The 119,225-nt window shown below is 44.7% G+C and overlaps 5 protein-coding genes across 11 annotated transcripts; 2 read left to right on the top strand and 3 right to left on the bottom strand.

Annotated features, from left to right (window-relative positions):
• The first annotated feature begins 3,426 nt into the window (after positions 1–3,426).
• Positions 3,427–26,203, top strand: NAA60 (N-alpha-acetyltransferase 60, NatF catalytic subunit). Of its 2 annotated transcripts, XM_016211360.2 has the most exons (7): positions 3,428–3,645; positions 7,400–7,498; positions 19,193–19,308; positions 20,720–20,849; positions 23,555–23,651; positions 24,465–24,699; positions 25,959–26,203. In XM_016211360.2, the coding sequence occupies exons 3-7, from the start codon at positions 19,199–19,201 to the stop codon at positions 26,113–26,115; spliced, it is 729 nt and encodes a 242-aa protein (XP_016066846.1). In that variant the 5' UTR covers positions 3,428–3,645; positions 7,400–7,498; positions 19,193–19,198; the 3' UTR covers positions 26,116–26,203. The 2 variants fall into 2 exon arrangements, with proteins under 2 accessions (XP_016066847.1, XP_016066846.1); XM_016211361.2 differs by lacking the exon at positions 7,400–7,498 and having other exon boundaries at positions 3,427–3,645.
• On the top strand, positions 26,165–75,375 carry IFT38 (intraflagellar transport 38). Of its 5 annotated transcripts, XM_087815688.1 has the most exons (14): positions 26,165–26,308; positions 27,128–27,189; positions 42,446–42,557; positions 44,321–44,405; positions 45,510–45,689; positions 47,133–47,228; positions 49,392–49,475; positions 59,507–59,640; positions 61,837–61,978; positions 62,814–62,886; positions 63,712–63,789; positions 68,419–68,526; positions 70,786–70,841; positions 74,324–75,375. In XM_087815688.1, exons 1-14 carry the CDS (start codon positions 26,250–26,252, stop codon positions 74,468–74,470), a joined length of 1,416 nt encoding a protein of 471 aa, XP_087671814.1. In that variant the 5' UTR covers positions 26,165–26,249; the 3' UTR covers positions 74,471–75,375. The 5 variants fall into 5 exon arrangements, with proteins under 5 accessions (XP_087671814.1, XP_016066841.2, XP_016066842.2 ...); XM_016211355.2 differs by lacking the exons at positions 26,165–26,308; positions 27,128–27,189 and adding an exon at positions 39,047–39,463; XM_016211357.2 differs by lacking the exons at positions 26,165–26,308; positions 27,128–27,189 and adding an exon at positions 39,477–39,881 and having other exon boundaries at positions 74,324–75,374.
• On the bottom strand, positions 31,538–32,962 carry C3H16orf90 (chromosome 3 C16orf90 homolog). 2 transcript variants are annotated; one of them, XM_016211365.2, is made up of 3 exons: positions 32,917–32,962; positions 32,095–32,445; positions 31,538–31,700 (listed from the first exon to the last, which is right to left on the bottom strand). In XM_016211365.2, exons 1-3 carry the CDS (start codon positions 32,960–32,962, stop codon positions 31,543–31,545), a joined length of 555 nt encoding a protein of 184 aa, XP_016066851.1. In that variant the 3' UTR covers positions 31,538–31,542. The 2 variants fall into 2 exon arrangements, with proteins under 2 accessions (XP_016066851.1, XP_087671253.1); XM_087815127.1 differs by having other exon boundaries at positions 32,947–32,962.
• LOC107535790 (histone H3.3A-like) lies at positions 42,781–43,440 on the bottom strand. Its single transcript, XM_016211366.2, has one exon. The coding sequence runs from the start codon at positions 43,438–43,440 to the stop codon at positions 43,030–43,032; it is 411 nt and encodes a 136-aa protein (XP_016066852.1). The 3' UTR covers positions 42,781–43,029.
• A 5,732-nt stretch (positions 75,376–81,107) lies between the features above and the next one.
• NLRC3 (NLR family CARD domain containing 3) lies at positions 81,108–97,723 on the bottom strand. The gene is made up of 17 exons (XM_016211416.2): positions 97,546–97,723; positions 95,631–97,380; positions 94,547–94,633; positions 92,535–92,618; positions 91,999–92,082; positions 90,119–90,202; positions 88,680–88,763; positions 87,999–88,082; positions 87,204–87,287; positions 86,588–86,671; positions 85,908–85,991; positions 85,319–85,402; positions 83,359–83,442; positions 82,811–82,894; positions 82,033–82,116; positions 81,515–81,598; positions 81,108–81,198 (listed from the first exon to the last, which is right to left on the bottom strand). Exons 1-17 carry the CDS (start codon positions 97,721–97,723, stop codon positions 81,108–81,110), a joined length of 3,198 nt encoding a protein of 1,065 aa, XP_016066902.2.
• Between the last annotated feature and the right edge of the window lie 21,502 nt (positions 97,724–119,225).

Below are 119,225 nucleotides of genomic sequence, written 5' to 3'. Positions count from 1 at the left end.
GGGAGGGGAAGCAGGCAGAACTCTCAGAATAGGCAGTTTCTGTTGAAACAGATCTTCTGGAGGAGACAGATGACAGCTCTACTTCCAATATAAGTACCGGAGATCTGATTGTAGCAAAACTTTCTGAACTGAAAAACATGCTTTGTTTTTTATTTAATTTAGTAGATAAATTGAAGGAGAGGACTGTCATCACAAAGCAGTGATCTCTTAGATCAAGTGGAAGAAATATCTCAAAACACAGCAAAAGACTAGGAGGACCAATCAGTACTGAGCTCAGTGCTGATTAGACCTTTTCTGAACCAATCCCTGTGACCAAGAGATGTCTCTCCTACTTACTGGGTTATCTGAGCCAAACACCAAGCCAAGGGAGAATGGCTGACCTTAACTGGTTAGATGATCACTTTGAGGGTGGAATCAATACCATCCACACTGTTAGAGAAGGTAGACTGTTTTATTTTGTTTTAAATAGTATTTCTCTTTTTTAAAAAGAAATGTTTGTATTGATTTTTTTTTTTTTTTTTTTTTTTTTAGAGAGAGGTAGGGAGAGGGATAGAGAGATGGAAACATTGATTGGCTGCCTCCTACAAGCCCCCTACTGGAGATTGAACCCACAACCCAAGGCATGTGCCCTGATCAGGAATTGAACCCATGACTTCTTGGTTCAAGGGTCCATGCTCAACAAACCACACTGGCTGGGCGAAGGTGGACTTTTTTTTTTTTAAATCCTCACCTGAGGATATTTTTTTCCATTGTTTATCAGAGAGAGTGGAAGGGAGAGAGAGAGAGAAACATCGATGTGAGAGACACATTGATTGGTTGCCTCCCGCACGCGCTCAGACCCAGGCTGGTGATGGAGTCTGCAGCTGAGGTATGGGCCCTTGGCTGGAATCAAACCCGGGGCCCTTCAGTCCCCGGACCGACACTCTAACCACTGAGCCAAATCAGCTGAAGGTGGACTCTTTTTAGGAGGACAATTATCTTGAATATCCCTGCAGTAACATATGGTACCTAACTGAAACAATTTTCCTGAGGATAAATGAGATCCTGTGTAAGATGCTTACTTAATACTGTGTCTGGCACATAGTAAGCCCTGGGAAAAGAGCTATTATTATTTTCTCATTTGTGTTTAAAAAGAGCGTTTTTAAAGTTTGAATGGATACCTATCCCTTCTTAGTTTTGACAGTTCATCTTAAACTCATTTTAAGCTCAGCTGTATGTTGAACCCTAGAAACAGCAGGATGTTGTTACTCTGTCATCAGCTAGGGCGTGCTTCTCAAACTTTAATATGCATATAAATCACTTAGGGATCCTGTTAAATGCGGAGTCTTAGTTTAATGAAAATTATGATTCAGTCAATCTGGGTGAGGCCTGAGGTTCTGCATTTTTAACAAGCTCCTAGGTGATGCTGATGCTGCTGAACCACAGACCACGCTTTGAGTAACAAGGACCTAAGCAGGATTTTGCCTCTCGTATGACTGGAGAGCTCACCACTGCATCCGTGTTCCATGGGGACGGGAGGGAGGACAAGGAAAGGCAGCAATTTCCTTTTTTTAAACCTATCTTTTTATTTTAAAATTTTCAAACGTGATTATTTGAAAGAATAATGCAGTAAACAACTATGTACCTTTTACCTGGCTTCACCAATTGTCAACATTTAAGCAATTTCCTTTTGAGGACATGACCCAGGAGTTGCCTGCAGTGCTTTCCCTCTTGTCCCTTGTAAAACCTTTGGCACATAGCCTCACCTTTGCCCCAAGGGCCAAGGGCAACCCAGAAATATAAATCCATCTTGACAGCTATTTACCTGCTATAGGGGGTAAGGTTCTGTTACTGGAAGAAGATATAATAAAGCAGTTATTTTTTTAAAAAGAAGAGGAGGAGGAATGGGACAATGGACACTAGGGGACAATTAGCCACTTCTCAAACACTGATCACCAAATCCTGTAACCAGTTGTTCTCTTCAAAGTGGATTCTGGAAGGATTGGATCTAAATTTTAGCCCATCTCTAGAAAGTATGTAGGGCTTCATAGTCTACATTTTACACACCCACCTCAAATTTTTTTTTTTTAAAAAAACCATCTTTATTGATTTGAGAGAGAGGAAGGGAGAGGGAGAGAGGGAGAGATAGTAACATCAATGATGAGTCATCATTGATAGGCTGCCTCCAGCACGCCCTGGACCAGGGATCGAGCCCGCAACCTGGGCATGTGCCCTGACTGGGAATCAAACTGCCATCTCTTTGATCCTAGGTCGATGCTCAACCGCTGAGCCACGCCTGGCTAGGCACCTACCTCACTCTTAAGTGTCCCACTCTCCTTTATCTTGTTGTATCATGTGGATCTTTCTAATTCCTCTTAATTTTTTTACAACAAGTTTTATTATAAATAATTTAATAATTAAACGGGGTTTACCATAGCATGTTTGTTTACAGTAGCATGTTTGTGGTACTTAAACCTATAACTCTACAGAGTTGTAAATAGTATAATATTAATTATTTTGTCCAAGTGAGTTTTCAGCCTTAAAAAAAAAAACAGAAACAGCTACGAAAAGGAAATATAAATACAGGTTACTTTACATAAATCAGGATTCTACCAGCCGCTACACATATGTAGACAGGAGGTGATCTATTCCGTGTTTTATATCACCTTGATATACTACTCTTGATTTAGTTATACCAATTACCTTTAAAACTTCTAATCTTTTTAGGTGCCATTTCCTTGTTATAACATGGGCAAGGAGTTAAAAGAGTGTGCTCTTCTAACATATTATTTAGACTTTTAATCTGTGATAACGTTTATTCTCCTAATAGGAATTAAATCTTAAGTGTTGGTCATCGTAGCCCTTGGTTGTAAGCAGGTCCTTTTTATTCCATTCTTTAGTTATGTGAACCACTAAATTATTGAAAGGCAAAGAATAAATTCCTTCTTTAAAGTTAACATCAGATTCTGCTCAACACGGTTCCCCGGACCTTGTGATATAGACCCTCCTGCACTTTGAGGGCAAGTGACACCTGCCCATTTACACAGCGACGGCCCGAAACTGCCTTTCTGCAGAGACGTCCGTCCGGCTGTCGTCCAGATGTCCTGCGGTAGGCGGGGCGGGGCTGCCCGCCAGCTGGGGCGGGTCACTCAATCACGTTTCCCTAGTTCAAAACCCCGCATGGACTGGGGATGGACAAGTCCAAGCCCCAAACCCAAACAAGGAAATGATGGTCGAGGACTGGAGAGTTGTGAGCAGCCTCCCGGCCTGCGCGTGAGGCGTTCAGGCTCCAGCCCTCCGAGCCTGGGCCGCCCCCTGGGCTCTCCGAGCCTCCCCCGCCCACTGCAGACGCCCCCCACCGGCGTCCCAGCTTCTCCGCCAGCCACCTGGTTTCAGGCGAGGCCAGCCCACTCCTAAGATGGCGGCATCGGCCTCGGGTAGACCGCGTCCTACGTGAACGCCGGTGGCCAATGGGCTTCCGGCCTGCGCCGCCGGCCCAGCTCGGGAGGCGGAAGTGCCGCGGGCCGCTGCCTCGGTCCCGGCTGCTGCCCCAGCCGGTTACATAACTCGTTGCGGGCTCCGCGCGGACCGACTTCCGGCTCCCTGTGACCCCAGGATGCGCTGAGCCCCACGGCGCCGTCTGCTGCCGCCGGCTCCCCGCCCAAGGTGAGGTCCCCCAGGCTCGGGCTTGTGGTAGAGGCGCTGGGCCGGGCTCGGGGCGGGGGTCTTGAGTGAGGAGGAGGAGCAGCTCGGGTTGCGGCGGGCGGGGGCGCAGGGGCCCCTGGCGGAGGGAGGCCGAGGTGCGGCTCACTGCGGTCCGTGCCCACATCTCCGCGGGGTTTCGGGGCCCCCACGGAGGTGGGGCCGGGCAGGGGTGAGGAGGCGGTCGCGGGGTGAGGAGGGGCAGCGCCCCAGACCGCAGGTGTGCGGAGGGGCGCGGTTCCCAGCGCTAGATGGGAGCCGGCCCTTCAGCCTAGGGCGCCGGGTTGCCGTGCCCCAGGACGGGTTATTGGGGGAACTTGGAACCAGTGTAGCCTGCTCCTGAGTCTCGCTCGAGACGAAGTGCCTGGCCTTTCACAGTTGAACGATTCGCCGCCTCCTCGCTTGGTTTTGGTACTTGTTGCACGATTTGTAGTTATTTTGCCGACGTGTTTGCCCTCCTGTGAATTCTGAAAGCCTGGGGCTCTGTCTTGGTCGTCTCCGCGTCTTAGTCCCTTAGCTGTACCTTTTTCTACTAAGACGAAATCAGTGTCTGTTTCTCGTACTTTACATGCAGACCGTACTCTGACCTCCTGCGCCGAATCGGGCACTTCCTAAGGAATAGAGGGGATTTGTGGCTTCTGTGGTTTGTCCCCCTGGGAAAATTTTGAGGGAGGCTCTGGGCCTTCTCTGGACCGCTCACAACGAATATGTGTGTGCCTGCCCAGCAGGTGACGGGGCCCAGGACCTGAGATGAGGCAAGGAGTTAATTTGCAGTAAACGTGGACATTGGCTGCTTCATTGATCTATTTTCACTGTGCCAAGTCCTTGAGCCATACGATTTAATATTCATTTGTCCTGAAGGAAAGGATAACAGACCTTTACTGTAGTTCTCTATGGTACCTGGAATGGTTGTTCATGGGAGTGTCAGAACTGGAGAGAACATTGCGGGTTGCCGATATTTTACCAGAAAACTAAAGACAGAAAACTCCTAGTTAATGTTTAATTGACTGAGCCGGGGTAGTTGTTCCAGGTCATCTACAGAAATACCACAGTCCTCCTAGCACTTTTAGCACTTTGTGATGTAGAGATAAATGATAGGAGTTCTTTGGCCAATAATACCAGGGAAGAACAGGAGTCTTGAGCATCACTGAGTTGGAAGGGACTAAAAGCAAAAACAAATAAATTCATATTCTTTCTCTGGGCTTCTATGAAGAGAGTTAAAACCTGTAAGAAACAAAGTCAGAGCATGGTGTTAACAGGTGAGAATAAAAGATATGGACACTTTTTAAAAAGATCTGTGTGTTTTCTATCTTTAGCCTCTCCCAGTTGTAACTTGCAGTGATTTTGTCACTGTGTTTATTTTAGCCACACCTTTTCCAGATTTGGGATATGTCTTGTTGAAGTTGCTAAGCAACAGCATGCTCTGCCCTGGATGGAAGAAAATTCCTGGATGGTAGATTTGAGAGATAAAAGATATGCCTGAACTGAGAAGGGTGATGCTGTCCTGCGCCATCCCATCTTCGAGCCTCAGTGTACCTGTTAGCAACAGCTTGGTGTCTCGCAGCCAGAGGTGTGTTTAGACCAGGTGGACATGGCATGCTTACATTGCAGCAGTTTGCAGCAGCCAGAGGGCACACAATGTAGAGAAGACTCCTCAGAGCCCTCAGTTCAGTGTCTGCTGAAATAGCCCAGAGGTCTCACTTTGTTTCTACCTGAGTAGAAAGCTGACTGCCTATCAGGCATTGTCTTCCCTTAAATGGTTGCTCCTCTATCTCTACGTCTTATCTCCAAGAACCCACCTTGAAAGTAACAGAAGAAAGCAATTTTATTTTATAGTCTGTGGATAATTGTCCCTTAGGTACTGGAAATAATTCTTACCTGGAATATGTTAATGCAACAATATTTCCGTCATTTCCCTAGTTCATGGGAGTGATGCTGGATACCTCTTTCAGACTTGTTTCTTTTAGGACATGACTCTTGACTCTAGTTGTAAACTATCCAGAAAGTCTTGCTGCTCTTTATACTTAGTTTCAAATTGCTTCACTTCTTCTCTGGCCTCCCATTTTTAACCTTTTCATTGAGATATACATACAAGCCCTGGCCGGTTAGCTCAGTTGGTTGGAGCATCATCTGGATATGCCAAGGTTGCCAAGGGTGCGAGGGCACATAAAATAATCAACCAATGAATGCATAAATAAGGGAACAGCAATGTTTATCTCTTCCTCCCCCCTCCCCCTTCTCACTCCCCTTCCTCCTTGCTCTCCCTCTCTAAAATCAATTTTAAAAAAAAGATATATACAGAAAAGTACACTGCTTGATGAACTTACTTGTACAACCACCACCCCAAAAGACACCTCAAGCCCCTTACCAGATAAGCCCTCTTTATTTAAAATACTGATTTCCTTGTAGGAAACAAGAAACATGTGTTCATAGTAAAACAAAAAGATTTAAAAAAGCATTCTCTTCCCTCAGAAAAGGGGAATGTTCTTTTTTAATCTTTTTTAAAGTGGTTGTCTTAAAACTTACAAATATATTTTTTAAATTGGAATTTATGTAGCCACTAAAAAACTACTGCCTTTAAAAAAAAAAGTTTTTACTGATTTTAGAGGAAGGGAGGAGAGATAGAAACATCTGTGAGAGAAACATCAACATTAGCTGCCTCCTGCCCTCCTCCCTACTGTGGATTGAGCCTGCAACCAGGGCATGTACCCTGACTGGGAATTGAACTGGTGACCTACTGGTACATGGGCTGAGCTCAATCACTGAGGAACACCAGCTGGCTAAAATGGCTTTTAAATGATTACACAGGAACCACTTAAAATATTTTTACAAGTCTGTTTGGCGATCTTACCCACAGCCACTTTCTCTTTGCTTCATTGAAGCTTTGAATCTATTTATTTCTGGCATCAGTGCACAAAATGCCATGTTACAATGGTATGGGGTTTAAAAGTTGGCACTAAGAGAGTCTATTTGGGGGCAAAATGAATAATTGTTCCCCTTATAATTTGAAGAGACAGTGTAAAATTTCCAAGTTATTACCAATTAAAAACAGCCCATGAGATTATTTTAATATAGAAATGTCTTCATAATTTTTACACATCACCTGACAGTCTTTAATAAAAACAACTCAAGCTCATGGTAAGAAAAACAGAAGTGGCATAGAACACAGACATCAGCCATAACTCCAGAGGCAAATGCTGACAAGTTGAATTACTTTTCAAAAACCATTTTTGGTGTAAAAGTTTACCTCACGATCATGTGTTAATTTATACCAAATTTGACCCATTTTTTATATTTAACTTCTGTTTAACTTGGAAGGATCCTAAATGCAAACCCAGGGAAGCAGAGATTAAAAATCATAACAAAACCCAGCAGAATGAGATGGAAAAGTGAAGAAAGGCGGAGAGGGCTGGTTTGCTGGAGGGGCAGCAGCCAGGGGACAGACAGGGTTTCTGAAACCCGATTCCCCTGTTGCTGTAGTTTTTCCTTTCAAACTGAAGTAGCTGCTTGTCCATTTCACCCACTGCTCCCCCAAGCAGTGTTAGAGTAGTTTGTAGCTATTGAAATTCTCTGGAAGAACCAATTTGCTCTTGGTTTTGAGCCCCAGGCAGGGTCCAGTCTTGGGTATTTTACTACCCTTTGATTCCCACTCCCCAAAAATGTAGTCGTTACAGGTGGTTTTGATGTTATTATTTGAATTGTTTTGTGTTTAAACCAGACCAGCTGGCTCACTTCATCAGAACTGGGAGTTATATTCTGGACATGCCGTCAGATGGCTTCCTATCAAGATCCCAACTTAAAAAGCCACCAAGCAAAGGTACTTCTTGACCAGGCCATCCTTATGGCCCATCCGGCGTATGCCCCACTTGTCTCCTGCTTTGAGCTCTGGCTGCATCTTTCCATGTGACCATGTAAGCTGGCAGCTCAGGCTCATCTGCGCCCTCATTTTCTATTCCAGGAAGATGACTCTTTCGGGCTTTCAGGCAGGGGGACCATGGGGTCTCTCTGGTCTTGGCTTCATGTTTCTGGCCCTCAGTTGCACCCTCCTCGATCCTGTTTTTCCTCTGTTCTTCCTCGTTTTCCCTGTCTCTCTCTGAACCTCAGCTGTCCTCCTTCAGTCCTGATACTAACATCTAATAGGGCCACAAAAGGCAAATATTCCTTGGGTGCCGCACCACAATACAGTCCTCCTTCCTGTAGAAACTTGTCAGCTGCTTTGGTGTACATCCTTAGAACAACGAGAGGATTCTCTCAGATTGCCATGACCAAGACTAGCCCAAATGCCTTCTGAAGGAGTATTGGGGGTTTGCAAGTGGCACACGTGCTCAGTGGCCCGAGAACCTGCCATTCGCACTGGGCAATTTTACTGTGGACATGAAGTAAAAGAGCAAAATGGTGAAATAAAAAATTTTAAGCAAAATAAGATCTATCTCATCTTGGACACAATAAAAAGCTGAAGAGCACAGCTCCAAAATGTATAATGCCCTGAACTGCATGGAGGCTCCTGTCATGCTGAAATGATGCTCAGGTCTGGCAACCTCCTGTCCTGGGAAGTTGAATAAGTCACATTGGTTGGAGCCACGTCTCTGGGAGACTTTGATGGAAGTCTCTGGTTAAGTGAAATTGAAGGCTACCTTCCAAGTTGACATTTTGAATAAAGAGGAGCCACGAAGCATAAAAAGTTGCTAGTGTCATTTGTAGAAAGTGGAATGGTGGTTGCTGGAGGCTGGAGCAGGGAGTTAGAGTTCAGTTTGGGAAGATGAAAAAGTTCTGGAGATGATGGTCACTGGTGACCCTCATTGGGGGTGGTTGCACAATAATGTGCATGCCGCTGACCTGTACACTTAAAAATGGTTAAAATGATAAAATTTATATGTATTTTACCACATTTTTAAAAAAAGATAATGTTGCAACATTGACATTTTTCTTCTTTTTAATAGCACTGCTTGGGTCTTAGGTACAATTTGGGGAAAATGCAAGGGGATCAATCCCCTGCCTGCCTTTTTCCTTGTGGCTCAGTGGGGAGAACATCCCTTCCACACAATTGTATTAACCTCTCTCTGCACAGCCTGGTTTACAGCATTTTTTGTGTTTACTAATGTGCTGTTTACCATGGAATTCCTTGAGCAAAAGAAGTGGTTTCTGTAAGTATTTTGGTAATGGTGCAGGAAAGCACACCTTGGTCCCCCATATACTCCCCTCCCCCATTTAATCAGAGGTTTCAGACTATGTTTATTGCTGCAACCACAGTACCTAGAGCAGGACCCCTTAACCACTTTCTGATTTCTGTCACCATCAGTTCACTTAGCCAGTTTCAGAATTTCATGCAAATGGAATTCTCCCGTATCATCAATTCATGCTTGAAGAGATGTGTCTTAAATTGTATGTCACGAATATACGGGCTCCCCTCTGAGCACGATGGCTTGGGTTTTAAGAGGGCGGCTGTTTGGGACTAGAGTGCTGGGTGTTTGTTCCTGTCACCCTGTAAATTAATCACGTTCCTCCTACACTGAAGTTTTGGAAGGAGCCCAGGCTTCCTTGGAGATGGCTCGGCGCCCCCACCGACAGCTGCTCCTTTGAGCAGACCAGCTATGAAGAGTGCTCACTGTTTCCCCTCAGTCTCTCTTTTTAGCCCTTGACCCATTTTACTGATGAGCAAGGCAGTGTCCTGTGCCCATCACTGGTTTATTTTTCTTTTTCTCCTTTCCTTTTCTCCTTTTCTCCTTTCCTTTTCTTGTGTTTATCCTAAACACAAGAGCTTGGAGTTTATTGTTGGATTTTCCAAGCCAATAAACCTGGCCTTTGCTGAATTTCACATTCCCGAGGGCCTGGTGGTTTTTAATACTTGTGCCATGAAAGTGTGCTAATCTTCCTTTGTGCTTACTTGCGAAGAAGCCTGGAGTGCCGGGGAAGGACTAGGGTGGTGTTTTGTCATAGGGTGAAGGGAGTCGGGGACTTGAGACAGGTCAACTGAGTGTGAGCTGTAGAGTCAGGGGAGGCAATTCCCAAAGGAGGGCTGCTGGATTTCAGAGGGGAAGCTGTTGGTTTGTCATCACTGGTGTGCTGGAGCAGAAGGGGCAGGAAAAATGCAAGAAGGTGGCAGCAATGTGGTGTAGGTGGTTACATTGAAGGGAAAGAAGGTGGCAGGAGACTTGTTCAAAAGAAGGTATACATGGTATGTTTACAGCCCTTTGGAGGGGAGTTTGTGCAAAAGAGAAGGTTGAAAATGTGGGAGAAAGGAGGTGCTTGAGCCAGAGGGGGAGGAGACATGGAGCTGGGCCAGGGAGTAGAGTGGCCACTCCTGTTGTAAGTGGCCATCTCATTTGTCTTCCCAGAGACAGATAAGAGCTGAAGCATGTAGCAGGACAATGATGTCTCAGTGGATGTCAGAGCTTGGATTTGACCACGGGTCATTGTGACTTCAGCATCCCTGCAGGGTCTGGGGGCACATGGAGGGCACAGCATCCAGAGCATAAGTGGAGGTTGGTCTAGTCTTGGCAAGGAGGAAGAACGCTTTGGAACCAATGGAAGTGAAAGAAGGGAAGGAAGGGAAGGTTCTAGGGGTGATGGAAGGTGCAGTGTGGTCATGGCTGGCCTGAATACTTTAAGTCTGCTGAGGTCAAGGATAGGGTCCAGAACACTTCTTAAGCCATTAAGAGGAAAGGGTGGTTTTAAAAAGTTAAGCATTGCCTGTCTAGGACCCAGAAGCATTGCTTTTGCACAAGGGAGAGGCCCTGTGGACCTGGGTGTCAGGACACAGTCAACAAAGAGGAAGGGTCTTCAGCAAATAGGGTTGTTTCTGGCTTTATTACTTGGGGTGGAAGTAGAGGGCCCTGTGGGTATCATGAAAATGCCATGAAACCCCTCCAGAACCTGGAACAACTCTATTCTGAGCCCCCCAAATTCTGAATCCTCAGCACTTGGCAGGAAATGGAAAATGCTCCTGTCGACATTGGAGACATCTTGGCAGCCATTCCTTTACTTTCCCTCTGGCCAAACACAGAGGGACACTCTGGAAGTACTGTGGGTGAGGGGATGCCCAAATATCCAGACACCACCCCTTAGGAAAAGGTGACCTTGGGTTCAGGGACTAAGGTCATGTCAGCACAGAAGGAAGATAAGGCTTGTAGACAGCCTCAGGAGGATGAGGTTTGGGGAAGGAAAAAGGATGACTTCAGCAGGCCCTTCATTTGGGTCTTGGAGAATCTAGTTTCTGCCCCTCCTTGAATTGCTCCACTCATCCATCCCCTAAAGGCCAAGGACATGATGCAGACTCAGGAAACCTGGGAAGATTCTCACTATAAGCCTGACCTTCGCAACTTCATATTTTCAATTTAAAACTCAAGTGGCCCTGGCTGGGTAGCTCAGTTGGTTAAGAGCGTCGTCTAGATTCGCTAAGGTTCTATCCCTGGTCAGGGAACATACAAGAGTAAACCAATAAGCCCTGGCTGGTGGGTCAGTTGGTGGGAGCATCATCCCGTATGCCAAAAGGTTGTGGTTTCAAGTCCCAGTTCAGGGCACATACCTAGGGGTTGGGGTGTGTAGGAAGGCAACTGATAGATGTTTCTCTTTCATATTGATATTCCCCTTCCTCTCTCTCTAAATACCAATTAAGAAAACGTTATCGGGTGAGGATTAAAATAATTTTTAGAAAAAGAAGAATAGCCCTGCCAGACGTGGCTCAGCAGTTGCGCATGATGACCCAGGAGATCTCTGTTCAATTCCTGGTCAGGGCACATGCTGGGGTTGTGGGCCCGTTCCCCAGTGGGGGCGTGCAGGAGGCAGCTGATCAGTGACTCTTTCATCATTATGTTTCTGTCTCTCTCTCTCCCTCTTCCTTCCTCTCTCTGAAATCAATAAAGATATATTAAAAAAAGGAAAAAAAAAAGAAAAGAAGAATAAACCAATGAATGCATAAATAAGTGGAACAACAAATGGATGTTTCTCCCTTTTTCCCTTCCTCTCTCTCTAAAATCATTTAAAAAAGAAAACTCAAGTGAACTTAGAGTTCTCCTGTACAGTATATCCTTCCTGTTGTAATACAGACATGTCAACGTCTTTGTAGGAAAATGTGTACCAAGAGATGGCCTATGCACCTGTGGCTTCAGTGCCTGTCGCATCTGCCTCCCAGGGCTCAGAATGGAACAGAGGGCCTAATATTGGGCCTCTGCTCTGGCTTCACCCACTGTCACCTGTTGTCTAGCAAATCTCAGAATCCTTGCCTGTAGAAATAAGAGATCTGTACTTGGTGGAAGGTTCTGGATGGACAAGTGGGGTACCTAGTGGTGCCACATAAGGGTTCCCTGACTTGCTCCTCCAGCGGTTAGCCGCTTGCCACAGCACCACCACCATCTCTAAACTTGCCTTCTCTGGCCCCATTTCTTCCTTTCACTGGCACCAGGGTGTTATTCTCCTCCCCTGCCTTCCTGCCCCCTTCTCCACCCCATCAGTTGGTCTGGGAGAGATGAGGCACTGTAATACCTTGCTTTCTCCCTTAGTTAAATGTAACATGTTTCTATTTTTAAATCACAGCATCTAAAAAACTGGCCTTTAAAAACATAGAAGTACTTTTAATAGGCATGTGAGAATCCACAAATAGCTGTGTATCTTGGAGCCCAGTGTTTTTCTTGAAATTGAACAGGGAACAAGAGCCTTGTCCCAAGGATACTAGGGGAAAATTTTATAAATCTTAGGGCATAAGTGATGCTCATTTATTGTAGATCTCTCCGTTTGCTATCAAACCTCAGTGTAGAGTGTTTCTTTAATCTTTTAGAATCAACTTGATTGAAGTTTAACATACATACAAGAAAGTGTACCCAATGAGTTTTCTTTAACACGTGTGCGTCTATGTTTGTGTGTGTAACCACTTCCATCAAGATATAGAACAGTTCCATCCCCTCAGGAAGTGCCCCACCCCCAGCCTCTTTAGTCAGTCTTCTGCCACAGGCAACCATAAAGGTCAAGACCTTACATTTTAGAACTTACTGACTGGACAGCAGTTCCAGCTCTTCAGGTTCCCCAGGTCTACCTGTGGCCATCTAGTCCCTGGCTCTGCCTGCTGGTTTTGCCAGTTGCCTGCACGTGCCCTGCCAGCTCTGGTGGAGGGACTGGTGAGAGTGAGCTAACAGAATCCTGTCCTGCAGCTCCTTTTTGTAGGAGGAGCTCAGAGTACATTTGCTGTTGTTTGAGAAAACTGTGGGGCACAGCCATTGAGATACTTGGAGCTCTGCCAAGGGTGATGAGGACAGGCAGTCAAATCACCCTGTTTCTGGGGCTGGCTCCAACCTATCAAGCCCCAGATGAACCACTGGAGCTGGTTTTCCAGGGAAGAGGACAATAGGAAGTTTCCTGGCATAGGTCACTTTTTGGGGCTGAAAGTTGGTTTGAGACTTATCCAGTGGTTTGTGGTTTGTGGTTTGCGTTGATTTCCTAGTTGGAGGAAATCTGAGAGTCGTCTTTCCTTTCTCAAAATCATGTAAGCAGCTACTCCATGAAAACTCGTGGACAGCACACATGTGCATAGTTGAGACTTGCTAACTTTTCTTTGGTCACTTCTTACATATTCCAAGCCAACAACAGATTTCTTTTTTTCTTTGAATAGGAAATAAAAAAATTGGCCCAAATCCAGAGTAAGCTACCAGGTTGGCCTTGGTGGGCTGGTGTGTGTTCCTTATCTCTGTAAGTCTGTACTTCCTGCCAGCCATCCTAATCTTTAGTCTTGTCTTCTCCAGAGCACCCCACCCCCACCCTAGCAGGCCTGGCACAGTGGTGAGCCCACAGGAGGGAGGGTCTGGGCCAGCCCCATTAAAGGAGCCCCACCACAGGGCACCAGCATGAGTCCCTGCAGTTTGACTTGCAGGCTGGAAAGCTTGTGATTCTTTCTGGAATTTACTATGACTTCCTTCAAAAAGAATCTTTCTTGTCCATTTGCTCATAAAAGAATCACTCACTTTCAGGATTAGGGCTGTTTTTTGTTTGTTTTTTAACAGCTTTATGAGGATATAATCCACATGTCATACAGTTCACCCATTCATAGTGTACCATTCACTGGTTTTAGTGTATTCACAGAGCTGTGCATGCTTCAGCACATTTTATTTCAGAACACTCACCACTCCAAAAGAAACCCCACAACCTTAGCTGTCACCCTCCAACCCTCCCAGCTGTAGGCGACCACTAATATACCGTCTGTTCCTATGGATTTGACTGTTCTGGATGTTTCACATAAATAGAATCATAAGTTATGTGGCCTTTTGTGACTGGCTTTTCTCACTCAGCATTTTGTGTTTAGTATTCATCCATGTTGTAGCAGGTGTCAGGTACTAAATATCCACTGTGTGGGTAGACCATATTTTATGAGTCGGTTATCTGTTGATAGACATTCAGGTTGCTTCCACTTGAGGGCTGTTTTTTGGTGAGCCCGTAGTGGACACCCATTTGCATTTTCTTGCTCAGTTTAGAGCAGGGATTGTGTTCTCACTAGGGTGTTGAGCAGAATTTTTATAGATCATACTGTTTGGCCTCTTGGATTAGGCAGGTGGTGAGGTATTTGGGCTTGTCTACCAGGATTTTCGCTAGAGGTGGTTGCAACAGGGAGAGAAAGAACCTTGTCTCAGGAGCCTTCTCTGGAAAGACTGCATTGATGGACAGACCTTGGCCTAGGCCTGGGATGATGTAGGGTTGTTGACTTTGTTCCAAAGGCTCTAAGTTTTGACAGGGACTTTCTGCCTTTCCCAGTTTTCTTGGTCTTGAGGGGAAGGGAAGGACATTGCCCTAAAGTGGCCCTGTGGTTGATACCTAGCATCTTGGGCAGCTTCAAGCACGGCTCCTAAAACAATGCCCTGCGTCCTTGGACTACACAGCGAGTGTCTACACTGTCACTCTGAGACCTCATTGGAATTTGAGGATTGGTTAACATGGGTCCCAAGCAGTATTCCCTGTCCCCATAACACTCTGAACTGGGTGCCTGACCCATCTGGGGTCCAGAGTGCTTGACAATGAGCCAGCCATGACTTGCTGAGAGCTCACTGGTCCCAGTGAAGAGGTGTGGAGAGGCTGTGGCACTGCTTCCCAAAGCTCTCAGTGATGATAAAGGCATTTAAATCCACCCACTGGAAAATCTGCCGTCCGTATCTGAAATTCGGCCTATGTGGAAAAGTTTGGTTGGCCGGTGGTTAATGTTAATTAGGAACATTTTCAAACATCCACTTGACGTACCCATTGTCCAGTTCAATAGCTACTAACATTTTTCCACTTTTGCTCCAACTGAATTAAATTCCATAATATTCTGTCATTTCACCCCTACATATCCAGTGTGCATCTCTTAAGGAATATGGACATTTTCTACATAACCACAATGCTATTCTCATACCTAAAAAGATTAACAACACCTTCAGTTATTAGAGGATTTGTGTGTGTGTGTGGAATCTCTTCCCTTTGTAGGGGGAGGGTTGCCCGCGCAGTAGGGGGTCATGCAGAAATCTCCACGGAAGCTGTGTTTCCTACTGGGGAATGTGATGTGCTGGGCTCCATCCTGCTTTTGGCAGGTGGACTACTTAAATCTGTATATTCATGTTATGTGGAGCACAACAGCCCTTTTCCCAGGATCAGAGGGAAGTCGCCTCATAAGCCAGTGACCATTAGGATATATTTTGGACAGGGATGACTCATAAAAACTCAGGACTTGCCATTTTTGGTCAACCAATCCATTTCCCAAGAGGTATCTAGCCACTTGGGCAGCATGAGGTCCCTGAGGCCACACTCACCAGAATGTCCTGGGCGCCATTGGGGATGGGGGCCTGAAGGAGTGGCCATGGAAATGGGAGCTGAGCACTGGAGTTACCCTGCTGTGTAGAAACCAGATAGTCAAGCTATTTACAAGACATCGAGCCAGACAGTGTCTTGGTTTTTGAAGGTGCATCCCAGTGAAAAGAAAAAAACAGGCGACATGGGAAGTTCAGATTTGCCAAGTCTGGGGGTATTTTCTTGTTTGGTTGGTGTTTTGGTTTAGTTTTTTGTTTGGAACTAAGAACTCACATAAGCACAGCCCAGCAGCTGTGGTCTGCCCTTTCCCAGCAGGTCTCTTACATTAACTTTTGTGATGGCCTTGTCCCTTTGTTTTGTCTTCCCTGCCTGGAGATACTTGTCTGGGTCAGCCCAACTCTCAAGAGGTTCCATCAAGATCATGCATCCATGCCCTAGCTGGTTTGGTTCAATGGTTAAAGTGTCGTGGTGCGGACTGCAGGGTTCCAGGTTCATTTCCGGCCAAGGGCATGTACCTGGTTGCAGGCTCAATCCCTGGCCCTGGTCAGGGTGTGTGTGGGAGGCAACCAATCGATATGTCTCTCTCACATCGATTTTTCTTTCTCCCTTCCACTCTTCTCTGAAAAACAATGGAAAAAATATCCGTGGGAGAGGATTTAAAAAAAAAAAAAGATCGTGCATCCAAAAACCAGCTCTGTCACTTCTAAGTCTTCTTTAGCAGGGCACCTACTGCTAGAGAAGGAACACTGCTCCTTTCTAAGGTGCAGGTGGTAGGTGTCTCAGCTTCTTCCTGACCTAACACCTGTCGGGATCCACCAGGTCTCAGGCAGGAACACCCACATTTCTTGTTCTGAAGAGTTTCCATTCCATACCCCTCAGTGCCCATCAGCATGCAGGCCTTGTGAGCGTACCCAGTGCTGCCAACAGGGTCATAGGAGGGGTCCCTGCCTTGCAGACACCATGTGGGCAGTGTCCAGGTGCTGGCTAAAAACAGAGAAAGGAGAAGAAAGCAGGTCCTTTCTCATTTCAGCTCTTGAGTCATGCTAAGTAGGGGGACATGTCAGGGTGGCTCAGTCTCCACCCCTTGTAGTCCTATGTATTCTAGAAAGACCGAACCTAAGGTAGCCCCAGAGCCACAGAGCTCCTGCAGTATTTCCCCCACCTCCTTCCTCCCTGCCCAACCCCTTATGTCTGCCTCAGGGTCACCCAGGTCACAGTGATATTTCCATCCCTGCATACATGGCCTCTAAAGCCCCGCTCCAGATGGTCCCAGGCTGACTGGTAGTATGAAGGGGAAGGTGGCATAGCAGCAGACCTGTCACTGTCCAAACTAAGGGGCTCCTGTCCTCAGCCTGACCGCCCAGCAGCACCTGGTCCTTGGGGGGCTGCCAGTCAATGGCTGGCCCTCAAAGTAGCCATTCTTGCTGGGCACAGTATGCTGGGGTTGTGTCCAGGGCACCGAGGCTGAGCAGCTGTCCTGCTGGCCCTGTGGTCAAGTCTCAGGATAGATTTCACCCACTGGTAGGTGGCAGGTTAGGACACAGCCTTCCTGGGGACCCTCATGGGAATGCCTGAAGTCCTGTGAGAACCAGGTACAAGCGGGGTCAGGGGAGCAGGTGACCTTGAAGAATCGCCAAGGGCACTTCACTTGGGCTTGCTGAGCAGTAAGAGCAGAACATCTGGTCCCTTTGACCTTTGGGCATCAACTGGACAATCATGGTGCCCTCTTGCAGAACTCTGGTTTCTAGAGTAAGTTTAGGCAAGTTATGGAGTCCCTTTCAGGGCCTCCCTAACCCCTTATTGTTAAAAATTTCAAATACATAGTAGAAAAATTGAATGCATGGACAATAAGTTCCTGTATTACATCTTACCTGCCACCTAGATTCAACAGTTAATAGCATTTTGTCATATATGCTTCCTCAGTAGCTGAGATTTTTGGGGGGAACCACTTAAAGTTAGTTTTAGCCCAGCCGGGTGTGGCTCAGCGGTTGAGCGTTGACCTAGGATCCAGGCGATCAGGGTTCGATTCCCGGTCAGGGCACATGCCCGGGTTGCGGGCTGCAGCCGATCAATGACTGTCTCATCATTGATGTTTCTATCTCTCTCTCCCCCTCTCCTTTCCTCTCTCTGAAGTCAATAAAGATATATTTAAAAAAAAAAAAAAAGTTAGTTTTAAACCTCATGATAGCTCACTCCAGAGTGTTTCATTATACATCTCCTAAGGCTTTCTATATAGCCATTCACACCCTTTCACATCTGAGACAGTTAATAGCAATTTTATCTGCTATCTAGCTCATAATTAAATTTCCACAAAATGTTGTTTTGACTTTTATTTTTTCCAGTAGAGGTTTTACACATTACATCTGGTTATAGGTCGTCTTTTCTCTTTTAGTCTGCTTTTGTTTTTTTAATGACATTGACTTTTTGAAGAGACAGGTTACTCATCTTGTAGAATATCACCATTCTGTGTTTGTTGGATGTCATGATGCTGTTGAATGTACATGCCTGTGTGCCTGGTATTATCTGTAGTTGTGAAGTTAGGTCTGGAGGCACTACTGGCTTCAGGCCCAGCATTTTAGATGGGAACCTGAGGGCTTTGTGGATTTTGCATGCATGGCACTAGTCAGAGAAGCTGGGCTGCATCACTAGAGGAATTGTGACTGTGGGATCTTGAGGTTGAAAGGCTTTTCCTTGGGGAGCAGTAAGTCCTGGGGGCACAGGTACTTTGCCTTCATGCCTCACACCTGCTCCCCAACACCCTCCACTGGGTGGTTAAAAGCCTTTGATGATTCTTGCTTGTCTCTTTATTTTCATCAGCAGTTCCAAAGTGATGACATTCCAATTCTATCATTTCTACTTTTATTGTTTGTCATTCTTCTAGAATTTCCTAGAAATTCTAGGAAAGAATTTTTCCTCAGCCCTCAAGAATGAACTTCACAGTTCTTCCTAAAAAAGTGTGGTAAATGCATGATTCTTTGTCTTTTATCTCCAGCTTTCAACATAAAAAAAAGAATGTATTCTCTTTGTAAGAGTCCAATATTTAGCCTGTCTTCCTGCTACCTTGCCTTATCTTAACTGGACCAAGGGCAGCTGCTCTATCAGCAACCTGGACTGAATGTAGTTTACTGATTAAAAATAGTTGTCAGCAACTCCTGATCCCTGATTTGAACCTCTGATGTCTTGCAAGTCTCTCTTTTTTTTTGCCCGTGAGTCTTTATCTGCTGGATAAGGGAGGAGAAATGACCCACCCAGCAAGTGCCAATTCTCCTGGAAATACAGCAGATCATTGGCCGCTGGCCCAGGTTGGGAGAAGTCATATGTTTTGTGCAAAGGAGAAATGACACAGGCCAGGGAGGAGTGGTGCTCAGAGGACAGCTCATAGGGACAGAGAGGAGAGAGAAAACTGACCAGAGGCAGGCTGCTCTCTGGGGGCTCAGGAGTGTCCTGAGTGAGTAGTGAGGGGATCCTTGGTCCCCATCCTGCCAGCCCTTCCCAAGCCTTAGTTTCCTTGTCTGCAATGTGAGAGCAACTGTGACACCTGTTGTAGGGGATTATTATGAGGGACAGAAATGCTCCATGCAATTACTGAGGGGACCGCCATCCCTGGGGATGGCATTAGTCTTTCCATCATTCCTGCCTCACGGGTTAGAAGGAGGAAAAGGAAGTGAATGCGCCATGATGGGGTCTGTGGGCTGGTGGGTGTGTTTAGGGGAGGTTCGCTGCCCTCCTGACCCCGCTTCCCTCCCTGCAGGTGTGAATGACAGAGGTGGTACCATCCAGTGCCCTCAGTGAGGTCAGCCTGCGCCTCCTCTGCCACGATGACATAGACACTGTGAAGCATCTGTGTAGCGACTGGTTCCCCATCGAGTAAGTTAAGTGGCACCCTCTGCCCCACAGCTGCAGATTGGAGGGGTGGGGGTAATGCCCATGGATCCTCTGAAGCTAGGAGGCTGTGCAAAGGCGAGGATGACCAGGAGGTGCCATGGTCACCGAGTCAGAGTCACCTTGCCTGTCAGAGAAGCCCAGGTCCTGCTCCCTGATGACCATCACATCCTTTCCACTTCACTGTGTTCCTTATGTGAAGAGTTCTCCAAAAGGGCTTTGCTGAGATACTTTACCTACAAAGATGTTCAGTGCAGTGCAGTTTATAAATCAGAACATTGAGAAACAAGTATCTTAACAGTAAGGAATGACTGACATAGATTAGGCTGTATGCATGCAAAAATGCAATATTCAGCCAGGAAAAGTAAAATGTGTCATTGAGATATATTTGATAAAGAGAGTTTTTTTAATGAGATATTAAGTGAAAAAGGCAGACTAGAAAATTGTATGTACCACAGTTCCACTTTTATTTGAAAACATGCACAAGATAAAAGCCTATAAAAATATGTACCATCTAGTAAAGTGTTTTTGGTGATTTGGGGTAGGTAGACTATTAGTAGCTACAAGTTTGTTTCGTTTTACTCTTCTGTACTTCCTCCATTTTTCTATAATATGCACATAGAGCTTTTGTTGTGAGAAAAATAGATGCAAACTTTTCAAAATTAAAAATAAACAGGATCCTGCTAAACATCATGTTTCTATGAGTCTTAACCTCAGATTTTACCCACTGCAATCAGGAGAGGAGCTTGGGTGATGCCAGGCCCCATAGAGCCTCCTGGTGGGTGGTCAGTGGCTTCTGCAGAGCAGACCTGAGCAGAGTACCTCTCCACTGTGTCTCCACAGTGGAGGGCCTGATACCCTCTCCCAGCTCTTGGTCTCAAGAAAGGCATCTGGGCTAACTTGTTATGTCCCAAGTTAAGAAACAAACCCACAAACCCATAAAGCTCCAAGTGTCCTGTCCCCCTCACCGAGTCTCCTTACCTGGGGCTGAGTCATTGTCTTTCATTATTGTGTTGTAGGGCTTTGCATGAAATGTTCCCTTCTCTGCTTCCCTTGGGCTTCCATGGGTCTTGAGTTTAAACTCTTCCAGCTACACCTCCAGGCACTGCTCTCCTGGAGACAATGTCATGGGAGGCTTTTCCCCCCCTCTCATTTCTACATCTTGTAAAAATCATTTTCCTATCAGAAATTCCCCATCCTGTCTGGATAGATTGCTGCTTTAAGAGGTTGATTCACTGAGAATGCTACACTTTGGTGGAGACTAAGTGGTAGGCAGGCTCCTTATCAATCCTGGAGCAGTGGACAGAGTAGCCTCGAGTTCCCTGTGGGTCCACTGTGTGAAGCACGTTAATTGGACTTGGCCTTTGACAATTTCACCTGAGTTTGTTCTCCTCAGGTACCCAGACTCATGGTATCGTGACATCACCTCCAACAAGAAGTTCTTTTCCCTTGCCGCAACCTACAGGGGTACCATTGTAGGAATGATAGTAGCTGAAATAAAAAGTAGGACCAAGATACACAAGGAGGTAAGTGTGTGCGGCGATGATGGGCCTGCCAGGGCCTTGGGACAGAATCATGCTGCCTGCTTTATGGCCCTTTCTCGTAGGAGCCCAGACCTCCCGCGTATGAGACTCATACCCAGATGGTTTCTTTCTGTGTGTACATAATACAGTCATGTGTGTTAAGTAACAAGTCCTAACCACAGGCTTCTTTCTAATGACTGTCATTTTGAAGTTGGGAGGGACATAAACGGTCCGTCCACTGAGAATCTGCAGAGTTGTAAGGGACTGTGATTTGTATTGGTGGCGGTCACAGAAACTGCTGATACTGCTGTGGTTTGTTGAAGGAAATACTAAGTTTCAGTTACAAGTTAGTAAAAATAAAGACTTTTTCCCCCCATTCAACTTCATAGACCCCTCCAAGACCTATCTAAGAACCACAGAGAATCTTTGGACCCCAAGTTAGCAAGTCCTGCTCTAAATGTAAAATATGTGGTTATGGTCACCAACACATTGTTCCATGTGGTTGCAATTAAGTAGCAGTTACCACTTGGGTATTTACTCCAAGGAGGGGAAAACCCACCAATAAATGGCAACTGCTTCTATCTGTTTGGCTTGAGGCTAAAGGATCTCTCTCCCTTTTAAAACTGGATTTACTCAAGCCTACCCTAATTTGCCTATAATTAGATTCTGGCAAAGTTGGTTTATTTTATTTCTTTATTTTATTTTTTATTTTTTTAAAATATGTCTTCATTGATTTTTAGAGAGGAAGGGGGAGGGATAAAGAAATAGAAGCATTGATGAGAGAGAAATATCAATCTGCTGCCTCCTGCACGCCCCCTACTGGGGATTGGGCCCGCAACCCATGCATGTGCCCTGACCAGGAGTTGAACTGGTGACCTTTTGGTTCATGGGTCAGTGCTCAACCACTGAGCCACATCAGCTGGGCATTGTTGGTTTATTTTAAAAGTAACTTTTCTATCCTAGCTTTCTTCTGAGTTGTTTTTCTTCCATTACTCAGTGCCAAGATACAGCAAAAAAAGAAACATTGGTGTTTTCAGCAAGCATCAGTATCTTTTTGATCTTTCCTTTCTCAGAACAGACTGTCCCACCTTCCCCTTCCCTGACTTGTTCCCCAAAATTCACTCTATGAAGCCCTTCTGTGTGCCCCCAGCAACTGTCCAGCCCCACATGCCTGGTGACTAGATCTCTGTGTTCCTTTGAATGTGTGGGTTTTCCCTTGAGGGCAAAGATCGGGAGCCTTCTAGTCTCTGGGTATCAGGAGAGGGAGCCTTTGCACTCTGGCACTTTCTCAGGCCCTACTGAGAGGCCGAATGAATTCAACACTGGGGAAAGCAAACAAGGGCTATTAGAAGACATCAGCTGGGGAACCAAGTGCCTTCCTTACCTCCCTGAACGTTCCATGGGCTTCAGGTAACAAGAGCGATGAAGATGCTCACCTCCCTGAGACTGAGTTTGCCTATGTCCAGCTCAACTGTGGTATGGAGTGCCGGATCTGGGGCTCAGGCCAGGAAAGTGGGGAGTAGGGACAGGGACAGGCCAAACCCATGCCTGGCACATGGGAGCAACTCAGTGAACAGTGGATGGGGATCAGAGAGGCCAAGTCACCAAGCTTTCTTTCCATGGGGGATACCAAGCCTTCTTTACAAAGTAGAACATCATGATGAACCTCATGGTGGTTGAATTCACAACTCTCTCAGTCCAGAATTTTATCTCTGGAACCAAGAGACATATATGGGTTGGTGGGGGGTGTCGTGCCACTCTGCCTGGTGTGGACAGCACAGGGGCCACCCAAACTCCCCCACCCTCTGTACTGTAAGACCACCTGGGGGTGGGGGGGGATCTTTTAGTTAAACTTTTTTTTAAAGATTGTTTTAAAATTGATTTTTAGAAAGAAAGGAAGGGAGAGGGAGAGAAAGAAACATCAGTCTGCCTCCTGCACGCCTCCTAATGGGGATTGAGCCTGCATCTGGGCATGTGCCCTGACCAGGAATCAAACCAGCAACCTTATGTGGGACAAAACCCAACCAACTGAGCCACACCAGCCAGCACTAATTAAACTTGTAAAACTTTGTGTTTGTCTGGGCTGTTTGGTCTCTTGGTGTGTCAGTTGACAGGTATGAGTACCATTTAGTGCCCACACAGCATAGTCATTTCCTTTTTACCATCATAGCCCATCATAGCTTCACTTGTCTGGCATCACTGTCCTTCCTTGTATGGTCTGTCACCCATTCCCAAGAGAAGTGACTTCATGAGTGTTCTTTTTTTTTTTTTAATCCTTACTCAAAGATATTTTTTACATTGATTTTTAGAGAGAGTGGAAGGGAGGGAGGGAGGCGGGGAGAGAGGGAGAAGGAGAGATATCAATGTGAGAGAGACATCAATTGGTTGCCTCCCACACTTGCCCTGACCGAGGCTGGGGATTGAACATGTAACCCAATATGTGCCCTTGACCAGGAATCGAACCCACTACCTTTTGGTGCGTGAACCAGTGCTCTAACCACTGAGCAACACTGACCAGAGCTGTGAGTGTTACTTCAGCAGAAAGGCCCACACCCTCTTCTTTCCATTACCCTCTGTTCTATCACTTCCTGCCCCCGTGTCCTCCCAGGTATTGTGGCTGGGAGAGTTAGCACTTGAGATGTGTTCTGCAGTGGGACCAGGTATCTCAACTGAATCTGATTTTATTTCTGACCTTTTTTTTTGTTTAGGATGGAGATATTCTAGCCTCCAGCTTCTCTGTTGACACTCAAGTTGCATACATTCTAAGTCTGGGAGTAGTGAAGGAATTCAGAAAGCACGGCATAGGTAAGGGGCAGCTGAAATCATGATTCTTGGCACATAGACCCCACCCACATCAAGTCACTTCCCGAATCCTGATGATTTTCTTCTCATCAATGTCCCTTTGTCTCTTCTTCTACCCCTCTTCCCTCTGTCTTGGGTCAGACCATCTTTCCTCCCAACCTCTCCCCTACCATTGACCTTCAGTTCAGCCCATGCTCTTTCCATGAATTACCAGGTCTTTCTGCTATGGCCTCGTTCCCAAATCTGACGATATCAGATTACTAACAGCTCCCAAAGGTCCTCATTACAGAATGGGCACCTCTTAACCACACCTGCTACCACACACAAGCTCATGTCTGGTCAGAAGGTATGCTTGATTAAGAGTAGAAAACATAAATGATGAACTAGTCCTAGCTGCCATGTATCATATCCCTGTCACATCTGGGGTGCTGTGCCATCCGTATGTCTCCAACTTCCCATCCCACTCAGCCACAGCAGTCTTCATTGTAACCCAGGCCTGCCCATTCCACATTTTCCAGGGCTTACGTTTACATTTTTTGTTGTCTGAAAGGTTAGTGAATCTCCACTGTGGATCCAGCCCCTGGGAGGGAACTGTGCAGCTGGGATCCATCGTCCTGGACACCCAGTGGTCTGCAGCTAACGGGCCTGTCTGGCTGTGGGATTTTAGGGACTTTGACAGTGGGCGGTTATGGGAAGTCTTTGATACAATGGCAGAGAGATCTGTAGAGATATCTCTGCAAAGGTTACTTCCTTGTCTGTCTCATGCTTCCTTCTCACCTGCTCTGCCATGTGTGACTGTTGCCTCTTTGCCTACAGGTTCTCTTTTACTTGAGAGTTTAAAGGATCACATATCCACGACTGCTCAAGATCATTGCAAAGCTATCTACCTGCACGTCCTCACCACCAACAACACAGCAATAAACTTCTACGAAAACAGAGACTTTAAGCAGCACCACTATCTCCCCTATTACTACTCCATTCGTGGGGTCCTCAAAGATGGCTTCACCTATGTCCTCTACATCAATGGTGGCCACCCTCCCTGGACCATCCTATATCCTTTTCTTCTCAGGGCTGAGGGACCGTGGCTTCCTAGCACCAGCGGAAGTTGTGGTTGCTTTCTGATGATGTTCATGAGGCCCAGCTCACAGGATGCTTTTTCCCCATGAGATGGTAGTGTGGGTAGATCTGGTTTACATGTATTGGGAAATGTTGGTCTGATTGCAAATATTAGGAAAGCAGATGTGCTCTGGCACGCAGTATTCCCTAGACTTTAGTCAGATATGAGTGGTGGATTTTTATTTTTTTTAAATCCTCACCTGAGGATATTTTTTCCATTGCTTTTCAGAGAGAGTGGAATAGGAAGAGAGAAAGAGAAACATCGATGTGAGAGAGACACATCGATGGGTTGCCTCTTGCATGTGCCCAGACTGGGGCTGGGGACAAATCATCCCAGATGCATGCCCTTGGCCGGAATTGAACTGGGGACCCTCCTGTTCCTGGTATGTGGGGGCTACAACAGTGAACAAAATAGACAAAGCCCCTGCCTTTGTGGGGCCTGTGTGCTGGCAGAGGAGAAAGCAAACAAGTGAGGTGAAAGAGTTGTTTGCTGTTCTGAACAATTAGCTTCAAACCTTTCTTATCAGAGTGTGAGGTATGTGACCCAATGGTGTTTCTTCCCTGCTCCCTTCCCTTTAACTCTCTCTAGCCCTTGACAGGTAGGAGGGAGGTTAGAAGACTTCTTAATAGTCATAGGGTGTGACCCAGAAAATACTGTGTGTTTGTAATTAAGTAAATGAGTCTAGGATTTATCCATTTCATAGGGAAATAAACAGGAAAGAAAAAGGTGTCACAAAGCTCACAGGCCTCCATGCTCATGTGAAGATGGGTTTCTGTGTTGTCTAAGGATTTATCACTGTTGACCCCCTCTGTGTCACAGGGATGAGGCCCTGCCCCTCTGAGGACTGAGGGGAGGAGGAGGACCAGGAACACTTGCTCTTCTGCTGTACCCCTCCCTGCAGCACCCAGTCCCTGTCCGTCAGCCTTAGTCTGGGTGTCCATGTGCCTGAGGCCTCACCTGAAAGGTCCTCTTGTACCCATGTTCTGCCCTTTATTATCTTGCATAGTGGATGCCCCTCCATTTAAAGGTTTTCTAGCACTCTGCACAGGGTAAGCGGACTCTTGGCCTCCCTTGAGAATAGCGTGCTGTCTGCACAGTCCTGCAGGTTGCTGTTCAGGCCCCTGCTGACAGTGCCATTCCAGGGGTGTGTGGGCAGGGAAGGCGAGTTGGAGTCTTCCTTAACAGAGTCCCACGGACTACATCCAGCACCTGGGCTCTGCTCTAGCAAACCTGAGCCCCTGCTCCATCCCACACAGGATTTACCGCCAGGCCCACAGCCTGCTCTGCAGCTTCCTACCATGGTCGAGCATCTCCACCAAGGGTGGCATTGAATACAGCCGGACCATGTGATGCCAGCCGGGCAGCCTCCAATAGGTCCCACCCCTCGGCGCCCTGCGGAGCCCACCTTCCTGGCCATCTGACCTCGGCTGTGCTCTGCAGAGGAGCCAGCCCGTTGCCTGCCCCAGCTGCAGGCCCGGTGCTACATGGGCTCATGGGTTCTGGAGCAGAGCGTCCTGGGGCGGGTGTGCCCGGTCTCCAGCAGGTAAGCCAGAACAGGTGGTGGGGAAAAGGGGAGTAGAACTAAGTGGGATGATGGTCTCCCGAAGTAGAGGGCCTGGCACTTCCAACAATAAAAACAGAAGGCTCTAGATGAGCACTTGGTGCACTGAGGTAGTTCCTGACCAACTCAGAAATTTGAAGGAGGAAAGCAGAGAGTCCTTGAGCCCTTGGCCAGAACTTTATCTTTTCACTTCTTGAACAACTTTCATAAAACTAATGCATTCACTGGGTTCAAAAATGGAAAAGGTATCAAAAGATCAAGCCCCTTCCCTCTCCACCCCTCCCCACTTCCATCCATAGCCACTTATTACCCTTCCAAGGGGTGTCTGGAGCTGCTGTATCTCAGGCATGCTTCCATAGATACTGCTTAGCAGCAGCTCACAGTGAAGCTCCCTAAGGTGGGCACCTTAGAGATGAGGGCTCTGTTCAGACATGGCCACTTCTGAACACCATGAGTACTATGGGGAGCCAGTCTCAGACCTGAGAGAACATCAGAGCTGGACAGGGTCATGGAAACCTTAGGGTTTATCCACTTGTTTATGGACACAGCCTAGAGCAGATTGGTGACTTGAGCCAAGCACTCAGCATGCTCCATGGCCACCTGGGCTGGCACGCCCAGTGCCTTGATTTTTGCTGGGACTAGAAGGGAGCCCAGATGTCCCTAGAAGGGACTCTGGGCCTAGAGAAGGGCTCATGCTTTAGGGGCACCCAGGACCTGCAGCAGGTTCCTAGGCCAGACATAGGGTGGGCTGTAGTGTTTCTGCAGAAGCCTTCACCCCTGCTCCCCTCTTCTCTCCTGCAGGCTCTTCCAGCCCTCCTTCCTGCTCTGGAAAATTCTACCCATGCCCTGCTCTGGCCCCCCATGTGAGTGCACCAGCTCCACAGGCTGGCCACAGTATTCATTGTGGTCAGTTCTGCTGCCCTGGGAGTAAGGGGGCAGGAGGGGGCTTCCTTCCCTGCACCTCCTCACTGGCCTCTTCCCCTGCACTACCCGTTCCTTCCAGCTCTTTCTTCCAAAGCCAGAATTAACTTCTGGGAGGGAGGAACCCAAGTGTTATGGATAGACTTGGTCCTAAAGACACAGGAGCCTCAGAACAATGAAGGGGTGAAATAAAGGGAATGCCAAACCCTTGTAAAGAACCATCCCTCAGAAGCCTGGGAAGTGGGAACAGCCCCTACCTCCCCAAGAGGGGCTGGCGAGTGGTGGGGGCTTTTCACCCAAGACAGAGCTCTGGAGCTTAGTTCCCTGACATGGTGATCAGGTAATGGGAAGGTTTCCCACTCCTCTGCTGGCAGTCCTGCTGCCTCAGAGAATGCAGAACTACCTATCACATGCTGGATGTGCCATTCAGTTGAACTGTGCAGGAAGCCAGGCTGCGGACAGGTGCTGGTGAGTGTCCCGGGGCTCTCCCCTCCAGCCCCCCAGTTCCACAAGATGCAGTACTAAGGCCTGACCAGATGCAGACAAGAAGAAACTGAGTGTGGTGTTTGATCAAGTAGGACCTGGCCTTTGAGGCTGGGGGTGGTCGCGTGCCTTGTGGTCCCTCAGCCTCTGTGGGCAGAGACAGGAGAGGCTGTGTCAGTGCCAGGAAGCATGCATGTGGACTTCACTTGCTTCCGTCATCCCCTCCACCCCATCCCCCAAAGCTGCTTGCTCCCTGCCCTGCCCTCCAGATAAAGGGGGTTGGCGGAGTCTTCCCAGCGTTGCTGCAGTGTCATGGAGCCACCACCACAATGCACCAGCCTGAGTGGGAGAAGGGGGAACAACCAGGCAAGGGGGGCCTCAGACTGGCATCCTTCCCTCCCTTGGAACTCCCAGCCCAGGGGCTCCTCTGGCCTTGTGGTGGCGGAAAGGGGTTTCTCCAGATGAAGGCGAGCCTGGGCAGGAAAAGTACTCCTCCTTCCTCGGCCATTTCATACTCTTCGCTGACCGGTCCCCACTCTGTGCTGACATTGGCTTTGAGCTGAGGCCCAGCTCAGTGCCCTCTCTAATCTGAATCAACGGTTATCATGTGGTTTTTATTTTTGCCCCTCGGGGTAAGGGAAGAGTCTTCCAGAAGGTTCTGCCTTGGACATTCATAATTGAGCCGAGGCCTTGTCCTGCCCCTTCCTCCTTTCCCTAATCACGGCAGTGTCTAGCCCAGTGTTGAACAGATTGTAGTGTTCTGTCTTATTACAAACAAATAAATAGACTTTAATTGGTCACATCCTGTCTTGCACTTTGGACCATTTCCTGTGGGGATTTGCCCCCTTGCTAGGGCGGTTGCTTTGGGCGGCCTAGGAGCTCTTTGTTGCTATCAAGTCTCGAGGATGGCTTCCAGCCAAAAGAACCAATTGTTTTGTGTAGCCCATTCTGCCAAATAATGCAGTCCTGGAGAAGAGCACAACTGGGTTCTTTTTCTAAACTCAGAAGATCCTCAAGCAGGTGTTCCCATTTGTTCAGGAGTCATCTTGGCTAGCTCTAGGCCTTGAGCTAGGGCTGGGTCCCCTGGGGTGTGCTATCCTGGCTTAGAGAAGGCTCGATTGGTGACTCAATGCAGTGGTCAGGTAGGAACCCTGGGCCAGTGCACTTTGTCACAGGAGCCTGGGGGACCGGGACCCCTGGACCAGGACAACCCATCATAGGAGCCTGAGGCTGGGCCAAGCCCAGGACCACGTGCTTCCAGCAACTTCTCCTTGGAGCTTCTGGCCACCCTGGGAGCAAGGGGTCATGCTTGTCACCCCATTAAACAGATCAGGAAAACTAGTTCAGGGGCCAGAAGTTAACCAGGAGGCACACAGCTCTTGAACAGCCCCTCCAAAACCTGTGTGTATACTGCTCCCTGAGAGCGGAGCATCACCCAGACAGCCCTCTGCAGGACAGGGCCTAAGGCATCTGCAGAGTTGGGTGTTGGAGAGCCCATGGGGTTATGTGGGGGCCAGTATTGAATGGAGGTCAGTGAGCTGGTTTTCTTGTCTCTTGAGTCCTAACAGTGTCCTGGGTACTGTGAGTTATACTCTTATCGAGGCAGATACATCTTAATGGGTCAGCTTTAGGGTTAAGGAGTGACTCCTTGGAGCCCTTGGTCAGTTGTGGCCAAGTATCAACTTGCGGGGGCGTGTAGGGGTAGGGATTGTGGTGACCGTTGCCCTGAAGGCAACTGTGCCCTTCCAGCTCATTGGGCTTCAAGTACAGGCTCCCAAGGGCTACAACTCACTCCTGGTGGGCTAGTTCCAAACCCCCTGGCCATTGAGGGAATAGGGTGAGGGTGCCCCAGGTTAATCAGTGTGCATTTCCACAAATAGCTGCTTGTTTGAGGCCTTGGATGCTCCTTCACATCAGCTCTCTGTCCCCAGCATGCCATAGCCATGGTTTTTCCACTTCTCAGCCTCTTTGGAGTGCTTTTTAAGAAAGCTTTGGGAGATTTAGTGAAGAACTGTTTAGACACCAACTCAGCCAGTTTTCTTTGGGGTTGACATGCTGCTGCAGCAGATGTCCTTCCCTGGGGAAAGACCTGGGCTGTGGTTGGTTTGCCCTCCATGCTGCAGCGAGGGTGGCCCAACGGGGTGAAGGATGTACTTCCAAGGTAGCCTGGAGGTCAGACATATCCTCCTCTGGGGTGGGTTGGTTTCCCACTGTGTGGGGGCTCCTTATGTGGACACTGACATCACCACACACACATACCCCTGCTGCCCCCCCCATACACACACGAAGCTACCAAGCCTCCTCCATGCCAGAAGTTATGCCATGTCACTTCTACCACATTCTATTGGTAAAGGAGAGCCAGTCCCCAGTCAAGGTGGGGGATTCTACACAGGGCCAGGTTACCGGGATGTGGCCCAGTGGAGGCCACCATATCCTGGGCATCCCAAGATCCAAACCCTGGGGGCAGTGTGTGTTCTCTGAGCCTTAGTTTATCAAAAAGTGAGGGGGTGGTGATCATCTCCAAGGACTGAGTATTACAGCTTCTGGCATGGTCTCATTTCTGCCCAGTGCCTGCCTGGACCTGGGCAGCTCCCTAATGTCTGTCTTGAGCAATGGTCCATCAGATTGCCCCATCCTCAGCCTTCTGGGGGAGTGAGTGTTGCGGCAGTGGGAGAAGGCAGCTATCCTTTTTGACACCCCATGGGACTTGCCTTGTGGACCAGCTGGGTGGCTACATCCCTCCCACACCTGCCCCAGTCACAGCTGGAATATTCCGACACCTGATCTCTCATTGCTCCTCCTTCTGGGACTGCTCTCTAGCTACTGTAGCCACAGACTCCCACCAACCAGGGCCACACCCATACTTATAACAACCTGAAAACAACCCAGGGACCAAAGTCTCCAGAATCTGCCATCCCAGGGTTCTATGAAATGTCTGAGGTGAACCAGAGTACAGGAGCAGGGAAGGGGCCTAAGGGAGTATTCCCCTGAGTATGGAAGGAACCCAGCTGTCCTGGTGTCCAGACTGTCATTGATACTTTAGGTGGGTCCTGACAGGAGCCCCGCAAAGGGGTAGCTGAGCCCTAGCCCAGCCCAAGCTACCAGGACTGGAAGTCAGCCAGTGAGGGTCACTGAGGCCAACCTCTGTCCTCCCATCCTGTCCCCCACAGGGCTGAGGCCTAGTAACAGAGACCAGGAGTGATTCTGCCCCAGGGGACATTGGACACTATCTGGAGACACTTAGTTGTCATAATTGGGAGGAGGGAGCTACCTAGTGGGTAGAGGCTACTGATGCTGCTAAACATCCTACAACACACCTGATGGCCCCCATCACAAGAATGATCTGGTCCCAAATAGCAACAGGGCCAAGGACACAGAAACTTGCTCTCAGGAACACACGTGCCAAGGAGCTGTTTCTCTAACTGAAATGGCCTGATGACAGACCAAGGGACTGATGTGCATGTGGGCCTTGGCTTTTATTGAGATTAGACCTGCGGGCTCCCCAGCCTCTTGGGAGCCCCACTCTCTGCTCAGCCTGGCCTCCCAGGTACAAGTGGTTTACTTGAGTTGGAGCAAGCTGCAAGGGCATGCCCAGCCTTCTATTTTTTTGTCCTTCCCTCAGGACCTCCTCCCTCTCCTCAAGTTTTCCCAAGGCTGCCCAGGCTCTGATGCTGGGCAGCTGCAGGTGTCTCCGTCTGGAGGGGCTACTGGTGGGGCTGAGCCCTTTCTGTCTGGACCTGCCTCCGCCACGTCCTGGGTCACCTTTCCCTTACTTTCCTGAGTTGTGAGAACCAGCCCTGGCACTTGGATTCCTATGGCCTCTCCAGAACCCCAGAGCGGGTTCTCTTGCATAATGGACAGGTGGACTCCTCTGAGGCCTCCCAGGACCTCTTGGGCCTGAACCCCAAGACTTCAGGGCCACCAGACTGGGAGGGAGCACTCTTGGCTGGATCCATGCTGGAACTGGATGCTGAGGAAAGAGGGGAGAGAGGAGTCTCTCAGAGGGCCCTAGGGGAGGCTACCAGCCTATCTTATCCTGTGATACCACCTTCCAGAACCTGGTGTCCTTTAAAATAGGAGTGGAGGAGGTGAGTCTCTTGAAAGTTAATCCATGAAGGAGGGAGGAGGGGAGGAGGAAGGAAACATGGTTCAATTTGGAAGGGCCCTTACCTAACCTAAACCCTTCATTTTACAAATGGGAAAACAGGCCCACCCCAGAAGTATGGGAACTCATCAGTTGCAGAGATTGGACAGAAACCCAGGAGGCTTGAGAGTGGAAAAGGGTCCATCTGCATCCATCTGAGTCTCCAACCCAACCCTTCTCTGGGTCTTCCCCTTCCTGCATCACCTGGACAGGTGCTCACCTGTATTTCCCAGGCTGTCCCTGGGCAGTTGAGCTTCCAGAAGGGCTGAATGGTGGCTGTTACCTGGGTTCAGAGTCCCCTGTGGCAGGTCCAAGGGCCAGGCCATACCCTCAGGCCATGGGAGGCAGCCCCCGGCCATGAGACGACCCAGCCAGTGGCTCTCACACTGGCCAGCAGGCTGCATGTGACCTGGCAGGTAGAGTGCCAGGCCCCGGAGGTGGCGCAGTCGGAAGTTCTTGGGCTTGCTTCCCTGGGCACTGGGGCACTGCTGCTGGGCCCCCAGCCCTCCTTCGTAGATGTTGGATGGTGTGTCGGGGTGACTGGGGAGTCCTTGGGCCCAGCTCACGGAATCTGTGGAAGGGAAAGCAGGAGGGTGGTGGCCAATGGGCCACAGCAGCCATGATGGGAGAACAGAATAACATGCTTGTGATGGGCTGGCTCCACGTCAGCCTGCCAAACCTCAGCTTACCTACCTATTAAATGGGCAAATTGTCCCTGCCTCCAGCCTCCCCTGACCCAACATATTACTTCTCTTTCCTCTCCCAGGCAACAGGGAGGTCTGAGAAGCCTGAGCCTTAGCACCAAATTCTCTTCGAGGACTTTAAGCCCTTCTGCCACCCCTTTTTGCCCCCTACCCTAGAAAGAGCATTCTGATGCTAGTATAGGAATTTCACAGTGGGTCCAGAATCACACAGTCAAGGTCACACATCCTGGACCAGTGGCCATTAATCTCTCCCAAGTATGCGTGTCCTTTGTGGCTTTGGGTCCAGGTCAGGACAGGAGGACATCTTCCTTCCTGGCACTCCTCCCCACAGCCCGCACCTTCTCTTATGTGCAGCTCAGAGAACGCACAGACCAAGGCTTCCATTGAGGGCCAGTTTGGTGGGGGAGGAGTGGCCCAGCCTCCTGTGCAGCAGGGTTCTGCTCTCCCCTGCCTAGGGGCTGGGTCTGCAGGTCTCCCTTGGCAACTGGCTATGTGATGTCACAGGGAAGATTTCCAGCCTTCCTGGACCCCCTGAGTTTGGGGTAGGATTATGCCCAGGACCGGGACAGGGTGGGAAGAAGACAAGGGAAGGGGACAGAACCCTAGGGGAGGTCCCTGGTCCTTCTGGCTTGGGACGGGTCACACAAAACAGACTCAGTTCTTCTAGGCTCAAGAGTCTCTTCCAGAGGTGACCTCATATGATCTCAGTTTCCTCATCTGTGGTTGGGAAATGAGGTTTAGGGGCACAAAGAGTGAAACCTGGGTCAGTGCTTTGAGCATGCTGATAAGGTGGTTCTGAGTGACTGGGTAAGTCACAACTTTTTTTTTAGTCATAACTTATTTAACCATCCATTTTCCCATAAGTAAATGACAGGGTATTGTGTGCCTCATACCAAGTGTGAGGAAAGGCATTATAGAGGAACTGCAGCTCTCAAATACTGCTGGTGGGAATGTTAAAAGGCACCGCCACTTTGGGAAACAATTTCTTAAAAAGTTAAACTTTCAAATAAAAGGCATCGAGGTCGGAAAGAAAGAAGTAAAACTTCCATTATTTGCAGATGACATAATAACTATAGAGCGAACCCTAAAGAGTCCATGAAAAAGATATTAGAAGTGATAAAGGAATTCCATAAATTAGCAGAATACAAAATATTCAAAAATTGGTTACATTTTTAAAAATTTACTGTTGAAAGTATTACATATGTACCCCCCATTGATCCTCTCCACCCCACAACCACTCTACCCCCAGGCCTTCCCCATACCAATGTCTGTGTCAATAGGTTATTCATATAAGCATATAGGTTCTTTGATTAACCTCTCCTCACCCACTCCCCAACCCACCTTCCCTCTGAGATCCCTCAGTCTGTTCCATAGAAATCAGTTGCATTTTTGTATACTAATAACTATCAGAAAGAGAAATTAAGGAAACAATACCATTTACATTTGCATCAAAAACTATAAAATAGTTAGGAATAAATTTAACCAAGGATGTAAAAGACCTGTACTTGAAAAATTATAAGACATTAAAGAAGATACAAATAAATTGAAGCATATACCATGCTCACGAATAGGAATTTAACATAGTTAAAATGTCCACACTACCCAAATCAATCTATAGTTTCAAAGCAATCCCTATCAGAATACCAATGGCATTTTTTACAGAGCTAGACAAATAATCCTAAAATTTATATGGAACCACAAAATACCCTGGATAGCCAAAGCAACTTTAAGATGAACAAGCTAGGGTAGTGTTTCTCTCTCTCTCGCTCTCTCTCGCTCTCTCTCGCTCTCTCTCGCTCTCGTGCCTTGCCCCCTTCTTCCCCCAGGCACTTTACCTTTGCCTTTCTCCTATGCTCCTTCTTTTGACTCTGTAACTTGTTTCCTGAGCCCACGCATCCCAGCTGGCTCACTTTTTCTACCTCTGTGACTTTGTAAATAAGCTTTTGCTTATAAAAAAAAAAAGAGCAAAGTTGGAGGTATTGTGCTACCTGATATCAAACTATACTACAAGACTGTAGTAATCAAAACAACGTGGTACTGGCATAAAAACAGACACATAGATCAATGAAACAGAATAAAGAGCCCAGAAATTAATTTATGGCAAAGGAGGCAAGAATATACAATGGGATAAAGACAAAGCCAGTCTCTTCAATAAATGGTGTTGGGGAAACTGACAGGTATATGCAAAAAAATAAAAATAAAACGACAACTATTATACACTATATACAATAATAAACTCAAAATGGATTAAAGGCTTTTAAATGTAAGACTTGAGCCTGGCCGTGCATTGCTCAGCAGTTGAGCATCAACCTAGGATCCAGGAGATTGTGGTTCGATTCCCGGTCAGTGCACATGCCCAGGTTGCAGGCTCCACCCCCAGTCAGGGGTGTGCAGAGGCAGCCGATGAATGATGACTCCCATCATTGATGTTTCTTTCTCTCCCTCTCCCTTCCTCTCTCTGAAATCAATAAAGATATATTTTAAAAAAATAAATGTAAGACTAGAAACCATAAAACTCCTAGAAGAAAACATAGGCAGTAAACTCTCTGACATGGCTCGTAGCAGTATTTTTTTGGATATGTCTCCTCAGGCAAGGGAAACAAAAACAAATGGGTCTATATCAAACTTAAAAGGTATTGTGCAGCAAAGGAAACCATCAACAAAAACACAACCTACTGAGTGGGCGATTATATTCACCAATGATACACTGATCAGGGGTTAATATCCAAAATATATAGGGAACTTGGCACCAAAAAGACAATCTGATTTAAAAATGGGCAGAGGACCTGAATAGACATTTCTCCAAAGAGGACATACAGATGGCCAATAGACATAAGGAAAGATTCTCCACATCACTAATCATAAGGTAAGTGCAAATTAAAATACAATGGGATATCACCTCACAACTGTCAAAATGGCTATTATCAATAAATCAAATGGTGAAGGTGTGGGAAAAGGGAACCTTTGTGCACTGTTGGTGGCATTACAAATTGGTGCAGTCACTATGGAAACAGTACGAAGTCCTCAAAAAATTAAAAATAGAACTATCATGACCCCACAATTCCACTTCTGGGTATTTATCCAAAGACACCCAAAACACTAATTTGAAAAGATATGCATCCCTATGTTCATTGCAGCATTATTTATAATAGCCAAGATATGGAAGCAACCTAACCACCCATTGATAGATGATTGGATAAAGATGTGGTACCATACACAGGGTGTCCCCCCAAAATGTATACACACTTTAATAGCTGATAGCTCAATTTTGAAAATGAAATGTATTTTAATAAGCACTGCCTTTATAATTTTTCAAAGTGTGTGTATACATTTTTGGGACACCCTTTATATATACTAGAATATTACTTGGCTATAAAAAAGAATGAAATCTTACCATTTGTGAAAACATGGATGGACCTAGAGGGTATTATGCTAAGTGAAATTCAGAGAATAAGTTAGATTTCACTTATATGTGGAATCTAAAAGAAAATAAATGAGTGAACAAAACAGGAACTCATAGGTACAGAGAACAAATTGATAGTTGCCAGATGGGGAGTTGGGAGACTTGGTAAAAAGAGTAAAGGGTTTAAGGACAAATTGGCAGTTACAAAATAGTCATGGGGGCCCTGGCTGGGTGGCTCAGTTGGTTAGAGTGTCCTCCCGATACACCAAGCTTGCAGGTTTGCTCCTGGTAAGTGCACATACAAGAATCAATCAATAAATGCATAAATAAATGGAACAACAAATTGATGTTTCTCTCCCCCTCCCCCCTCCCCCCCTCTCCCCCCCTCCCTTTCCTTCTTCTCCTGCTCTTCTCCTTCCCCTGTCTCTCTCAAATAAATTTTTAAAAGTCATGGGGATGTAACATACAGCATAGGGATTATAACATCTATGTATGGTGTCAGGCAGGTACTAGATATATTGGGGGGGGGGCTCTTATAAGTTGTATAAATGTCTAATCATTGTGATATACACCTGAAAACATAATATCGACTGTCAAATGTAATGGAAAAATTTTTTTAAATGTTAAACTTTCAATTCTCTCTATTCACAGATGATATGATCTTATGTAGAGAAAAATTAGTTCACACTCAAAATTGAGCTAATTAAACTATTAGAGCTAATAAAGTTTAGCAAAGTTGCTGGATATAAGATCTACACAAAAATTAACTGTATTTCTGTACACTGGCAAAAGGATAAAAAGAATAAAACAGGAGTAAATTTCACCAAGGAGTTGCAAGACAACACTGAAAACTAAAAAACATTGCTGAAAAATTAAAGAAGACTTAAATAAATAGAAAAATATTCCTGTTCATGACTTGAAGACTTAATGTTTTTAAGACAGCAGTACTCCCTGAAGTGGTCTACAGATACTTTGAAAATCCCAACGGCCTTTTTATGCAGAAACGGGAGAGCTGATCCTAAAATTCGTGTGGAATTACAAGGGAGTGCAAATAACCAAAAACAATTTTTAAAAAGAAAAATTTAAATTTAACCAAAACAGTGTGGAACTAGCATAAGGATAGATACCTCAACCAATGGAACAGACTAGAGAGACCAGAAATAATATGGTAAATTGATTTTCAATAGGAGTGTCAAGACTATTCAATGGGGGAAAGAATTTCTTCAACAAATGGTGCTGGGACAACTGGACAGCCACATGCAAGAGAATGAAGTTTCACCCCTCCCTCACACCATACTCAAAAATTAATTCAAACTGCATCAAAGACCTAAATGTAAGAGCTAGAACTATAAAACTCTTAGAAGAAAACAAGAGTAAATCTTTATTATCTTGGATTTGGCAATGAATGATTAGATATGACATCAAAACCTCAAATAAAAGAAAACATAAATTGGATTTCATCAGAATTTAAAACCTTTCTGCAGCAAAAGGCACTATCAAGAAGTAAAAACCTATAGAATATGACAAAATATTTGCAAATCATATATCTGGTAAGAGTCTAGTATGCAGAATATATATTCTTACAACTCAACGACAACAAAAGACAACCCAATTAAAAAATGGTGAAGTTGAATAGACATTTCTTCAAAGAAGATACACAAAACTGTCAACAACCACAAGACAAGATGCTCCACATCATTAGTCATTAGGGAAATGCAAATTTAAACCACAGTGCGATACTACTTCATACCCATGAGGATGGATATAATTAAATTTTTTTAAATTGACATGTTAATGAGTATGTGGAACAACTGGAACCCTCCTACACTGCGGGTGGGAATGTAAAATGGTAGAGCCAGTAATGTACAAAAGTTCAAGTTGCTACACATCCTTTTGAGCTTTCCGCACTGTCAGGCTTTTTGTTCATTTGTCGTTTCAGCTGTCCCAATACCTGCCTAGCAATGTGGCATTGTGGTTTAATATGCATTTTTCTAATGACTAATAACCTTGAGCATCTTTTTCTTTGCTTATTTGCCATATATCTTCTTCTTTGAAATATCTTTAAAATTTCTGTCCACTTTCTAATTCGATTGAGTTTTGAGAGTTCATTATGTATTCTGGATAAAACTTTTCATCGGATGTTTTGTGACTATCTTCTAAACTGTGGATTATCCTTTCATTTTAAAAGTGTTTTGAAGAGAAGTTTTAATTTTTGATGAAGTCCAATTTATTTAAAAAAAACCATTTTTTAAAGGATTACACTTTTGGTGTATCTAAGAAACCTTGCTTAACCTAGTCACAGAGTTTTCTAGTTTTCTTTTAGGAAACTTACGGTTTTAGGTTTTGTGGTTTGTTTTTAACTTAAAGATACTTTATTGGACGCTTGATATAAACAGCAGCTCTCCGTGAGGTGACAGTTTGAAGTTTTATATTTAGGTAATTGTGGGGGTTCATTTACTTGGATTTCCAATTCTTTCAAACCCTTTATTAAAAGAATAGTCGTTCTCCACAGAAGTGCTATGTCACCATTGTCGTACTGACCATATGTGTGGATGTATTTGGGGACTCTGAACCTTCCGTGCACTTACGGGTCTGTTACTTCGCTAACACCAATACTGGCGCGGAGGACAACCCAGCCGTAGGCAGTCTCTGCTCTTCCCCCTCCTCCCAAGCTCAGCTCACTTCACCTCCCAGTCGCCTGCGCTCCGCCACAGCAGCCCTAAGGCAGGCTCCCCCGTGAGCCCCCAGCGGATCTGGCCGCGCGTTGCCCACCGTTCTCACCCAGGAGTCTTCCGATGCCTCGAACACTGCGCACAAATACTCCCCTTGTTACTAAGACAACAGCAGACGCGCGAGGAGCGGGGCGGATTTCCGGCCGGTTGTGAGAATGAGCCGGTGCGCGTGCGCGATTCCAGGCGGCCGCCCGCTCGCGGAAGCGCGGTCAGCCCCAGCCTTCCACGGGCAGTTCGGAGTTCTGCCCCTTAATGCTGCGCGCTCTTCCCGGGAGCTTCCGCCCCCGGAGCAGCTGGCAGTTTACACACGCCGGAGAGAAGCGTGCCGGGCAAGGGACGCCCAGCTTCGTAACATCGTACTTTCAAGAGGAGTTGAGGAAATAGGAAGCAGTGTGTAGAGCACCTAGCATACCTTCAGGCGCATAGCAGGTGCTCAGAACGTGTCAGCCAGTGCCAGGTGTCTCTCTGTGAGAAGTTGGAGGGGGCTTGGACGCCCTGCAACTCGGAACTCCCCGTAGGGCGGTAATCCCACGCCTCCCTCCATGATTCCTTAACTCCCTTGCGGGCCGCCCATTCCCTTGCGCATGCGCACGCAGTTCGGCCGCTTCGCCAGCAGTCCTGTTTGGCCCCTGCTGCGCGCCGTTGGGAGCTCCGTGCGTTGCTATAGAGACACTGGAGCTCTTAGTGGGGAGCTGTGGAGACTACGGGCTTGTGGGCACCGGAGCGCCATGTCCTTCCGCGACCTCCGCAGTAAGGCAACCCTTCCTCTTGTTACCTGTGGATGTCCGGAGGTACCCGGGGTCCGGCCCGCCGGGTCCTCTTGTCTGAGCGCCGCCGAGCCCCTCTAGGGCCTCTGCGCCTCAGGGACGTCCCGGTCCTCTGCGGCCCCCCAGGCTGCGCGCCCCAGCCCTGGCTCAGCACTTCCTGCGATGATGGGAAGTTTTGTATCTGCCGCTGACTGTGGCTAGTGCGGGCTGAGGAAACGAAGTTTTAATTTTATCTGATTTTAATTGATTTGTGTAGCCACTTCGCTACGGAATTGGAAAACGCAGAGGCCGTTTTGAGGTTGGGTTAGGTTAGAGCTCAGAGAAACTAATACTAAACCCGAGGAGGGGACTGCTGAAGAATAACGCGGCTAACGTTGTTTCGAATTTTTACAATCTGCCAGGTAGTAACTGTTCTGTGTGTGTGCATCATTTTACTTACATCCCTGAATAACTACGCTTCTGTATTTAGAGATGAGGAAACGGGCACAGAGAGGACACACACAGTGGTAAGAGCTGGCGCTGGAGTTTGAATTCGGGTTGACTAACCTCCAAAGCCTTCATCCTTTCTAAAGGGGTAGATGAGGAGAAGGGAACCCCAATGCCTTTGCTAGAAGGTTGGAGAAGTGGAAGAATGGGTATAAGAGAATTAGTTATTACTACTTTGGGGGACGTCTGTTACATTTTACATTCACCGTCTCGTTTTAGTCCTCACTTTAACAGTGAGGTAGGTTGTATAAATCCTGGGTGAAATATGTGAGGCACAGATGGGTAAAGTAGCTTACTTTAGGTCACACAACCAGAACTGGGCGGAACCAAGGATCCTGGCTGTGTGGCTCCGTTGGTTGGAGCGTCGTCGGGTGCACCAAAGGGTTGTGGGTGCGATTCCTGGTGGTGCCACATACCTAGGTTGCAGGTTCCGTCTGGGTCTGAGCATGTACGGGGCGCCCCGTACGGGGGACAGCCGACCCATGTTTCTCTCTATTCCCGCTTTCCCCCCTCCCTTCCTCTCCCTTTCTCTCTCCCTTCTCCTCTCTCTAAAATCAGTGAAGAATATTCTCGGGTGAGGATGAAAAAAATCTCTTGCCTTTTATATAATGTTTTCTGAATCAGAAGCAGTTCAGCTAACTGGCTCCACCTGCGTAGATGTAGCAGGTGATTTCCAATATGGTGTCATCTGAGGGGCCTCTGAAAGGCCAGTTTTTTAACTGAATTGCTGGTGCCTGGAATTTCACCATTAAAGATTGCCCTTTCAGTTATGGGTTGCTTTTTTTCTACAATGTAAATATACAGGAAGACATATCACATTTTGTTAATACATCTATTAGCACCATAGTGTGAATTATGCCCTCTGGAATTTGAAGGTTCTTGGTGACTATATGTTGTAGAGACAAGTTTCTCTCATAGCAGTTTAGAGAGAGCACTCTGCCCAGCACATTTTGCTCCGTGGTTAGAGTGTCGGCCAGTGCTCTGAAAGGCCCCAGGTTCGATTCTCGTCAAGGGCATATACCTCCATTAAAGGCTCTATCCCTGGCCCTGGTCAGGGCATGGGTGGAAGGCAACCAATCCATGTGTCTCTGTCACATCAGTGTTTCTCTCTCTCAATCTCTCTCTCTCTAAAAAAAAAAAAAAAAAAAAGGGAAAAAAAAAAAGCAATGGGAAAAAAAAAAATAGAGCACTCTACTAGGGGACATTGACTGGAGCTGTATTGGGAAGAGTACAAAAAAGATTTCTGAACATTTTGACATTATATGAATGCTATACAATTGTGCAATTTACAGTAAGAATCTTGCTCATTTTGACAATAATGTTGCAGAATGAATAGAACTTAACAACTGCTTAGTGGGAAGAAGTATTTAGGCAATGCCTGACTATATGGTGGGAAGGCTGCTGCTTTATTTTCCATCGTTCTCTTCAGATTTCCCAAAAAGTAATGACAGAGGCCCTCAGTGCCATTGCTCCTTTCTCTGCTCATGCTTTCTCTTCTGTTGTTTGGTGAAATCCAACCTAACCTCTGATGCCTGGGTAGCTTCTTTGTGAATGTTGTTGGGACACTTTGAACATCTACCCTCAAGAAGAGTGAGGACAGACGTTAAATAGCCATGAGCACACTGAATATAGATCTTGGCATATTGTGGGAACTCAATAAGGTTAAATAGGTTAGTGCTAGTAAGGTTAGTGATAGCAACCTCTGGTATCATCAAGTGTTAGTATGTGTTTTTTAATCTGTTTTATAATAAATCTAAGCAGTGCTCTGTAGTTCAACCATTCTCTTTAAGGTTTCTCAAGATATAGTAAAGCTAATCTTTAAAATTTGTGTTAGTAAGGTCCTGTGTGCTCACTAAAAGAAAAAAAAGAGCCCGGCCAGTGTGGCTCTGTGGTTGAGCATCAACCTATGATCCTGGAGATCCAGGTTTGATTCCAGGCACATGCCCAGGTTTCTGGCTCAATCCCCAGCAGGGGGCATGCAGGAAGCAGTCGGTGACTCTCATCATTGATGTTTCTCTCTCTCTCTCCCTCTCTGAAATCTAAAAATAATTAAAAAAAAAAAAGACAACTCAGAAAAATGAACTTTACCCTACTGCCATCACCCTCCATAATAGTCACTGTTAACATTTAAAAATATTTTTATTTATGACATTTTATAAGACCAGGTATTTCTCATTTTGAGTGGTAAGAAGATATCCAAGATAGAAATGAGATATTAAAGAGAGAAATTAAATTCACTCCCAATCTCTAAATCCCATTTTAATGTACAGCTTCCATTTTTCCCAGGAAACTTAAGTGTTTTTCAGGAAGCAGATTATTTTAAGTTTTATCTACTTTCTTATTTCCCTCTTAGAGAGTTGATAAGTAGTCCCTAATACTGTCAATAGACTGGAAATAAGAAGGGAAAGCAGAGAAAGTAAGTTAATGAGTAGTTGCTGCTTGATGATGAATTGACTGAATTGTATTTTACCTTGGACAGATTTCACAGAGATGATGAGAGCCTTGGGATACCCTCGACATATTTCTATGGAAAATTTCCGTACACCAAATTTTGGACTTGTATCTGAAGTTCTTCTCTGGCTTGTGAAAAGGTTAGAATTGCACTTTGTTGAGGTCTAAGGATGAATACTCAATTTTATTTATTAGCCACCTAGAAACAGGATATTGTTGTGAAGCTAAAGGAAGAGCTCAATAAAAATTTGAGTTTCACAGATTTAGGTGTGACCTGTTAAAAATCAGTCGAGTGTTTTTTCCCCCCCCAGAAAAATTTAACAGGTTTATTTATGTTATAAAGTTGAACTGCTGAAACTTGTTCACTGAAACATTTTGACTTGCATTAATGCTTTATATGTCCCTGCATTTATATTAAAAAAATTCACATACAAATGAAAATGGAAAAACTGCCAACACCTGATTTCTGTCCCCTATTTTCAACTTGCAACCATATACTTAGGTACCTTTTGACGCCATGGAAAAAAAATATCTAACGTTCAGAACTACCAATAACAGGAAAAAGAGAAAATTTTTTTAAAAGAATGAAATATTTCCCATCATAGTGGATTCTTAAGCACGTTCTCCACGTATGCAGCTTGCTAGCTGGATGTCTTTTGGCATAATTGCTACACGTTTGGCATGGATAGCACACAGGTTGGTGTCTTCAAAAAGGCCAACCAGATAGGCCTCACTTGCCTCCTGCAAAGCACCAATAGTTGCACTCTGGAAGCGCAGATCTGTTTTGAAGTCCTGAGCGATTTCTCGCACCAGACGCCGGAAGGGGAGTTTGCGAATCAGAAGTTCAGTGGACTTCTGATAACGCCTAATTTCAGGAAGTGCCACAGTACCAGGCCTGTAACGATGAGGTTTCTTCACCCCTCCAGTAGAGGGCGCACTCTTGCGAGCGGCTTTGGTAGCCAGTTGCTTCCGAGGTGCTTCACCACTGGTGGATTTGCAGGCAGTCTGCTTTGTACCAGCCATGGTATAGAGACCTCTTTACTTACCCCCCTTCTCCCTCGGATGGAATTCGGGGAGCTGGAGGTGGCGCAGGCCTTAGAGAGCGACAGTGGCTGTGAACACCAGTCGAGTAAAGAGCACTGTAGGAGAAGGAGTATGCCAGTCAGTGGTAAAGGGAGACTATGTCTCAGTAGGAAGCGGACACTGAGGTCCAAGTTCCTCTCCATCCCCTCACCTTCATCAGGGAGTGACAAGGGACCTCCCTACACACTCTAATGAGTCCACTGGATTAGAAATAATTTTGATTTCATTTTGTGTGTAAAATCCAGTATCTAACATTTGGGGCTGGCAAACTTTTTAAGAAGATAGTAAAGACTTTAGGTGTTGCAGACTACATAAGATCTCTGTTGCATATTCTACCGTATGTTTTGTTTTTTATAATCCTTTAAAAATGTAAAAACCCTTCTTAGCTTGCAAGCTGTACAGAAAGAAGCCAAGTGCTACAGTCTGCTGAATCCTGATGGGTCATCAATAACACGAACAAAGCAACTCCAACAACTCTGCTGCTTCTCAGAGCTAACTAATTAGTACTGGGTCAAGGGCTGTCAGGCAAAGTAGTCATTCTGGTTATTTTAATTAAATTTTGAGGTCCAAGAGAGATTTAATTTTGTAAGTTGAGCCCCAAATTTGATTTTTGAAATCAGTTAAACCTATTCTTAGGGTGAGGATTTGCTCCCTTGGATGTTTGGTATTTTGTGTTGCTTTTGAAGTCTTTCTTAATCTTACTAACTTAGCAGGGGACTCAGAGAGCTTCCTGTTACAGATCCACTGACCTCTCTGTTGCCCACTTTCTCTTTGGTGGACTTTATACTTAATTAACTGGTGTCTTCTGTCTCTCTCATAGGTATGAACCTCAGACTGACATCCCTTCTGATGTTGAGACGGAACAAGACCGAGTTTTCTTCATTAAGGCAGTTGCCCAATTCATGGTTAGTTCATGCTTATTTGATGGAATTATGAAATTAAATACATTAGAAAGAGATGAGTCCTAGTTAGGGCTTTCTTCAAGTTTCTAAACCAATTCTATTAGCATTTTGCCAGCAAAGTCTTTAGTTGTTGTTGTTTTTAATGTTTTTATTGATTTCAGAAAGAGAGAGGAAGAGGGAGAGAGAGAGAGAGAAACATCAGTGATGAGAGGGGATCATTGATTGGCTGCCTCCTGTATGCCCCGTACTGGGGATCGAGCCTGAAACCCTGGCATGTGCTCTGACCGGGAATCAAACTGAGATCTCCTAGATCATAGGTCAGTGCTCAACCACTGAGCTACATTAGCTGGGCAAGTCTTTAGTTTTTAATTCATTATTTGTTAAGTTTTTAAAAAAATTTTTGAATAGGTTATATATTTCATGGTTCAGAAAAAAAAATTTTTTAGATCATGTCTGCCATCAGCACAGTTCCATTCCCAGTAATCACTATTAATATTTTCCAGAGTTTATGCATATATAAGCAAATAGAATATAAATTATTTTCCTTCTTTTTGCACAAATGGTGGCATACTGTTTAGAATCTTGCTTTTTTCATTTAATGGTACATTTTGGAGAACTTTCCAAATACCTGTAGAACTTTCTATTCTCTCTTAACACCTGAGTAGTATTGCTTGCCTGGATAAATCACAATTTATATAATTTATATTATAGGTATTTAGGTGTTTGTAACCTTTGCTCTTTGAAGCAATATTGTAACAAATAACCTATACATATCTCATTTTGTTTGTGAGTATATCCATCTCTAGGATAAATTCTCAGGATTGGAATTGCTAGGTTAAAAGTTATGTGTATTTGTAATTTTGTTGTCTTTTACCAAATTGCTCTCCATCAAGATTCTATCAGTTAAAAAATATATTGTATCAGTTTATACACCCACTTAAAATGTATGAGTCACTTGAAAGTTTGACTCGATACAATCAGGTTATATCCCAATTGTTGGCAGAGACATTTTCAAATTATCTACATAAGATTTGGCTTAGATTTTACATGGAAAGGGCCTTAAACTGTTTGGTTGTTTGTTTGTTGTTTGTTTTGGTCTGAAAATAGGCCACCAAGGCACATATAAAACTCAACACTAAGAAGCTTTATCAAGCAGATGGATATGCAGTGAAGGAACTATTGAAGATCACCTCTGTCCTTTATAATGCTATGAAGACCAAAGGGATGGAGGGCTCTCAAACAGGAGAGGACGATATCAGCAAATTCAAGTTTGATCTTGGCTCAAAGGTAAGGACAGTGAAAGGCTTGTAGTGAGGGATGGAATGTGTATTTCTCACTCTGAAATGGAACATGTCATATACTCACAGAACTACTTTCCTTACTCCTTGACTGAGTGTGATTTGTCAGTTTTGTACTCATCAGCATTTGAATAAAAGCAGAAGTCACTATAAATTAATTCAACTATTTACTGAAAGCCTGCTGCTAGTAAGGTAGGAGACCCTAGAGCTAGCAGAAACAATCCTAGAGCACTAAGGAAATAGGAAGGAAGTCGTCAGCTGTGAATGAATATTGAGAGTTGTTGCTGATGGTTTGATAATAAAAAAGACACTGGGCACTTGTTATGGAGAGGGAGCAAGGGAGTGTGAACAGAGCAGGGAGATGTTTGTTTGGGGTCTTTGAAAATTTATTTATTTTTATTATTTATTTATTTATTTATTTTTTAAAAATATATCTTTATTAATTTCAGAGAGGAAAGGCGAGGGAGAGAGAGACATAGAAACATCAATGGTGAGAGAGTCATTGATCGAGCTGGCAACCCTGGCATGTGCCCTGACCGGGAATCAAACCCTGATTGCCTGGATCCTAGGTCGATGCTTAACCGCTGAGCCACACCCGGCCAGGCTGGGGTCTTTGAAAATTTAGCATATTTAAGGAAAGGGTGACATGCAAATCCTAAGAAAGAAGTGCACTGGGCTAGATGCTTAATCATCATCACCTTCGTAGCAATGGCTGCTACCCTTGTGGGAGCTGAGTACTGTTGCATGTTAACTTATTTGAGCCTCATGCAGCCCTGTGAAGTGCAGTCTAAACGCAAAGAATTAAGGGATAGAGGGATTAAATAGAGGGCATCAAGATGCTGCACTAGGAAATCTGTGTCCCAGATTGCCCCTACTTTAGCAGCCACCACTGTAGGCGTCCTCTGTTGTGACCTAGCCCAAATAGGAAGCAAGTCAGGTTGCATTTGACTTTACATTTGGGTTTGTTTGTGTGTTGTTGTTTTTTTTTAATATATCTTTACTGACTTCAGAGAGAGAAAGGAAGAGGGAGAGAGAGAGAGAGAAATATCAATGATGAGAGAGCCATTGATTGGCTGCCTCCTGCACGCCCCCCACTGGGGATTGAGCCTGAAACCTGGGCGTGTGCCCTGACCAGGAATTGAACCCTGGATCCTAGGTTGGTGCTCAGCCACAGAGCCATGCCCGGCTGGGCAGACATTTGGGTTTTTAAAGAGACCCTAAGTTGGTCTAATTTGTACTTAGATCAGTGTTTCCTAAACTGGCATCTTACAAGCTCTCTTCCACAGGATGTAAGTATATATCTTGTGGAAAATGCATTCTATAGTCAAGTATCCTGACTGGAGGTAGGGATTGGTATTAACAGACTGGTTATTTCTGAATGCCTATTAAAAACCTGTCACTGAGGTTCCTGTTTTTGATATTTTCCTTCCAGATTGCAGATTTGAAAGCAGCCAGGCAGCTTGCTTCTGAAATCACCTCCAAAGGAGCATCTCTGTATGACTTGCTCGGCAAGGAGGTAGAGTTGAGGGTAAGCAGTGCTCAGATAACTTAATTACTTTCTCAGCTAAGCAGATTTTCAAGGTTTTCTTTTCCAATTCTTTTTCCCCCTGTTCTTCTGACTTTTTAAAACTGTACCTGATTAAATGATATAATGTGTGAGAAAGTAATGTATAGTGTTCACTGCTATTCCTACTTCTGGTGGGCACTGATCTGTTTTTAATACCTTTGATTTGTAGTTGAGGAAATGGCAAATATGTGGCATGTTGCTGAAACTTTCTCCTGTGTCCATGTCAGACTTCATTGTTCATGATGCTTTACTTGGTGAACTCAGCCTTAGCATTCTTCTCAACAAAATCTTCTTCTGAGCCATGATGGTTCCCAAACCTTGCTGCCCAATGCAATCACCTGGGTGTTTTAAAAAACTAATACCTGGCTTTCCATTTTGATGTCATTGGTATGAAATGTGACTTGGGCATTGGAGATTTTAAAGTCTTCTGTGTGATTCTAGCACACAGCGAAGTTTGGGAACCAATAATCTAGGCAGTCACTACCAGTCAGTTGAAGTTAATGTTAACAGTTTAGATTTGTTTGCAATCCTGTTCTAGCTAATGTCATTCAAGGAGTATGCTCCATCCATTATGTTTAAGGAGCTGTTTAAGAGTATGGTTCTGGAGGACTCCTATAGAGCTCTTACAGAGCTTTTAAATCACCTAATATCCAGATTGTCCCCGAAACAATGAATCAGAATGTCGGGGAGTGAGAGCCAGGCATCAAGTTTTTAAAGATTTCCAGGTGATTCCAGTGTGCAGAAGAATTTGGGACCTACTGGTTTAAGAAGAAATGGAATATTATTTAATTCTTACCTGTAAAGATTTATGGCACTTGAAGCATACATGCTTTCATCTAATGTTTTTACATTAAATACATTTAATTCATTCCGTTCCCATCAGGTATATCAGCCTTGACCACTCTGTCACTTCCTTGTCTGTGCTCTGGCATTGCTGCTACAGTGTAATGGTATTTTTCCCTCTTGCTTTTTATTTCTTCCCTAGAAGACTGGAAGTGGGAGACTTGGGTGCCAGGTCACCATCCCTGCTCTTGATATAGTGGTTGCCACCTGCTGAAATGTGGTTGGCAGAACAAAACTGCCACTAATGTCTAATAGCTAATTTAGATAACTAATGAAGCAACTTCAGGCTTTCACTGTTTTCTATTTATAGTGCAGTAGTGCACATGTCTGTACATGTTCCTAATAGACCTAGAGATAAGAGTTGATCACTTGCTATTTGTCAGTGGAGCAGTGGCTTCATTGTGAGATTTTACCAGGATCCCACTGGGGACCCTTTTATCACCATCCTGTAATGAATTGATGAAACATTGGTGGCTGAACTGTTGCCATGGAAGCCATGAGACCCTTCTCAAGTTCTGTTTACAGTCATGGTCTAAGGAAGATCCCCTAGCCAGTATTTGTTTTCATACACTCAATCAACATTCATTGAGGAACACCACCAACCACAGGCAAGGCACTGAGTCTTGAGTAAGTCTTAATTCCTTCTCTTGATAGTTTTTTACCAGTGGGGAGATGAAGTGTACTATGGAGTAAAAGAAGCACAAGACAGTTTGATAAAGTGATTCAAGAATCTCATAATTGCATCCATGTTAAAATCTCATGTCTCAGAAGTTCCCAGTACTGATATAATAGGCACAAATGCCTCTCTTGATTGGCCCATGATTAATGCTAGGGGCAGGGCCAAGGCCACACCTCTCCTTGGTTGCAGTTGTCAGTGATAGACAACTTAGAGGGACTTAATCATAAGAAAGATTGTAGAGACTGGCAGGGGAGTCAGACAGCAAGTTAAGCTGCACTTGGTTTGGGAGTCTCCTGAATAGAATGCAGGTAAAGAAGCGGATTTAGGAGAAAAGATGAGAGATGGTAACTTGCCCATGATGCTATGGGTACCTGGGACCTGTAGCTGAAAAGGAGGCCTTGAGCACTGGAAAGAGGCCAGGTTGGCAGTAGAATTACAGAGGCCATTTGGAGAAGGTGATGGTGGAAGTGTTTTTGCATCAGAGATCCACGTTTTAATGAAACTTTTAGGAACCATTCCGTAAGCCATATCTAGATCTGGAATTCTTTTTGAGAATTCCTCTTCTGAATATATATGTAATTTTATTTTATTGTTTTCCATAGGAACTGAGAACAGAAGCAATTGCCAGACCTCTGGAAATAAACGAGACTGAAAAAGTGATGAGAATTGCAATTAAAGATATTTTGGTAAGATTACTTTGCTTTTATTTACTGTTTTTGTGCCTGGGCCTCAAAAATATTGATTTCTTGCCTCCATAAGACAGAACAAGCTAGGCCTAGTAACAAAGAAGGATATGGTAGTAGGGAAATGAAAAATGTAGAGAACATTCCAGAATACTTAGATAACTTACTACTGTTTTTCCCCGTAGTATAAGTATGAATAGCTCTTGTTATTAAAAATTTGTCAATTTTAATAGTTCAATAATTCTATTAAAATTTTCAATTATTTTAGTAAATAATGCTCTGTTTTATGGACTCTTCACACTTTATTTAACCAATTCCTCATTGCTGGGCATGTAATAAATAGCATGATCTCCGATCAATTATTTGCTCATTCATTTGGAAGGCAGATAGTGAGGGACATTCTAGACTCAGACTATTTGGGTTTGAATCCTACCATGTGATCTTAGACAAGTTACTTAACCTCTCTGTGCCTCACTTTCCTCATCTGTAAAATGGGGAGAATGGCAGTGCCTGCCACGTAGGGTCCTTTGAGCATTCATTGTAACAGTTCGTGGTATACATAGTCTCTGGCATATAGTAGGTGTTCAGTCATTATTAGGATTCATTTTATTCAGTAGACATAGGCCTTATGTAAATTAGGATTAGGCACAAAACAATTTGCTGAGAGTTGTACAACATTCCCAGATTGATAGGTTTTTATAAGACCCTGTTATAAAAAGGTAATACTCACTGGGAGACCCAGCACGGGCAGCCAGAGCCTCAGCAGGGTAAGAAAGGCAGGGAAGCTGAAATGGGAGATTGGTTACATACAGGTATATTGATTCAAATAAGTAAATACCAGGTGGGGCAAAATTAGCCTTACAGTTGTGAGTACATGGAACAGTTTATTCTTGTATTATTATTTATTATTGTATTATTTTCCATACAAATAACTGTAAACCCACTTTTGCCCCACACTATATATTAAAGATAATGGAAGCCAAGTTTCTCATTGTTAGAGAAGGGGGTTACAAATACCATGAAAAGGGAAAAAGTTAGAATGAACCCTGAAATTGGAGGTGTTGGTTAAGCGCTTGGTTGTTGTTGTTTTTTTTAAAAATATATCTTTATTGATTTCAGAGAGAGGAAAGGAGAGGGAGAGAGAGAGATAGAAACATCAATGATGAGAGACTCATTGATCGGCTGCCTCCTGCACACCCCCGACTGGGGATCGAGCCCACAAGCCGGGCATGTGCCCTGACCGGGAATCGAACCCCGATCGCCTGGATCCTAGGTCGATGCTCAACTGCTGAGCCACGCGCGGCCAGGCAAGTGCATGGTTTTTAATATATGTAGAGATAGATATAGGAATACATTTTGATATACATGTTCAGTATCTATATATATACATATGGCACATCCATATACACATTCATACATTTCTTAGCTCTGAACACACTTAGCACCCAGATCTTGGCTTCTAAATGCCATTCTCCACTAAAATGAGCCAGAGCTCTTGGGGAGAAATGAGTGATTCCAAGCTGGGTCAGGAAAGTGTAAGATCTTGTTGTGCCAGGAAGCAAGGAAGTGCTCCAAGAATGAAAGGGATCTGTCAAAAGGACCAGAAGCCGGCTTGAGGGGGCTTCCCCCGGCCAGACCAGGGGCAGTTTAAGCACCAAAATAAAGAAATAATAATAATGGATTATAGACCATTGAGTGAAATGGGAGACCATGGGTTCTCATTGATATAAAAAAATAAGTGAATAAGCTGGGTTTTCACATAGTTTCAAAGTAGTTCTCCATAAAATACAATTAATTACAAAGGGGAAAACAGTTACTTCATATGAGAATCCTCACTGACGCTCCCTTAAATCAAATGATCAAAGTGCACATGACCAGTCATGGCACAATTCAAACTTATGCACACGTGGTATGGTGCAGTCATATCTGTACTATTCTTGCTGAAGACTCCTAACCTGGAGACAATCAGACAGGCAGATTGGGGGCATTCTATAAATTACCTGGCCTGTACTCTTCAACAGTGAAACGGTCACAAAACTCCAGGAAAGGCTCAGAAGCCATTCTAGACTGAAGGAGGCTAAAGGGACATGACAACTGAATGCCAAGGGTGACCTCCGTCTGCTGTTAAGGACTTCATGGGGACAAATGGGGAAACTTAGGTGGGTGTGAGGGTTAGATGGCAATAGTGCACGAGTGTTCATTTTCTGTTCTGATGATTGTATTGTGGTTATATAGGAGAAAGTCCTTATTTATAGGAAATACACACTAAAGTATCTAAAAGTGATGGGGTATCAGGTCAGCAATTCACTCACCTAGGCCAAGAAAAAAATGCTTTGTATTATACTCCAGCTGTTTGTAAGTTTATGATCATTTTTAAATTTTAAAAACATTAACAGTATTCTTGTGCTTGTCATTGTTCTGGCTGGATCAACTTAACATGGCATGAATGTGCCTTTAGCACTAAGTATATATCAAAAATAGTGGACTTGGTGAACACCTTGTCAGATATTATTTCAAAAGACAACAAAAGCAAAAATAAACAAATGGGACTACATCAGACTAAAAAACTTTTCCAGGCCCTGGCTGGGTAACTCAGTTGGTTAGAGCATTGGCCCAATGCGCCAAGGTTGTGAGTTTGATCCCCCGTCAGGACACATACAAGAATCAACCAATGAATGCATGAATAAGTGGAACAACAAATCAGTGTTTCTCTCTCTCTCACTCTCGCTTACCCTCCTTCTCTCCTTCTCTCTAAAAAAACAACCCCAAAATAGAAAAAAAAAACCAAAACCCCAAATTAAAAAAAAAAAAGCTTTTTTGCACCACAAAGGAAACCATCAACAAAACAATAAGGCAACCAACTGAATGAAAGAAGTTATTTGAAATGATATATCCCGTATGGGATTAATACCCAAAATATATAAAGAACTCATAAAACTCAACATCAAAATAACAAATAGTCCAATTTAAAAATGGGAAGCCCTAGCTGGTTTTACTCAGTGGTTAGAATGTCAGCCCATGGACAGAAGGGTCCCGGGTTAAATTCCGGCCAAGGGGCATGTACCTTGGTTGCAGGCTCGATCCCCAGCCTGGTTGGGTGCTTTTGGGAGGCAGCCAATTGATGTCTCTCTCACCTCTCCCTCTCTCTCTCTTCCTTTCCCTCCTTTCTTCTCTCTTCCTCCCTCTCTCTCCCTTTCACTCTCTCTATAAAGCAATAGAAAAAATATCCTCGGGAGAGGATAAAAAATAAATAAAAATGGGAAGAGGTCCTGAATAGACGTTTCTCCAAAGAGGACATATGGATGGCTGAATAGACACATGAAAAAATGCTCCACATCACTAATCATAAGGGAGTTGCAAATCAAAACCACAGTGAGAAATCACCTCACACCTGTCAGAATGGCTCTTATCAATAAGTCAACAAACAACAAGTGTTGGTGAGGATGTGGAGAAAAGGGAACCCTTGTGCACTGTTGGTAGGATTGTAAATTGGTGCAGCCACTGGAGAAATTATGGTGATTCTTGAAAAAATTAAAAATAGAACTACCATGTGACCCAACAATTCCACTTCTGAGTATTTAGCCAAAGAAATTGAAAACATTCAGAAAGATGTAGCACCCCATGTTCATTGTAGAATTATCTTCAGTAGCCAAGATATGGAAGCAATGTAGGTGTTCATCAATAGATGAATAGATAAAAAAGATGTGGTACATATATATACACAATGGAATATGACTCAGCCATAAGAAGAATGAAATGTTGCCATTTCCAACATTGATTGACCAAGAGGGTAATATGTCAGAGAAAGACAAATAGCATGTAATATGTGGAATCTAAAAAACAAAATAAACAGAAACAAACTCATAGATACAGAGAACAAAGTGATGGTTGCCAGATGGGAGTGGGGCTGGAAGGCTGGGCAAAAAAGGTGAAGGGGATTAAGAAATACAAATTGCCAATTACAAAAAGAGTCATGGGGATGTAAAATACACCATAGGGAATATAGTTAATAATATTGTAACTACTAAGAAAGGTGCTATGTGGGTACTAGACTTATTGTGGTGAACACTTCATAAGGTATATAAATGTCTAATCACTATGTTGTACACCTGAAACTATTATATGTCAGTTATAATTGAAAAATAAAATTTTAAAGTATATGTTTTTAAAAGATATCTTTTCATTGTTGGAAAATATCCTTGATGTTTGATAATTCTAAAAACAAAAACATAAAAAAAGGGTTATGAAATACAGGCCATTTGTTTCAGAAAACTAGGGAAATTGTGTTTATCACATTGATCTTTCTTATTTGAGGAACAGATACTTTTTAAAAAATTTTTTTATTTTTGAGGTCAGGTAAATTCACTAGATTTTAATTTGACTTTGATTCAGGGAAATAGTTGCCATCAACTTGGGTTGTTTGTTTGTTCAGAGAGGAGACCCACCTTGTCTTCCTATGAGAATGAACTCACATCTCTGCTGGTATTTTTTTAATAAATAATTTTTTAATTACAGTTGATGTACAGTATTATATTAGTTTCAGGTGTGCAACCCAGTGATTAGACATTTATATAATGTACAAAGTGATCACTTAGATAAATCTAGTACCCATCTGACACCATAATTGTTATTACAATATTATTGACTATATTCCCTATGCTGTACTTTACATCCCCATGACCATTCTATAACTACCAATTTATACTTTTTAATCCCTTTACCCATCCCTCCAACCCACCTCCCATCTGGCAACCATCAAAATACTCTCTGCATCTATGAGTCTGTCTTCTGCTTATTAATTTTTGTTTTTTAGTTTTCACATATAAGTGAAATAATATGGCATTTGCCTTTTTGTCTCATTTCACTCAGCACAATACTCTCTAGGTTCATCCATGTTGTTGCAGATGTTAAGATTTCATTCTTTCTATGGCTGAGTCATATCCCGTTGTATATATGCACCGCTTCTTCTTTACCCATTCATTTATTGATGTACACTTAGGTTGTTTCCATATCTTGGATATTGTAAATAATGCTGCAATGAATGTTGTATGGATGTTATGTCTTTTTAATTTAGTGTTTTGGATTTCTTTGGATAAATACCCAGAAGTGGAATTGCTAGGTCCTTTTTTGTCTCTTAGTATAACCTTTGTTTTAAAGTTCTATTTTGTCTGGTAAAAGTATTACTACCCAACTTTTTTGTTTGTTTCCATTTTTATGAAATAATCTTTTTCTATCCCTATATTTTCAGTCTGTGTATCTTTTGATCTGCATTGAGTTTCTTGTAGACAGAATATGTAAGGGTCATGTTTTCTTATCCATTTAGTCACTCCATGACTTTTGATTGAAGCATTTAGCCATTTGCATTTAAAGTGATTGTTGATAGATACATATTTATTACCATTTTATTATTAATATTTCAAAATTTTTTTTTCTTCTTCTTTGTACAGAAAACCCTTTAACATTTCTTGTAATACTGGCTTGGTGATGATGAACTCCTTTAGCTTTTTCTTTTTTAATTTAATTTTTTAAATTAATTCATTAATTTAAAGTATATCACCCAAGTATATTTTTTCCATTACTTTTGAGAGAGTGGAAGGGAGGGAGAAAGAAGTAGGGGGGAGAGAGAGATAGATAGATGATAGAGAAACACACTGATTGGTTGCCTCCTGCACACGTCCTGACCAGGGTCGGGGATTGATCCTGCAACCCAGGTATGTGACCTGACTGAGAATCAAACCCGCAAACTTCTAGTGTATGGGACAATGCTCCAACCAGCTGAGCCACCCAGCCAGGGCTCCTTTATCTTTTCTTGTCTGGAAAGCTCTTTATCTGTTCTTTGATTTGCTGGGTAGAGTAATCTTGATTGTAGGTCCTTGCTTTTCATCACTTTGAATACATATTTCTTGCCAATCCCTTCTGGCCTACAAAGTTTCTGTTGAGAAATCAGCTGACAGTCTTATGGGAGCTCCCTTGTAAGTAACTAACTGCTTTTCTAACGCTGCTTTTAAGAGCCTCTCTTTTTCTTTTACCTTTGGCATTTTACTTATTATGTGTCTTGGTGTGGGCCTCTTTGTTTGGCATTCTTGTTTGGAACTCTCTACACCTCCTGGACTTGTATGTCTATTTTCTTCACCAGGTTAGGGAAGTTTTCTGCCATTTTTTCACATAGGTTTTCAATTTCTTGCTCTCTTTTCCTTCTGGTATTGCCATGATGCGAATGTTGGTATGCTTGAAGTTTTCCTACAGGCTCCTTATACTATCCTCATTTTTTTGGGATTCATTTTTATTTTTGCTGTTCTGATTTGGGTGTTTTCTGCTTTCTTATCTTCCAAATTGTTGATTTGATCCTCTGCTTCATCTACTCCACTGTCAATTCCCTATAATGTATTCTTTATTTCAGTTAATGTATTTTTTTTTAAATATATCTTTATTGATTTCAGAGAGACAAAAGGAGAGGGAGAGAGAGACAGAAACATCAATGATGAGAGAGTCATTGATTGGCTGCCTCCTGCACGCCCCCACTGGGGATCGAGCCCGCAACCGGGGCATGTGCCCCACCTGGAAATCGAACCCTGACCACCTGGATCCTAGGTCAATGTTCAACCGCTGAGCCACCCCCGGCCAGGCCAGTTAATGTATTTTTCATTTCTGACTGGTTCTTTCATGTTTTCTAGCTGTTTTTGTTTCCTATTTCTCTGTTGAAGTTCTTCGTAAGTTTATCTACTCTTCCCCTACGTTGATTGAGCATCCTTATTAACAGTGTTTTGAACTCTGCATCTGGTAGATTGTTTCCATTTTGGTTAGTTACTTTTCTGGAGTTTTGTTCTATTTTTTTGTTTTTTGTTTTTCATTTGGGACATGTTTCTTTGTCTCCTCGTTTTGGCTTTCTCCCAGTGTTTGTTTCTATGTATTTGGTAGAGCTGTTACTTCTCCCAGTCTTGGTAGAGTGAGTGGCTTTGTGTAGTAGGTGTCCTGTAGGGTCCACTGGTGCAGCCTCCCCAGTCACCCAACCTGGGTGCTTCAGATGTGCCCCCCATGTGGGCTCTGTGCACCCTTCTGTTGTAGTTGAGCCTTGATTGCTGTTGTTATATCAGTGGAAGGGATTTATCCCCAGACTGATTGGCAAGTACTGGCTTCAGCCACCATGGAGGATCTGCTGTTCAGGGACTGACCCTATGGAGCAGGGCTAATTTCAGCGGGGTTCTAGTGCCTGTTGAGTTCACCCCTTGGGTGTATTGCTTTTGGAGGTAGTTGGGTATTGCATCAGCGTGGTCTGAAACTGTCCAGCAGGTGTGGTAGCTCTGAGGTCTCCTGAGAGGTGCAGACCAAAGTCAGCCAATGCCTGTGCTCTTCCTGCAGCCACCTCGCATGAGCTACAGAGTGATCTGCAGATGGCTGGTACTTGTGCTGGCCTTGGAGGTGCCTGGGAGAGGCCAAGCTGTGAACCAAGGCTGGCTGCCTCTAATGCCAAGCCACTTAGCAAGAGGTACGGGACGCACCAAGGCCTGATGCGTCTTGTTTGAGAGATTTTAGGAAAGTCCACAGCTTGCAATAAGACAAGATATTTGTATGGAAAAGCCACTGGAAACGGCTTGGCTGGGCTCATAAGTCGGGTGGGGTGGAGTCTCAGGGAATCACCAGGGCAGGGTGAACAGGGTTAGCCAGATTGATGGAGACTCTGATATGGTTTGTGCCTGCCAGCTTTGTTGGGGACAGGCTCAGCAAAGGAACATGGCCTTTGTCGGCACTTCTACCTGGGAGATGGCTGCCCCTCCAGCCCTTGCCCTGATGCCAGATAATTCAGTTCCTTCTCATATGTCCCTGGATTTTTTGAACTGTTGCCTCAGCATTAGAGCTCAGAGTAAGTGAGTCCAAGTAAGAGGAACGCCTGGGACTCCGACACCCTCTGTTTCACTCAGCCTCAATCCCGGCTGGTTTTTACAGCCAGAAGTTATGAGGACTTCTCTTGCTGGCACTGGAACCCTGGGCTAGGGAGCCTGCTATGGAGCTGGGACCCCTTGCTCTTCAAGGACAACTGAGATACCCCTCCCAATTTTTTGTTGTTGTTAATCCTCACCTGAGGATATTTTTTCCATTGATTTTTAGAGAATGGAAGGGAGGGAGTGGGGGGGGGGGGGAGAGAGAGAGAGAGAGAGAAACATCAATGTGAGACAATCATATTGATGGTTTCCTTCCATAGGCGCCCTGACTGGGGCTGGGTATAGAACCTGCAACCCGAGTACATGTGCTTGACCAGGAATCAAACCCACGACCCTTTCGTGCATGGGCCAATGCTCTAACCACTGAGCACACTGGTCAGGGCACCCCTCCCAGTTTTTACCTGCCACGTGTGGTTGTGGGACCAGCCCATTCCACCTCTCTGCTCCTCCTCCTAGTCTTGATGTGGCTTCTTTATATCCTTAGTTATCAAGAGTTTTGTTCAGCTAGATTTCAGGCATTTCTGAATAATGGTGGTTCTGTAGTTTAGTTGTAATTTTGATGTGGTTGTGGAAGGATTCGAGTGCCATATTTACCTATGCTGCCATCTTGACCACCAGCTTTCTGCTGGTGTTTTTAAAACACTTCCAGCAAATGGATAATTAGTGATATTATTTTCATGAAAGCATCTTGGAAATGGTTAGTTGTCTTAGACAAAAATAATTTACCCAAAATTCATTGTCAATAAAAGTAGCTTCCAAATACACAGTGTTTCTGAGAGTCGTGGAGAGTGCCTGGGCTCCTTAGGTGATTTCTTTGTGTACCCAGTAGCATTTCAAAGACCTGGTGGTAAACAGTCAATAAACCATTATGGTGCACTACACATGTGTGAAGTATCAGAGGGGAGAACCCCGTCTTGGCCATGAGGAACTTAAAGCAGAGTGAGAGCCCGAACTTGGGGAGGCAGTTCCACACGCAGCTGGTTGCATTCCAGACCTTGTTCCTAATATAGTGGATTGCTGTAATACACAGGCCCCAACCTGGCCAGCTTCCCACACAACATGAGTGTGAAGACACTGCGTTTATTGGGACTACCACTGCTTCAAATAGACTCGCTCTTGCAAGAGGACAGGGAAGCCTGTGGTTTTCCTTAGTGATCTATTATCCCCTTCACTTTCTTACCCAGCCCCCCTTGCCCAAGGGCCTCTGTCCCACTGCTGCCCAGGCCCTCTCCCAGAGACTGGTTTACACTGCATGAGGCAGCCACTTTCTGTCTGACTTCACAGAGTGTTTACTTAGTTTCTTGTAGTCTGTAGTCAAGGTTCAATGGCCAGGCAGAGAGAAAAGGAACCTTCTCTTTCAATCCTAGCAGGCAGTAGGTTAGGACTGGGACCAGCTAATGTTTCTTTTTGTCCCTTCCTAAGTAAAGCCATACTTATGTGTGCCTACAGGGATGGGAAAAAGTAGGTAAGAACTTTGTGCCAAAGTGTGCTTGAGTATAGCAATTAGACTACAAGATGTGTAAGTAAGGAAGGCTGGCAATTTGAGCACTTGTAAGATTGTACCTAAGTGCACTGTGCCATTGTTGCATTCTTTTGAGTTAATAAAGCTATTGTAATAATCATAACCTGCATGTCTTTTTCCATACAAGCAACTGTAAATCTACTTTTAGCAACCCCGTATATTCTAGAAGTCAGATATTTGTAACTACAGGAGTAGCCTGAACAAGATGTAAATAAAGGCAGACAAACAATTCAGAGTGATTTGTAACTAGTCTAAACAAGTGAGCAGGACAGGCGACCTCAGGCCTCTCCACCTTCCTTAGGACACTGTTTCCATCTTCATTAGTTTCCCTGGGGAGAAATGTCCTCTTCTCATGGGGGGGGGCGTAAAGAAGAAGATAATTTTGTCTGGGCTGTGTCATAGTCCCCCGGGAACAGTTGGTTAAATGAGTAATGATGTGAGGGAGGGTTTGCTCTGTTTGTTTACTTTTGTTTCTGTTTAGCATGATGTTGCTGTGCCTGAGGAGTTGAAATTCCACTCTTCCAAGAGTCAGGTTGGAGGTCTTTGTTTCACTAATTTTCTATTAAACGTAGGCACAGGTTCAGAAGACTAAAGACCTGCTCAATAATGTGGCCTCTGATGAAGCTAATTTAGAAGCCAAAATTGAAAAGAGGAAATTAGAACTGGAAAGAAACCGGAAGCGACTCCAGACTCTGCAGAGCGTCAGGTAAATATGAACACCCAGAGAATGAGTAGAAAGCTGTCTGAAAGTTCGGACAGTTTGAGAGCATGTTGTCAGTGGTGTCACCCCTTCCAGCAGTGGAAGAGGCCTTGAATCAGGCTGCCTCTCCTTCAGAATGCATGCATGCTGCTTGTTCAGACAAGCACACCGCTGAACTCATTCTCCGATGCTTTCAGTATGTCTGGAAAACTGCTTAATTCTTAAACTTCCACTCAGCTTTTATAGCTTCTTGGAACTCAAGGCAAAGTAAGTAAATCCAGATGGTAGAAGTTATACAAGACTTGGTCTCCTAAGATCTGTGCCTTGCCATAAATTTGGTGGAAACAGAAACATCCATTTCTTGGTTTAAGTAGATCTTAGACTTTTATTTCCTGACCAGTAATTCATCTTTCTTCTGACTTTCCCTCACTGAAATTATGTTTTCCAGGGAATGTGGTTAGATTATAGGGGTGCAAAACACCTTCTAGGTCATTGGAGCCTCTCAAGCATGTTCCTTACATTTTCTTTGGGTTGATCTCTGTCTCCTACCCCTCTCATCTCCCTCCCTCTTCCCTCTCATTTTATACCCTCCTTCCTTTGCTGTTTATTGTTGTTCTTTCTCCCATGTCACTACTGTTTCTCCCTTTTCAATCTCCTTCCCCTGTCTAGCAGTATCTGCTCTGAATGAGTCTTGCTCTTTTGAGATAGTGGACTGGCCCACAGCCTGGCTACCGTCCTGAGATATGTGAGGAAGCAGCACCTGGGGACCACAGCCAGTTACTCAGGGAACATCAAAGGCTTCCTACCAGCCTAGGGACCTTGCCAGTTCTGCCTCTAGAATAAGGGCCACCAGATAGATTTGTCTCATTAAAAAGTGCTGCCTTTCAAGTATAAATTCATTTTTGTTAAGCCTCAAATCTTTTTAATAGAAAAGTTTCTGTATTTTACTTGAGTACAAAAGGTTATAAAATTGCTTTTTAGTTTATCTGTTTACATTTTTAAAATAGAGTTTCCCTTTAATAAGAAAAAAGTAATTCAGCAAACCAGTTGAAATAGCTTTTTATGTTATAGGTTTGGTTTGCAGTTTTATATTGTTTAAAAACTTAGCTTTAATTTGTAGAAACCTATATTCCCCTTTTTTTGGACTGAGTAAATTTTGAAACATTCAGACAGCAGAGTATTATGCCCAACTAAGATACTGCATATAATTTATTGATTTTGAGAGATGTGTATGGTATATGCTAATTTTAAAACTACTGAAATCTATGGTATACTGAGTGAGAAAAAATACTGCAGAGGTTCATTTAAGGCAGCAGTTTTCAACTTCTTAAATCTCATGGCACAAATAAACTAATTAGTAAAGTTCTGCAGCACATCAAAAAATATATTTTTGCCAATCTGTCAAAAAAAATATAATTTTTATTCATTCACACCAGACAGCTATTACTGTGTTGGCTGTTGTCATCTATTTAACAATCTAAGGAAAAAAGGTCAGTGCCCTTGACTAAATCATAGTCAGGTATTGCATGTTTTTAAAATTCTTGCAGCACAGCAGTGCGCCACATGGCACACTAGTTGGAAATTGCTGATTTATGCCCGGCCAGGCGTGGCTCAGAGGTTGAGCGTCAACCTAGGATCCAGGCGATCAGGGTTCGATTCCCGGTCAGGGCACATGCCCATGTTGCGGGCTGCAGCAGATCAATGACTCTCTCATCATTGATATTTCTATCTCTCTCTCTCCCTCTCCTTTCCTCTCTCTGAAATCAATAAAGATATATTTTTTAAAAAAAGAAAAAGAAATTTGCTCATTTAAGGTAATATACTTAATGTTGTTAAAAAAATGCATTCCTGTATGTATCTGTGTATAGAAAAAGTCTGGAAGGATGTATGTCAAATATTAAGTGCTTATACCTGGTAATGGGATTATGAGTAATTTTTACTTTATTCTTCATACTTTCAGCATTATTTCAAGTTCTTACAAAAATCACATCTTTTTGATTAAAAAAAGTATGTTCATTTGGAGGGGAGGGAAGAGTAAAGGGGAAATTAGCTTCAGTTAGAGAGCTGTAAAGCATTTCCTCCAATTAATTCAAGGCTTTTCAAAGAAAACCATGAACCAAAGAACATCAAACTCTGAATACCAATTTCAAACTACTACGTATTGATTAATTTTTCACTTTATATTTCATTTGATCATTCTAGGCCAGCCTTTATGGACGAATATGAGAAGATTGAGGAAGAACTGCAAAAGCAGTATGACATTTATCTGGAGAAATTTCGAAATCTGGCTTATCTAGAACAACAACTCGAGGATCATCATAGGATGGAGCAAGAGAGGTTTGAGGTAAATGCTTAGCCCGTTCTTCTGCACAGACCATTCTTTTTTAATATGTTTTTATTGATTTCAGAGAGAGGAAGGGAGAGGGATAGAGACATAGAAACATTAATGAAGAGAGAGAGTCATTGATCGGCTGCCTCCTGCACACCCCCTACTGGGGATCAAGCCCAAGGCCCAGGCATGTGCCCTGACTGGGAATCAAACCGTGTTCTCCTGGTTCATGGGTCAACGCTCACCCACTGAACCATGCTGGCTAGGCCCATTCTTTGTTTTGACAATAATCAGGGCCACATTTTGTAACCTAACTGAAATATTAGCTTTTTAAAAAAAATCCTCTAGGATTTAAAACTAGTATTTATTTCTTTTCCCATCCTGATCAGTTCCACCATTTAGCGTCTTTCAGGGCTGGAATTGTGAAGGGCAGAAAAACAATAAAATTATGCTTTATTCTTTCCAGAGTAAGTATTGCCCATAGTTGATGCATCTATGCAGGCACACATGATAGATATTTCATTGTGTCATTCAGTTTTCTTCAGAGTTATTGAGATGTAGTGGAAGGAGTTTGGGTTTGGGGGCCGTTCAGGCCCATCTTAGGTCAGTTGTGTCCCTTCTGGGAGCCTCCCTTTCCACAGGGCTGCTGGGTGATTATAGAGAGAAAGGGGGTTGGGTTTCCCAACTGTAGCAGTATCTCAGGCAGTGTTCTCTTCCCCTTCTTTTAGTCTGGATTTTTTTTTCCTGGTTCTATATCACAAACTTAGTAGTACTTACTCATATGGTAAAGAATAATAAAATGTTCAAAAAAGGGTCATTTCTTCTGTATCTTGTCTTTCCTGTTCTGTAGGAAGCGGAAAATACTCTCCGTCTGATGCAGAACAAGCTGAAGGAAGAAGAAAAGCGACTGCTCAAGAGTGGAAGTAAGTCTGTTCTTTTTTTATTCTGGAGTAGCATTGAAAAATATATATGTATATTTTATTTACTTTCAAAAGGCAGTTTTCTTACAACTTTTATATCAGGTACCATTTTATTTTAGTCAAGAGTTCAAGAGACTGGTTTTAATTACATAGCGTTTAAAGCACATTTGGTTTTTATGCCAACTAAAATAGTGTTTTCCTCTGTTTAAACGATAGTTTGAATTATATATAATATATAGTTTTAAGAGAAAAATTCATCTTGAAAGTCTGTCTAGTTCCTTACTTTAGGGCAGATTGATGGAAAACAAGCAACATAATGAAGTACAAGTGAATAGGTCACTTGCTTAAACATAGTACCCCACCACACACACCCATCTTCAGCAGAACTATCACCTGCAGAGAAATGGGAGTTACCTATACATATGTAAGATCTGGATCCTGGGAAGGACTGTTCTCCATGACTGGTCAGCACACTGCATCCATGAATTTCACCAAAGGTGTCAGGCCAGCCTTGGGCACTGTAGCAGCACATGAGCTTCCTATTGAATTGATGCCTTTGTCTCATGTAATTGCTTCTCTTCTTGCTCTTTTTCATGATGATATAGTTTTTCCTCCTGGGCTTGAAGGTAGTATACTTGGAACGTCAGGCATTCCCTCTCTCTGTCTTTTCCCTTTGTACCTTTCTTCTTTTGTACTTGGTCTGTGCTTCTCCAGAATCTCAGGAAACTGGAGGGAGATTAAGGACTACTGGGAAATCCTTTTGGGGTAAAGTTAGGAAATTCCAAGGGCCTCTCTAGCCAAAGCAGCCCCTCGCCTTTATGGTTCCAGGTCAGCCAGGAGAGCCTGAAGCTGCCCTAAGTGATAAGACTGCGTGGAGTTTATCCCCTCCTGGGAGGCCTGGCACAGGTAAGAGCTCTGGTTGGTTGGCTGCATCCCACTCTGCCCCAGGCCAGCACATTAAGACCTTTCTCACCAATATAGTTTGTTCTTCTGAACTCAGACTTTCATTTTGTGATCCATAGGTTTGGGATCTCATGAAGGACAAAGATTCTTAGAAGCATGTGTGATTTAATTGTTTTGAAAATTCCCAGTTTAAACCAACTTAATGAAAGATAGCGCTTAGTTAGCTTGGAGTGGACAAAGAAGTTAGGAAGATATTTATGAAGGACCATTCTCATTTCTACTCATCCTAAGGTTCTTAAGATGACCTGTCTTTCTTTGCTTTTCTGCATATGTGGGAACATTGCCTAGAGTATTGGGATCAGGGAGAAGATATATAAAGGAAGACTCTGAATTTTTCCCCATCTGTGAAAGATTTCTCCAAACAGAAAAATCTAGTAGTACACAGACATGAATCAGGAACAAGAATCAGTTAACTCTAAGCTGGAAGAGACCATCTTGTTCAGGCCACTCTTGAGGCAGTAGATTCAACCTAGCAAAGCATTATTAAATACCTGTTCCGGGTGCTAGGGATACATCAGTGGACAAAAGACAAGGATCCTCGCCCTAACCAATCTCGCATGCTAGCAACATGCTAGGAGACAGGTAATAAGCAAGCTATATGTGGAAGGTGAAAAATGCCATGGGGAAAATGCAGAGCAGATAAGAGGAACAGGTAATGTGTGACAGAATTGTTGTTTTAAATAGGGAGTTAGGGGAGGCCTCACTTAGGAGATCCTATTTCGGTGAAGAATCAATCAGTAGAGCTGGAGAAAAGGAGATACCAGTTGAGGGGAGTCCAAGAAAGACTGGGAGCCAGAGCCCAGATGAAGGGATGAGTTTCATTGAGTGAGGAAATGTGTGAACCCTTAGGACTTGAGTTCAGGTAGGTTAGATGAGTTGGAATGTGTAATGTGCTTGAGGGGCTCCTGTCTGACTGATACCATCTTTGTTAAGTAGGAAGTGAAGTCATCTTGGACTTGGATTTGGTGGTTTAGAGTAAGGGACTTTAGGAAGAGAAAATCTGAGTGATTAGAGATGGGAGAATGTCATAGAGATCCAGAGATTAAAAGGCCAGAGTACTTTGATTAGATATCCTGTAATAGAAGTCAAGGACAGCTTTTCATTTTCCCACCATTCTTTTAAACCTTGTTGCTGGTGATGCATTTATAACTGTATCCTCAGTAGGATTCTTCACTGTAGCATTAGAAACTTAAAGATCCTCTGAATTTATAAAATGACCCAGAAATTTCTAGAAAGCCTTTGAGTAACTGAATGGGGCTCCTGGACCCAATTCCAGCATATATGTTTGTGTGTGTGTGTGTGTGTGTGTGTGTATGGCCTTCCCCACACCAAGCAATTTTTGGACACCAAGCAAGGTGTCCAAGAATTCAGTTCAATTCTGATACTAGCTACTTGGAGATGGAATCAGATTCCACAGGTAAAGGGCTTAGTCCCACAAGATTGCCCTCCATTTCAGATGCCAGATTGTTACCTGTGCTTCTGACTGGCTATAAATCAGAAGTTCCTACAACTCCCTTACAGGAAAACCTATTTACTCACTAAATTATCAATGCATTACAAAGGATACAAATCAATAGCCAGTTGAAGAGATACCACAGGGCAAAGCCTTGAACAGGAGGTTCTGTCCTTCTGGAGCTTGGTGGCACATGGAAGCTCTCCCAAAAAGGCCAACAATATCCCTTTTGGGTTTTTATGGAGGCTTCATTACATAGTCATGATTGACTAAGTCATTGGCCATTGGCAGTTGATTCTACCTCAAGCCCCTCTTCCTTCCTCAGAAATCAGGTCTCAAAGTTCCAATTCTCTAATCACATCATTGGCTCCTACTGACAACCAGGCCTCACGCTTGGGTGAGATCCAAAAGTCACCTCATTTATATAACAAGAGACACCATTGTTACTGTCATCATTTAAGAAAATTCTTGGGAGTTGGGAGCTCTGTGCCAGAAACAGGAAGGAAGACCAAATATATATTTCTTATTATAAATCACAAAATCACAGTAACCTTGCTGTGATTCCATTTTTATGGTGTAGTGGAGAGCAGATGTTTATGCATTATCACATACAGGGTGGAGCAAAAGTAGGTTTACAGTTGTTTGTATGAAAGATAATACAATAATAAATAATAATACAAGAATAAACTCTGTGTTTCCAGTACTCACAACTGTAAACCTTTTTTTGCCCTGCCCTGTATTTACTGCATGCCTACTGTGTGTCAGGCATTGTGCCAGCCTATAGTGATGGATGAGGCCCTTAGGGAGCTCCAAGTCTAGAAATGCACTATCCACTACCTAGCCACCGGCCACATGTGGTCTTGAGCACTTGAAATGTGGCTAGTCCAAACTGAGGTGTGCTGTTTGTGAAGAACATATACCAGATTTTGAAGACTTAGTATGAAAGAAAAGTAAAATTACTCATTAATATTTCTTTTTTACATTAGTTACTTATTGAAATGACATTTTAAGACATTAAAATGAACTCACCAGTTTCTTTTTATTTTAATGTAATTACTAGAAAATTTAAAATTACATCTGTGGCTGGCATTAGGTTTCTGTTGAACAGTGCTGATCTAAAAGGAGAAACTTACAAAGAAACTGCCTATAGTTTAAGTGTGTATGAAGTGGTATCTCATTGGGGTTTTGATTTGAATTTCTCTGATAGCTAATGAAATGGAGCATCTTTTCATGGGCTTATTGGCTGTTTGTATATTTTCTTTGGAAAGCTATCTATTCAAGTCCTTCGTACATTTTGAAATTGGCTTATTTATCTTTTTGTTGAGCTGTAAGAGTTCTTTATATATTCTGGTACTTGAATATATAAAATATTTTATAAGTGATTTGTGATTTTCAAATAATTTCTCATTTTTTAGGCTATGTTTTCACTTTTTTGATGATGTCCTTTGCTGTACAAAGTTTTAATGAATTCCAGTTTGTCAATTTTCTCTTTGTTGTTTGTGCTTTTAGTGTCATAACTAAATAAGAAACCCCTGCCTAATTCAAGGTCACCAAGAGAGACTTCTGTTTTCTTCCAGGGGTTTTATAGTTTTAACTCTTACATTTAGGTCTGTGATCCACTTTTAGTTAATTTTTGTATATGATGTCATTCTTTTGCATGTGGCTATCCAGTTGTCCCAGAACCATTTGTTGGAAAGATTATTCTTTCCCTGTTAAATTATACCAGCACCTTTGTCTGCTATACTTAATTTTAACATGTTACTGACAACTCAGTGAGTTCAGTGTCAGCATGCGTTAGCTTTAGTTTACCTGCTTAGTCCTCAGTGTATTGCTTTGAGTCATCAGAAGAAATCATGATGAGTCTGAAATATCTGTATTACTGTTGTTTTAAAATTCATTATGTCATTTGACTTATGTTGCATTGGTTACTGACTTAATCTCATAGTTTTCTTGGGTGAAGTAAAAAGTGAACTAAGCTGAACAGTGATTTCATTTTATAGTCATTAGTTTGTGTTAATATTTAATCATACTCTCCTAAGGCCTTTGTAAGGTGGTAGTTTTCAGATCAGTTGTGTTGAAGTCTTGCAGGATGCTATTACTGACGCTCTCTGGCTCCCAGGTTTGCCCCTCTGTGCTGTAGAGCGCAGCTGTCCTCTCCATGGCCAAAGAAAGCAGAAAGCTTTCACTTAGTGCCCAGCTAGATGCAGTTGCCATTTCATTACCCTCTTAGATCAGGGCCTAAGTAAAGCCTTTTTGTAGACAAATACTTTCTATACTTCCAAACTGGCTAATGAGTCAGTGCTCAGAGCGGCAACTACAAACTCCTCCAGTTCCATCCTTAAAACCTTTGTTTCTCCCTGGCACAGAGTAGTCAGGGGCTGGGAAGTGGAAGCTTTTTCTCCCCATTGTGGAAACTCTTATTCTGTAGGTTTCCATTAGGAAATGTTCAACCAGCACAAAACTCCAGAAGAGTATTTAAGAAATTAATGTAAAAGGCCATGGTATTGAGAATGACTTTTTTAATATATCTTAATAATGGAATTTTCTCCAGTAAAGAATATCATGAGCACCAGTTTTCATTGCCAGTCACTAGGTCACCATCTTTCTCATGCGAGCCCTATACAGGCCATTCCTAGCCTGGTCTCCTCCTTGCCTCCAGTCTTGTTTTGGTGCAATCACTGACCTTCTCAGTGGGGAAATTCCCATCTTTCTTATCCTCGAGGAGCTTGAGTTCTGGTTACACACCCTAAGACTGAACAAAGATGTGTTTTTTTCTCTCCAACTAACCAAGAACTCCCAGCTACCCTGACAACTGGCTATTCAGTTATTTAGTTTCACATATTGGAATGTTTCTAATATATCAGACCTACGTTTTTCTAACTTTGGAAAATTGTTTTTTAAATAAACCAGCCTATTGTTTGCATTAACTGTTCACTAAGTATCTACAGCAAATCCTGGGAATCTCCTAAAAATCTTATGTATCGAAAGAAAGGCTGAGAAGTGCAGATTACTTGCACAAGAGCCTCACTGGACAGAGGCTGTTTTAGAAGTAATGATGGATCCACTACCACCACCACCACCACCACCACCCTTTTTTTTTCTTACTTGTGTCCTGCCAGGTAATGAAGACTCTGACATTGACATCCAGGAGGATGATGAATCCGACAGTGAACTGGAAGAGAGAAGGCTGTCCAAGCCGAGGACAGCCATGGAGGTGCTCATGCAAGGTACCACAACTTCTTTCACATGCCCCCGTCCCCATGCCTGTCACAGAACACCACGACCAGGGCTGGGTCAAGGCTGCTTGATATTAAGGCCCGTAAGCACATTGTGAGTGGCCCTGCTCCAGGTTTATCCTGCTCTGTTGTTTATCAGGATTCGGCTCTTAAACTGCTCGGTGGTCATCTTTATCACTAATGCTCTTACCTGTACTCCCAAGAACAGCCAATTCTTATCTGTGGCTTGATGTTTCTCACAGAGTTCACAGGAACATACTGCCGCTGCCACTGAGCTATTTTCTGCCTGTTTTGGGTCCAAACCGCTTTCATTGCAGTTACTTACCTTATGGTCAGAGAATTAATGTACAAAGAAGGGACTTACACAAGCACCTCTGCCTTTTAAAAATGTTCTTCTAAATTCTGCTTTCTCACTGCAACAGATTCAAGCAATAAAATGTGTGGAGCAAATCTGGGGGCAGGGTCTTTCTCGTGTTTCATTCCCCAATTTAGGCCAGTGGCCTAAGAGTATATCCTTCCAAATTGCCTTTACACACACACATACTGAAACATGGACACTAAGATAACCTGAAATGTTTTTTAACCTGAATGGGACCAGACTACGTATATGGTTCTGCAATCTGTTTTTTATTTATTTATTTTTTAATATGTTTTTATTGATTTTAGAGAGAGAGGAAGGGAGAGGCAGAGAGAGAGAGAAACATTGATGTGAGAGAAAAACATTGATTGGTTGCCTCCTGCACTCACCCCGACCAGAGATTGAGCCCGCCACCTGGGCATGTGCCCTGACCGGGAAGCAAACGATGGACCTCTTGGTGCACAGGACAGTGTTCAACCACTGACCCACCCCAGCAGGGCTCTGCAGTCTGCGTTGTTTTTTTAAAAAAAATTAAATATATTGAACTCTTCTCATTTCAGTAAAATATAGAACTGCTTCCCTTTTTTGATAGCTGCATAGTATTCTATAGTATGGCTGTACCTGTCGTTTACTTGGGCATTCCCATATTGATAGATACTTAAGTTATTTCTACTCTTTTCCTGTAGATGCATTTTTCTGCATATCTGCAAATGTTTCTTTAGGCTATATCATTAAAAGTGGAATTCTTAAGTCAGATGTTATGTAAATTTAAATTGTGATAGATTCTACTAAATTGCCCTAGACTTCCCTTTAAAAGCATTTCTTATCTACCACTTGTTAAATTTTGGAGCACAATTGCATTTTTATATACATAATAAATTTAAGTAGTAAATCATCTTTCTTTTGTCATTTCACATTAACTTTTGTTGTTAACTGCTTTCTCTTATTCTAGGTCCACCTATCTTATTACATTTTGCTTTGTTCATAGGATAGTTAGATGCTCTGATTTCCTTTTCCTTTCTTTTGTTTTTTAACAGTTTCATGACATCAATAATGGTTAGAGTTATGACTCCCATTCTACATATGGGAGCCAAGACTCTAAAAAGGTATGTGATTAGTTCAAGAGAACCTAGTAAAGGCACTGGTGCTCCTAAATTCTACTGCTGACCACTCACTGCAGAAGTGAAACAACACAAGGTCTGCATTTTATCTGACCCAAGGAAAAGTTTCCGTAAACAGCTCCTGGTGGTCACGTCCAGGCCTGTCCTGAGTAAGCTGCCCTCACTGCCTTTCTCCCGAGGCCTGGACTGGGGTCGTGGGTCTTCGTTTCTCAACCTTCAGGTGTGAGAACAGCTCTCTGTCTCCACCCAGTGAAGGATGCCTCCTGAGTTTTTGCATAAGTCACATCAAGACAATATCGACTTCCAAAGGAGGAATGAGAATCACTCAGATAATGATGATATTTTGAAAGGTGAACTAATTGTGATACTTAAACTCTTTTCTTTTTGAAGCTCAAACATAGATCCAAGTACAAGTGACTTGGGTCCATAAAGGGAGAATATATTTCTTTTTTCAACAGCATATCTGTCCCGCTGTATATACGCTAATAATGGGATTAAGTGATTTTTCCCTAAAGCATTTACAGGATGCATCTTTATGTTTCTGATTTATGATTCATGCTTACATTTTACCTCCCTTGTCCTTGTTTCAATGTGGAATTGCAGAAAATCCATTACCATTTGTCAACCGTTCTGATTAGTTGGATGCGACTTGAGTAGATTTTCTATGATTCTTCTTTTTCCCAATTTTCTAAAGAAAAGCAAATTTTGAATGCCATTTATGCCTTATTTTACAAGGTTTTTGCAATTTCTTCATGCTTTTGTTCTCCCCAGGAAGACCTAGCAAACACATCGTGGGCACAATGCAAGGTGGAGACTCCGATGATGAAGTGAGTCCTGATCAGCCCCCGTTAGCAGTTGTATTCTTTCTGGTCTTGGGCTGGCCTCGGTGACTAGATTAGCCAGGAACTAAGCAGGTCTGACCAGCTTAGCATGAGGTGCAGCTTCTCAGATGGCTCTTCACTGGCTTTGTGGCAGAGTTTGGCCTCCCAGAGAGCTGGACTCTCTTCTTTGCTTGTTGATGGCTCATTTCTTTTCTTTTCAAATGAACCTGCTTTCCCTACTTTTTTTTCCTCTCATGTCCTGTCTGCTCTCACTTTCCAAAGATGGAAGGAGTACCAGCTCTGTTAGGTAAATGCAAGACTTCCAGCTCCAGGAAGCAGGTTCGTTTTCTTTCTCACCTCATCCATCCATTCTCTCTCTCTCTCCCCCCCCCCCCTTTCCCCTTCCCTCTCTCTCTCTCTCTGTGTGAGTGTGTGTGTGTGTGTGTGTGGTGTGAGCTCGCTCAGGGCCAGCAGAGAGCCTTCCCCAAGAGGGATGCCTCTGTCTCCTGGGCAGAAAGCCACTCAGAATGGATCCCACAGTGAATGGTGAAATTACCTAAAGGTGCCTATGCTAAGGAGGAGGAGTGAGCGCTGAGCCAAGGACAAGAAAGGCTGTGGCTGGGAGTCATCTGGTCCTTGGACCATAACCTATAAAGGAAGGGGGGTGCTACTGAGGGCCTGTAGTCAAGACCAGTTCATCTCTTCAGCCCCATTCTGGGGAGGGAGCATGAAGAGGATGCTCTCCTGAGACCAAGGCCTTGGAGAGGCTGGGCAAGGGGCTATAGCACCTTGAACATTATTAAGCAGATAACTGTCTGGGAAATGAACCAGAATGGGGGAAACGAGGGGTCCCTGCTGGGGCCCAGCTGTTGGGGCTCTTCCATTCACTCTGGGCCTGCCTTCTTTGTTGCAGTCTCTGGCAATATTGTGAGTCCCAAGAGGCAAAGGGTGACTAGATTGACACCAATCACAGATCTCCCCATCAGGGTAAATGCCACATGTGTCTAGAGTGTGGCACTAGTAGCTACAGAGGCAGAGCATGAGCCTTATTTTCTTGTACCACTTATTTAGTACCAGCGGTGTGTATTATCACAGAACTTCCCAGGAGGGAGAGGCCACTCAGGTGTGCTGGGCAAGATGCAGAGATAGAGCCATAAATACATAGAAGATGATCTTTATAGAAGCAGAGGAACCACCTTAAAAATTTTAACAAGGTAGGGGATGGATGGTTAAACGGCTTCTACCCACCCATCTTACTCATCCAAGACAGAAATAAGGAAAGTCTGGCGTGCCAGCTGGTGATGCCTGGAGAGCACTGGCTGGCTTCTTTTCTTATGATTTGCTCGATCATTTACATAGCTTTCTACATTTCAGAACAAATGCATTTTTGTAGCTTAAATCTTCTCTGTGCCTGTTGTCACTTGTTTATTTCAAGGAGGCTGTTTTCACCAGCACCCCCTAGGCATAGGAGTTTGTCTTTCATGTGTTCACTCAGTCACTGGACAGATATGTGCCTGGCACTATTATGGATCGTGGGGAATACAGCAGTGAATAGAAACACGGTCCCTGCCCTTTGACACTTATAGTCCAACAGTAGTGAAGCAGATCCACCAGGGCTCATATTGGTAAGAAGAAGAATAAAGTAGGTTTGGGAACAGAGTGACAGGGGTGAGGAATGCCTTTCGATTGGTCAGGGAAGATCTCTTTGATAAGGGGACATTTGGGCAGAGGCCTGAATGGAAGGAGGGAAGTGGTATTGGGGAGGGGCACCCTGGTCACAGGAAATATGGTTTCTACATTCAAAGGCCAGAGGTGATGGCATGACTGGGATGGAGTGAACTGGAGGCAGGAGAACAGCAGGAGAGAGAGGCAGCAGGGGCTATGCGGAGCTTCGCAGGGTGTGACGAAGACTTGGCATATTCTCTGAGTACAGCGGGAAGGTGCTGGAGAATCCTGAGCCCAGGAGTGCCAAGAACGGACTCACATTTAAGAGAGCCCAGTGAGGAGGCATTTGCAGTAGTCTAATTCAGAGGTGATCGTGGCCATGGCTTAGCCTTGGGTCATAGCAATGGAGGTGTTGAGAAGTGGTCAGATTCTGAGCATGTTTCTAAGGTGAGAACCATCAGGTTTTGTTCATTGAACATGAGGTGTTAAAGAAAATGAAGGATGCCTTCATTGTGGCATAGTTGACCAAAGGCACAGTTTTCATTTCCTGAGCTGGGGTGGACCTGAGGGAAGGGGCTTGGAGAGCAGATTGAGAGTCTGGTTTTTGGACATTCTAAGTGTGAGTTGCCTGCTAGATGTCCTTATGCTGGTGCTGAGTTGAAATTCCAGCCTGGAGTTGAAAGTCAGGTCTGGGCCTGAGATTGGATTGGGGGAGACATCCATATCTAGGTGCTCTTTAAGCACAAGGATACATGTGATTGCTTGGAAGAGAGAACAGAAAGGGAAGAGAGGAGGCCCCGGGGCCCTGAGCCAGTCCCACATCGTGGTGGTCAGGGTGATGAAGAGGGTCAGGCCAGCAAGACAAGACACAGCAGTGCGGTGGGGTGAGAACCCAGAGAGGGGTGCCCTGAAGGACAGAATCGTGGGTGCCAGAGAAGGAGCCCATAGGTCAAACAGGAGCATGGAGAATTACCCCATTGGATTTGAACCCACAGAAGGTGTCAATCTTTGATGAGAGCTGTTTGGGGGATTGGTGGTGTGAGAGCCTGACTAGAGTGTGCTTAAGAGGCAGTGAGAAGCACAGGCGAGGACAGTGAGTTTAACACTCATTCAAGGAACTTTGCTGTGAAGGGAATAGAGAAACAGGACAGAGGAGCTGGAAAGGAAGGTAGGATTGAGTTTTGAAGTTTTTATTTTTTTAAGAAGAAGGAAATTACAGTGTGTGTGTATGCTGGTGGGAATGATTTAGATAGAGTGACCAACCATCCTGGTTTCCCTGGGAGGCGGGACTTGCAGTTTTAAAACTTGGCTGAGTTGGTCACCCTAGATCTAGATGATGGAGGGAAGTGTTTCTTTTATTTTGCTCCTTATGCCCATTTCCTTTGTGGCTTTCCATCCCCAGTCTGTCAAAAGCCAAAATAAGCTCTCCTTCCCTCTCTCCAAGTCCCCACCCTCCTTGCTGTGCACTGGTGGGTCTCTGAGCCACCGGGAGCAAAGCAGCATCCAGTGAGCCTCGAGCAGGTCTGGTGTTCCCGAGACGTCAGTGGGAAAGCCAGCCTCTGCAGCACCAACCTTGGGTTATTGCATGTTGGTATTTGAAGGTTACCACTTAGATGATACATCCATCTCTGTATTCCAGCCAGTAATATCTAGATGTTGGTCCATGTTTATGCCCTCCCAACCCAACTGCTTCTCTGACAAGCTTTCCCTGCACAGGGGCGTGTTGCTAGTTATAGAGCGACTAGTGAAAAGATGAGGTAGGGTCTTGCCGACAAGGTGTCAGGAACAAGGTGGAACTCAGCTGTATTTGCTTTTTCCTGTAGGAAGACTCAGAGGACAGTGAAATTGACATGGAAGATGACGAAGAGGACGACGATTTGGAAGACGAGAGCATTGCGCTCTCTCCCACTAAACCCAGCCGAAGGGTCCGGAAACCTGAGCCCCTGGAAGAAAGTGACAATGACTTCTGACTTTCTTGCCAAGGGACCCACGCAGATTAAAACCCTCAGATTTGTAGGTAAATGGGAATTTAGAAGGTTAGGAAGGAAACATTTTGTTCACTAAGCCAGTTGGGCTCATTGTTAATGAAGAATTACCTGTTTTTGCTTTAGCCTCCTATGTGTTACTCCATGAAGCTTAAACAAGGACACAGAGCAAAGTCCAAGGATGATTTTTTTTTCTGGCCCTATCTCCTAAAAAGTGGGAAATACGTGTGTGCTTAGTGATTCACATCCACAGGACAAAAACTTGAGGAGAAATAAGTTTCTATGTAAGTTTTGATTATTGTCGTCACGTATGTCCTCTGAGAGTCAGTGGGACAAACCGGGGGCTGGGACTGGGCACAAGGACTCATTTTAGGGATCAGTGCAGACTATTAATCACTTGTACAGTTAGAGGCTTTTAATTCTAGCCTTTATTTCATTTTATAGTCTTATTTTTTCTTCTGCATGCTCACAATACCAAGCTTTAAATGTATTTTATTAAAATTTTCTGATGCTAAGTGAGATGAAAACCAACTTTCTTTGAAAATCAGGCAACAGAAGATGCTCCAGATGATAAATACTCCATTTTCTCTCAGAAGGTAGCATTCCTTCTTAGGAAAGCAAATTAAGGAAAAAGTGTTAGTACAAATTTGTGTTTCTGACTAAAAAAATAAACCAGAATTGAATAAGGTAGAGTAACACTAGAATCCCCTATTGTGAAAAGAGAAGTGACAGATAGGTGGCATTTTTTGTTTGTTTTTTGGAAAGCACAGAACAGTTTTTATTTGTTTTTCAGTTATAAAGTCAGAAGACTTCTGAAGTTGTTTCTCTTAATAAATGTTTTTAATACCATATTTTTGTATTATTAAATAAGTTTTACTTGAAAATATAATTATTTTGTTTATTTGCACTGATAACAAATACTCAAGAAAAGTTCGCACGCTACTATGGTACATGTAAATTTTAGGAGACAATGTGACAATTAGTGCTATCACCATGGATTTTTTACCTATCTTTCCTAAATTTTATGTATGAGATAACCCCTTTTTTTAAACATTCAGCGTTCAGTTAATTCATCAGTAATTTGAGTTGTGCCATCTTTGACACAATAAGCTAAATGGGAAATAGGTGGGTTGGGAGCCATGTCAACCACCCCAGGTGACATGGCTTCTAAGGTGCAAAAGAGTCACTGCATCATCTTGGATGTTACAGCTTTGGTTCACCTGAGTCTTACCTGACTTATATTTTGAAAAAAAACTAAAACTGCGGCCCTGGCCAGTGAGGCTCGTGGTTAGAGTGTTGGCCCTTGCACTGCAGGGTCTCGGGTTTGATTCCCAGTCAAGGGCAGGTACCTGGGTTGCAGGTTCCCGTGCACAGGAGGCAACCAATCGATGTGTGTCTGTCACATCGATGTTTTCCTCCCTCTCTCCCTCCCTCCCTCTCTTCTCCTCCTCTCCCTCTCTTCTCCCTCCCTCCTCCCTCCCTTCCTTTCACTCTAAAAATCAATGGAAAAATATCCTCGGGTGAGGATTAACAAAAAACACCTAAAAATGTGTTTCTATTTTCCTTATGTGATGCTTTCTTCTAATGGGCATCAGCATGAGAGTCCAACCCAAGCTAAAGATAAAATGTCCACAGATAGAGGCAACAGCTGTAACAGGTGATGCATTCTTTCACCTGTTTCTTGGTCATCCTTTATCCATTGGTTAATTGACTTTGTGCAGAGTCTCACCATCGTATGGAACTTTCTTACTTCAGTAGCTTCTGTCAACAAAGGAGTTGCAAGTACTCAATCATAGTTATTTATGTATTTCTGTCACTGTAATAGATCCAGGAGTAAATATGTGCCAGTGCCTTATGACCTGGTGTCATTTGGTTTTAGACAGTCAGCAGAGCAGACTCAGTCAAACCCCAAAGAAGATCAGTGATTAGGTCTGTGAAAAACTAGCATTTAGGCCATTGCTGTTAGTGTCTTTTACTGTGTAAGTAAAGGATCTCTTAAAATGCTTTAAAATGTGCGTATTGACAGAAAAGATAAAGGAATTTTTTAAGTCCTCCATTTTTATTGATGATAGCCATCAAGAACAAAGTCCAAACTCTTCCTATAGGAAATCTGAAGACTTGTTTCCCTTTAGCTGGGACAGGAAGAATAAATAAATGCAAGGAATATCTTTCATTAGAATTTAAAACTGTAATATCAGTGTCAAATGTCTGAAGGGCAGATGTGTCCCTTTAGGTTAGCAACATACTACATAAATATCACAGCTGTTAGAACAGTCCAGGCCAACTCTTGGGTGCTGGAATCCAGGACTGGTTGCCTTGGAAGGGAACTAAAAGGTTCTACCTCCGACCCAGAACAGAAACCCCTTTGATAAGGATGTGACCAGGGCAGGAAGACACAGGGCTCAAGAAGGTGTGTTAGGGAAAAAGGGAACTGATGGAATAACCACTGTCTGTGAGAGATAGTATTCAGATTTTACATTTCTCGTGGACACTTGAGAAAAGAATTAAGCAATAGTGACATGAGAAATTAATTAAAATTTTAAAATAATACAACTGTTAATTCTAGAAAGAACAATTATATAGGAAGAAATGATCCATACTAATTAAATCATAAGATAAACACTAAATAATATTCAACCCCAAAACATACTAGAACTATATTGGAAGGAGGGAGAAACAAAGAATGGGGGCATAAGGTGATGTATGCACAAGTGCCATTTTCCATAATAGAAAGTCAATAGATACTCCCTAAAATGATAAAGCAGTAAATAGTGTATGTAGGATATTTAGTTTTAGGAGTAGGGATATTTAGAAAGGGGAAGAACAGGACAGGAGACTGCTGTTTTCTATTATAAGCCTAGTAATACTCTTTGGCTTTTAAAAGTATGTTTGTTACTTAGGTGAAAATGAATTTTTAACAGACAGGTAAAGGGTAAGGGCTGGAATTTTAAGTTTGAGAATCATTTGCTTATACTGTTCCTCAGGGGAGAACATGAGAAGAGAACTCGGGTAGAAGTCTGAGAAACACTTGTGTGTCTACAAGGAGACAGGAAAGAGTCTGGGAAAGTATTTTCTAAAGTGACTATATTTTACTTTAATAATTAGGAAAAATATTTAATTTTTCAAAGAGTGTTAAAAAAAAAGAGTGGTAAGGAGAAGGTAAGAGGATTGGAAGGTTGTAATGTTATGGAAGCCAAGGCAGGAAAGAATTTCCAAAGAAAGGAGGGGCGAACAAGTGCTGGAGGTTGAGTAAGAGAGGCTGTGGACTTTGTCAGTTAGGAAAGCGGCGACTTTGGGCAGGAGAAGTGAGATAGCAAATGATGGGTTGAAGAGAGGTTGGAATTTGGAGCCAACACAGTGAGTATTGTTGACTGTTCAGAAAGGGGATGGTCACAAGTGAAAAGAGAAGACAGAGCTGGGGGAGAAAAGCAAGGTCAAAGAACATTTTAGAGGGACAGAGGGCTTTTTATTTTCTGTATGTATGTATGTATGTGAGGGAAACGTGTTTTAGCTGAAAGGAACTAGATCATGGGATGAGAGGGGTTGAATCAGAGAGAGAGAGGAGAAAATTGATGCAGCAAAGTCTGCATTAGGAGCCATTCTGTTTAAATTCATACTTTATATTGAAAACATACATACCAGATAACCAGTGGGGTAGAAGCTACTATTTGGGGTAAGAAGGCTAAGGTTGATGTCACAATTTTTTACACTTGGATTTCTCTAGTGTCTGTTGTAGACAGGCCCAAAACAGTTTTCTTGACTTGGGCATCAGGTAGAGTACCCAGAATACTGAGGCATTTCCTCAGAAGATGGGCCAAAGTAACCCTAGAATAAAGGATGGCTGATCCTGGCTAACAAAGCTTAAAAAGAAGTTTTGAAAGGATCCAAGTGATTCTAAGTAATTGTGTACTAGGATAAAGTTCAAGAATATTTTAAGGAATATAAAAATAGCACTGAGAAAGATAAAATTCCCAATGTCTGGTGTCCAATAAAAAAATGACCAGGCATGAAGACACTGAAGCTCCGAAGGCAGCCCAGATGTCCTCGGAAGAGCACCCCGAGGAGAAACAAGCTTGACCACTATGCCATCATCAAGTTCCCCCTGACTACCAAGCCAGCCATGAAGGTAGAGAGAAGACAATACATTTGTGTTATTGTGTTCATCGTGTTCATCAAGGCCAGCAAGCACCAGATCAAACAGGCTGTGAAGGAGCTCTATGACATTGACGTGGCCAAGGTCAACACCTGATCGAGCCTGTTGGAGAGAAGAAGGTGTATGTTTGACTGGCTCCTGACTATGATGCTTTGGATGTTGCCAACAAAATTGAGATCATCCAAATTGAGTTCAGCTGGCTAATTCTAAATATAAAATTTTTTTACTGTAAAAAAAACTGACCAGGCATAATGTGAAAAATCAAGAAACAGGCCAAGAAATAACCCATAAATGATATGTGAGAGGATTAGTAGAAAAGGACATTGTAGCAGTTATAACTATATTCCATATATTCAGATGGTAGAGGAAAGCATGAGCATATTAAGGAGAAACACAGAAGATATAAAGAAAGCCTCAAACAAAACTTCTAGAGAGTAAAAAAATGAGATGAAACCATACAAGCTGGGATTAAGAGCAATCAGACACTGCAGAAGAAAATATTACTGATCCTGAAGACACAGCAATAGAAACTATCCAAAATGAAAACAAGACAAACCCCACTGTGCTGGTTTATTAATTTATTGCCTCAGCTCCAAATTCACCTTTTGGCCTGCTCTGCTGTAATGGTGCTATTTTTTGTAATCTCTCCTTTATCAGCCAGCAAGATATTAAGCCTTGTCAGTAGAGGGTGCTTGAGAGACTTTGGAGAAAGGCAGGGCTTTCTTTCCAATTCTAGTGTGGCTTGCTCTTGAAGTTCCTGAAGAGCACACTTTTTCTCCACTGCTTTGGCCCCTAAGGTTTCTTCACTGCTAGGACCCTGCATCGCACAACTTGCTTCAACATTTCGCTCCTGCAACTCTTGTTTTGTTGAGTTCTCAGTTCAGCTAGAAACAGTGCAGATCACTATATAGCAACATCTTGAAACTAAAAGAAAAAACTGTCAATACCCAGCAAAAATATCTTTTTTAAAAAAAGTAATCCAATAAATACTACACAAGACTTATGTTCAAAGGTCCCCAGTTTCCAAATAATGTTCTTTATGGCTGATTTTTCCCCTCCAGTCTAGGATCCAATCAGAGATCTTGCATTAAGTTATTATGTCTCTTTAATCACCTTCAATTTAAAACAGTCCCAGTCTTTTTTATTTTTCATGACGTTGACATTTTTGAAGAGGTCAGGCTAGTTTTCTTTGCAGCATGCCCCTCAGTTCTGATTTTGTTAGATTGCTCCTTCGTGATTAGATTCAGGTAAACCTTTTTGGCAAGGATACTATGTCAGTGATATGTCCTTCTCAGTGCATCACATCAGGGCCCCTGATGTTCATTTGTCCCATTATTGGTAACATTAAGTTTAATCACTTTGTTAAGGCAACATTTGTAAAATTTCTGTAAGGTACCTTTTAAATACCCTTTGTGGGGTAATATTTTGAGACTATGTGGATATCTTCTACCTTAGTTGGCTTACTTCCACGTGTCCATTGATGGTTATTACCTGAATACTCTTTTAAATAAACATTTGGAACAACAATGCTTCCTGTTCAAATTTTAAAATGATAATTACTTTATAATCTTTATAAGCATTTCCCTTCGTATTTAATTGATGAGAACTGTGGCATTTATTTGGGATCTTTTCCCTTTCGGCACAGACAGACATCTGAGGGAATTTATGCCACATGGAAGCTCAGCTTGCCTTGCCTTCAGAGGGAAGTTGTAGCCAGAGTAGTGGTTTTGGAAGCACAATATAGAATAACTTATTAAGGCATCAGCACTTAATGTTCTGTTGATAACCACTGTGCCAGACTCCAAATAACATGTGCCAGACATAATCTGTGCCTGTGAGAGATTCTGTAATGAATAAAAAATGGCAAAAGCCTTGTAAAAGCCTTTTTCCCGTCTGTCTCCAGAATTCTATAATTAAAACCTTTACTTCTCTTTTTAAAATTCCCATATTTTTTCCATATCTCTCTGAGGATCATACTCCTAAAACTTTCTTTTCTTTCTCAGAAAAGAAAGGTCCTCTCTGTCACCAATGCTGAATTGATACTCAGTGGGCTTCCATATGGTAACTCATTTCAGACAGAGGGGGATGATTTTAACCAGGTGAGTAGAAAAAGGCAGTAATAATAAAAAGTTGGGGGCACATGAAGACCTCAAGGTATGAAAAGCTTAGGTTAGCTTCTTGCTGAGCTTTAAGGTGTAAGTCCTGGGTCCCTCGGTGGAAGGCCCTTTCCTCTGTGTACCAACCAGAGTGTCCATCTCTCCCCTGCCTAGACTGACTCTGGACTGGGAGAAGTGCTGGTGATCTCCTTTGGCAGCACCTTTCCTGCCTGTGCAGGATACCAGCTTGCATGCAGGTCAGTGTTATTCCCAGATCACAGGAAGTCACCCTGGAAAATGGTCTTTTTGTTTGAAGGATTCCAGCTGTGTGTCTGCCCATCCTCATGCTTGATCCACCAGGAACTTGCTTTGTTCACATTTCAACAGTGCACGCGGGAGCATTTGTCTTGATAGTCTCTGAGATCATCCTGGCACCGGAGTCCCCAATGTGATTCCCCTGGAGACTAGAAGAGGGATTAGGACAAATTGAGAAGTTGGCTGAAGGGCTAGAGGCCTACAGATTCTCTTCAGTGAAGAGCAGATGATCACTACATAAAATGCAGAACTCTGGGTGAAACCCTTGAGATTCCAGGATCCCTCCCACGGACAAGGCTTGGAATGGCTTTCTCTTATACCGACTTTTCCCCCAGAGCTACTACTGAGTGGCCTGGGAGTCAGCTGGCTCTAAGAATCAGGCAGAAGGTAGGGCCTGACCTGGGAGCAGTTCTAAGGGTGAGCGAGAATGGCAGGAAAGGGCAGAGACTGCCGAACCCCACTCACTTGATATGCTGGATCCCATGGTTTCCAGACAGTGCGGTGGCAATGCATATCACCCCATCCATCCCCAAGGAATTCTCTTGAAGACTAGGCAGAGAAAAAAAGATGGAGACACCACAGTGAGCCATTCAGGGCAGAAGAACACCCCCGGGGAGCAGCACTGCATTATCTTGTGGGGCAGTTCTGGAGCTGATTTGTCCACAGGTGCCATAGCTACAGCGAGGAGGCAAGGAGGCGTTCAATCCTGAGACGAGTCTACCAGGAGCCAGGTTGTACCATCCAAGTGCCATGGAAATTATAAGACCAAAATGCTGATGTTAAGTGATTGATCTCTGACTTAAGCTAGGCAAAATGAAAAAACTCATCCACAATGTAGACCACAGTAATCAGAACAGTCTGAACTGTTTCTATTCAGAAGGAAGCAGCTACAGAGGAAATCAAGAGTATCTTATCTCATGGGGGAGGTTCCAGCAGAGAAGTCCTATGCTTTGGGGTGCAGATAGGGCTCTACGACTACTCACTTGAGTCTTCGGAGGCTGGAGTTGACCTTTAGAGCATTTGCTAGGGCTTTGGCTCCAGCCACCCCAATCGCATTTCCTCTTAAGCTGTAGGAAAAGACAGGAAATGTAAGGCACAGTGACAGCTGAGAGGTGAAAATGATACCTCTTCAGACGAGTGTGGGCTACTGGTTAGATGCAGCGTGGACTCAGCAACCATAGGGGGTCAGGCTGCTCTTTCCTTATACCCAGGCACAGAATTGAGTTCGGCTCCTGGAAGCAAGCAGGACACACAGGAGGGGTGAGCCGGCCCCGTCTGGGAGGTTTGTTGGAGCCCTCCCACTCTCCCTTTCACAGTCCAAAGAAAGAGCTGGGCTGAGACAGAAGCGGCAACACTCCATCCAGCAGTCCCTGTGTGCGCAGCCTACAGAACCACAGGAGCAGGGGTGACCTGGACATGCCTGCAAGCCCCACAGAGCTTGAGGCCCCAAACTCCTGGATCTCAAAGACCGAGATCAGTGGACACAGATCACCCCAGGGACCCCTAAACAGGACCTTGGAACATGTTCAGTCTGGGAAAGACCAAGAAGAGCAGGTACTCAAGAAAAGGACTCCATAATGACTCCCAGGGAAAAGGGGCGAAGCTGAATGGGGTAACTGGGGCATGCTTGATCTAAGTGAAGATATTTAATTGATTTGTGAGTTTCATATAAATTGCATTTTTTTCTCCCCGCTATCCATCTTGAATCAACAGCTTGGTTTCTTTGGTCAAGAGATTTTAACTGGAGGCTGGAATACTTACTCGAGAATCTCCAAGGTTCTGTTCACAGCCAGGGCCTCTCCCAGGGCCTGGGCCCCCGGTGCACCAATGGAGGCCACCTGGAGACTGTAAGAGGAGATGCTGTCAATGCAGACGAGCTGGACAGGCCGGGCCTCTCCAGCCCTCATACCTGCCCTGGGCCCAGCTTCCGTTCATGGTCGCCTTCGTTTTTACCACCCTTGACTTAGGGTTGAAAGTGGTGAAATAGCACTGAAAATTACTGGCTGTGATCTGTCCAAAGGATACTGCATATTCTACCCTCACTGTCTGCTGCCTGGGATATATCTAGATACTACGGTTATAGGAAGGAGAGGTAGTCTCCTGGAGAGTTTGGAGGAGAACACTTTCTGTACCCCTAATCTTGTTAGAACTGCAGGAGCAGGGATGAGCTGGACATCCCTTTCTCTGCATGGTTGCTAATATTAGGAAAATCAAACACAGCTTCCTTGACTGGGAAACAAAAATGGTTTTTCGTAAGAAAGAATGGTGAGGGGCTGGCTCCCTGGGCTGCTGTGCACATCAGGACTTACTAGAGAGCAGTGAGGGCTGTGTTTGCCTTCAGCGCACTGGCCACTGCACAGGCGCCTTCGTCCCCAATGGCGTTCTCCTGTAAACTGAACACAAAAGAGAGTGACCCTGGGCCCACAGGGCATGGGGCCAGCTCTCTAGCATGACATGCCGAGCTTGGACCTTCTATTTAATTCAGACCATACACACCATAGACTATACTCCCACGGTCACCCTGTATGGCTGCTGTAGCCCCATGGCCTCCTAATTAACATGCAGAGGGGTCTGGCATCTGCACAAGTCTGGACCATCAGAGGCCAACAAGAAAAGGGACACACGGAAGTACTGTCAACAAAGGCTTGGGACAAAAAAGGGTGTGTGTTTCAAAGCCAACTAGAAAACTGAAAGCCCTCTATCCCCAGGCCATTCTTGCTCATTTGTAGTAATTTAACAGACATTTGAGTGTGCATTGTGTATTAGCAAGACCAAGTCCACCTTTTTGGAACTCGGGAGAGGAGATGTGATTAAATGAGCAGTCACTATAGGCTAAGTGCAGGCTGCAGTGTGGTCCCAGAGAAACAGGTCTAAAACAAAACCCAAAGGATAAGAGATGGGGAGAGGGCCTAGCACATCTAAGGAACCCAAAGAAATTGAGTCAAGTCTTTTGAGTGTGAGACGAGGCTAAGGAGGCATAAAGGAAGCAGATGTTTGGGGGCCCTAGAAGCCATGCTAAAGGTCGGACTTCACTCGGCAGGCACTGGGAAGCCATTGAAACATCTCACCAAGACAGGGACAGATTTGCGTTTTGGAAAGATCTTGGCCAGCAGAGGATGGACTGGATGTGGAGGCTGCTGCAGTGATGCAGGTGAGTGATGCTGGTGGCCTGGACAGTGGCCACGGGGGTGGGACACTGGGAAGAGAATCAACAGGACTTAGAAATGAATCCACAGGACTTGGAAAAGAGCGAAGAGGATGTTTCTACTTTTCACGGTTGGCTGGTTCTAGTCATTCGCTGGGGAACCAAGAGGCAGGCTTGTGGGGGAGAACATTGGGGCAATTTGAAGTACCGGTGAGACACCCACGGGGAGGCACAGATGGGCAGTGGACACATGGGTCTTGGGCTCAGGAGAGAGGTGTGGGAGATAGATGTGGGGCCTCAGGACTTTAAAGCCTGGGAGAGGAGGAGAGCATCCAGAAGAGATGTCCTTCAAGGGAAAGGGGCCTGGGACAGAACCCTGAGGAACACCAGTATTTCAGAGTCAAACAGACCTAGCCAGAGATGGGATATTCTGGAATCCGAGAGAGAAGTAGCGTCAAAAGCAGATGAGACTCAAAAGGTTAAACAGAGTTACCATTTGACCCAGCAATTCCATTCCCAGGTGCCTACACAGAGGACTGAAAGCACATGCCTACACGGAAACTCATACGTGGATGTTCATAACAGCATTATTCATAATAACCAAAGAGAAACAACCCAAATGTCCAAAACAGAATGTGTCTTATCCATACAGTGGTGTATTATTCAGGCATGAAAAGGAATGAAGTACTGATACATGCTACAATGTGGATGAGCCTTGAAAACAGTAAATGAAAGTCACCAGTCACAAAAGACCACATATTGTATGATTTCATTTATAGGAAATGTCAAGAATAGGTAAATCTATAGAGACAGTAAATTAGTTGTTGCCTGGGATGGGGGCTGGAGGAAACCCAGATGGATCTGGTTTCTCTTAGAGGTTGATAGAAATGGTCTAAATTTATTGTGATGATGGTTGCACAACTGTGAAATACTAGAAACCAGTGAGATATACACCTTAAATGGGCAGATTATTTCTCAATAAAGCTGTTACATATTCTTAAAAGCAGATGAGAAGGGAAACATGCTGCTGGCCTTAGGAGGCTGTGTGCTGAGGGCATGGGCCCTGCACCTAGTGAGGTTTCAGATGCCCCTGCTCCCACGGCCCCGGTGGAGGCCCCACTTACTCAAGGCTGATCAGGCTCCTGTTGAACTGTAGTGCTTGTCCCAGGGCCCTGGCGGCACCGGCCTGGATGAAGTTCCACTGCAGGCTAGGCAGACACGGACCACATGACTACGTGGCCCAAGGCAGAGTCCAGGAGGTCCTGGACTCCAGAAAGAGGGGGATTCTCCCAGGAGAACCTGACACCAGGGGATGGAGTCCCTGCAGGATGGGTTCTAGAGGGACCACAGATAGAACTCCTCCAACCCTCCTCAGCCTTAGTCCCAAGGAGTCAACATTTACTTTCTGGTTAGGGGTGGGCACAGGGACAGGCTTAAATAAAGACTCCAGATGATCCCTGAATAAAGCACGTGACACAGGCACAGCAATGGGTACCCACCTCCCACCATTGGCCTCTCTGTGGATCAGCCTCAGAAAGCAGAGCAAGGGGCAGGGCTGGTGGCCTCTGCAAGTGATCACCTGCGGCCTGCTGGAGTCCCCAGAGACCATGTGAGGGATGCCCAGAGCTGGACTTGGTCTCCTGCATAGCTAGTTTGGATGTAGCCCTGCAGCTCTGGGCAGGGGATGGGGTGGGGGGCGCCCCAAGGACTCACTGAAGGGACTTGAGGGTGTGGTTTTCTCTCACTGCCACTGCGATGGCCTGGGCACCCTGGTCGTGGAGGAGGTTGGCTGTCAGGCTAGAAGGAGAGGAACAGGGCAAATGAGCAGAAGCTGCCATGATGTCCCCTGTCCTTGCTCCCTAGGGAATCCAGACCACTCTCCTGCAACCCAAGGACTGCATTGGGTCAACGAGGATAGCTTGGCTCTCGCTTACGGAGCCCTTGCATGTGCCAGGCACATGCCCTGGACTGTTGTAACAGATCTGACACCCCCATGGGGAATGAGTCCAGGCTCAGCTCAGTGAGGTTCCATGACAGGTCATGCACCAGGAGGTGGCAGAGGTGCCCAGGGACTCACTCCTGATTCCTGTACTTAATGCTGCCCCTCACGATGTGGCCCCTTCCACATGCTCATCCATAGCAATGGGACAGGGGTGGGGGCAGAGAGTTTCCACTAACTTCATCCTCATATAATTTATGACATGAGAGTGGGAGACTTGTGTCAGATTTGCCACCAGGGGCCAGGTTTCCTCGCTACCTCCTCCAGCCAGGCCCTTCAGCCTTTTATAATGGCCTGGCCCATCAGTCCCTGTTCTCTGCGTGCATGAGGACCTGGCATAAAGGAGGCTTAGGAATCACAGCCTGCCCCCTACCCCCATTCCTCTTTCACGTACTCCAGGTTCTTCAGGGTGCAGTTGGTGCAGAGAGCTCGAGCCAGATCCTGGGCTCCCTCTGGGCTGATGGAGTTTTCTCGCAGGCTGAGGAAAGAGAAGACCCTGAGCTGCTGACCAGGCAGATGAGGCCTCTGGGGGAGACAAGCCCAGGCGTGCAGGCTTTAAGAACCAGAGAAACCTCAGGTGGCAACTGGCCTTGCTGAGTGATCTGGGTGTGGTGTGTGCCTCCAGCGAGCCCAGGTTCTGGTGGCTAGGCAGCCAAGTGTCTCCCTTTAGGACCTAACAGTAGGACATTCTAGGAGGAAGAGGGTAAGACAATGGGCTCTCAGAGCTGTGAGGGGCAGGCATGCATGCTTGGGTGCCTAAAGGACTTCTGCATGGGCAGGGAGCAGCAGAACTGGTCAGCTGAGGGCCACAGCTGCCCCTGCCCTCACAAGAGCAGGAAGAGTGCAGGATGCCAGCTCTGGAACCAAGCTGCCCAACACTAGGTCGTCACCATAACCAGCCCACGGGGTAGTGTGGGCTTCCCGCACCAGCCTTTCCTTCCAAGTCCCAAAGCCCTTTTAGACCCCCTGATGAAAGGGATACCTGGTTGGAGAGGGAGGCTGGGACTTACTTGAGGCTGAGGAGGGTTCGGTTGGCACAGAGGGCCCCCGTCAGTGCTGCCACTCCTGCGTCACTGATGGAATTGCTCTGCAGGCTGCAGACAGAAGAGAGGGCACATTTGGCCCGGTTGTCTCAGGAACCAGAGGGAGCCATTAGTCCAGTTGAAGCACTGAGTTCAACAGGGGGTTGGGGGATCCTTGAGGCAGGTGCCACCCCACACTGTTCTTTTCACCATCCCTCTTTCCTCTCCCACCCCCACATTCTAGCCCCTGCTAGGCCAGGGCAGGTGGGTATAGCACAACCTGCCCCAGAGTTTAGACTCTGCTTTGTTTCGGGTGGCTCCAAATGGCTCAGAGAGGGGGCATGAGCTGTGTCTGTGGTACACAGAGAAGGTGGAGCAGTTAAGTCTCCCCAGTATGCAGGCAGTGCCAAGCTCTCCGACCCTGCACCAAGGTCACTGCAGTTGACCTCTCTTTAGCTCCCTGCACTAACTTCTAAAGGGCTCTCAGTGCTTGTTGTCACCCTGAAAACTACAGAACCAACACCAACCCCTACTGTCCAGGGAAATGGAGCTGGTGTGGTAGGATGGAACAGGTAGAGTGGGCATGGAGGGAGAGACACTGAGATCATAGTATGCCCAGGGTTGGAGGTTGGTTGGGTTCTGGCAGGGAAGTGGCCCTGACTGACAGCCCTCCTCTAGGACCCACCCACCTACTGGATGAGGAATCTGAAGAGGACAGGGAATAGGGTGGGGGAGTCACTCTCTGCCCACAGCCACCCCTGGAGGATAGTCAGGCAGACTCACTCCAGGCTCTCCAGGACCTGGTTCACCTTCAGGGCCTCGGCCAGGGCTTTGGCACCTCCATTGCCAATGCTATTACTGGAGAACCTGCAAGAGATGGGACACTGGTGAGCTGGCCTCCTGGAGCGGCTGGGCAGGGTAGGGCCCAGAGATCAGGGTCTAGGGAAGGGCTATGTTTGTTGTCTCAAGGGTGCCAGTACACAGTTTCTCCTGCTTGAGGCTGGTTGGACAGTGGCCTCTATAAGTGACCTCCTGCTTCCTATAAGAGATCAAGGTAGCAAGTCCTTCTTGGCTCCCTGGCGGGGGGTAGGGGCCAGAAGGGAGGACCAACTCTTTAGTGAGAGCTATTTGTGATACTTTGTGTGAGGGCAGCTAGGAAATGCTTTTTTCTTCTGCCAGCTGAGAAGGCAATAAATGTGAGCCTGAGACAGTTGTGGCTCACTCAGTCCTGGGAATCTGGGTCTCCATTCTCCTTGTTCAGTCCCTGGGAGTCCAAAGCCAGTTATTCTTCACCTATACATTCATCCGCCCATCCACTCTCATATCCATCTGTTCATCTATCCACCCATCCACTCATCTACCAGTCTGTGCATCCAGCCATCCCCATGCTCACAAATATTTGCAATGTGCTGGGCATTGTGTTAGTCACTGAGAATATCAGTTTGGCCCTGCTGCATTTCTCACATGAGCTCCTTCAGACTTCTGTTCTGCTTCAGGGCATCTGCCATCTGCTGGGCTCCCACAGGCCCGATGGTGTTCTTCTGCAGGCTGTAGGAGAGGAGAGGGGTCCTTCAGCAAGGCTGGTCACAACCATTCCCAAGCCAAGGATACTCTGATTCACGGTGAGAGGTCAGAGACTACTGAGTGCTGAGCGCCACTTCCATGCATCGCAGCATGGGGGAGGGGTCTTCAGGAAAGGCCTGCGGATTGTTGCCAAAGTGATGTCCAGAGATTGACATTATTATGTGGAGACTAAGAAGCAAAGGTAGCTAGGCCCACCTTTGTCAGAAACTGGAAAGCAGTGGCCTGTAGATACTGATAATATCCAGCAACCTCCTGAGTGGGGACTTTCAGGTACGGGTACCACTGGCCCCTTACCCATCCAACCCTCTCAGCACTCAGCAGCCTACCTCCACGTAGACCAGCCAGCAGCCTGCCTCCCAACCCTACAGCCTTCCCTAGGCAGACCCTCCTCCACTTACGTTCCTCTTCTCCAAAAGATACTTCCTCGTACATTAAACCTGGAGATGGGGATGTTACAGGAGAACCCCTGTGCTCATCCCAGGACAGGCTGGGCAGGACCACTTTTGTATGAGGCTAAATACAATCTAAACAAAAGGGAATTTCCCCTGGTTCCAAAAGGTAAAGAGACACCCCCCCCCCCCTTCTTAGTGTATTTCCCTGTTGTAGTTGTAAATCCTTTCCCTGTTCCTTTGAGAAGTATGTAAATCTTTGAAAAAGCTAAATAGAAGCTTCTTGCCAGGTTTAGGGCCTTGGAATGTCTTTCTTAAGGGCCTTGGAACCATCTCTTTGAAATGTACACATCAAAGAAGATGGCACAGGCTCCAAGTTGTAAGTGCCTCCTTGTCATGAAGATTTGAGGTTTTAACTTTCCTTTGGCTAAAGGCAATTAACAAACAGATGGCTCCCCCAACTACCAGGCTAATTTAGGATAACTATGTGTGATAAATGGTGCTGTCCGGTCCTCTTACTTGAGGACAAGTTGTTTATCTTGGAAATGTGAGTAATGAGTTGTATCTGTTGGCTATAGAAAAGGGTGTGATTTTTCCCTGTCTTTGCAGCCGCATCAGTGGGTTGCCTATGATGCCTATTACAGTCTCGTTGAATGTTTGTTCAAATAATAAATCTGTTTTGTTCTTTCTCACATTTGGGGAGAGGGCTTTCTGGATTGGCAGGAGGCTTTATTTTTAATTTTTTGCCCAACACCTGTTCTCTGGAAAAGCAGTGGACATCAAGTTTTCCAGGGGCCATTCAGACAGGTCAGAAAGCCTCAGGACCTTGCCCCATCCATCCCTCCTTGCAGAAAATAGGCAGAGAGGCCCTTGGAGGAAGAGATGAGAGAGTACAGAGGAGGCTCTCTGATGGCCAGCATGTCCACTCACTGCATCACAGAGAGGGTCCGGTTGGCTGCCAAAGCCTCAGCCATGGACTTGGCACCATCATCCCTGATCCTGTTGCTCTGGAGGCTGTGGAGGCAAGGAAGAGGCGCATCACAAATGGAACACACAAGGGCACCCAATGGTGGCCTGAACTCCCACTGCAGTGTCACCAATGCCCAAGGGAGGGCAGCAGCTGCCCTCAGTGAGAAGAGGCTTTGACCACTAATGCCCTCAAGGCACACCACACACGAACTGGGAACAAAGGGCCCTTCCCTCTGCTGCCCTGATCTTAGGTTCCCCTCTGGGTCTCTAAGCACTTGCCTGCTGACTGGGGTCAAGGTGCCCATGGTGTCTGGATAACAATAGCTAGGTCTCCATAATCCTAATTACAGCTAAAAGTCACAGCACCCAAGTGTTGGTGAGGATGTAAAGAAATTGGAACTCTCATCCACTACTGGTGGCAATATAAAATGGTGTGGCCACTGTAGAAAACAGACTGGTGGTTCCTCAAAAGGTTAAACATAAAGTTACCATGTGACAAGCAAATTCCACTCCGAGTCATCTACCCAAAAGAATTACAGACAGATGTGCAAATACTGTGCACAGATGTGTACAGCAACATTAGTCACATTTCCAAAAGATGAAGACAACCTGACTGGGCAGTGGCTGATGAATGGAATATTATTCAGCCATAAAATGGAATGAACTACTGATACATGCTAAAATGTGGATGCTTCCATTTACATGAAATATCCAGGATAGGCAAATCCATTGAGCAGAAAGCAGACTGGTGGTTGCTGAAGGGAGGGGAGAATGGGAAGTGACTGCTAATGGGTACAAGGTCTCCTTTTTGGGTGCTGAAAATATTCTGGAACTAGATAGAGGTGACAGTTGCACAATTGTGAGTGTATTATGTGCCACTGAACTGCACACTTAAAAATTATGAATTTTGTGTGAATTTCACCTCGATATAAGTAAATCAGGACAGGGAGAAGTAGCCACTGCGGTAAGGAGAGATGAGTCAGGCGGCCAAGCAGCCAGAATAAAGATAAAAGAATTCAAAAGTAATAAAAATGAAACTTCTCCTAAGAAAACAGATTCCTGGTGAAAAGAACATGGATGTAGCCATGGTCAAAACAAGAGCAGCTGAATCAACTGAGACACCCACCCAAATGCTATCTTCACTTAAGCTGATAAAGATGGGTTCCAATGTGGAATCATTACTCAGAGCATCTGTTACACAAGGTGTTCACACAGACCACCTTGAAATTGGTCCCTACGAAAGACCTTCTGATAGAAAATGCACCATATTGTGTTAAGCCAACTCAGAAGCAATGAACTTTCTAGGATAAAATGAAGTCTTTATAATTTTTAAATTTAAAATATGTAAAATGTATAACTGGAGCAAAAATAAAGACATACATATACATAAAAACAAAACAAAATAGTTGTACACATTCAACTAAGGATGGTTACAACCACTGGCTCCTAAGAGGAGCACAGCAAACCACACCAAACCGTAAGGATCTTCTGGAGGATGGGCTTTCAATGTCTTGGAAAACACCCCGGGAATATTCTGACACCATGGTCTTGGGGCTTTCTCACTCAATGGAGGACGAGAGGTTTTTCTCCTAGATTATTTTGCCCCTCCACCTTTACATACCTCTGTCCTTCTTCTCCTCTGTCCCTTGCTCAGGTCGTAAACACAAACACAATAACCAGGGAGGAGCTGGAATCTGGAGACTTGCTATGGATACAAGATCCTGTGGTACCCACTGGGTGGGAGCTGGTATCTCATGGCCATATTTTGAATTACCTCCCACTCGATGAGTGGCACCTGAGGTTTTTTCGTCCCTCTCTAGGGGGAAGCAGGTGACACCTACCTCAGAGAGACCAAAGTGCGGTTAATCTTCAGAGCATCTGCCAATGCCTTGGCCCCTTGAGGCCCAATGGAATTACAGCGGAGGCTGGCGGAAGGAAGAGAGAAAGAACCATTCTCTTTCATCCAGTTCCCAGGGAGGGAAGGAGGAACAGAAGTCACACTGACCTTTAAATATATGCTCCTTGAACAGAATGTATCGGGGTTTAGGATTCCATGTTTGGTGCAAGTGAGAGAGATTTTTGTGTAGACAAACAAGGATGGAGTTTCTGAAGGTGCCCCACACAATGGGAAGAAAATAGGATCTGATGCACTAGTGGGCATGGGCCAGGTGTGGAGAGGAGGATGGTAACTCCAGGTTCAGGGCCGAAATTCTGGTGCTTTCTGGGTGAGTCTGAATAGCTGAGCAGAAACTATAACTTTGCTCAGCTATTCTTCCAATCCACCCATGGGAGAGTGTGGTCAAGGGGACTTCACCAGATGTCTCACAAGTGCTCCCTGTCCCAATGTTGAAAGATTGGCTTTTGGTGCTGTACTTACTCTAGAGAAGTCAGACTTCTGTTGACAAGGAGGGATCTGGCCAGAGCTTTGGCCCCTTTGTTACTGATCTGGTTCTCAGCCAAGCTGCCCAAGGAGAGGGAGAGGATTAGTTATGGCAAGTCTGTAAATCTCATCCTCAACTTCAGGCTCATGATCCAAACCCCTCAGCTTCACCAGCATCACTAGAACCTGGATGCAGGCGGACATCAGGTGAGCCCTGGGACAGAATGCCAGGCCCAGAAAAACCTCTGAGTAGACAGACAGACCTGCACACTGGCAAAGGGTCCCAGGGAAGTTTGGCCAGAATTCAACACAACTGCTACAAAACACAGGAAAGAGGGCAGGCAGTTACAGAAGTCTACCACATGGACCCCAGCCAGTGGTGTACTAGAAAACTGGCTCTTAGGAAAAACCAAAATACAAAATCCCTAATTTATAGCATTGGCCAATTTCCATGGTATAAATACTCCCACCATGGCCAATTTCAAGCGCTCACAGCTTGAAGAAAATTTAACATATCTCATGAACTCATAGTTCTAGCACACCCTTTTTCTAATGCAAGAAAGGAAAATGGTAGAGTTATTATAGAACTAACTTTAAGGTAAAATAAGTACATCTTTATCTGCCTTGAAAGGGCAATTCCAGGAATATGCTGGTGGATCAACCTAATGTAGCTTCATGTACCTAATTTCAGAAATGGTAACTGATGAAATTTAATGTTTCTTAGACACTTAAAACTGTGGGGAAGCCCATGGGATACAATTAGATTTCCCAGTGCTTTTCAAGCTATGTTTCAAAGACCCCTAAGTTTCCACAGAAAAGCTTCAGGAGCCACCAGGAGTCTGAGAGGGAGCCAAATGCTGGATTCTGGTCCCCCATCCCCTCTTCTTTCGATCCCAGAAGCTTCCCCTTTTATCTGACTTATTAGGATTCTGCTTGATATGCCAGAATATCAAGAGCTCTACCTGGCTGGCATGGCTCAGCAGTTGAGCATCAGCCTATGATCTAGGAGATCCCAGTACAATTCCTGGTCAGGGCACATGCCCAGGTTGTGGGCTCGATCCCCCACAGGGGTTGTGCAGGAGGCAGCAGATCAATGACCCTCTCTCATCATTGATGTTTCTATCTGTCTCTCCCTCTCCCTTCTTCTCTCTGAAATCAATAAAAATATATTTATATATTTTTAAAAGGGTTCTGCCCAGTTTTGCTCAGTAGTTAGAGTGTTGGCCTGTGGACTGAAGGGCCATGGATTCGATTCCAGTCAAGGGTCCGTACCTTGGTTGCAAGCTTGATCCCTGGCCCAGGTTGGGGCACATGCAGGAGGCAACCAATTGATGTATCTGTCTCACATCGATGTTTCTCTCTCTCTCTCTCTCTCTCTCTCTCTCTCTCTCCCCCCTCCCTTCCACTCTCTAAAAAGCCAATGGGAAAAAATCCTCAGTGAGGATTAACAACAACAAAAAAGCGTCCTATGGCTTTAAAAACATTTGAAGACCATCCAGATTACCTTCTGTATAAATGTTCTCAGGCTCTAGAGAGCCTCTGTCCACTCCCTCACCACAAGATTTTTATAATATTTTATAAGTAATATTTCATGAGCCATGTGTGTTTTGTGAAGGATCCCTTAGGCATTTCGAACAAGGATGTGGCACTGACGACCAACCACAGAGAGGTAAAGAAGAGCATGTGGCCAAAGAGGGAAAACTTTGAGAAAATTGAGCCTGGTACCATGTCAGCACATACAGTGTTTGGAGAAATGTCTCCATGTCCACAATAGCCTCTCATCCTCACCATATCCTTTCTCTCGTCTTATAGGTGAATTCCTGAGCCTCCAGAACTTTCCACCCGTGAATGGGTGGAAACAAGCAGCTGCATCTTGAGACATATGCCTCAAAGTACCTCTCTTTGAAAGTACCACTAGCCAGCTGAGCAGAGAGGAGGATGGGAAAGGAGCCCTCAGACCCCGAGAGACAGGTGGGTGCCCTGGGCGGAGTCTCCTGGGTTAGTGTTACCTGATTCTCTGAATGCGACAGTCCTTTCCACTCAGCACACTGCCCAGCAGCTCCATCACAGGGTCCTGGAACTGGTTGGTGTCCAGCCTGGTCGGGAGGAACAGCAATAGTGAGTGTCACCACCGGCCACAGGCAGGGTGGATGAAGTCCCTGGCTGGCATCGGGGCAGCAAGAGGTGGCTCTACAGTCAGACACCCAGGCTGGGATCTTCTCCCTTTCCCTTCTCTCCATTCCAATGTAGCTCCCACCATACGGCCCAGAGGTTTAGGGCAGCACGCCCAGCATGCTCACAGTTTTCCTACAAAGGTGAACTGACATGAGCCCTTAGGCTCCTATCCAGAGGGCTGTCTTCCCAGCAGCCCCTCACACCGTGTGCATCTGTGGGACCCTTGCTGCCAGTCCTCCTCCTTCTGAGGACATGGAAATTGCTCTCAGGTCCTGAATGGCCCTGGCCCTGCTGCCCTCCCCCAATCCTCTGCTGAGGTCAAGAGCCTTGGACAGAGGATGGGCTGAGGGTGGAGTGAGTGGGTATGGCTTCTTTTGACACTGCGATGGTTCACAGGGTGTTATAGGTTAAATCATGTCCCCCCAAAAGATATGTTGGCATTCTAACCCCCCAGTTCCTCATGAGTGTGACCTGATTTGGAAAAAGGGTCATTGAAGACCTAATTAGATAAGATGAGGTCATACTGGAGTGAGATGGGCCTGTCATCCCATATGACTGGTGTCCTATGTGAAGACAAAGACACGGAGAAGGTGGCCATGTGACCACAAAAGCGGAGATTGGAGTGATGCATTTATAAGCCCAGAGTTGCCAGGAGCACCACAAGCTGGAGGGGTGGGAAGGATCCTCCCCTAAAGGTGCCAGAGGGAGCACAGCCCTGCCAACACCTTAATTTTGGACTCTGGCCTCCAGAATGTGAAAGAAAATGTTTCTATTGTTTTAAGTCACCCAGTTTGTGGTCCTTTGTTACAACAGCCCCAGGACACTGATTCAGAGGGTCATGGTGGAGGGGAAGCACTTTCCAGGTCCTCTACTCTCTTCTCTGCCAACACACCCTGCGCACCCCACCCTGGCGCCCACCTCAGACTTCGACAGTAGAGCAGCTGGGGCAACAGGCTCTGAAGGACTCCCTGACTGAGGCACAGGGACAAGTTGGCCTCCTGAGCGCAGGCATCTGACACCTGCAGAAGGTAAGCCAGGGCGGCTCGGTGCGGGGGCCCGGTCAGCCTGGCCAGGCCTCCGTTCTCCATGGCCTCCTGCACACTGCGGGCCAGCTCTGTGTGCTGCAGCTCATGCAGGCAGTACAGGACATTGACTGCCCGGGCACAGACCACCGTGTCGGGGTGCAGGCAGCCCTGCAGGAGCTGGGCCGCCTGCATCCGGGAGCCCTGGTGCTCGCCGGGGGCCACCAGGGAGCCAGCCAGTAGGGCATTGACCCTTGGAGACAAGAGGCCAGAGAGGAAGCGAAGGAACACATCCAGTCGGCCGTCCTCAGCCTGCATGGCCCGCTGGGCGGCGCTCCTGAAGTGCGTGAGGAAGCCCAGCCGAGGCCAGGACACGCCGCCCTCAGTGAAAAGGTCGAAGATGGCCCTCTTGGAGGCACCGTAGTAGTACGCGGCCCCCATGAACTCCTGCAGGGACAAGTGGGTGAAGCCGTAGGCTGCCGAGGAGCCCAGGGTCTCCTCCCGCTGCAGGAAGTAGCTGCACAGAGCGCTCTGCAGCAGAGCAAGGTCCACACCAAACGCCTTCAGGTCCGGCTCGTAGAACACGTACTTCTTCTTGACCAGCCCGTGGAAGGCCAGCCGGCCCAGCGTCCCCACCATCTTGCGGCCACTGTGGCCCAGCTGCTCAATGCGAGGGCTCGCCTTGCCCTTCTCCTGCCCCTCCCCGCTGAGGGCCATCCTGAAGTACCAAGAGTAGAGCTCGCACAGGGTCCTTGGTGGCCACAGCTCTGCGTCCTGGGGCTCCCGCTTGTGGCGGCACAAGTGACCCAGTGCTAACCCCGCGAGCCGGCAGAAGGCTGGGATGGTGCACATCAGGTACAGGGCCCTGTCGGCCTGCATCTGGCTCAGGACCCAGTCCAAGAGGACCTGGTCCTCGGGGAACATCTGCTCTAAACATGCTTTCATCTCCTCTTCGTTAAAGCCCCGGATCTCGGTCATCCGGTCCACCAGGCCCCCAGGGATCTGGCCAGCTGCGCTGGGACGGGAGGTGACCCAGACAGAAACTTCTGGGAAGAGGTTGCCCCGGATGATGTTGGTGATCAGGTGGTCCACCTGTATCTCCTTCTTGGGGTCAGTGCAGGCCACAGTGTTGGAGAAGTCCAGAGGAGTCTTACACTCATCTAGGCCGTCCAGAATAAGGAGAACTTTGGCCAGGGCTGCCGCGTCCAGGTCAGACTCCCCAAAGTGCGGAAAGACAGAGCGAATGAGTCTGTCTGCAGACAGCTTTTCATGGATGTTGAGATCCCGGAAAGTCAAAGGCAGCACCAGTGAGAAGTCCTTTCCGACCTGCCCCTGGGCCCAGAGGCAGACAAAGTCCCTCACCAGGGTGGTCTTGCCCACACCAGCCACCCCAATGGTGATGGAGATGCGGGGCGGGATGGATACCCGCGACAGAGGCAGGAAGAGCCTGCTCAGGGTGATGGTCCTGGCAGAGCGCCAGCCCCCTCGTGTGGCCTCCACCTGGGTGAAGTCATGTTCCCTCAGCTGCAGGTCCATCAGGCCCTCCACCAGCAGGAGGTTGGTTAGCCTGGGAGAGGGGCCACCCAGCTCCAGTCCACCTCCTGCCCTGCGCAGAAGGGCCTCTCGGTGTCTCTGTATCTTCAAGTCTGTGGGATGGAGGCCAGAGGGGAGGGCTGGAGAGGGCAGGTGAAAAGAAGGGTAGGGGGGAGGACTGGGGGTGGCAGGTCAAAGGAAGGGGAAGGAGGTAGAATTGAGGGGAACAAAAGGATGGGACGGAGAGAGGGCCTGGGGACACCCCTCCATCTGCCTACCATTGCCGTGAGGTGCCTGCGGAGAGTCGGGTGTCTTGTCAGGGGTCTGTGGGGTCAGGGAGCCCTGACAGCCTTTCCCAGCCAGCAGGTCCATGAGGGCTTTCACCTGCTCGGCCGGGGAGCCAGCACCGAGGCCCTGGCCAGCCTCCCTGCCCATCTGCACCTCTTGCTTCCTCATGGAGTCCAGGATTGCTTCCAGGAGCTGTGAAGAGAGGGCCTGAACCTGCTGCCTGTAGTCTCTCTGCCCAGTAGCCTGGGACAGGTAAGGAGCCTCCAAGGATGTGCGGGACCTCATCCTTTGCAGACCCACCCTTTCTCTTCCCCGAGCTAGTGGCCCACAGTCTGACCATCAGGAAGGGGTTGGAAGGGCTCTTTGTTCCTGGAGACTGAGAATAGTTCCTGATGCCACAGCATTGCTCAGATGCAGGGGGGCCAAATGAACGAGAACCCAGGCCCAAGCTCGAACCTGAGCTCTGCCACTTACTGGTTGTGCGACACTGGGCAGGCCGCCTGAGCTCTCTGTGCCATGGTGTCATTTGTAACCTGGAAACAGCGATGCGGTTCTGAGCAGGTCCACTCACAAGAAGGGAAGAAGGAAAGAAGCAGTCTGGGAGCTACATGCTGTATGACTCCAACTCTAGGCTGTTCTGGAAAAGGCAACACTCTGGAGACAATAAAAAGATCAGTGGTTCCCAGGGCTTGGGGTGAGGAGGGAGGGATGAATCGGTGGAGCACAGAGGATGTTTAGGGCAGTGAAACTACACTGTGTGATATACTACAATGGTGGATAGATGTCATTAGATGTTTGTCCAAGTGCATAGAATGCCCAACACCAAGAGTGAACCCTCGCCTGGCTGGGCGTGGCTCAGCGGTTGAGCGTTGACCTAGGATCCAGGCGATCAGGGTTCGATTCCAGTCAGGGCACATGCCCGGGTTGCGGGCTCAATCCCCAGTAGGGGGCGTGCAGGAGGCAGCCGATCAATGACTCATCACTGATGTTTCTCTCTCTCCCTCCCTCTCCTTTCTTCTCTCTGAAATCAATAAAGATATATTTAAAAAAAAAAAAAAAAAAAGAGTGAACCCTCAAGTAAACTATGGACTCGGGGTGATAATGACGTGTCAGTGTAGGTTCATCGGTTGTAACAAATGTGTCACTCTGGTGAGGATGTCCATAGTGGGGCAGGGGTATATGGAAATCTCTGTACTCAATTTTTCTCTCAATTTTTCTGTAAAACTAAAACTGCTCTAATAACTAAAGTTGAGTGATTAAAAAAGAAACAAAGAAAGAGGGAAGAAGTCAAAAGAGAGGGCAAGTTGGTTCTCAGAGCAGTTGTAGCTACTCTTCTTACTTTATCTCCTGGAGTCTCCTGGAAAAGCAGGGGCTCCTGACCCACTGGCAGCAGTTTTCTGTTGGAAACAGTGATGCAGAGGCGCTAAGAGGCAAAGCCATGTCTGAGTCCCACCCACTCACATTCCTTTTCCTCCATGTATCCTGCCCCCTGTGTACCCCTCCCTCAGCTAAGGTAGACACTTGAGGACCCCGAGCCACCTCCATCTCACCCCCTTCTCACCTGTGGCCCACCCAGGACAGCTCCTCCAGCAGGGCCTCAGGAACTCAGCGGGGGAGGGTGAGCCATCCCTCCTCCAGGGGTCTAGAAGAGAAAACAGGCCTCAGGGCTGGGCAGAAGTCACACCTACTGCTTTGGGCACACAGCTCATTGGACCAGGCCCAAGCATGCCTTCCAGTCCTGTGTTCTCTGGGTCTCTGCGTTACTCACGTAAAAGGATTCACTGGCTACAGCCCCAAGGACCCAACACACACTCCCCGGCCTTGGATTTGCATTGGGATTCCTGGCATTTTAACTTAGGACAAACCTTTCCACCTGGAAAATGCTAAAAGAAGCTTAGCTACAAGTAAATAGCATTTCCCAGCCATTTAGTTCATAGCGGTGTTAGAGAGTTGAGCGTAACGGATTTGAGGTAGATGAACTAATGTGGGAACATTAGAAAGCAGCCAGGACGAGCCACCCCTGCTTCTTCCCAATCCTATCGGCTGCTCTCACTCTTTCAGCTTTCTAAGTGTCAAAACTAAGTGGGAGGGGGAGACATGAGATTTTGATTGAAGTAACGGTAATGTGGGGATTGTTGAGATCTTTCTTTAGATCCTTCAGTAAAACTATAGTTTTTCTTATCTAAATCTTGCCAATTTTTTATTTGCATCTAGGTATTTTTAAATAGCTTGTGTTGAATTTTTTGGTATCAAGACAGTTTTTGTGTATTTTACCTCATATCCAATTAACATATAAAGTATTCATATTAGTTCTCTTCAAGCTTTTATATTACTGCAGTACAAATGATTTAATCTCTTTTTAAAAATTATAACTCTTATTTTGAACAATTTTTCTACATTGGCCAGACCCCCAGGCACTGCTGAGTGCAGCAGTTGTAGCAGCGTCTTTGTCTTGTCCCTGACTCTGCCAGCCCAAACCGTTAGGCCTGATGTTTGTGACAGACTTCTAATTAGCTCTCTTTTCTTGGAAAAGATTCTTTCGATTCCTCATTTACTATTACCATTCAAACAACATTATGTAATACTGTTGAAGGCTTACTGTGTTCCAGACATTACGCTAAACACTATACTTACGTAATTTCATTTACTTCTTGTAAAAACTCTCACTACCATAATTTCTCCCATTTTTATAGATGAGTTTAAATAACTTGCCTAAGGATCCACAACTGGAAAGCAGTGAGTTGAGACAGAAACCAAAGGTTCCCTGGCACCAACACTTGCGCTGTGTAACCTGCCTCTTACAGTATGTTACACTTTTTTAAAAATTTAAGCATATCTGTTAAATTAACAAATGACTTTCTAATATCACATCACTTTAAAATGTCACATGATTTATTTCCATTCATTCATCCAACCGGCAGATATTTATTGAGGGCCTATTGTGTGTTCCGGGCCTGGGGAATGTGAAGACAGACAAGTTAGACAAAGTCCTTACCCTGTACATGTGGCAGGGACTTGGGAAACAGCAATAGAGAAGAAAACCAGTGACTAAGCGGGGTGATTCTGATGGTGATTAGTGAATGAAATAAACAGTGTGAGTGATGGGGGGTGGGGGAAGGGATGCCAGGGAAGGCCTCTGTGAGAAAACTACATATAAGTGGAGATCTGAAGGGTGAGAAAGAGTTAATCATGCAAAGAGCTGGGGAAACAGCAAGTGCAAATGCCCTGCATGGTAGAGGAAAGGAGAAAAGCCCGAGTTACTGGCGCACAGTAAATAAGTGAGTGGGCTCACAAAAGGGGCTAGGAGACAAGGTCAGAGTGGGGTTGAGACCTGGTCATGATCCTAAGGAGTTTTGGATTTATTTTAAGTGTGGTGGGAAGCCCCTGGAGGGAGTGACATGATTGAAGTATATCAGATCTCTCCTTCAATCTGTGAGCCATACTAATAGATTTTCTAACATTGAACATTGCATTCTTAAATACAAGCTTCCATCTATATTAAGCTATATAAAACAGAGTGGACTAGCACATAAATGAATAGAATAGAATGCAGAGTCCAGGAACAAATATATATTTATATCATTTACATATGAAGAAGTTTGGTAATGTGACAAAAACAGCATTTCAAATCAGTGGAAATGCTGTTGGGGCAATTGTCCAGCCTCTGAAAAACTTTTTTCAAGGTTTACTTCACATTGAACACAAAACTTAATTTCAGTTTGGATTAAAAAGCTTAAATTATAAATACAATAAGAAAATATATGAACATATTTAAAAATATTTTTTGCGTAAGGGAGGCTTTTTATTTTTATTATTTTTAAAAATATATATCTATTGATTTCAGAAGGAGGAAGGGAGAGGGAGAGAGAAAGACAGAAACATCAATGATGAGAGAGTTATTGATCGGCTGCCTCCTGCACGCCCCTGACTGGGGTTCCAGCCCACAACCTGAGCATGTGTCCTGAGCGGGAATCGAACCCCAATCACCTGGATCCTAGGCCGGTGCTCAACCGCTGAGTCACACCCGGCCGGGCTAAGGAAGGCTTTTTAAAAGCAAGACATAAAATCCAGGAGTCATAAAGGGGAAGACTAAAAGATTTGCCTTAATTTAATATTTCTAAATAATAATAAATAGCACAAATAAAATAGAAAGAAATCTCAAGCCAGGAGTCAACATTAGCAACATAAATAAAAGAGCATTAATATCCTTAATATATAGGGATCTTTTAAAAATCAATAAGAAAGAAATAAGTACAAATAGAATTACAGACACACAGATAATTACAGAAATAAATAGAAATAGAAATAAAGGACACATAATTCAAAGAAGTATAACTGACCAAGATACTGAAAATATGCTCAATCTCACTAATGGCAAAAAACAACGAACTACCATTTTTCCTTTGCCTAATTGGCAGAGATTGTAATGACCTAACAGGTTGCATTCATGAGAATGTGGGAATAGTAGGAATCTTAATACATAGTCAATGGAAGGGTAAATTAGTACACTTCTAGATTGTACTTTGCCAGTATCTATTGCCATTAAATATCCTTTGAGCCAGAAGTTCCACTTCTGGGAATTATTCTAAAGAAATAATTGGACAAGTGCACAAAGATGTGGCTACAAGGATGATCCTGAAACATTGTTTATAACAAGAAGAAACTGAAGGGGGGAAAACTAAATTTCTATCCAAAGAGGATTGGTAAATTATGGCCTAGATATACAGTGAAAAAGTATGTGACCATAAAAAATAATAAAGTCTACAACATCCGCAAATCAATAAGTGTGATACATCACATAAAATGAAGGACAAAAATCATATGATCATATCAATAGATGCAGAAAAAGCATTCGACAAAATTCAGCACCCATTTCGGATAAAAACTCTCAGCAAAGTGAGAATAGAGGGATCGTACATCAACATAATAAAGGCCATATATGACAAACCTACAGGCAACATCATACTCAATGGGCAAAAACTAAAACCATTTCCATTAGAAACAGGAACAAGACAGGGATGTCCACTTTCACCACTCTTATTCCACACAGTACTGGAAGTCCTTGCCACAGCCATCAGACAGGAAGAAAACATCAAGGTATCCAAATTGGAAAGGAGGAAGTAAAACTGTCATTATTTGACATGATATGATATGGTACATGGAAAACCCTAAAGATTCTATCAAAGTACTACTAGATTTGATAAACGAATTTGGCAAGGTAGCTAGATGCAAAATCAACATCCGGAAATCAATGGCATTCTTATACACCAACAATGAACTTTCAGAGAGAGAAACTAAAAAAAACAATACCATTTAGCATTGCAACTAAAAAAATAAGATACCTCGGAATAAACTTAACCAAGGAGGTAAAAGACCTGTACTCTGAAAACTACAGGACACTGAAAAAAGAAATAGAGGAAGATTTAAACAAGTGGAAGAATATACCATGCTCATGGATTGGAAGAATTAACATCATTAAAATGTCCATATTACCCAAAGCAATTTATAAATTCAATGCAATTCCTATTAAAACACCAACAGCATATTTCACAGATCTAGAACAAACATTTTGAAAATTTATATGGAACCAAAGAAGACCCCAAATAACTGCAGCCATCTTGAGAAAAAAGAACAGAGTGGGAGGGATCACGTTGCTGGACTTCAAACTGTACTACAAAGCCACTGTAATCAAAATGGCCTGGTATTGGTACAACAACAGACATATAGATCAATGGCACAGAACAGAGTCCCCAGAAATCGACCCATGCCATTATGGTCAGTTAATATTTGACCAAGGAGGCAAGAGCATCCAATGGAGTAAAGACAGTCTCTTCCATAAGTGGTGCTGCGAAAATTGGACAGATACATGCAAAAAAATGAAACTAGGCCACCAACTTTCACCATACACAAAAATAAACTCAAAATGGATAAAAGACTTAAATGTAAGTCACGAAACCATAAAAATCCTGGAAGAAAACATAGGCAGTAAAGTCACAGACATCCCATGTAGTGGACTTTTCACTGATACATCTCCTAGGGCAAGAGAAACAAAAGAAAAAATAAACACATGGGACTACATCAAACTAAAAAGCTTCTGCACAGCAAAAGAAAACAGCCTCAAAATATAAAGGGACCCCACGGTCTGGGAAAACATATTTGCCAAGGATGTATCTGATAAGGGGCTAATCTCCAAAGCGTACAAAGAACTCATAGCACTCAGCAAGAGGAAGACAAACAACCCAATTGAAAAATGGGCAAAGGACCTGAATAGACACTTCTCCAAAGAGGACATACGGATGGCCAAGAGACACATGAGAAAATGCTCAATGTCACTAATCATCAGAGAGATGCAAATTAAAACCACAATGAGGTATCACTTCACACCTGTAAGAATGGCTCCATCAACAAATCAACAAACAACAAGTGCTGGCGAGGGTGTGGAGAAAGGGGAACCCTGGTACACTGCTGGTGGGAATGCAGACTGGGGCAGCCACTGTGGAAAACAGTATGGAGGGTCCTCAAAAAAATAAAAAATGGAGCTGCCTTTTTACCCAGTGATCCCACTTCTGGGAATATATCCTAAGAATCCTGAAACACTAATCAGAAAGAATATATGCACCCCTATGTTCATAGCAGCGCAGTTTACAATAGCTAAGATCTGGAAACAGCTCAAGTGCCCATCAGTAGATGAGTGGATAAAAAGCTGTGGGACATTTACACCATGGAATACTACGCAGCTGTAAAGAAGAAGGTTCTTGTACCCTTTGGGACAGTATAGATGGACCTGGAGAATATTATGCTAAGTGAAATAAGCCAGGCAGGGAAAGACAAACATCACATGATCTCACTTATATGTGGAATCTGAAGAACTTAATAAACTGATGAACAGAATAGATTCGATGACATGGAAGCATAGATGAGACTGACGAATGTCAGAGGGATGGAGGAGGGCGGGTGGGTGGAGGGGGAGAGAGTGACCAAAGAATTTATATGCATATAATGCACAACCCAAGGACCTGGACAATGGTGGGGAGGGGGTTGGGGAAGGGGATGGAACAGGGTGGAATGGGTCATTGGGGAGATAAAGGGACATCTGTAATATTTTGAACAAAAATAAAATTTTAAAAAAAATGGAGAGAATTCATGGACATGGACAAAATGTGATTGTGGGGGTGGAGGAGGATGGGTGGAGGTGGAAGAGGACATAGAGGGGATAAAAGGTGTTGGGAAAAATTAAATTAAAAAGTAATAAAGAATATGCCTGTAAACAGTAAAAAATAAAATAAAATGCAATAATAATAATAATAATGTCTAACTGCAAAAATATCCGCAGTGTACTTTTTGTTACAATATCATAAAGGTTTTCATCACTTTTTTGAGGTATAATTTATATATGATGAATTGTACCCACTTGAAGTGTTCCATTAGATGAGTTCTGGCAAATGTATATTCCTATGTAATTACTAACACAATCAAGACATCGAACATTTCTTTCTGCAAAAATAGTTCCCTCTTACCCCTCTGCAGTCTATCCCAACCACACCGCTGTGGCCCTGAGCCACTGGTCTTTTTTAATTATAGACTAGTTTTGCCTTTTCTGGAATTTAATATAAATATAATCATACAGAGTCTACAATGCTATTTTCACGTTTTTAAAAAAATTGTGGTAAGATCCACGTAACATCAGTACCTTCGTAACCATTTTTAGTATACAGCTTAGTGGCATTAAATACATCCACACTGTTGTGCAGCCATCACTACCGCCATCGCCGTAACTCTTCATCTTGTAAAACTAAAACTCTGTGCATATTAAAAAATAACTCCCATTATTCCCTCCCCAGCCCTTGGCAGCCACCATTACTTTCCTGTCTTTATGACTCTGACTGCTCTACCCACCTCAGATAAGTAGAATCATACACTGTTTGTCCTTTTGTGCCTGGCCTCCTTCACTAGGCATGTTTTCAGGTTCATCAGAATTCCATTCAAGTTTATGGCTGTACAATGTTTATACCACATTTTGTTTTTCCATTCACCTGTCAGTGGATATTTGGGTTGCTTTTATGAATAATGATGCTGTGAACCTGGGTGTACAAACATCTCTTTGAGACCCTGTTTTCAATTATTTTGGGTATATACCCAGAAGTGTAATTGCTGGGTCATATGATAATTCTATTTTTAATTTTTTGAGAAATGGCCACACTATTTTCCACAGCAGCTTTACCATCTTACATTCCACTCAACAGTGCACAAGGGTTCCAGTTTCTCTACATTCTCACCAGTAGCTGCTGTTTTCTGTTTTTGTTTTTTTTTATAGTAACCATCCTAATGGGTGTGAGGTGGTACCTCATTGTAGTCTTGATTTACATTTTCCTAATGATTAGTGATGTTGAGCACCTTTTCATATGCTCATTAGCCATTCACATATCTTCTTTGGAGAAATATCTGTTCAAATCTTGCCCACTTTTGAATCAGGTTGTTTTTCAGTGTTGAGTTTTCGGGGTTCTCTATATTTTAATCCCTTCTCAGACATATGATTTGCAAATATCTTCTCCCATCTTGTAGGTTTCCTTATTACTCTGTGGATAAATGTCCTTTGATACATGAGATGTTTAATTTTATGAAGTCCAATTTATTTATTTTTTTCTTTTGTTACCTGTGCCTTTCATGTCATATCCAAGAAATCATTGCAACCCAATGTTGTGAAGCTTTGTCCTGTTTTCTTCTAAGAATTTTATTGTTGTAGGTCTTACATTGATGTCCTTGATCCATTTTGAGTTAATTTTTGTATATTGTATTAAGTAAGCGTCCAGCTCATTCTTTTGCATGTGGATATTTAGTTTTTATGACACCATTTGTTGAAAAGGCTGCCCTTTCCTCATTGAGTGGTCATGGAGCCCTTGTCAAAATTCATTTGACTCTATATGTGAAGGTTTCTTTCTGAGCTGTCTATTCTATTTAATTGGTTTATTTGTCTGTATTTATGTCAGTACCATACTGTTTTGATCACTGTAGCTTTGCAGTAAGTTTTGAAATTAACAAGTGCGAGTCCTCCAGTTTTGTTCCCTTTTTTCAAGATTGTTTTGCCTATTTGGGTTGCTTGAGACTCCATATGAATTTTAGAATGGGTTTTTTAATTTCTGCAAAATACAAGTCATTGAGTTTTGATAGAGATTGCATTGAATCTGTGGACAGTTTTGGGTCGTATTGACATTTTAACAATATTAAGTCTTCCAGTCCATGAACATGGGATATGTTTCAACTTATTTATGTCTTCTTTAATTTCTTTCAGCAATGTTTTGTAATTTTCATTGTACAAGTGTTTTAACTCCTTGGTTAAGTTAATTCCTAATCATTTTATTTTATGCTATTATGAATGGAATTGTTTTTGTAATTTTCTTTTCAAGTTGTTCATTGTTCATATATAGAAATGCAACTGACTTTTGTGTGTTGACTTTGTATCCTGCTACCTTGCTGAATTTATTTATTAGTTCTAACAATTGTTTCATGGAATTTTGGGGTTTTCTACATATAAAATTATGTAATCTGCAGAGATGATTTTACTTCTTTCTTTCCAATTTGATGTCTTTTGTTTTTCTTTTTTGCATAATTGCTCTGCCTAGAACTTCCAGTACTATGTTCAACAGAAGTGGTGAGAGCGGGCATCCTTACCTAGTCCCTGATCATAGAGGAAACACTTTCAGTCTTTTACCGTTGAATATGATGTTTGCTGTGGGTTTTCCTATATGGCCTTTAATGTGTGGTGGTAGATTCCTTCTATTCCAAGTTTGTTGCATGTTTTTATCATGAAAGGGTATTCAGTTTTGTCAAACGCTTTTCCTGCATCAGTTGAGATGATTGTGTGTTTTTTCCTTTATTCTGTTGATGTGATATGTATTACATTGATTGATTTTTCCTGTTGAAACATCCTTGTGTTCCAGAATAAATTTCACTTGGTTTATGCTGAGGATTTTTTGCATCAGTGCTTATAAGAGATATTGGTCTGTAGTTTTCTTGTAGTGTCTTTGGCTTTGTTTTCAGGGTAATGCTGGCCTCATAGAATGAGTTAGGAGGCATTCTCTCCTCTTTAATTTTTTTGGAAAAGTTTGAAAAGGATTAGATTTATTTCTCCTTTAAATGTTTGGTAGAATTCACAGGTGAAGCCATCAGGTCCAGGGTTTTTCTTTGTTGGGAGATTTTTTGACTACTGATTACTCCTTACTTAAAGGTCTCCTTACTAGTGATAGGTCTATTCAGACTTTTTATTTCTTTGTGATTTAGTTTTGGTAGGTTTTATGTTTCTAAGGATTTGTCTATTTTAACTAGGTTATCTACTTTGTTGGTATATTCTCTTTTAATCCTTTTTATTTCTGTTAAATGGTAGTAATTCCCTCATTTTCATTACTAATTTTAGTAATTTGTGTCTTCTCTCTTTTTGCCTGGTCCATTTAGCTAAAGGTTTGTAAATTTTGTTGATCTTTTTGAAGAACCAACTTTTGGTGTCATTGATTTTTCTCTATTGTTTTTCTATTCTATATTTCATTTACATATATGCTAATCTTTACCATCTTCTTTCTTCTGCTAGCTTTGTGTTTAGTTTGTTCTTCTTTTTTCAGTTCCTTAAGTTGTAAAGTTAAGTTGTTGATTTGAGATCTTTCTTGTTTTTTAATATGTGTTTATAGCTATCAATTTCCCCTTTAGCACCACTTTCACTGTGAAAGTGTCCCATAAGTTTGGTATGTTGTGTTTTCATTTTTATTCATCTCTAAGTATTTTCTAATTTCCCGTATGATGTCTTTTTTAATACATTATTTTATTTTATCATTATTATTTTTTTAATCATCACCCGAGGATACTTTTTCCATTGCTTTTCAAAGAGAGTGGATGGGAGGAAGAGAGAGAGACAGAGACAGAGACAGAGAGAGAAAGAGAGAGAGAGAAACATCTGTGTGAGAGAGACACATTGATTAGTTGCCTCCTGCACACCCCCTGACTGGGCTGTGGATTGAGCCCGCAACCGAGGTACACGCCCTTGGCTGGAATTGAACCTGGGAACCTTCAGTTTGTGGGCTGATGCTCTAACCACTGAGCCAAACCGGTGAGGGCAATACATTAGTTATTTTAATTTATGTTGTTTAATTTCCACAATTTTGAAATTTCCAAGTTTTTCTTTTGTTATTGATTTCTCATTTCACTGTGTTGTAGTTGGAGAAGATACTTGGTATGATATGTATCTTTTAAATTTTATTAAGACTTAATTTGTGGCCTAACATATGTTCTATCCTGGAAAATGTCCTATGTGCACTTAAGAAGAATGTGTATGTATTCTGTTGTTGTTGGGTAGAGTGATCTGCTTGTGTCTGTTAAATTTAGTTGATTTATTGTGTTATCTTCTAGTTCCTTATTTGTCTCCTGTCTGGCTGTTTTACCCATTATTGTGAGTGAAGTACTGAAGTCTCCAACTATTATTGTAGAACTCTTTCTCCCTTTAATTATGTCAGTTTTTTCTTCATATATTTTGATGGTCTATCATTAGGTACATCATAATATTTATAATTATTGTATCTTCTTGCTTTTTGAACCTTTTATTAATATATAAAATCCTTATTTGTCTCTTGTGAACTCTTTTTTTTTTAATCACCTGAGAATATTTTTTCCATTAATCATTTTAGAGAAAGAGTGGAGGGAGGGAGGAGGGAGAGAAAGAGAGAAACATCAATATGAGAGAAACACATTGACTGGTTACCTCCTGTACTCACTCTGACTGGGACCGGGTATCACACCTGCAACCGAGGCATGTGCCCTTGAAAAGAAATCAAACCCATGACCCTTTGGTCTTTGGGCCAATGCTCTAACCACTGAGCCAAACCAGCCAGGGTTCTTGTGAACTCTTTTGATTTAAAATCTATTTTGTCTGATGTCAGTGTAGCCACCCCCTGCTCTCTTTTGGTTACTCTTTTCATAGAGTATCTTTTTCCATCCTTTCACTTTCAACTTATTTGTGTCTTTGGATCTCAAGTGAGTCTCTTGTAGACAGCATATAGTTGGATCATGTGTTTTTATTCATTCTGCCAATTTCTGTCTTTTGATTGGAGAGGTTAATCCAAGTAACTACTGATAAGGAGGAACTTATTTCTGTTATTGTACTATTTGTTTTCTTTATGCTTTATAGCTTTCTCCCCTCATTTCTTGCGTTACTATTGTGTTGTCTTTTGTAGTAAAATGTTTTAATTTCTTTCTCATTTCCTTTTGTGGTCACCATGAGATTATATTTAACATCCTAAAGTTATAACACTCTAATTTGAATTTATACAAGCTTAACTTCAACAGCATACAAAACTTTTCTCCTTTACATCCCTGTTCCTGCCCTTTTGGTTGTTGATGTCATTGTATTACATCTTTATACACTGTGTATCCCAAAACATAAACTAATAATTCTTTTAAATCTATTAGCCTCTTAAATTATGTAGAACACAAAATTTAGAGTCACAAACCAAAGTTATAGCTATACTAGTTTGCACACTAATAATTGGGGTTATTTTCTTTAAATGTACTAATCTCTGAAATCATGTAGAAGAAATAAATACAGTTTAAAAACATTGCTGCAATAATACTAGTGTTTATAGCTGCTCATGTATTTACCTTTTTTGAGACCTTAATTTCTCCATATGACGTTGAGCTACTACTGTCTAGTGTCCTTATACTTCACCCTGCAGGGCTCCCATTCGTATTTCCTGTAGGACAGGTCTCGTGGTCATGAGCTCCCTCTACTTTTGTTTATCTGAGAATGTCTTAATTTCTCCCTTACTTTTTTCTGTAATCCTCACCCAAGGATATTTTTTTCCATTGCTTTTCTGAGAAAGTGTAAGGAAGAGGGAGAGAGAGAGAGAAACATCAGTGGAGAGAGACACATCGATTGGTTGCCTCCCGCATGGCCCTGTAGGGGGCTGAGCCTGCAACCAAGATACGTGCCCTTGGCTGGGATTGAACCCGGGACCCTTCAGTCCTCTGGCTGACGCTCTAACCACTGAGCCAAATGGCTAGGGCTCTCCCTTACTTTTAAAGGACATTTTTGCCGGATATAAGAGTCTTAGTTGGCAGGTTTATTTTCTCTGAATGTTTTAAATATATCAGCCTACTGTCTCTGGCCTCCAAAGTTTCTGATGAGAAGCCTGACAATCTTACTGAGGATCCTTTGTGTGTGATGATTTGCTTTTTCACATCAAGATTCTCTCTTTGTCTTTATCTTCTGAAAGTGAGATTATAATTTGTTTTGCTGTGGGCCTCTTTGAATTAATCTTACTTGAGATGTTGAACTTCCTTGATGTTTTATAATGTATTTTTTGTGTGAAAAAAAAATAAGGTGCAGAGGAGAATTATGATAGGATTCATTTTTAGAGGATATAATTTTTATCTGGCTTTAGAAAAAACTAGAAATATATGACCATGGGATTAAGGAATTGTTTCTTATTTTGTGAATTTAAGTTGCTTAGATTTTTCTAACAAATACGTATTGCTTCCCCCTCTCATTTAAATAGATTGATCATGCCCTAGCTGGTTTGGCTCAGTGGTTAGAGCATCGGCCCTCGGACTGAAGGGCCCTGGGTTCAATTCCAGCCACGGCACGTACCTCGGTTGCAGGCTCGATCTGCACACGAGAGGGAACCAACCAATCGATGTGTCTCTCTCACATCGATGTTTCTCTCTCTTTCTCTCCCCCCCGCACTTCCACTCTCTCTGAAAAGCAATGGAAAAAATATCCTTGGGCCCTCACCAGTTTGGCTCAGTGGCTAGAGCGTCGGCCCATGGACTGAAGGGTCCCAGGTTTGGTTCCTGCCAAGGAACCTCGCTTGCAGGCTTGGGCCCGGTCGGGGCACGTGCAGGAGGCAACCGATCAATGTTTCTCTCTCACATTGATGTTTCTCGCTCTCTCTCCCTCCTTGCCCCCACCCCTGCAACTCTCTCTGAAAAGCAATGGAAAAAATATCCTTGGGTGAGGATTAAAATAAATAATAAATAAATAAATAAATTGATCACATAATTATAAAAGTAATACTTGCTTTTTAAAAACATTTAAATAATACAAAAGTAAGTATATACCTTGCTTCCATTCCCCAGAAGTAACTAACCTCTTCTGGTTGATGATTTGTTTGTTTTTAGATATTAGATCCTAGTGAAAAAGGTCAAGTGAATGAAATAAAACGTATCAAGATTGGAAAAAGAGCCCTGGCCACACACAAAAATTAATGCAAGGTAGATCATAGATCTAAATATAAATATAAATGCTAACACAATCAAGGCTTTATACAAAATACAAGAGAATATCTTTACACGCTCAGGCTAGGTAAAGACTAAATGGAACACAAAAAGTAATAAGCGTGGATGTATTAGGATTCATTACAATTAGGAAGATCTGTCATGAGAAGACAGCTTTCAAAGGCTGAAAAAGCAAATCACTGATTAGGAGAAGGTGTCCCCAAAATACTTAAAAAATTAGAAAGAAACAGCCTAATTTAAAAACTGAGCCAAAAATTTGAAGACACGACACAAAAGAGAATATCACTAATCATCAGAGAAATGTGAATTAAAATCACTTTAGAAAAATGTTGGTAGTAATAAGGCTAAGTATGCATATTTCTGTGACCCAGCAATTCCCCTTCTGGGTATATACCCACCAGAAACGAGTGTTTATACCCACCAAACACAGTGCCAGACTGCTCATAGTAGCTTTACTCATAATGTTCAAAAACTAGAAACAACCAGTGTCCATCAGCAATAGAATGGGTTTTTTTGGTGTGTTCATACAATCAAATCCTACATAGTAATGCAAAATAATAAACTGACACACTCGACAATACGGCTGACTCTCGCAGGCGCGTTGAGTGAAAGAGGGCTGACGCCAAAGAGAACAACTTACTCTTTAACCCGTGTGTGGCGAGTTTAAAGTTAGGCCCCACCAATCCGAGATGATAGAAGTCAAAATAGGGTTGCTCTTGGGCGCGGGGACATCAGGTAGCCTTCTAGGGTGTTGGAAACTTCTGTATATTGATCTGGACCATATTTGGTGTACACACAGGTGTATACACATATAAAAAGCCATTGACCTCACTTTGCTACCTGTTATACCTCAATTTAAAAAGAGTTATGCTGGCCCGGCCGGCCGTGGCTCAGCCGTTGAGCATCAACCTAGGATCCAGACGATCGGGGTTCGATTCCCGGTCAGGGCACATGCCCGGGCTGCGGGCTAGGCAGCCGATCAATGACTCTCTCATCATTGCTGTTTCTCTCTCTCTCCCTTCCACTCTCTGAAAAGCAATGGAAAAAATGTCCTAGGGCAAGGATTTAAAAAAAAAAAATTTAAAAATAAGAGTTATGCTAGCAGCTATCTCAAAATTCAAGTGCATATAAACCAAAATGAAGCAGTGCTATTGCAGTCTCTTAGTGCAGCTAGGGTCTCTGTCCTGCTCTTGGACTGGGTGATATCAGGGATGGCCCAGAGGTGAACCATGGCCAGGTGCACCCACCAGGAGACAAGCTATGCTACTGCTGGGGGTGAGGTGGTGGCTAGGAGGAAGAGGGGACCGTGTTAAAGAAGGGCCAGGCTCAGTGCTTCTCTGTTCTGGCAGGACAGTGTCTGGAGAACTATATTTTTAATTTAAATTTTTAATGTGGTAAATTATGCATAACGTAAAGTTTAAACTTTTTAAGTGTACAAATAAGTGGCATTAAGTACATTTCCAGTGTTGTGCAATCATTATCAACATGGACCTCTAGAAGTTTTCCTTCTTCCCAAATGGAAAATCTGTGCTCATTAAACACCAACTCCCCATTCATTCCCCCTTTCCCAGGCCCTGGCACCCACCATTCTACTTTCCACAGGAATTTGAGTACTCTAGGGACATCATATAATTGGAATCATACAGTATTTGTCCTTTTGCATCTGAGCTCTTCTACTGAGCATAATGTTTTTTAGGTTCATCTAAGTTGTGACATGTATCAGGATTTCATTTCATTTTAAAGCTAAATAAATAATATTCCATTTTATGGAAGACCACATTCCATAGATTTGTTTATCCATTCATCTGTCAATGGACACTTGGGTAATTTCCAGTTTTTGACTCCTGTGAATAATGCAGCTGGGAACAGGGGTGTACAAATATCTGTTCAAGTCCCTGCTTTTAATTCTTTGGGGTACATATACCCAGAAGTGGAATTGCTGAGTCATGAGCATTCTTTATTTTTTTAAATGGAGTGCTATTTTTAAAACGCCACTGCTCGGCCCAACCACCAGAGATTTAATTGATCTGTGGTAGGGCTCCAATATGGATATATTTTAAAGCTATCCAGGTGATTCTAATGAGCAACCAGAGTTGAGAATCACTGGACCAGAGAGAGGCTGGGAAAGTGACAAAGGAAGGACAAGAGCAGGCAGGAGTGAAGTGGGAGGAAAAGGCGGGGCCTGTGTGTGCCTGGGAAGGTGGGAGGGGCAAACTCCCCCTCCTCTGTGGTCCCATTAGCCTCCCAGTGTTGGGGGTCAACACTCCCTCCTTAGCAGACATCCATCTTTCTTGTGCTGCTGATCTCAGGCCTTCAGTTGCCAGATTTAGCAAAGTAAGATACAGGGCACCTAGTGAAATTTGAATTTCAGATAAACAACAAGTCATTCTTTTAGTATAAGTATACCCCATCTAATACTTGGGACATGCTTATACTTTTTTTTAAAGTTTATTTTTATTGTTGACAGTACTACAGATGTCCCCTATTTCCCCCCTCTTCCCTGCTCCACTCAGCCCCTGCCCCACTCCAGGCCTTCACCACGCTATTGTCCATGTCCATGAGCTATGCATGTGTGCATATAAGTTCTTTGGTTAATCTTTTCCTATACTTTTAAATAAATCTCATTGTTTATCATTGTTTATCTGAAATTCAAATTTAACAGGGTGTCCTGTATTTTATCTGGCACCCCTACTTAGGCCCCAATCAGATAAGACCCCTTCTCCCGAACCAGGCCTTTACCTAGCACACCTTGTCTCAGTAAGCACAGAGGAGGAGACTCCAGCAGCTGGGCCGGGAAGCACTCCACTCCCATGACCTCCCAGGGCCAGCATGAAGCTAATGAGGGGTCTCCCTCAAGGGGCGGCTACCTGGCCCCAGATGCCACTCCTGCAAGGAGATGCCACTACCATAGGACTCTGAGTGGGGTGAGGGCCAGTAGCCACGCATGCCACCAGGGATGGTCAGGTAGACCCTGTCCAGTGCAGACAGCCTCCAGTGAGGGTGAGTAGGCCTCAGGTCACCTTTGGGAATCTAAAGGCTGGAGGCGTTCAGTCTGCAGAGGGTCTGAGCCAGAGGGTGCAGGGCAAGGCCAGACAGACAATTGAGCGACCGCTGCCGCTTCCATGGAGCTGGGCTTCCTCGCTCCCACGCATTCCCCCAGAGCTTCATCCATGGGGCAGGGCGCAGCTAAGGACCTGTGCTCACTGTTGGTGTCGCTCAGACCCCATCCCTCAGGTGGGACAACTGGGCTTCTGCCTCATCCCTGAGAATATCCAGGTCCCAATCTACCCGTTGACTCTGCCAATGAGTCTCATCTTATCCTACGCTTCCCTCCCAGGGAGCTCAGCCCTTGCTGTCTGCTGGCCTGTGTGTGAACTGTGGCCTCTGCTTTGCCCACCTGCACTGGGTGCGTGTAAGGGGCCCGCAGTGCTGACCTCCTGCCTAGGCTGCCTTTATCTCAGGCGACAGCTTCTTGGATGCTCCTTTCTCCCGACTTGAGACCAACAGCCTTTCCCAGAGAAGAGAGTGGCCGCAAGACATGGCCCTCCTAACTGCATTGGTCCCTGGAGTCCTAGTGGGAAGATGGGGCAGGCTCAATGCTAGGGAGCCCAGCACCCCTGGGACAGAGGAGGGAATGCCCAATCTGTGCCCCCACCTGGAAGTTGGCCACATGGTGGCCTATGATGGCCAAGAGTGAGCCCTCGGGCTTGGGGAAAGCATGTGCCTCCATTGAGGGGACTGGGAGAAACTTTAGAGCCCCAAGAGCCTGGCCATAGAGAAGGACCCCACAACCAACAGCCACCCCTAGCCCAGCTCAGTGGTGCCTCTTCTGGTTACTGTTCCTCTCAGCATGATGAACCTCATCTCCATCCAAGAGTGGGGCTGGGAGAGGTCCCTAGGGCCTGCTCACCCGACAGGAGGGCAGCATTTATGGAGCAGGCACTGGGTGCTGGGCCCCACCCTACCTGCACTGCCTCCCTTGGGCCTCAGGGCCTGGGGTACGTCTGGTACTGGTCCTCCATGTTACCGTGGAAGGGGGTGCAGGAGTGGTGCCCAGATCTGCTGATTCCAAGTTTAACTGTTGGGCTGCGCCGCTCAGCATCCCCTTTGCCTGCTTGCAGCACTTTCTAGCTACTTCCTGCTCCTCCTGTCCCATCACTAGTACCTGGGGAGCTCGGCTTTGTCCCCTTTGCCATCGTTGGGCACATTTGTCTATTCCACATCATGAACTAGTCCTGCTCAGCAGCTCCTGGCACCCATGGGGACACCTTCCTGGAGTTACCCCAGCCACCCCTCCCCAGAGCAACTCAGCCTCAAAAGTCATGGTCCTTCCTGCCAGCCGTCTCCTCTTCCTCCCCTATGAGGCAGCCTGGATTCGACTTACCTTCTGGGCTTTGTTGCCTCAGGGATGCCAAGACTAGGAGGCCAGGGGTTACTCCATTCCAGTGCTCCCAGGCTTAGCTCTGCACCAGTGGAAAGAGCTGGGTGGTGGTGGGGATGTTCTGGGTCTCTCTGTGGCCAGTTGGCTGGGCCCTGAGCCCCGAGTATCTGTCCAGGGCAGGAGTAAAGCCCTGCTCAGGGCAGCGGGGACACAGCCCACCAGCTCCTGAGTCCCCGAGCCCACCGGTTGTTACAGCAGCTGGGCTCTTCACCTCTTCCTGTGCTGGCTCCACCTCAACCCTCCTTCCTGTCTGATTTCAAAAGCCAACAGCCTCTCAAACAAATCGATGAACCACGGCTGCCTTGCTAGTTCTCTGGCTTCGTCACAGCCCCATAAGTCAGAGGAGGAGGGTGCCACCAGTGTCTTAATCTGAGGACCCAGAACCCCTGCAGACCTTATGTTCAGGAGATAGTGGTCCAGTCAAAGCCACAAAGGAAAACAGACTCACCATCAGCAGACCTTTGCTTTTGGGGGGGCTGTAGGGAAAGCAGGTGAGTGGGTGGGATAGTCAGTGACTTGCCCAAGGCCACACAGAGGGAAGCTGACCTCTCTGGGGCTAGACATGTGTCCTCGCACTTCTGGGCTGGCATGCTCTGATACGCTGTGGCCCTCGTCACCCCTTCTAACCCCCTTGCTTCCTAATCTCTAGCCTCCAAAGGCACCTTCAACCCGGCTATACTCCACAATGTCTTCCTGTGAGTCCAGGCAAGTCACCTCCACCCTGAAACAGTAGAATGTGGCAGTTTGCTCAGGCCCCTGGAGTTGGACCTCAACATGTAGGCTGTACTAATTGATAGGTAGGCATGAGGGGGAAGAACATGGCCCAGAGTGAAAAATACAAGAAAAATTACAATAGAGGAAAAGTACAGGACACCCTCTAGTGACAGGGAGCAAGCCACTGAGAGAAGCAGGTGACATAGGTGAGAGCCAAGTGATAGGGTCCTCAATTTTCCTCAGCAAGCAAGTGGGAGTCAGTGATTGTTGTAGAGCAGGAGAGTAGTGGGTTTGGATACATGCAGCAACGTGTATATAAGGGGACATTGGAGGAGGTGTGTGCTTGTATTGGCCTTTTCTCAAAAGCTGTGTGTGGGTGATGAGGGGAGGACACTGAGGCAGCAGATTAGAAGTGCTCCTTATGATGGCATCCTTCTGTGCCCCCTCCCACCCATCAGTGCTTTCTGAACACCCAGAAACTTGCCAGGTGCTGGGAGACACGCAGTGGTTGCCCTGGGGAAGCCTGCTGAGGCTCCAGGCAGGCAGCACAGACTGGTGGCTGCAGCCTCAGCCCCGAGGTGCAGCAAAGGAGGCTGAAACCAGGCCGCCCACAGGATGTTGGAAACCGCAGGGGCCTGGGGGGTATCTGTCACCTGAAAGAGGCCAAAAGGCACCCTCTGTTCCTCCTTTTACAGCTTAGAGTGGATGGATCCTGAGCATAAGAGGAGACAGCCTTCTCCATGGGTATCTCAGGGAGCATCCAGAGGTCAGCACTTCGCTGCCAACACCTTTCCTCCCCACCTCCAGACAGGGCTAGTCCATGGGGTTCCCTCTGCTGGCTCCTCTGTGAGAATCTGGGGGGCTCTCTCCTTACTCCCCTGAGGGTGTTTGTATATGTGGGGCAGTGTCTCCCTGGTTGGTCTCACTCTGGGGCTTTCTGTCCCACCCAGAGCTGTGGTCAGCCCAACAGTGCCCTTCCCAACTCAGCGAAGGCTTGAGGCTTCCTGCCTGTAGGGGCGGGGCCTTGCTGGGTTTGTGCAGGCCCCTGGGGCCCTTTGCCTGGGCCCTGCTAGATCTCCCCCCACCCCGCCCCATATGTCTTTATTGATTTCAGAGAGAGGAAGGGAGAGGGAGAGAAACATCAATGATGAGAGAGTCATTGATCTGCTGCCTCCTGCACGCCCCCTACTGGGGATCGAGCCAGCAACCCGGGCATGTGCCCTGATTGAGAATCAAACCGCCATCTCCTGGATCATAGGTCGATGCTCAACCACTGAGCCACGCTGGCCGGGCCTGTAGCTCTCTTTTAATTGCCTTGAGCGATGATGCCCAGGCCGTGGCTGGGCCACAGGAAGTGGGACAGGCCCAGGAGATAGTCACATCATGGTGAAGTGTGGGTGTCACAGTTCTGCTGAGTAGTGAACATTCTACTGCTTCAGGCTCAGTGTGCTTTCTTCTTGTGCTAAGTCCCCTTCATGGCAGAGCAGAGCTTCTGAAAGGGGACCCTGCATCCACTGTCCACCACAAGGCCCATCACTGGTCTGGCTCCTCCAGCCTTGCTGCAGGAGCTGGGAGAGGGCAGCTCTCACCGCTGCTTTCCTTTTTAACCAACCAGCTGGCCCGAATTTCCCAGTGCAAGTCAGGTCTAATTTCTATGGAAGGGTCAAGGTTCTTTTCCAGGATATGCTGACTCTCTGGTTGTGGAGGTTTTTTATATTGCAGTGGCTGGTTTTTAACCCCATTTCCTGCTTTGTACACAGGTTCAAGCTCTCGCCTGGAGCCCTGGCCAGGCCCACTGCTGATCCCTGCTGGCTTCTGGGGGGCATACCACACAAACGTGACCAGCCAAGGTATTGGGTCACAAGGCCTTAACTTCCATGTCTTTCCTGGTCATAGGCTTTTTACCTCTTTTAACCTCTTCCCCAACATTTCCTTATCAACTTGGAGTTGGTAATGCTCTGTGAATCTGGGGCCCCAGGCCTCTCTCAGGGGAGCACACCCAAAGCTGCAAATCCAGGTCCACAGTCTCTACCATGTCCGAATCTAGTCTCCACTGCATCTGGGTCCATGGTCTCTACCACAAGAGAGTGAAGCCAAGTAAGGACCCTGTTGCCTCCTACCTTCCTAACTCCATCTCACTTCTCTAAAAGAGTCCATACTAGGGCAGAGTGATCAAGCCCTTCATGTAAGAAACACGTGGAACCTTCTAGAACAGGCCAGACTCCATCTTCAGTGTGATCA

The sequence above is a fragment of the Miniopterus natalensis genome, chromosome 3, assembly GCF_054644295.1.
Source record: "Miniopterus natalensis isolate mMinNat1 chromosome 3, mMinNat1.hap1, whole genome shotgun sequence".
Taxonomy (NCBI): domain Eukaryota; kingdom Metazoa; phylum Chordata; class Mammalia; order Chiroptera; family Miniopteridae; genus Miniopterus; species Miniopterus natalensis.
Note: the sequence above shows the minus strand (reverse complement) of the source record. Positions and strands in the feature narration are given on the sequence as shown.

What these genes read in the sequence shown, in the direction of transcription:
- NLRC3 (XM_016211416.2), bottom strand. Translation starts at nt 97,723, where the DNA reads ATGAGGAAGCAAGAGGTGCAGATGGGCAGGGAGGCTGGCCAGGGCCTC. An exon ending in CGAACCCTCCTCAGCCTCAA is followed by an intron (nt 86,672 to 87,203) that starts GTAAGTCCCAGC and finishes CTCTTTCCTCAG; the next exon opens with CCTGCGAGAAAACTCCATCA. An exon ending in TCCAGCCTCCGAAGACTCAA is followed by an intron (nt 81,599 to 82,032) that starts GTGAGTAGTCGT and finishes TTCTCTGCCTAG; the next exon opens with TCTTCAAGAGAATTCCTTGG.
- NAA60 (XM_016211361.2), top strand. Translation starts at nt 19,199, where the DNA reads ATGACAGAGGTGGTACCATCCAGTGCCCTCAGTGAGGTCAGCCTGCGC. An exon ending in AGCGACTGGTTCCCCATCGA is followed by an intron (nt 19,309 to 20,719) that starts GTAAGTTAAGTG and finishes TGTTCTCCTCAG; the next exon opens with GTACCCAGACTCATGGTATC. An exon ending in ATTCAGAAAGCACGGCATAG is followed by an intron (nt 23,652 to 24,464) that starts GTAAGGGGCAGC and finishes CTTTGCCTACAG; the next exon opens with GTTCTCTTTTACTTGAGAGT.
- IFT38 (XM_016211355.2), top strand. Translation starts at nt 39,298, where the DNA reads ATGCGCACGCAGTTCGGCCGCTTCGCCAGCAGTCCTGTTTGGCCCCTG. An exon ending in AGTTTGATCTTGGCTCAAAG is followed by an intron (nt 45,690 to 47,132) that starts GTAAGGACAGTG and finishes TTTTCCTTCCAG; the next exon opens with ATTGCAGATTTGAAAGCAGC. An exon ending in TGGAGCAAGAGAGGTTTGAG is followed by an intron (nt 61,979 to 62,813) that starts GTAAATGCTTAG and finishes CCTGTTCTGTAG; the next exon opens with GAAGCGGAAAATACTCTCCG.
- LOC107535790 (XM_016211366.2), bottom strand. Translation starts at nt 43,440, where the DNA reads ATGGCTGGTACAAAGCAGACTGCCTGCAAATCCACCAGTGGTGAAGCA.
- C3H16orf90 (XM_016211365.2), bottom strand. Translation starts at nt 32,962, where the DNA reads ATGGAAGCCTTGGTCTGTGCGTTCTCTGAGCTGCACATAAGAGAAG. An exon ending in TGAGCTGCACATAAGAGAAG is followed by an intron (nt 32,446 to 32,916) that starts GTGCGGGCTGTG and finishes TCCCTTCCACAG; the next exon opens with ATTCCGTGAGCTGGGCCCAA. An exon ending in GGACAGCCTGGGAAATACAG is followed by an intron (nt 31,701 to 32,094) that starts GTGAGCACCTGT and finishes CTCTTTCCTCAG; the next exon opens with CATCCAGTTCCAGCATGGAT.